Genomic DNA, 144,179 nt, shown 5'->3' on the forward strand with positions numbered 1-144,179 from the left:
GAGGCGCTCGGAGGCCCCCATATCGTGACGCTAAACGCGGAAACCCAGTGAAATCATCTTTGCGAAAAACTGGCTCACTTTGCTTTTTAAGATGCGGTCGTGAATGGGAGCTAGGGCACCTCCGTTCCCCGTGAACCGAATCCATCTCAGGTCCTTCTAGTCAGCATGGCTACGTGCCCAAACACACCCAGGGTTAAACTGGGGTTCTGCCACCTGTCCCGTAATCCCACACGGGGGACTTTACGGAGGGCCCACGCCTGACCTCCAGTGTCGGTGGAATCAGTCCCACAGCGGCCTCACAGCCCTGCGGGGCCCGCGCCCGGCCCCAGGTCACCAACGCCCGCCCTTCTGCCCGCCCCTTGTCTGGCTTTGCGTTTCTCCTCAGCATTTTGTCACCTGACACGCTGTGCACTCGATTTGATTTGTGTGTCCTCATTCTGTCCTCGCTAGGATGGAGGTTCCACGAGAACAGGGCTTTCCTCTGTTCGCTGACGACGGAGCTCCCGGCACCTGGACGAGTGCGTGGTGCGTGGGAGCAGGTGTGCGCTGAGTGCTCGGTGCACCTGCTGGCAGCGCGTGCACGTCCGCCGCTGTGAGCGCAGCTCTAGCAGTGTAGACACCTGGGAAAGTCGGGGCCCAATCAGTGAGCTGCTCCTGCCCCTCATCCCCTCCAAATTTTGAGTCTGTGTCACCCACTTTGCAGCTTTTCCATCTACTCTGATAGAATCGTCTCGATAGGACAACGCATATTCCTGTTTTGAACCTAAGTACTATCTCCTGCATGGGTCACAAAGCCGAGCCCCTGGCCACTGAGGCCTCCCCGTTCACCTCCCAGAGGCCGCCACTTTCTTCAGGGCTATCAGATGAAGGCAGCAACGAAAACACCACCACAAGACCAACTTCAGGCTGGAGCTGATGATGCCACACAGGTGCTCCAGCTCTCCCTGCCCGCTTCACCCCTTTCCCTGAGGGAAAGCCCCAGGCATTCCTGCCCAGTAGTCAGGGCTTTGCTGCAGCCCCGGGGGTGGGGGTAGGGGTGGGGACAGCGAATGCGTTTGTCCACAGACCTTGCTCAGGTCACGTTCTGAGCCTGCTTCTCACTCCTGCCCCCTCCCACCCTCCTGGTTCTGCCATGGACAAGCTGAAGTCTCTCTGGGACCAGGGGACCCGCATGGCCCAGCCACCCCACCCCACCATCTCCCAGGCATGTGAGAAAATATCACATTCTCTGTGTTTTGGAGATTTCTTCTAAATGTATTTTCCAACTATCATTTCATAGCAAATCAGCAAGAAAAAAGGTAAGTATGTGTGTTCACCTGGCCATCTTAAACCAAAGCCACTTAACCACCTCATTTGTTTTTCTAAGTATGTTTTAACACTGCTGTGAACAATTCTCTCTCCTCTTATTCTTTCATTCTCTCTCAGTACACACACACACACACACACACCCCTTCCCTACTTATTCTTTCATTCTCTCTCAGGACACACACACACACACACACACACACTCACACACACACCCCTTCCCTACTGAATAGGATCCCACTGCTATAGGAACAATGTCTTACTCTCTCTGGTATCATTTTTAGTTTGCATAGGACATACCCAGCATGCTTGTTTAAAACATAAAGGGCTCTGGGCCTTTGACAGTTTGATGCAACTGTCCCAAGCAAGCCTAGAAATCTGCATTGTAAGAGCTCCCAGTTTTTTCTGATGCTAGGAGTTGACAGCACATTTTGCAAAATATGCTAGGGTGTTCTATATAGAAGGCATGCTATAAACATATGTTGCCTTCTTAACATAAAGGAACTAACATTCTTTGTGCCTATTTACAAACAAGAAAATAGACTCTACTTAGAAATGAAACTCAACTAAAGGTAAAAGATGTCAGGAACATTTCCAAGAAGGCCAGAGTCAGCCTCTAAACTTTGCATCAAGAACGCAATGGCTTCCCTGAGGGCCCAGGGACGCTTGGCAGCTGTGAGGCAGCCCCTTCTCTGCTATCGAGGAACTGGACACTTCTCCTGTCCCTTCCCACAAGGTGGGTCTCTGCTCATGGCCCCTCCTTGGGGGCTATCCTGGGTGGGGGAGGTCATAAGCCTACCCGCTGCATGGGGAAAGCCTGAGAGCTGGGAGAGAAGTCAACAATAGTTAACAGCCTCTGTAACAACAGTCCAGCACCACAGTGTAAAGTAAACTTAGAAATTCAACTCCAGTGAAATCTTCTTTACTTTATGGAAATCATAGACCACTTAATATGATTGAAATACATTCAAGATGGTTGTGGTCACTGGTTTCCCAAAAAGGATGTAGTTATCCAATATTTCATATGTATTCATAGTCGGAAACATGTCAGGCAACAGAAAGCAACTGGCCAAGTGCTGCATGCATGTCAGCATAGCAGAAAAATCAGGCCAACAAATCACTGTGACTCTTTGCTGCCAAACCACAGCTAAAGGTGTTCGTCAGCACCACAGGCCCCCTCTCAGTGGAGCTGAAGGCAGCAGAACACTTTGGGTGGGTAGAACTTTGATACAAATGTAAATAACTTTTAAAATCTCTTTTGGGAAGCATACTTTCTTTTGTGGTTATAATACATCCAGGTCATTAACAGCCATGAGACTTCTATTACAATACATAAATGTAAGCAGAGAGGCTGAACAAACGCGTCCAGTCACAGAGTCCTGGGAACTCAGGAAAGCAAGTCACTCTGGAGGATGGGGGTCATGATTATTTAATTTAAAATATGTAGATGTTAAGTAGAGTCATCTAACTCCCCGTTCAGGTGGAGGTTTTAAATCGCAGGCTTGCGGCTCTAATGTTTGATCTGATGTGGACGGTGTTGACAGGTAACTGCAGATCAATTCTTAAGACTAACATTGACTATTTCTAATCCACTTTAAGGAAAACTTGCCATTCTCTCATCACCTTTACGGGGGTGGGTAGTATTTCTGATGAGAACAAAATGCTTAATGAAATTGGGAAGTAAGCAGTGCCTCAGCCCCAAGCCTCTGACATCATCACCTTTCCAAGGCAATCAATTCACTGTGTAAAACCCACAGAATTACACCACCTCCATTATTAGTGAGATTAATTAATGCCCTTTTCATTTTATTATTTTGATATTTTTATGAAACTGTTTAAGGAGACATGTTAGCCTCTAGAGGAGAAAAATCGTGTACATCAGAGGCGTGTTCTTGAATTAAACGGTCAATCTCATTCAACATGGATTTCCAATCAAATTCTGAGTCACAAGGAGAAATACTGATCTCTGGATAAGTTAGAATGTGCAGAAGAAATGCTTGGGCAAAATAGATGAGTTTTGTTCTGTTAAACTAGATATAAAAGATTCAGGACGTAGTGCTCGTGGTTGGGGTCGGGGACACGGCAAGACAGGAGCGGAAGAGAGAGACGGAGAAGACACAGGGGAACTGCATCTGCCTGTGCTGCTCAGGAACAGCGTCGAGACCGGCGCAGGGACCATGGGCGGGAGAGTCCTGATGTACTCAATGTAAATACAAATTGTGTTTCTTTTACAGTGAAAACGTATTCTTCATGTTACTGGTGTTATTTACCAACATACAAAAGTAAATACTATATCATGCTGTGTTCTCTTAGGCATGTCTCTGTGAAGGCCGGCCACCGATGCAGCACAATAAGTAACTGTATACACGGGAAAAAATACTCAGGAGGGGATGACATGCTACATTAAGCAGAGCAATGGCTGACTGTAAAATCCCCAGATCGAAGTCTCATGGCCAGCAGAAAGAGTAGAACTTAATGCTAATTAAAGCTTCATTTAACAGGAAGGAGAAGTTAACAAGTGGTCACCATAGCAACAGAAGGAGCTAAGGGTGTCTGCGTCCCCACACTGCACACCTGTGCATCACTTTATCTTCACAATCCATTGCACAGACCCTTACCTGACAGCACGTTGCCCTCTCTCAAACGGGTGGGATCGTAGTGGAACAAAGCATTTTATAGATTATATTAAGAAGTAAACTCAGAAAATACTATGTTCATAGAAGACAGTTCGATGGACTGCCGATTTCAAACTCATGCGCTTCACGTCCCATTGATGGTGGGCACCGTGGGGTGAATTCACTCCTGTTTGGCAGCCTTGGCTTCTCAGCTGCTCAAGCTCCGAAGCCCCATTCACAGCTTTCAGGGCTCACCTGTGGGGACTCTGGACTTCACCTTTCCTTCTGCAGCTTTTCTGGAAGGCCAGAAACACCACCTGGGCCCCTCCTCCATCTTTACCCGGCTGGTCCCCCAAAACCATTGTTATCCACTCAGCTGTCCCAGCCTCCTTCTTTTATAAAATAGGCCTTTTTACCATCTTGTTTGCGTAGTTACCTTTAAAAGCCAGCATAAAAAACAAAAGCCTTGATTCTGCTGCTTAGTAAAAGGTGCCATCTTAAGTAATTTAACTTCTCTGAGAGCATAAGAATAAATCAGTAAATATTTTTTTAAGCAGTGAAACGCTTTTTTTCCCCCTAGGTATAATATTAGGCAGAAACCCAATATAAAAAGAAAAGCAGAGTTGTTGTAGATTCATCGAGGGTTGGCGACCTGGTTCCAATGAGCCATCTCCCCGTTCCGACAGGGGCCTCCTGGAGCTCCTGCAACCCCAGGCATTAGTTCCAGTGCAGTTCTAGGATCAGATCAATTCACTCGACAACAAGAGAAACAAATGGAGATTCCTACACAAAGACTTTCAAGCACAAAGAAATCCTGCTGCCTGTAAAGCGGAGCTGCCTCAGCTCTTGATGAACGACAGAAAATGTAAGAGTAAGTTGTCATTTTCATAAGCAGTAACCCAGATTCATATTCATGGAAAAGATAAGAGTAAGTTGTCATTTTCACAGGCAGTAACCCAGATTCATACTTGCAGCAGCAGCGCTAAGTCAGATTAATTGATTGAGCAGTCGGTGGGTTCACTGATGGGTTAAATTCGTGTATATTAGGGTTAAGTTTGGTAATATGTACCAGAAAACCAACTTGCAGTGGCTTGACCAAATCAATAATTATCTTTTGCATAAAATCAGCAGCCCACAATTAGGGAAGGCAGACTGAAACAGCAGCTCCACAATTCATTCAAGTCCCAACGTTTTTCTGCTTCATACACCCTGGGTTTAGCTTTTGTCTTAATGGTTTTAAAGAGGCTCTGATTTGTGTGATAAGAGATCATGTGTGCAGCTGCCCAAAGACCACCCTCACAATTAGGCTTCGGTGAGTAAGGAGGCAAGGGCTACCTGCAGGCAGGTGTGCCGAACAGCTGTGTGACCACAGTCAGGCCCACATCCCCTGGGGCCGCTCCTGTGGGCTAAACAGGTCCCCAAACCTTGCCGCCTGTTCTCACTGCTCCCTGGAGAGCCACCCCAGCACACTGTCTCCACACTGGAGATCACCCCTCCTGGCCATTCCCTCCCTCACCCCTTCTGGTCTAGAAGTGGGTGGGGCCCCTGGGTGTTACAACAGCTCTGTTTCCCTATAGCCTGTCCCTCCACTCTGTAGACGATGACATCACTAGCCCCTCCCCTGAGTATTCTGGCAACAAAGGAGCCAGCAGACAAACCGCTTCTCTTCCACAGACCACCTACTGCCAGACCTCAACCCCTCACAAAACTCTCACCCACCTACTGCTTTTAGCTCACATTCCAGGAATTCAGATGAAGTGAAGTGCTCTCATGGGGACCAGGCGTGGTTATTCCAGTCCACTGCCCTGCAAGCCTCAAGGGAAGCCAACTGCCCTTCAGCAAGTCACACCTGCCTTGGTGGAGGCCTTGATTGGAAGTGCCACACGCTACATGTCCAGTCCTGAGCGGGAGAATCGGTGTAGGGACGTTCTGGGGATGCCGGCTGTGGCCAGATCAGGTCCAGCTACAGAAGAATAATGAAGACTCCACCTGAGGGCTGGAAAAACAAAACCTCAAGTGTGAGGCAGCCAACCTGTTACCTCGAGGGACTGTCCCGCAGCACAGCGGGGCCATGGGAACAGCAGCAGACACCCCGGCCTCCTCACTACCCGTGTGTGTATTAACACGCCAGCCTCCTCACTACCTGTGTGTGTATTAACGCCCCGGCCTCCTCACTGTGTGTGTATTAACGCCCCGGCCTCCTCGCTACCTGTGTGTGTATTAACGCCCCGGCCTCCTCGCTACCTGTGTGTGTATTAACGCCCCGGCCTCCTCGCTACCTGTGTGTGTATTAACGCCCCGGCCTCCTCGCTACCTGTGTGTGTATTAACGCCCCGGCCTCCTCGCTACCTGTGTGTGTATTAACGCCCCAGCCTCTGCACTACCTGTGTGTGTATTAACGCCCCAGCCTCTGCACTACCTGTGTGTGTATTAACACCCCGGCCTCCTCACTACCTGTGTGTGTATTAACACCCCGGCCTCCGCACTACCTGTGTGTGTATTAGACACCCCGGCCTCCTCACTACCTGTGTGTGTATTAGACACCCCGGCCTCCTCACTACCTGTGTGTGTATTAACACCCCGGCCTCCTCACTACCTGTGTATTAACACCCTGGCCTCCTCACTACCTGTGTGTGTATTAACACCCCGGCCTCTGCACTACCTGTGTGTGTATTAACACCCCGGCCTCCTCACTACCTGTGTGTGTATTAACACCCCGGCCTCCTCACTACGTGTGTGTGTATTAACACCCCGGCCTCCTCACTACCTGTGTGTGTATTAGACACCCCGGCCTCCTCACTACCTGTGTGTGTATTAACACCCCGGCCTCCTCACTACCTGTGTATTAACACCCCGGCCTCCTCACTACCTGTGTGTGTATTAACGCCCCGGCCTCCTCACTACCTGTGTGTGTATTAACGCCCCGGCCTCCTCACTACCTGTGTGTGTATTAACGCCCCGGCCTCCTCACTACCTGTGTGTGTATTAACGCCCCGGCCTCCTCACTACCTGTGTGTGTATTAACACCCTGGCCTTCTCACTACCTGTGTGTGTATATTAGACACCCCGGCCTTCTCACTACCTGTGTGTGTATTAGACACCCAAGCCTCATTACCTGTGTGTGTATTAACACCCCGGCTTTCTCACCAACTGTGTGTGTATTCACACCCTGGCCTGCTCACTATTGTGTGTATTAACACCCCAGCCTCCTCACTACCTGCATGTGTATTAGACACATGTGCTTTATACATGTCTACTTTAAGCCACCTTTGAATTTCCTGTTGCTTGTCACCAGAATCATTGCTAAATCTTTCCATTTCAACTTTCAGATCAACTATGGCCTGAGTATGATAGACTTACCCATGGTTTAAACAGAATATATTGCTTTCAACTTTGAAAATAAGAATATGGAAATCCAGATGCAGAAATATGAGAAGAAAAGAGAGTAAACAGAGTGGAAGGTCAGGTGACCTTGCCTGTCATGAATATGAAGGTCATGGTGTGTGAATTGTGAAATTTCCAAGAGAACCTCACTGAAGCAAAGAATGGAGAAAGAATCGCATTTGGCCCTGGGAGGGTGCAGGGGTGAATGGTGCAGGAGCTAAATCTTTATCATACCCAGAAATCAACAGCCACTATTTGAAATCATCTAAATTCGTGCTGCTAACCTTCAGTGTACACACGAATCACCTGGGGATCTTATTAAAAGCTAGTTTCTGATTCACTAAATCTGTGTGCGGTGGAAGTTGAGGGCAGAGAAGCTCCCAAGGGTGTCAAGCTGACCCTGAACCCGACTTTGAGGGTTAAGGTCCCAAATGGCATCGCCAGCACCAGGGACAGACACTAAAATTGTAGAAATCGTCTCAAGAAATGAACAGCCTCTAAGTCAGATGTTGAATGTGAAAGAAATCAGGGTGTGTACGTGTGTGTGTGTGTGTGCACGTGTGTGCCTGTGTTTGTCTCTGTGCATGTTTCTATGTGTGCACATGTGTGTATGTGTCTGTGCATGTGTGTTTCTGTGTGTGTGCCTGTGTGTGTATTGGCTTAGATCTGTTCGAGACTTTTTATTTGATGAGATCGATACATGTCACCACTTTTGGAAAGGACAACGTATATACAAAGACAATGATTACTTATGTAATGTGAATGGAGTCTCTCTTCGACCCTCAAATGTTTTGTAGAAAGTAATGCTGATGGTGAGGATTATAATAATGCGTGTTTCCTGAATAACAAAAAGGAGTTACAGTACACTTTTACCTATTTTTCCAAAGCGCTAGGTCAAGTTTAGCTAAAGTCTGCTTGGAATTAATGAGGCTTGGAAATGTAAAATCTCAGAGCAGTAAACATCTCTTTGTCCTAATGTTCTTATGTAGCCATTAAAACTTAAATATTAATGCTAAAATAACTACTGTAAAATAAAGTAAAGATGTACGAAAATAATCAAAATAATTCTGAAACACCCACAAATGCTTTTGAAACTCCATTTCTACACAGTGACATAAAGAAAAAATTTAGATGTACCCAAGAAATAATGAATAATGATTTTCCTTACGAAGTGCTGATTTCTTTAAAAATAAATAGACAACAGGTTCTTTAAATAACAAACATCCTTAGCACATGTGAGGTTCAATTCAACTTAAATTTCACCTACATTTCTCAGGGACACACATAAGTAATTATGAGCATGTCTTCAGGGTCAATTCGGGAGAAATGCTTTGTAAAGCGTCCAGTCAGTCGCTCAGGAGGGATTTCTCAGGGGCGCCAAACACTGGGAAGCATCAGGATGATGAATCCTGTGTTTCATTTTACGTCCAAATGCTCTTGCCTCATGTCGCATAGACACTGGTATTGTATATAACAGTTTCTCAGAACTGACTGCATTTTAAAAGAAGGAGGAAATTATAATTACTAAACCCTTGCATATGGGACTATTTTTCATAAATCTGTTAATGATAAGGGTTCAAATAAAAGCCAAAAATGTAATGAGCTCTTTCCCTTCTTGTACATACAAGTTATACTAATATAGGAAATAAGCTGGGCCCAATGAAAGCTACAACTTTAGAGTTTTATAAATTTGTTTCCACTTTTGTCTATGACTCTGTGATTGCAATCTGCTGACAATAAGAAAGGAAGTTCTTCCTATGTTTTTATGCACATGAAACTCACCATTAGAAACATTCATTAAGGTTTGAATAAGGACAAATCACAAGCATTAAGAAGAGCTGTCAACCATTTTAAACAGCCATCAACTAATTTTGGCAAAAACAGTCTCTTGAGAACTGTTTATTTTTAATACTTCAACTAGAAATGGCTTTAACACGACACCCTTCAGTGCCAGGTGTCATTTCAGTCTGGACCTTCACTGGATTGGCCACATCTGCGTTAATGTCATGGTTATTGGTGGCATTAAGGGCCCTACCTAAAGAAATCATTATCAAAGGTGCTGAATAGTGCAAGCCACATTTACTTCCTGCTATACAAATACTATTTTATAATATAAATGCAACATAAGACCAATTACTAAAATGTGCCAAGCAGTTAAAATATGTCTTAATCTTAGTAAAGTTATAGCAATTTAAAGATACAGGTTTTACAATAAAATGTCCCTTTTAAAGGTGGAATCTCTTCTCCAACTTAAATGTTCCCACTCTGGGGAAAGCAATAATCACTCACTGCCATCTGTCAACACCCCACTCATGCCAGATATTGTTCAAATCTCAATGTAATGATGCTAGAGCTGACCACTATTATTCGTAGTATGAAAATTTTCTAATGTCTATTTTTTAATGTGAAATAATGATTACATATAAAATAAAAGCAATATCCAGGCTCACCTTGGAGATAGTGCAGGCTCAGTTCCAGGTCATCCCAATAAAGAGATATAGCAATAACATAAGTCACCCAAATACTTTGGTTTCCCAATGCATACAAAAGTGATATTTACACTATAATGTGGTCTATTAAGTACACAATAGTATTACGTCTAAAAAAAGTATAAACATTAATTTTAAAATGTATTGCTAAAAATGCTAACAATGCCTTCAGTGAGTCATAATCTTTTTGCTGGTGGAGGTCTCCTCCATGTAGATGGCTGATGAATGATCCGGGTGGTTGGGGTGGTGGTGGCGATTTCTGAAAATAAGACAAGAATAAAGTCTGTTGCATAGATCGACTCTTTTTTTTTTCATAGACGATTTCTCGGTAGCATGTGATTCTGGTTGGTATAATTTTACCCGGAGTAGAACTTATTTCAAAATTGGAGTCCATCCTCTCAAAACCCTGCCACTGCTTTATCAACTAAGGTTATAAAATACTCTAATTCCTTGGTGATCATTTCAACAATGTTCGCAGCATCTTCACCAGAAGCAGATTCTACCCCAAGAAACCAGGTTCTCTGCACATCCATAAGAAGCAACTGATCACCTGTTAAAGTTCTATCATGAGATTGAAGAAATGCAGTTCCATCTTCAGGCTCCACTTCTAATTCTAGTTCTCTTGCTATTTTCATAACATCTGGTTACTTCTTCCATTGAAGTCTTGAACCCTTCAAAATCACCCATGAAAGTTAGAACCAACTTCTTCCAAAGTCCTGTTCATGTTGATATTTTGACCTCCTCACATGAATCATAAATGTTCTGAATGGCATCTAGAATGGTGAATTCTTTCCAGAAGGTTTTCAATTTACTTTGCCCAGCTCCATCAGAGGAATCACTATCTGTGGTAGACATGGCCTAGTAAAATATATTTCTTAAATAATAAGACTTGAAAGTCAAAATTGCTCCTTGATCCATGGACTGCAGAGTGGACGTTGTCTTAGTAGGCATGAAAAAAACATCTGTCTTCTTGTACATCCCCATCAGAGCTCATGAGGGACCAGGTGCATTGTCAATGAGGATTAATATTTTGAAAGGAATCTTTCTGTCTCAGCAGTAGATCTCAACAGTAGGCTGAAAATACTCATTAAATCATGCTGTAAGCAGAAGAGCTGTCATCAGGTTTGTCGTTTTATTTATAGAGCACAGGCAGAGCAGACTTAGCATCATTCTTACAGGCCCTGAGATTTTGGGAATGGTAAATCATCACAGGCTTCAACTTAAAGTCACCAACTCTATTAACCCCTAACAAGAGAGGCAATCTTTCCTTTAAGCTTTGAAGCCAGGCATTAACTTCTCCTCCCTAGCTATGAAAGTCCTAGATGGCATCTTCTTCCAATAGAAGATTGTTTTGTCCACATGAAAAATCTGTTGTTTAGTGTCACTACCTTCATCAGTGATCTCAGCTGGATCCTCTGGAGAACTTGCTGCAGCTTCCCCATCAGCACTTGCTCCTTCACCTTGCACTTCTATGTTATAGAGATGGCTTCTTGCTTCTTTCCTTAAACCTCAGGAATAAACCTCTGCTAGTTCCACACCTTCCTTATGCAGCTTCTTCACCTCTCTCAGCCTCCACAGAAATGAAAAGAATTAGAGGCCTTGCTCTGGATGAGGCTTTGGCTGAAGGGAGTGTTGTGGCTGGTTTGATCTTCTGTCCAGGCCACTCAAACTTTCCCCATAGCAGTAATCCGGCTGTTTTGCTTTCTTGCCGTTCATGTGTTCCCTAGAGTAGCACTCTCAATCTCTTTCAGAAACTTTTCCTTGCACTCACAACTTAGCTAACTGGTGCAAGAAGCCCAGCTCTGAACCTATCTTGGCTTTTGACCTGCCTTCCTCACTAAGCTTAATCATTTCTAGCTTATGATTTCAAGTGACAGACATGAGACTCTTCCTTCCACCGAAATATTTAGAGGTCATTGCAGGGTTATCAATTGGCCTAATCTTAGGCTGGGTGTGGTAGCTCATGCCTGTAACCCCAGCACTTTGGGAGGCATAGGCGGGTGGATTGCTTGACGTCAGGAGTTCGAAACCAGCCTGGCCAACATAGTGAAACCCTGTCTCTACTAAAAATACAAAAATTGGTTGGGCAGAGTGTTACATGCCTGTAATCCCAGCTACTCGGGAGGCTGATGTAGGAGAATCACTTGAACCTGGGAGCTGGAGGTTGCAGTGAGCCAAGATTGTGCCACTGCACTCTATCCTGGATGACAGAGCAAGACTCAGTCAAAAAAAAAAGAAAAAGAAAAAGAAAAAGAAAAGAAAAATGACCTAATCTTAATATTGCTGCGTCTGTGGGAATCAGGAGGCCTGAAGAGAGGGGAGAGAGACAAGGAAATGGTTATTCATTGGAGCAATCAGAACACACACAACATTTATCAGTTAAATTCGCAATCTTATATGGGCATAGTTCATTGTGCCCCAAAACAGTTACAATAGTAACATCAAAGATCACTGATCATAGATCACCATAACACACATAATAAAAATGAAAACGTTTGAAATATTGCAAGAATTCCCAAAATGTGACAGAGATGTGAAGTGAGCACATACTGTGGACAAATGGTGCTGATGGACTCACTGGATCCAGGGTGGCCACAAGCCCTTGATTTGTTAAAAGGACACTGTCTGTGAAGCACAATAAGGCAATACGTGGGAAACGGTGAGCACCTGTCGTACGTCAGCACGGCAAGGAAGGTTAACGCTTAAAGAGGGCATGTCATGTCCCACTCAAGAGCCCAGCGTCAATGTGCAGACAGTAGGAACCAGGAGATCCTCAGGCCACTGCACATCTTCTGAAACGCTTTGAAAAGGATCAAAGGGCATAATAGCTGCCACATTATTGTGGTAATTCGTTCATAGTGAGCCCCACTTTGCTCATGAGGAGATTAAAACCCCAGAGCCTCAGGGACTGGCTGTGGCCAAAATGAGTGTCGGAGTAGGAATCAAAATCAGCTGCCCTGCCTGGTCTTCTCTGACTCAAAGCCTTTCCTTAACTCTTACACATGACTGGTGGGAGTGTAAACTGGTACAGCCACTAAAAAGCTAAAACTGAGAACAGAGCCTCCATATGATCCAACAATCCTCCTACTGAATATTTATCAAAGGGGAGGGAAATCGCGATATGGAAGGGACGTCTGCACCCCGCGATTATTGCAGCACTATTCACAATAGCCACGATGCGGATTCAATCCAAGTTGACAGCAACAGCAGGAAATGTGGCTAAATACACACTGGAATACTACTCAGCCTTAAAAAGAAGAAAATCCTGTCATGTGCAACAACCACCTTATCGGACGTAGGTCCCCTTCGCCCTCACCATCTCATCTCTGTCTCAGCATTTGTCTCTCTTCCTTCTTCCCTCTTTCTTCCATGCTCTTTTTATAACTTCCTACTATTTCATATAGTTATCTGTTTGCTGGTGTTTATCTTCTGCAGCAAGCGAACCATGCAGGAGGGACTGTCATACCTGCAACACCTGGTGCAGTGCTGGACACGGGGGACACTTCGCATCTCTCTAGTTAGTGACAGCATCTGACGGAAGGAGGGAGGGTCAGAAAGCCCCCTGCTCGCCTGTCTGCCCATGGGGGAGGGTGGGCGGAAGGAGGCAGGACTGGTCTGTCTGCCCACGGCCCCAAACCCTTTTGGTCCATCATCCATAGCTACCTCCATAAAACACAGATCTGATGATGTTGGTCCCTGCTCAAGGCTTGTCAATCATTTACCACTGCCTGCAGGATGAAGTTCAGAGTACTGAGAGTGGCATTGAGAACAGCCTCTTGTCCCTTTCTCTCTCCTACACTCTGTTCCAGAAGGGACCCTCACACATTCCAAGCGCACTGTGACCCGGCACCTTGGCTTCTTTACATGTGCATTCCCCGCCCCCTTCATCCATAAACCAGCCTCAAGGGAGTGGCCCCACACCCTACACTCCGTCCACTCTCCAGGAGCACACGACACACGGGACACACTACACCAAACAATGCAGGTTTCTTGTGGACAGAATTCCTCCCCTCTGTCCCTGAGCACCCGAGGACTCAAGCAATGGCTATGAGATGTGTGAGCAAATCAAAGGTTCTCAGCACAAATTCTCCCTTCCTTTCTGGAGGTGCAGACTGTTTCTGTTTGACGTCCATTTCCAAGCATGTCCAACCCATGGCCCATGGGTCACATGCAGCCCAGGACAGCTTTGAATGTGCCCAACAGGAATTTGCAAACTTTCTTAAAACATGATATTTCTTTGGTGATTTTTTTTTTTTTTAGCTTATCAGCTATTGTTAGTGTTAGTGTATTTTACATGTGGCCCAAGACAAGTTTTCTTCTTCCAGTGTGGCCCAGGGAAGCCAAAAGGTTGGGCACCCCTGCCTCCAGTTTCTCCTGGGACCAGCAACTGGCCTGCCTTACACTGGTGCTGCCTATCTGCTGTGGTCTCAGCATCTGTGTCTCTCCAAAGTGCTTGTGCCAAAACCTGATCCCAAGAGTGATGGTGTCAGGAGGTGGGGCCTTTGGGAGGTGATGGGGTCCTGAGGATGGAGCCTCATGAATGTGATTAGTGTCCTTAGAAAAGGGACCCCAGAGAGTCCCCTTGCACCTTCCACCACGTGAGGACTCAGTAAGAAAGTGCCATCTATGAAGAAGGGGGGCCTCGTGAGGATTCAGTGAGAAAGCGCCATCTGTGAGGAAGGTGGGCCCATGAGGACTCAAGAGAGAAAGCGCCATCTGTGAGGAAGGGGAGCTTCACCAAACACCCAGCCTGCCTTGATATTGGACTGCCAGCCTCCAGAACTGTGAGGAATATGTTCCTGTTGTTTATAAGCTACCTGTGTATGATATATTGTTCTAGGAGCACACATGGACTAAGACAGTGTCTCAAGCACTCTTTGCCTAATGGATTGCATTATAATAGTGGCAAAAATATCAGAGACAACAGTCTTGAAATGTCCCCATGGTTTTAAGGAAGGGTCAGGTGAGCAAAATATAGACTGTTCTTATGAATTCATAGCCCTAGTATATCCTAGCCAACCACACTTATATACCATCCTAACAGCACAGGCACTGGGCCTGGGGCAGCAGCAGGGGCCCTCACCCACAGGTCTGAATCCTACTCCACTGGACTGAGCCCTCGCCCACTGCTCTGAGTGCTGGTCACATGGAAACTTACTAATTCAGGATATTTCAGTCCACTTCTAACTATAGATTTTCTATGCAGCTGTGAACAAGTCACCGAATTCTGATGCCCCAGACATTCTCTAGGATTGGATAATGCTCTCTTTCATGCCATATTGTAAGGGATAAAATACAGGAAAAAAGAGGCCATTATGACAGCAGATACTCTGAAAGGCAGTAATAGCAATAATTGGTCAGTTAAAAGAAATTTAAACTATACTAAAAAGTTAACATACTTTATCTTATTTAATGTTTATAAAACCTCTGAGGTTGTATGTACTCCTGTCATTTCCGACATGAAGAAACTGGGCTCAAAGAAGTTGTCTTGCCCAGGTTCACACAGATGTGAGCAGGAATCAGAACCTGAGCCCATTTCTGTGGCTTTGAAGCCCACATCCTTTGCAGTCCGCTATGCTGCATTCTTGAAAGAAAGTGGAGTTCAGGTGAGGTGACTCTCCATCTGTTCCTCCCACCCTCTTCCTACAGCCCAGTCTTCCCAGCAGATCCAAGAGGTTCTGGGGCCCCCTCCTCGGGAGTTTGCATATGCAGTTCCCTCTATCCAGGAGGCATCCCCATCACCATGCTTAGCTTATCCTAGAAACAAACAACAACCCACTTTGGTAGGTGGTGCCTTTATGACACTTTGGATGTCTCTGTGATGAACCTAGATCATTGTGTGTGTCACTTCTGATCAGGATATTTGATTTCCTGCAGAAAACAGATGGAATGCAGATATACTGGTGTTACTCAGCATCTATGACTATATTTTGTCGAAATATTGTCATGGATATTATTATTTTTCTGATATGTTGATGATTGGTGTGTTCTTTCAAATTTATTCTTACTACTTCCATCAAAAGATGTCAGATTGGTGCCTCCAAACGGCAAGTAAGCATCACAGTGGTTTCAGAATTTATAACTAAAATCCAGTTTGAAGGAACAACGTAAAGTCCATACTTCCTTTAAGCCTTTCCCCATGAAAAGTCCTCTTTATCTTGGCCTTGGAACAATAAATTTTTTAAAAAAGTAAATCAGCCATGCTATCTTATCCCAACCCTTTAAATAAAACTTTCACCTAATTTCTCTCCTGAACATGCATAGCCGTGTGCATCTGCAGATGCAAAAGCGGTGCTGAAGAATGGGAAGGGGTAGATGACCATGTTTTTGGAATCATCTTCTTCCTCCCTAGTAGGGGAGAAGTGTTACATAGAATGCTGTACTTCATTGATCTAGAATAAGCTGCAGATATCATGCATACATTATCACTTGTAAGAGCCTATATTTATTACATTTATACTAGGAAAATTAATCCTGTTAGAAAGCTTGTCTTCCTAAATGCTTTAAACACTGTCTAGTACGTGCCTAGCACACTGATAGCATTTTGATAGCTTAAAAAAACAGAATTGGTAAATATTAAACAGTAAGCAATATTTGTTTATAGTACATGATGTTATCCTTTATGAAAGGTGATTTTTTTCTACAATACAAACTTCGTTAGATTGTTAAATGATTGCCATAATGATTGAAAAATATAACAATTCATTTTAAAGCATGTGGTTAATACACAGGTATTTTAGAAGTCTTTGAGGGCAGCTAATATTCATCTAAAATTAAATATGTACCCTCTGGATGAAGAAAAAAATGATGGCAGTCAAAACATCAGAACTTTAACCTGTTTATGAATTGAAAAAAACAACTCACCCATCTCAGGACCTATATATAGTACTGTTAGGGTAGATTAAATACAGGTTTTTTTCCTCTGCTCGGTTTTCTTCCTATGATCCAACACAGTTTTCTCAAAAAGATAACCAAACTAAATCAAATCTAGAAAAAAAATTTTTCCAGTAATTCTAGAATATAGTTTGTTGCTAATTTTATCTCTTTTCTTTTTGGCTTCCTGCTTGAAAAGCACGGGTTTGAAGGGGTCCACTTACAGATTTTTTTTCAAACGTGGGTCGAAAACACAGCAGCTGGAGGATGCGAAACGCACACAGAGGGAGGGCAACTTTCCGTATTTGCGTGTTCCACAGGCCCCACTGTGAGACGTGAATGTGCCTGGATTTCGGTATCTGCTGGAACCAGTCCCACGCTATACCAAGGGATGACTGCACACCTATTTCTGATGACTGGAGAACTCCAAGGGGTTCGTCTTGACAATACCATTAACTTAAAAATTCAATAAAGATTAACAAATCTGTGGTACACTCTAAGTTTGTTAGTCTGTAAAAATTGTTTCTATAATATCAAATGAGCAGCACCTAGATAATTTTAGCACAGAACTTTGTAAAAATAAATGAACACATAAATTGTCTGACTCTTAATTGTAAGATCTCATTAATCCAAAGACCAACCAAGCATCAGCTCTGTTGCTGTTGATTATCCACCAAACCTCTACTAAGCTGGGCGGAAGTCTTGGCCCACACTTGGATGGTAGAAAGGGCTCATTCAAGGAATCCATTTGTCCCATTCAAAACTGCAAAATAAAAGAGATAATATTAATTACTAGCAAGGCTTCCTCGGTAGGTAGAATTTGTGTGTGTGTTGGGGGAAATAGATCCTACTGGCGTTTTATAGAAGAAATAAAGCTTTTGATTTTATAAAATACTATTCTAATAGAGTCTATGTAAATTTAAAATAATACGTGAAATGTTTTCTTCTTTTTACCATACAAAGATTTTTTTAAAAAACTGTCTTACACCAAGCTATTTTACAACAGTAAAATCTTCTCATGGTTCTATTTTTCTGGGAACTGCGGTGTCCACCAGCTGCGAGGTGGGCCCGGCAAGCAGGACCGGGAGCAGGGCCGGGGAGGGCCGTTTCCATCGCCAGGCGTCGCTCTTGCCAGAGGAACTCAAGAGTCTTCTTGGACATGGGAAGGGGAAAGAGAGAAGCGAAAAATGCCTCCTTTTATGTGCCTAAGGTCTGTTTGACATAAAATTTTACTTTTTCCTGAGTGATTTTAGCAGAAATGTTCACATTTCAGTCATGTAGCTTGCAAAAAGAAAAAGAAAAGCCTCGCTGTGAAATCAAACCATCTGTTTTTCAAGGGAGCGGAGAGAACGCACATCCCAAGGGCGTGGGGCGGGGTCCGGAACCGGCACATTTCATATCTTCTCTCTCCACGCTGCCTCCCCGCCCAGCTCTGCCGGACACTTTCTCCTCCTGAGGAAACAGACCCCGTGCGGGAAGAGAGAAAGGACGCGGGGACGGGCGCAGACGGGGCCTCTCCGAGAGCTGGGGGATCGGGGCGCGGAGCCTTCCGCCCGCACCGCCCGCGCTCACGTGCGCCTGGGCCAGCACCTTCCCGCCGCGGTCCTGCGACTGCCCCGATCATAGTGCAGGCCTTTCATTCTCGCCCGCTCCGCCTCTCTGATTGCACTCAGAACACCTTTCCCAAACAGATCGCGGACTTGGAAGACGTCCAGCTCTTGCCCAGAAAGCACCAATCGAATGGGAAAGTGCGCAACTGATTTATAATACATTTTACAAGAATAAAATAAAAGAGGCAAATTGCTGAACTTTCACAGATGTGCCGGGCTTCGGCCAAAGAGCCAAACTTTCTTAAAGACGAGTCCGGGAGGCAAGTGCCCTCCTGCGGGCGTTCCCTGCCGGGGCGCGAGGGACCCGCGGGCCGAGGGTCCAGCGCAGAGGAGCGCGCAGATGGCGCGGTCCTTGCCGGGGAGGGACCTTCGCTCGTCCTCTCGCAGGGGATCTGGGGAGGTGCAGGTCCTGCCCCTCCTCGGGTGGTCAGCTGTGCGCACCTCGGGGGCCGTGGAGAGTCCTCACCCGCCTAGCTCGCCCAGCTCCTGCCTCCTGGCCGCCCCGCCTCGGGGACCAGGGCTTGGGGACCCGAACCTGGGGACTGGGCTCGGGTGGGGCAGACCCCTCGAGGTCCCGAGAGCGGATCCCTCCAAAACGGATGGACTCTAATTGACTTATTAAATGTCGAAGCAATCAGGCAGCTCCCTTTTTAATAGCCCAAGATCTACATTTAGACAAAAACAGAACCGAGTTCCTGGTAAAGGCGTTTCTTCTCATCCTGTCACAAGTGACAGGAACGGAGGGAAACAGACTGGGGGAGGGGCGGGGGGAGGAGAACAGGGGGAAGAGGAGGAGACGGGGAGTGGGGGAAGGTGGGGCAGGAGAGGAGGAGACGGGAGATGGGGAAGGTGGGGAGGGAAGGGGCGCGGGAGACGGGGCGCGGGCGAGGGGGAGACGAGGTGGAGATGCCGGTGGGGGGACCGGGCGGGGGCGGCGGCGGAGGGGGGGGCGGGAGACGGGGGGGAGGCGAGAGCGAGGTGAGGCGGGGGGACTGACGAAGATCCGCATGGGGGTACTAACACTTCAGCGGCTTCTAATTAAAGCCCCGCTCGGAGCCCTCGGGGACCCGCCTGACGTCGGCGGGCGCGGGGATAAGAAGCGCCCCGAGGTCTGAGGCGGGACTCGGAGCCGACGCACCCCAGGTCGGCCGCGGGTCCAGCGCTCCGAGCGGCCGAGTCCCCGCGTCCCGTGCGCTCCGCCCGCCGGGCATGGAGTAGTGGCGCAGCTCGGGGCGCGGGGACAGACGTGCGCACAGACGGCGGCGACTCCGGCGGCTCCAGGTAACCCGCCCGGCCACGACGCGCAGGTGGCTCCCGGGTGGCGCCGGGCAGGTGCGAGAGGGCGCCACGGCCGGGAGGCGGAGGGGCTTCCAGCACGTGGCGCGGCCGGGGCCAGCGCGAGGGTCCGCACCCGGCCTCCTCCGTGGGCTTCGGGGACTCGGCGCTCGCCGGCGACCACCGCACAAAGGCGACGCTGGAAACTTGAGCGCGGCCGCCGGGCCCGGCGTGCGGCGCCGCCTTCTTGGAGACCGGTGGGCGCGGGAGCGCGGCCCCTCCGAGGTCCGCCCGCGGCCGGGGAGCTGCCTGGCACCCGCGGCTTCCAAAGGGGAAAGAAAGTTGCGCCCGCGCCAGGCGCAGCGCGCTCGGCGGACGCGGCCTTTCGGGCGAAAGTTAGGAGGGGCCGGGCTGGCGGGCGGGCGGGTTCCGGGGGCTCCTTTCCGCACCAGCGGCGGTCGCTCCCCGTGGGCGGGACCTCGGGCGTGATCGTCGAGGAGACCGCGGCCCCCTCACCTGCCGGCTTGTTCCTCGGGGTCCGCGGAGGTGAGGGGCCGGGTCCAGCGCCAGCGGCTCCTCCCGCCTCCCCTCCCCCGCCCCGCGCTCCGTCCCCCTCCCCCGCTGACTTTCTCTCCGGCCCCCCGCGCCCCTTCTCTCGCAGCGAGCCCAGCTCCCGGCGCGTGTCGGAGTCTCCCAGCCCCGCGGCCCCGAGCGCACGATGCGCGGACCCGGGCGCCCCCTCCTCCTGGGGCTGCTGCTGGTGCTGGGGGCGGCGGGGCGCGGCCGGGGGGGCGCGGAGCCCCGGGAGCCGGCGGACGGACAGGCGCTGCTGCGGCTGGTGGTGGAGCTCGTCCAGGAGCTGCGGAAGCACCATTCGGCGGAGCACAAGGGCCTGCAGCTCCTCGGGCGGGACTGCGCCCTGGGCCGCGCGGAGGCGGCGGGGCTGGGGCCTTCGCCGGAGCAGCGAGTGGGTGAGTGGGGCCGAGCGCGCCCGAGGGCCGGGGCTGCTGGGAAACAGAATTGTCTTTGAGAAACACGTTTCAAAAAGAGACATCAATTTTGACCACTGAACAGCAGGATTCCTTTTTTTTTTTTTTTTAAGAAAAAGAAAATAGCAGCAATAGGTCCGCGCATGAGGCCTGGCGGAGAAGCGCCTGGTCTCCTTCTGGCGCGCGTGAGCTGCGGCGCGGGTCGGTGGTTTCCACACGAAACTGTCAACCGTCACTTTGGAAATGGAAGCATTTCCAGCAAAGCTTTCCCAACTGAGAAGGAAGCATCCAGGCTCCTTCATGGCCCTGCCCAGAGTGGTGGCCCACGGGGAATTTCCCAGGAAAGCATGAAAGCGTCTAATGCTTTTGTGACACAATCAGGTCAAACATGATAAGGTCAGTTTTATCCGGGCTGCGTCAAGTTAGGAGTGAATGAAGACTCACTAGGGGGTCAGATGTGGATGCGAATGCTCCTCTTCAGAGGGCGTGACTTCACACACAGTCGGGGCTCAGCCAGGAGCCCTGAACGGGGGAGTGAAGATGGAGAGGGCTGTAAATACGCAAAAACAAAGCTGAACTCAAGAAGAACGCCCTTGCAGGGTTCTCCCCACCCACTGTGTGCGGAGAACCCTGGTGGTAGAAGTTTGCTTGGCAGAGTCTTTCCCTGGGATTCTTACCCTACAAACCAGGTTCATGCATATTCCCACTAATTTACACCTCACTGAAACGTGGTCTTTTAATCCTTATTTTAAATATGTATCTAGAGAAAGTAATGTTCTATAACCCATTTTTTTGTTTGAAGGGTCAGGTTTTCTCTGAAAACTTTGAAATGTTGTGGGATTTGATTCCCAAGGTCCTTAAAACTAAAGTACCTAAAAGTGACTTATTCACTGGAAGTTAAATGTTTAAAAGAAAAAAAAAAAGTTTTCTTACCTCTGTAACTTCGTGGTCTCTGTCTGCATCCCCCGGGGTAGACAGCAGACATAATCCTGGAGCTTCAGGAGCAGTTACTGTTATTTCAAGGAAAGTAAATGTCCCCGATATTGAGTCTTCTTCACTGTCGTGTGTTGTAATCCGGGGCCCCAGTCTTTTTTATTTTGTGCAAAGCAACTTGGCTAATATGGAGCTCCAATTTTCTTCAACATTTCAACATTCACTTAAGATCACATTTTTAAAAAATGCGTCCTTCAGGTAATATAATACTTTCTTTTCCCTGAAACAGAAATTGTTCCTCGAGATCTGAGGATGAAGGACAAGTTTCTAAAACACCTTACAGGTAAGTTTTCTCCTCGTTCCTCACCTCTCCCAGAGCTCCTTTTCACCTGTGAGTCTTCATGATCTGTTTCTTCTTCCGTGTTCCAGGCCCTCTTTATTTTAGTCCAAAGTGCAGCAAACACTTCCATAGACTTTATCACAACACCAGAGACTGCACCATTCCTGCATGTAAGTAACAGCATTGGATTTTTATAAAATGCAAGAGCAGTGCAGGCAGCGGTTCCCCTCTTTCCATTTCCTCATATAGGCCCCTGCCTTCTTAGCTCAAATTTGCCTGTTCCTTCCTCACTATGGAGTTAGGGGCTAAGATCGCCAGACCATTGCAGAAGATAACTAACTTCTGCATCAGCTAACGCCAAACTGGAAATTATTTAGTCATTGGAATAATAGGCTCTTGGGATGGGCTGAACTCCGATTCTCCTCCTATTAATTCTCCTGCAATGCCCATGTTTGTGTGTACTCTACTATGGCAGTCAGATGTTAAGAATGAGTTGCTAAACTGACTCCAAGAATAAGATTGACCTGGATCATCTCCACTGCTCTTACCAGAGACTTTTTCTTCCCATCGGTAATTATAATCTCATCACCCAAGAATTTCGTTGTGATTTCAAAACTGTTTCTCTGGCTGGCTCCATCACTCCTTCAGAAATGCAGAGCTGCCCTTATCAACATAGCTCTCAGCAGTAGCTTTCTCTCCTGTTTCTTTTCAGTCTTCCTAACCTGCTTTTGGCTATTTATTCATAACAAAACATTTTATTTCTCCAAAAGTAGCTCCTTGTTCTCTTCACTGAAGCCTTATTAGCTGCAGTGATAGGGCCCTAACCCATTTTTTTTAATTCGGACTCCAACTTTGATTTTATTTAAGGCTCACAGGAGAAAAGTCATGCAGAAACACTAGGCATCCTGCTAACTGCTGTCATCAGGGCTCTCCAGCTGGACCAGGCAGCGGACTGGACTTGCTGTCCTGCCTTCCCTCCCCAAAAACAAACAAACGAAAAGCCAATGTACACGAAGTATAAGTGCTTTTCTTTGTTTAGGCAGCAAAATTACTTCAAATAATAATAACCATCATTTATAGAGCTGCTTCTGTGTGCCGGGTGCATGCCAATGAACCTTAGCCCACTGAAGTAGCGTCACCAGCACGTTTTGGACAAGGCTAAGGCACATGCACTTTTAGCATTCACACCACCAGCACAAAGATGCATGGAACGCAGCCTCGGCCCCTCTGACCATAACTTTAGCAACACCATCCTCACGCCAAGACCAGCAGCACACACTTCCTGAAGAGTTTTTATATTCTCGGTGCTGGGCCCCACCCTTCCATGTGCACCTGGCACACTAGTACTCTCATGTTTTCTTCTTTTGGAATGTAATCACCTGTTTGGGAATCATTAATGTGGCTCTTGGGGCCAGAAAATCTTGTCGTTTGTATTGTTTTGATGTACATATATTTTATATTACCTATTTCCTTACAGTAATAGGATCATAGATTCCAAATTGGAAGTGACCTCTGAGTCATTCAGTCTCATCTTTTCATTTATGGATGAGGAATTGCTTTTGTGCTGTCAGATATCAGCAAAGCTAAAGCACAGATCTCATGGTTGACTCTGCAGGCCTTTTTCCAAGGCATCATGCTGTGCCTGCACTGGATACCTCCTTTTGCTCACAGCAGCTCGGCTTTGTGATACTAAGCTCCTGATCACAGCTCACCCTGGGCCATGGAGAGGGAGAAGGCTGAGAGATCTGTGCCTTGAAATGGGTGGCCACTTTGTTGCTTTCTACCTCTTCTTAGCCCATAAAGAACTGCAGAGCTGAAGTTGGAGCACTTTTTTACTGCGTCAGGCTGTATAAAAGAAAATCCTTGGGATCCTGGAATATCAGACCTGAAGGAACTTTAGTGCCTTCTCAAAGTGTGGTCCCATGGGGAGCTTGTTGGGAATGCAGAACTAAGTCCCATCTAGACTTGTTGAACAAAATCTGCATTTTAATAAGATCCCCAGATGATTGGTCTGCACATGAAGGTTTGCAAGACATTGCTGAAAACACCTGGGTTGAGCAGGATGTGGTCAGCTGGGACCCTGGACATGGCCCAAGTGGAAGTCTTTACAATTCATTGATTAGATCAGCCATTGAAATCACACATTCCACTGCATCCATGTAGTTTAGGAAAACTACATTCTAAAAAGCATGGTGCTGCTTATGAAAGAGAAAGCCAGGCGGTCAGATGACCCAGTGCCACTGTTTGGCACCTTTGAAAAACATTTTATGTTTGAAAAATCCCTAACAATATATGCCATATTTAGGAGGCATATTTTTGGAAGTAGAGCCGGCTCCTTAACTAACATATCGTACACATTTGTCATTGTCAATCTACCCATTCAATTCAGATTTTCATTTGGGTATAAATTCTCCCACTTTTAAGTAGGATTTTGTTATTGAGAAATAAACTGTAATAATTTACAAACTATTGCAGCTTTCCATAGATCTTCACCCTGAGGACATATTTTCCCTTATGGCCATGCCCATTACACCTTCTTAATTTCTTTAGGCAGCACGGTCAGAATAGTGGAATGGGAGACTCTGTACGATACCAAGGAGTATCAGCTAGCGCTTAGAAACGGGCACATTGCTTCCGCTCACCATCCACTCCAGGCCTCTGCTCTGCCGCCTGACTTTTGACCCACTTTCTTTAGAATTTACAGGCAGAAGGCCTTGTCCCATGGTCAACTCAAGTTGGGATTCAGCCTGCACATGACCTGAAAGTAGCACAAGGGTACGGAAGGATTGTCACGTAGGAAGCGAAATGAAGTTATTTCTGAGAGAAGCAATGGGCAGCCAGCTCAGCCATGCAGTCTTCGTGTCTGTCCCTCTTCCCTCCGCTGCCCCACTTACATCATCCGACTTCTGCCATTGAAGCTTAAGCCCTTGAAGCACCATAAATTATTAAGTCAACAACTTAGAATGCATGCCTGCAGATTAGACTCCATATTGCTTCCAGGGAATTCAGATATTTGAAGAAATAAATGGCTTTAGTAGCTGATATACTTGCAAAAAAAATGCGATTTATTTGTTTTTTAAGTAACTGACAAGAGTCTGTATTTTTTCACCGTAGACTATAAAAGATGCGCCAGGCTTCTTACCCGGCTGGCTGTCAGTCCAGTGTGCATGGAGGATAAGGTAAGCCTGGACACACACACACTGGAGCACATACCAAAGATGGGAATCCCGCTTGGGACATGAAAAATTCACGGGAGTTTAGGAACACTCATTCTTTGGCTGAGGTAGCCATATTCTAAGTAGAGATGGCACAACACTCATCTCACAGTGCTGAAAGCCACCCTACTGGCTTGTCTACAGTGCCCAGGCAGCTGTTGTTAACTGCTCACTGCATGGCACACGGGCACTAAGTAGGTCCCGCTCTGAAACACAGCAAGTCAGCCAGTTTCAGCATGTGACTGAGTGCATAAGTCAGGAACAGACTAAAGTTGTCCCTGTTTACTTCGATGCATTCATTCATTCACTAACACAAGTGAGTAGATGACCAACATTGTCCATGCAAATTCAGATTATCACATCTGGTAAATGTTTGAGTTGTAGTCATAAGCTCATAAAGAACAGCTATCCTCTTTAAATGTTTCTATCAGTGGTTTGTCTTTTTTTTCACAGCCTCTAATAGTAAAAATGTAAATGCATACCACGTTTATGAACTAAACTTTGCACCTTGGCCCCTTGAGGGCTGATATGCAACATATAACACCAACCATCAGTGGATGTTTTGAAGGGTAAGGTTTTATTTTCCTGACACAAATGCCACAGAATCCAGTCACTTTAGACAGCAGGATGCAACTGTAATTTCACCAATTTTATACTTACTATGTGTGTTGTATATGTGGGCACTGCCAGATGCTGGCTACACCAGCACAAGAAAGACAGGCTTCCTGCCCATTGATAGCTGTCCGTAGCACATTCATGAAAAGGGAGTATTTTTATAGTGGTTACTCTAGTTTCTCTCATGTAAAATGGATGAGGGTAGGGTAGTGCTCTTTCCTATATAGATGTGCTCTCTATGGAGAGGCAGTGCTTATGAATATTTAGGTAGCAGCAGAAGGGTTGGGTGCATGACCCCAACACCGGCAGGAGGCATGGCGGGTCCTGCCCGTGCATCCTCCACTCCATCTTTCCCAGTAGAAGAAACTGCTGCTAATGAGAGGAATGGCACTGGGGGAGGGAGGCCAGTGGGTAACGGCGGGTTGAGACTGCATTTTGCACAGTTTCACTGCACTTTTTCTTTGGAGATAGTGAAGGCGTCAATGCCAGTTAAAGCTGGGAAGTGCTGTGTAGTAATGTCTCCCCACATCCCTGCTCTTTCCAATTCTTTCGAGCAGCTCATCCACTGCCTATGTGTCGCACGGACTTTCTTCTGTTTAAATCAGTGAACAGATGTACATTCCTGTCACCCAAGGTGATATGCCAGGGGAGATGAGAATTTTTTTTTTTTTTAGGTATTTCTTTATAATTAAACACAGTGTTCCCAGAGATGGGCCAGGGACATCCTTGGAAATTTTCCACTTACTTACAAGTGAGGAGAGCAAATTCCCCACTGTCTCAGCCACTGGAAGAGCTACTCCGTCCACATGCCCATTAGCCGACCCCTGCCTCCCCTCCGCTGGCTGCTGCTGGAGGCAGGTGCAGTTACACTGAAGGACGTGGTCATGTCAGTGGGACTCAGGCTCCTGTATGGGTCTCTGTGTGCGCACGTCCTGCTTTGCAAACGCCACAGTGATGCCCTGCAGAAAAGCTGTGGCAGAATCCCCTTGATAGTCCCCAGCACCCTTCACATCACTCTCCCCATCACCGGACAACCACATCAGAGCCTGACTGACGATGAGATGCAGGTAAAGGTAACAAGACAAGGCCCAGGCTCGCAAGCTTCTGTCCCCAAAAGGCCACCTGCTTGACAGCCACAGGTGTCACAGCTGTAACTGGGTTCATTTTGGCCAAGAGATAGGTAAAGTTTAAAATATTGATACCCTGTTAACTATAATTTCATAACTTCTATTTTTTAAAGATAATTTCTTCAAATTCCCAAAGTTTTAAACAGCAACAGCAAATTGTTACTGATGTTAACAAATTGTTAAACAGCAACAGCAAACTCTCACTGTGGCTGGTCACCACAGTGTAGATCCAGTCCGGGCTTTCTCTGTGCTTTGCAGACCTCAGTGAGACACCAGAGGGCAGGGCAGGCGTCCCAGGGTGCCCACACTCGTGTGACGGTGTGGCATCAGGCAGGCCCTGCAGTCCCGGTTCTGCTGGTTAACCTGCCACACGCACTTCTGTCCTGACACACAAGGACGGCAGGGCAAGTTGTAAAGAAAGGCCTAGAGCCTGAGGAAAGCAGGCCTTTAGCAGGAAGGGCTCTGCCCTCCTCACCTCAGAGCAAATCCATTTGCCGCGTTCTGAAGCTCATTAATAGACCTTCTCAGGCCAAAGAGAACAATGTCCCCACCGACCCTCCCTAACAGTCACAGATACACTTCATTGTCCGGACTTACAGGTCAGTTAATCAGAAGCCTGAGCTCTGGAATATTGTCAAAGAAATGGAGTTTTGAGAAGTGAGTACCTAGTGTACTCTCCCAAATGCAGCCTAATCTTAGTAACCTTGAAGTTTATCATTCTTTTAAAAATAAATAGAATACCAATGGTTTAGATATTCCACCAAAGAATGCTAGAAACAAATGTCTAATCTTGATTATTAGCTTTACCAACCCTGTGAACACTGAGCTTGCAGAACTGCCAGGTTAATCCCTGTGGCCTAGACTACTGAGGATTCTGATAGCACATGTAAGACTAAGCACTCTTCAAGCTGTAACAAAGCATCCACATGTATCTGTGATGATTTTCATTGCTTTAGCATTGCAGCCATGTAACAACTGCAGAAAGAAGGTATTTTTAAAAATACAATAGACTACACTTTTTGGATCACAGAGAAATACAGATGCACTCTGAGACTGCCTATGTTTATAAGCATGTTGTGTCCCCTAACTGAAGTGACAGGTCTTCTGGAATTGACAGTAAGAAGTGTGGATAGTCATATCACACGCAATGTATTTGTTTTCAGCAGTGAGCAGACCGTACAGGAGCAGCACACCAGGAGCCATGAGAAGTGCCTTGGAAACCAACAGGGAAACAGAACTATCTTTATACACATCCCCTCATGGACAAGAGATTTATTTTTGCAGACAGACTCTTCCATAAGTCCTTTGAGTTTTGTATGTTGTTGACAGTTTGCAGATATATATTCGACAAATCAGTGTACTTGACAGTGTTATCTGTCACTTATTTAAAAAAAAAAACACAAAAGGAATGCTCCACATTTGACGTGTAGTGCTATAAAACACAGAATATTTCATTGTCTTCATTAGGTGAAATCGCAAAAAATATTTCTTTAGAAACGTAAGCAGAATCTTAAAGTATATTTTCATATAACATAATTTGATATTCTGTATTACTTTCACTGTTAAATTCTCAGAGTATTATTTGGAACGGCATGAAAAATTAAAATTTCGGTCATGTTTTAGAGACAGTGGAGTGTAAATCTGTGGCTAATTCTGTTGGTCGTTTGTATAATAAATGTAAAATAGTATTCCAGCTATTGTGCAATATGTAAATAGTGTAAATAAACACAAGTAATAAATGAAGTGTTTGTTATAATGAATAGTCTTCAAAGTGACTCTCTACCTCTTTAACAGGTTTACTGTTGGGAATTCGTGACTTCTGATTTACTGAGAGATCATGACACTGGCAAAAGGTCATAGAATATGAAAGCCATAAACAAATGAAAACTTGAAGCCTAAGAATTTCTCTAAGGGATAATTAGCATTTTTTTTTTAAAGTAAAGGCTACTATATATTGGTGACATAATTTCCTAAGATAGTCCCTGATTTGCTGGGAAATATTCCAAATAAGGTTGTATCCATTATTTCCCAAGCGATTTTGTAATCATGAAAATGCTAAACTAGGAGAAACTTTAAGACTTCTAAGCAGTCTCAGAATTTTACATGTAGATGTATTTTAAACAAATCTAATTGGATCCAATTTAAAAAGCTGAATTCGGCAAAGCAATGAGTTTCTCCATTCATATGAGCCCTTGTCGGCAGATGGTATCGTCTGGGTGTAGCCATAAGGACAGAATAGTCAAGAGTCCTAGGATTTGTTTGAGGATCTGTATTTATAGAGATAAACATTAAAGAAAAACTATAGGATTTTATTTCCAAACATAAAAGAATAGAAGAGTAAGAAATTTTGACTTTGAGATTAAAAGCAATTACTGAATGAAGAGAACAGGGTGTAACTTTTGAAGTGCTCTTATTTAATCCTGTTTTCTAATTACAGCTCATTACTTGACCTTTTCTTCCCCATTTTTTATGTTTTAAGGATTTCATGTCCAAATATGCAATCTATTAATATTTATCCCCTCAGTTTTCTGTATGTCTAAGTAATTCCAACAAGAGCAAGACTCACTGGGTTTGCAAACTTTCTTCCTATGAAGACAGCCTGGCACTTCCACATGGTACAGTGGGGAAACTACTCACTTTCATCTGGCAACAGCTCATCCTCCAGACACTAGGGAGTCAAGGATCAAACGTGTCTCCTCCCCCTGGCACTGCCTGGGACCCTCATGATACTGAGGTCAGGAGTGCAGATGTCCTGGCCAGGCAGCTGTGCATCACTGCACAGGAGGGTGCAGCGTAGAGGCAACATGTCCAGAGGATGGTACTGGGCAAGGACAGTTCCAGCTGTAGAACCTCAAACTTCCTTCAGAAACTAGACATGATGATATGGGGCAGCAATGTGCTTATTTTCATCATTTTACTTCCTTATCCTAAAGATAAAATATGCACACCTAACATCACAGATCATGTAAAAAGGACAATACAATGTTTTCAAATGCTTCCTTACTTGTCAATAAAAAAACAGGCAGACACCAGATTTGTATCTCTAGTTGTATTTTTATAACTCCCCAGTTTATTTTGAAATATTCATGATTTTGACATTATCTCAAAATACACAGAAATTACCTTATATCTGCCTATACATTTATTAAATGCTGATGAAGAATACTTACTCAATATTTAAGCATGCCAAATAACACTTTTCCCAACTTTTAAAATTATTTTAAAAAATAAGCCAATTTATATTGGACATTTGGGTTACATGTGCATATAAAAACAGTCACATTCCTCAACTGACCATAGACTAGCATACAAGCGTCCTTCTTTCTGGATGTAATTAAGTTTCAGAGGCAAAGTGGTTCAGATGGGAGCCAATGGGCTGACCTCCTCGTGAAGTAAACTCGACAAAAATCATTAAGTATTGAAGGTGCCAACGACTGATTCCATAAATGTTTCTCTCTTCCCTATCTTTTCAATATACAAGTGTGCACTATGGGTGTGTAGAAATTAAAACACTTCTAATCTAGACTGTGAGCTCCTACGGACGGGACTACTGTCAATCCATAAAAGGCCCTAGGGAAGAGAGAGGTAGCACTGGGGAGCAGAGGGCACCTGCCCTCCATCAGGCCATCCACACAAACCTACTGAAGAGGTAGACTCGATTATCTAAGTCTCAACAGGCTTAGATGTTGACCTGGGCCTTCAAGTGAGGTTTTCCTTCATTGTTTTATGTTGCTTGTTCTACTATTCTTGTAATTGGGGCAAAGTGAGATGTTCAACTAGTCTAAGAATGCTTAAAATACCCCATAAGCTGTCTGAATCAAAGATTTTTATTGATTCTTCTGCCAAACACAACTGATTTCCATCTACAATTACTTTTTAAGGTAAGAAACAGTAAGTCAACTGAACAAAGAGCTGGGGCTTTGGGCCCTGGAATGTGATTACACACTGACTGAGAAATGCAGGACCTCTAGGTGGGGTCTAGTCAGGCTGGCTGCAGCAGGGCACGAACCTGCCTCAGTGGGCCTTCTCCAAGAACGCTCTGCAGCACCTGACACACTGCTGGTACACCGTCTCAAAGTCAGAGTCATTCCCCTAAATGGACAGGAAAAAGAAGAAAATGGCAAAACCTGCATAACAAAAACATCCTTAACACAATCTCATCTGTTATTTAATATGGCAGGATACAGATGTGTTGGGTCTTCATATTAGCCCTAAAACGTGAACTGTACTTACATAATAGGGATCTTCAATAATAAGTTGTTTTTGTGGATCATAGCTCCCAAGTAGTTCAATTTTAGCTTTGCAGGTTTTAACTTGATTACTTTTTCTATTCAAATCTCTGTAAAATTGAAATATGAACTTAGTTTTCTGATCTATGGTTTCAAGTTAAACAGGGACATCTGCTAGGGTCTTATGAAACATCCATATCAAAATCAAGACAGAATGACCTAATCTGAAATGAAACGGAACACTCAGCAGGCCCGTGTGGCCCCTTCTGCAGCTGTATGCCACTGCCCTCTCTCTAGGCAAGAGAGTTTGCGACAGCAGCTTATTCTCACTGATTCTGTTACACAAAATATACGATAATTATATTTTCTCCCACAAAATATATTTTAAGACAATCAAGTTTCAGAGATAAAGGTGATAGAAAGGAACCCAAAACACCATCTGAACCAGTCCCAAAACAGAGGGCTACCAATTCCATCCTCAGGTGTCTTGACACAGCACTTCCCGCAGCACGACCCACTCCTTAATTACTCTTCCATCTTTTATTCCTTAAGCCTCTGCCCAAGCTGAAAACTCAGCTTCACTCTAGACTTCCACCCTTAGCTTTCACATTGCTACAAAAGAAAAAGGCAAACTTAACTAAGCGTCTCCATTTATTTAACAAATTTCGACTGAGCACCTGCGACAGATGAGTTGATGAGTCAAGTACGTGCTTTATGTGGGAACGGAACAGCCAAGAGCTCCCATGCACGAAGTTTTACAGCTCAGGATTAGGTGCAGGAATGAGAACTGCAGGCAGGCCTAAGTCTAATGCACAATCTGGCCTAGTGACATGGCAGCAGAATACCTCTATCAAGAAATGAATTTAAGCTGACCCACGAGGGGCAAATAGGAGCCAAATGACCCAAGAAGCAAGGAGGAGCTTCCAGGCAGAGGAACAGCACGTGCAAATGTGAGGCTGCAGGAACTCCACTTGCCCCACACACAAAGAAACACGGTGCTCAGTGCCAGTCAAAGCAAATGGGGTCTCCTAAAAAGGTGTTTTTACGATGCCTATGGGCTATGGTGTCAGCAAAAACAATGAGAACAGAATAAGGACTGAAAAATAAAAATTAAAAAATGCATGCATTTTAATGAAGGTCCTAATTAATAAAAAATAACTGAAACTGGTGCATCCCTATCTGTTCATTTGTACAAAAGCAATTAAAAGCACAAATAGTTCATCTTCATCGAAAACATGAGATATTTATGAATAAGTAGTGATGCAAGTCAGAATCCTGGAGTGACATTAAATTATGATTCGTTCCCGATGACGCCCTGAACAGGGGACTGGGGCAGGTCAGGAGGGTGGTGACTGAGGCAGGGGTACATACAGCAGGGCCCTTCCTCACTGAGCCTAGGCTTAAATCCCATGACATCCACCACACGCTAGCTGTGTGAACTCGGGGACATAACCTAACATTACTGTTTCTCACTTCCTTCTTTTACAAGATGGGATAATAATAGGAACCTATGGTTGCAGAGCTTTGGCCTGAGAATCAATAAAACACTGCCCTGCCCAGGAATCATTACAGCAAAAATATCAAAATCGTTCTCATGCAGAACAATATGCTTGATACAAAACTATCACAGCCAAGCTAGTTTTCCAATTAAATCATGCTATTAACAACTAGACTTTCCCTTTTCTAAGGTGTATTTCCTTGTAAATACCTAAGAGACAATTCTAGATTACTAAGTTTTTTGCTGTTCTAAATAAAATAATTCTACATATGGTGACCATCACTGACTATTAAAACCTTTAAAATAGAAAAAGTAAATCTGGACAACAAATTACTTGGCCCATTGCTGAACTGAGAGTTGAACAGAAATATTCTTCAAAAACAGGATTACCTCAGATTGCTTTCATCCATACATAGTATATAATCAAATGTGGCAAAATCTTCTTTGGTAATCTAAAATTGAATAAGAAGTCAAAATACAGTGTTTATACCATTCAAGCCTAGAGGATGCAAAGCAATACTAAAAGAAAAAAAACTGCTGTATTTGAGCCTGTTACTCACTAATAAACAATTAAATAATTTTTAGGGTACTTTTAAGTTAAAATAGAGTTAACCTATTTCTCAAAATTGTACTGCAAAGAAATTTTGTATTATAAAGTTCCATACAATAATCATAAAATAGTATAATGTGTAGACAATGTTTATACATCGGCTTCAATTCCTTATTAACAGTGTATAATACAGTCAACATACTAAAATGCCACATATTTAATCCCCTTCATTATTCTACTCTATTTTTCATTCCACAAGCACTGAACATCCTGGGCCCCAGTAACAAACACCAAGCTAAGCGGACAGAGCCGCGTCCCATGGAGCTGCCCTTCCACAAGGGGGCAGGCAACACACAGGAGGCACAGATGCCCTGGAGGAAATAAAGCAGAGAGGAGATACATACAGCTTTGGGGCAGGGAGGAGTAAAAGTATTAAGTTGGGTGGTCAGAGGCGGTCACTAAGAAAGAAACACAGGAGTGATAACCGACAGTCCTCCTTTATTTTGATTGACTATCCATAATTTAAACCTCACACAGAAGAGAATGCCACTCAGTATTTCTACTGATTGTAACCTGAAAGCTTATGATTGTTTTCTGATATAATCTATAAATACACCTACTTAAAATATAAATGAAAAGATTATTTTGTGAATTTCGACTACTATAAATAATGGCAGAATAAGAAACATAAACATACGTACTGCGGAACAAAGGTGGAAAATGTATACTTGTTCTTCTAAAAAATGAGAAACTTTGGCTTTTAGTATGCACTTCCAGTAGCTAGAAAAGACTGTATTTCGTCGACACTCCCATGACATTGACTTATTTCAAAATCGACAATAAGTACAATACTGAAATTTTTTTTTTTTTTTTTAGAGAAAAGGTCTCACTCTGTCACCAACACTGGGGTACAGTGGTGTGATCATAGCTCACTGCAGCCTCAACTTCTTGAGTTCAAGCCATCCTCCTACCTCAGCCTCCCAAACAGCTGGGACTACAGGCATATGTCATAGCACCCAGCTAATTTTTAAAATTTTTTTGGTAGAGATGGGTCTCACTATGTTGCCCAGGCTGGTCTTGACCTCCTAGGCTCAAGCAATGTTGAGCCTCCCAAAGTGTTATTAGGATTATAAGTGTGAGCCACCATGCCTGAACAGTATTATATTATTTCTCCAAATTAGTTATGTGAGAAATTCCCTAGGATTTAATACTAAACTTGTTTTAAATTCTGGACTAATTGTAAATTTTTCATAAAAAAAGACTTAGTAACTGTTACATAATTTTTAGATGTTACAATAATTGAGAAAGAAACAGCTATAACTTATGTAACAAATGCACAGTAAAGGATTTCCACTTGCAGCTATAAATGAAACAGCTTGTGGCAAATCACCCCTACTACTAAAAACAACTAGAAACCCCATATAAAACACCAGTGCTGCAGTGACAGTCGGGCTTTGTGGCCACGAGGCCGCTCTGGCTGTGCTGCTCTAGCACAAAAGCAGCCGCGCATTACAGGTGAATGAGTAAGTCTGGCTGTGTTCCAACAAACACTGTTCCTAAAAAAGGTGCCTCAAAAAAAGGTGCAGGCCCCAATCTGCAGACTCCTGCCACTTGCCACTTCTCTTCCTGCTAAAACTGGAAAGTGATGAGACCTCAGAACAGGGATCTCAAACGGTTCAGTAGCAGAACTCTTGAACTCTGTAAAATTATTTAAATCCTATGTTATGGTTTGGATGTGTCCCCCAAAGTTCCTTTGTTGGAAACTTCATCCCCAATGCAACAATAGTGAGACGTAGGATCTTTATTAATGTCACTATCTTGGGAGTGGGCTCCTGACACTGATGGGTCCTCTCTCTCTCTCCTCTGTTTCCCTCTTCCCGTTTTTCTAGTTCTCGCTCTCACTCACTCTGGGGCACTCTCTTGACTCCTCCACCTTCTACCACAGGACAATGCAGCAAGAAGGACCTCACAGCCCCATGAGCCCCTTGGCTTTGGACTTCTCCAAATAAATATATTTTCAACAATGGCCAGTAGAAACTGGCAAGGTATGCAAATCCTGAAGAGATTAGGATGGATAAATTGTATAAAAATGTTGAATCACCTGACCAACAAAGATTCCATTTCCGAAAAGGTCAGTCCCAGAGTACTTCATTTAAATAAAGAACTCTTAGAAAAATCAACTTTAGCTTCTAATTTATAATATAAAGACAAGGTTATCTTCAATTGAAATTGCAGAATTTGATTGTGACTTTATTAGACTCCAAACTTAAGTGTGGCACAACAGACTATAATTATATATCCATAATGTTGTTGGTATTACCCTATATTACTAAGGCACTTTATAGTTGAAAAAATGTTTTTGTATATATTATATAACTTCATTCTAGCAACAAACTTGCAATATCAGCAGAATGATTACTATGGCCTAAATGTTTAATAAAAATTATGCAGGAAGGAACAGAAGACAGAGCACTGCTCAGCCCCAGCTCACAGTCAGGCTCTCTCATTATAAATTACCTAGCTTTTATGTGCGTTTTAATAAGTAAATTCCAAAGTCAGGCAAGTCTTTCAACACCGTGCAACCAGAAGTGAAACAAAATGGACACACTGTAGCTGGTTAAGCTTACCCTAAATAAACACATTCATTAATATACAAGTCTGGTTAATCCTTTCACTACTTCTCAAGTTACTGGACTCTACATATTAGAAATTGAACAAGAGCTTGTCTACCTGTCTTGCTTTATGGGCTGTGTGAATGCCATGATTTCTTAGGCAGCTCACAGCTCTTGGGTCTGGGGACCGGCCCACGTTCCAGTCAGAAACAGCACCGCTGTCAATGACCCACTGAAACACAAAACACACAACTTCAAGTCCAAGGACGGTACCTGCCGGGCAACGTGGCTCATGGGAATGCCGTGCCTCTTCATGCAGCTCTGCCCTCGGTAGTCAGGGGGGTTCCCTATCTCATACCCGGAAGTTGCCGCGCTGTCTACCCTCCACTGCAGGGGAAGAAACATGGAATTTTTTTTTTTTTGCAATTTCCTGCCCAGAGGAGTTCAGGTTGGCCTCTTTAAGATAATGAATGGTACTTACATTCTCTGAGATGTTTTGATCGGTTACAAGTTTCCTGAAAACTGCTTCTGCAATGGGTGATCGACAAATGTTACCTTTAAAAAAAAGGAGGGGCGGGGAAACAGAGGGTTAGGTTGGATGGAAGGGCACATGCCAGCTCCCCCTCTTTACACACCTGACACACGGGGGCTGTGCTATCCCTCAGGAAAAACAAAGGCCAACACTATCCTTTGACGCCTTTGTCCAACCAGTGAGGGTAGACCCTGCTGGAGAACAGCCCATCAGGCTCAAGTTCAGTGATTTGACACCAACCAGCCAAGTACTCCAAGTACAGATGACAAAGATATCAGAAAAACAATTTCAACAAAAATTATTGTTTAAAGAGTTGCTAGTAATGATCCAGGAGTGAATCACGAAAATGAAGTGGGTTGCAACCAGCTTATTTTAAAATGAAATACAACAGAATAAAAATAAAATACAGTGGTCTGTCCCTCAGTAGACTCAGGAGCTGGTTCAGGACACCCTCCCACCCCTACCCAGTATACCAAAACGTGCACACTCAGGTCCTATAGTTGGCCCCTGCAAATGTGGAGCCCAAGTATAGGAAAAGTCAGCCCTCCATACAGATGGGTTTCTCATTCAGATAACACGGTATTTTCCATCTGTGCTTGATTAAAAAAATTCCTCGAATAAATCCTTCGAAGTTCAAACCCCTGTGGCTGAAGGGTCAACTGTATGTATTTTCAAGTATATCACACATAAGGATGACTACTGTTTCACAAAACAATACACAAACACACAAACATGCATTTAAGCGTAAACAGCGATTCAACACCGACATTTACCGAGCGATCACATGCAAAGCCCTGAGCCCAGGGATACAGATCCAGGCATTAGCAGCCCAAGGTCAGGGACACCACTCTCCAGACCATGATGTCGACATCAGGGCCATCCTTACTTTAGACCAGCAAGTGAGAAATCCAGGTTCCCCAGGGCTCCCTCAGGTTTGATAATTCCCTAGAATTACTCCCCAAACTCAGGAAAGCAGAACACTTACCATTACAATTTCATTATAGTAACAGCAACAAAAACAAAAACAAACAAACAAACCAAAAAAACAGCCACAGCAAGTGACCTATAGGGCACATTCTGGGAGGTTCCCTAACAGCTAGCTCCACTGTCCTCTGGGACACCTTACTCTCCTGTCATCTGGGACACCTTACTCTCCTGTCATCAACATGAGACAATATTCAAAGAGCACTGCCAACCCAGGAAGCTCCTCAGAGCCATAGTGCTCTGAGGTTTTATTGGGGTTTTCGGAGGGAGACACAATGGGTTGAATCACTGGCCATTCAGCTGAACTCTATCTCCACTTTATTTATTATATTTATTATAATAAAAGTGGGAAAATGAATGCTGATAAGCAATACACTACAGCAGCACAGAAAAAGAACGATGCTACAAAGCAAAAACAAGATATAAGAAAATTTCTTACCAGAAAAAAGAAAGATTAGAGATGATATTAAAAGGATGATCAGGATCTTAATGGACAGAGGAAGGGAAAGGCATTTAACTCAGAGGGTTTGTGGCACTAAGCAGGTGAGGCTGCGATGCTTCAGGTACAGAGAGCCAGTGTCTGGAAACTGACGGGCTGGTATACAGGAGCCCTAAAACACTGGGCCAACATTTGAACTTTGCGTAGCCACTATGAGGAGAAATAGAAAGTCCTATGGAAAAGGGTAATATGACTTATTCAACAAACATAGTTTGTATGCCAACTCTATGTGCCAAGCACTGTGCCCTAACCTGAAGACAGAAAGTTGTTTAAAACACAGACCCTTCCTACAAGTTACCAAAATTACCGGCACAGCTAAGGAAACACTAGAAGAGCACATGACTGAATTGGCGAGATCTTGTAAGAGGCTCGTATGAAGGAGCAAATACAAGACAGTGTCAGAGTGGAAAGGTGTGGCAGCTTTCCTCACCCATCATAAAGGTCACGGAAGATACTCCTGTAACAAAAGACAGGTTAACAAGAGCCTTCAGAAACGAAGACCCAAAGACCCAGGGAAACGGTTTTGATGCTTAGATGACCAATGCACAGCTGTGTAGAAATGGCACTGGACAAAAGGAAATGATCCAATGGTAGCAGACTGAGGGAAACCCAGCAGGGCCACAGCATTTCCTCCCCCAGGAATGAGGCAGGGCCCCTCTGAAACGCTGTCTTCAAGAGAAGGCAAAAGGGAGAGAGTGATCTTTCTAGGTTTTATGGCTTGCTTTGCGGGAGAGGAGTTCTAGTTTCTATGATCTGCGCTGGGGAAGATAAATGATGGTTTCTACGACCTTGCTTCTGGGGCTGCTCTGAGGCCTTCCAGTCTCCTTAATGCCAAAGCACCATACTGAGTCCAGACATTAGGAGCTGAATTTAGGAAACAGATATGAAAAAGAGGAACTGTGAGAATAGGCAGCACTAAACAAGAGTTTACTCTTTATCACTGTTAGGGTCTTCTGTTTATGATAAACAAGTACAATGAGGATCTTCCAGTGTTGTAAAACACAGCTACTTCCCTAGTTCAGAAAACCAACTCACTGCCTTACTACAGCCTTCAGTTTCTACACTGTAAGACCTAAGCATATTATGTACTTTTTTCCCACAGAGACTGTAGTTTCCACAGCAGTAAAAAATCTTACCTACAAACCATAAAGGGAAAGACAACAAATTAGCCTTGAATGCCCTCTATATGCTAATTTGTGTTGTGAAGTTTTTCCTTTCGACATTCTAAATTTTGTTTAGTTTTTTAAACAGGTATTGTCATCAGCACTATTTTAATTATTGAAAGGCTTCCCATGGGTGTGTAACTCTTTTACCTGTCACCATATACCCTGGGAATATTTTTAACAGCAAACATTGTATTCCAAATTAAGACAATTATTATTTTGGAACTGTAGAACAACAGATGCCTAGTATCTCAGCATCTAAAAATATAATAAAGACTAGCCCCACACGTTTACAAATAATTATCTTTAACTGTAAAATAACAGCTTACTTTCCCCACAATATGAAAACTTGCATTATTAACTGTCCTAAAGGCTAGCAGTAGCTTGCCCTGTTGATTTCGAAAGTTGATGCCACCAAATTTTGTTATGAAAAAATGGAGCACCCCGGTCATCAGTGAAACACTGCATGTACTTCAGGTTTCACCTATCAAACAAGTTCTAAAAACAGAACATTCCATCTTCAAATGCCTTTAAAAAATGTTTTAATCTGTAAAGTCTCAAGTTTGTCTTTTCCAAATTAGGCAGACTATTTTATACCCTTCTTCAGCATCTTCAATTCAAGGATGGAGACTCATAAAAGGCAGATAGGCTCTGGGAGGGTGGGGCTGTGTCTGCTATACCTGGTAAGAGACCCAGCACCCAGTATGGGTGTAGCCCAGAAGTAAAGTGACTCCACCAGCATGTGCTATCTCCACCAACCATGCTGGCTGGGTCGTGGCTCCTGCATCATCTTCACTAGTAAGTCTCTATTGCAAAAACATAAAGCACCCTTCATAATTGTGCTGTAGTAAGGAGCTCAATTATTTTCCATCATTAGCTTCACCAATGAAAAACCTCTGATGCTTTTCTACACTTCAATCTCAATAGGGTCCAAACAAATGCTTTGAATGAACAAAATTTTTTACATTTCAAAAGCATACAACTCTTATTGTCCTTTATATGGCTACCAAGTAAAATGCCATTTACCGCTCAAATTCCTTCAGAATGCAACCAGTAAAGGCATGCTCCACCTCCAGTTTAATCTCAAAACAACAGCTGAAACTCTTCTTTTTTAAACTTAAATTTGATCATTTCCCACCTCTGCTCAAAACCCTCCAATGTTTATTCAGAGTAAGCCCAAGTATTCACATGGCCTCCCAAGATCTGGACCTAAAACAGGGGTCTGAAAATCGGCTCATGGTCTACTGCCTTTATGTACAGCCCACAGCAGTAAAAATAATTTTTACATTGTTGAGTAGTCGGAAAAAATCCAAAAGTAGAGTACCTTGTCACATGTGAAAATTATACAGAGTTCCATCCAATTCTGATGTCCACAAATGAAGATCCACTAGAACACAGCCAGGTTCATCATATGGATGGCTACTTTGTGCTACACCCTTTCTGTATGTCATGTGAAGCCAATCTAAAATAATTATAATCTGGTTCTTTAAACAAAGAGTTTGCAGACTCCTGCCCTAAAGGACCAGTGTATATAAGGAATTAACTTCTCCCTATACATCTACAATGGAAGCACTGAGAAAACAGGCGCTCAAATTATCTGCTAAATTTTCAGGTATAGATGAGGAATCCTGACTGAGAAAAACTATCTGGCCACTAGGCCCAGCCACTGGAGCTTCCCTGCGGTTCATGACCATGGCCAGTATTCTCCCTTCAAAACTTTTACCTGCTTTCCTCTGGGTTCAGGATGCTTCTCCAAAATATCCTAGGCTTGCTTCCTCACCTCCTTCAAGTCTTTACTCAAAGGTCATCTATCAGGTGGGGCCTTCCCTGACCATCCCACTCAAAACTGCACTCCACTCCCATTCCCCTTTTCTGCTCTATTTTTCTTAATCTTCACATCAACCGATTGAGCACATCAATTAATACTTGCTGGTGACTGAGAGAACGTGAGCTCCAGAGAGGCTGGGATTTTTGTCTGTTGTGTTCACCACTCCATACATCCCTACCACTTAGAGGAGTGCATGCCATATAGTAGACGCTCAACAACAACAAAAAATCACTGAATTGTATTGAAATATAATAGTCCCCTCTTTTCCAAGGTTTTGCTTTCCATGGTTACCCCGTGGTCAGCTTCAGTTGGAAAATATTAAATGAAGAATTCCACAAATAATTCCTAAGTTTTAAATTGTGCACTGTTCTGAGTAGCAGGATAAATTCTCATGCCATCCCATTCCGTCCTGCCCCAGAAGTGAAACATGCCTTTGTCCAGCATATCCATGCTGTCTATCCACCTATTGCCTCTAGCTTATCAGATCCATTGTGATGCTATCACAGTGGCTGAGTTCGAGTCACCCTTAGTTTACTAATAATGGCCCCAAATCATAAGAGAAGTGAAGCTAGCAATTCAGATACGGCAAAGGGAAGCCATAAGCACTACCCTTAAGTAAAAAGGTGAAAGTTTTTGACTTCTTATGGAAAGAAAAGAAAAACTTACACCGAGGTTACTAAGATCTACAGTACGAACAAATCTTCTATCCATGAAAATGGAAACAAGGAAAAAGAAATTCCTGATCGTCTGCTGTCTTGCCTCAAACTGCAAAAGTTGCGACCACAGTTTTAAATGCTTAGTTAAGGTGGCAACGGTATTACATTTGTGGGTGTAAGAAACGAGCAGACACATGTTCCAACTGACAGCAATTGGGTTTGGTACTACCCACAGTTTCGGGATCCACTGGAGAGTCTTGGAATGTATCCCCTACAGCTAAAGTGGGACTACTGTATATGCAAGGATACACTTCCCCATTAACAGCAACCATGATGCATTATACCAGCATAATCGACAATACCAACCAAAACTATACAAGGGAATGGAATATTATTTAGTAACCATCCTTAACCAAACTACTGTTTAATAAACTTATTGATTTCATCATTCAGCCTTCAATGAGTCTTAAAAATCAAATGACGCCCACTACCAATGTGAAACAAGGTAAGCCTTCTAATTCTTCTTTCACAGAAGTTAACTTCTACAAAACCTAGTCAGCGTTTATCATATACTGTCCTAAAGCTGGAAACAAAATGAAAAATAAGCCACAGTTATTGCCCTCAACAAAATTAAACTCAGCTGGGATTTCAACAGACTATCAAATAATTATAGTAAAATTTGTGTAATAAAAGATGTCGATAAGGAATCACACCTTTTCTATATTACATCTTTTACTATATTACACAAATTATAGTAAAATTTGTGTAATAAAAGATGTCGATAAGGAAGCAACTCATGATCTGGGAAAGCAAAGGAGGAAATATTTAGGTTTGACTTTATAAAATAAAAAGGCTTTCCAGGCAAAATGTATAATGGGCACCCAGCGATGAAGGCTCAGTAAGCATGTGAAGTGCTACCGAACAACGAAAGGTTCTGGAAGGCAGTGTCCCGAGGGTGTGAGCAGGAAAAGGTACAGGAGATAAAGTGAGGAGTCTGTAAAAATAAACAGAAACTTTACTCTGCAGGAAATGCAAACTCACAGAAGGTTTTAAGTAACCGGACTACTGACAATTTAGGCCTTCCTCTCAGGGTGGAGGCACCGAGGAATATAACCTTGTAGTGCTACACCAAAGGAAGATCCCTGAAGACCAAACGGAAAATAAATTATGTTTGAAGTAAGGCAAGCTAAGTGTTGAAATTCTAGGAGTGAAAATAATTTAAGTTGGCAAGTTCCTGAAAAGCCATTAATAAAATACACTTTCATTTTTCATGGGCCAAAGTTATATAGGGACCTCCAGGTCTCCTTTGCTTGGCTTTTACAATCAAGAAACCCGAAACCGTAAAACTCCATCTCCCTTTAACTCAGATCCATATCTAAGCATGGGCTAAGGAAACTAGCAAACAAAACAATGTTGTCATAGGACTCAGGAGGCCCCTAAGAGACCACATCAGTCCGACAACCTCCAGGCCTACCTGGGCCCATTGGAGGGGAACGAGAGGGATTATAGTAGTCGCAAAGAAAGTACCTTGGCTTGTAGGGGCTGTGGCTGCAGATGCCAAGAGCCCCGGATATATGGCAGGCGCGAGGGGACCCAGGTTTAGCGGGCAGGCTGGGCGGGTGCACGGGGCGGATGGGGAACAGGGGCGCTGCGGGACACTCCTAAAACACCCTAGGCCTCCCAGTCCCTGGCCTCCTCCCCCTCATTGTTCCTAGCCCGGCGGCACAACCTACAGCGCACAAGCCCGATCCAACTCTCCAGAGGACGTCAGAACATGAGTAAGTCGGCGCCCTCTTACCCAGACACACAAACAGCACGGACTTGGTAGCCTGTTCCGCCATCTTCCCGCGCGCAGAGGCGCCGAGACACCGCGGCGTTCCGCACGCCGACGCGGCGCAGGCGCACTGCCAGCCTCTTGCCCCGCGCGCCTGCGCAGTCCCGCACCAACGCCAACAGGGCAGCGCGTGTGAGAGCCACGCCTGCGCAATCGGCTCCAGTGCGCCTGCGGAGGCGGTCCTGTGACGGTCGTAGGGCGGGCGGGGAGGGTCCGTGGGTCACCTGCAGGGACTGGGCCGCCGTTCACCTGCAGGGGCGGGGCTGCAGGTTGTCCGGAGGAGGAGGAGCTGCGGGGGTGGGGTCACCTGGAGGGAGTAGGGCCGCGGAAGGCGAGGGTGTGTGTGTGTGTGGTGGCGGGGGTGGGGGGGGGGGGTCACCTGGAGGGGGCGGGGCTGCGGGAGGTAAAGGTTATCTATAGGGGACGGGGCCGCAGGAGAGGGGTACCTGGAAGAGGAAGGGCCGCCGGTCACCTGCAGGGCGGGCTCAGGCCTCGCGGCTCCGCGGGCGGCCCACCTGGGTTGGGGCACAGCGCGAGTCTCGCGCAAGGGGCGGGCTGTGGTGCGTGTCGTTCGAGTTCGCATAGAGGGGCTGGGCGGGTCATGCGGGGGAACCTGCCTTGAGCCCCGCAGGGTCCACGCCGGACCAGGGCGGCCTTGGGCCTGGGCGCCCCCTGAGACCCCCACCCCCAACACCGTGCTTGGAGCCGCCGCGGGGCCCTGGGCTTTTCGATCTTAAGGACGGGGCGGTTCCGAAGTCCCTGGGGGCGAAGGCCAGAGCGCGGCCCGGCGGGCGCGTGGTTTTTGTCCCGCGAAACGTACACGGCGGGTGTTCTGCGCCGCCTCCTTCGTCACCTGCCGCAGGTACGCCCTCGCTGGGGCCTCCTTGTCCGCGGGGCGGGGCAGCGCGCCTTCCTCTTCCTGGGCAGCCTCGGGACGGGGCGCCGCGGCCGGGCGGGCAGCAGTGAGTACCCGGGGGCCCACCTGTCCGGCAGCACCCTCCCCTCTCAAGAGCTGGGCGGTGGTGGGAGGAGGAGGACGGGAAAACCGGCGATGCCTCTGGGGTTTCTAGGTCGCGCGTCTGTTAACCACAAACCGCCCAAAGTTAAGATAGAGCAGCTTCCAGGACTTTCTTGACCACAGCGATTTTGATTGAAGTTTAGCCAACGTCTTTTCCATTTTTAGAAAAGCTGTTCCGAAGTTTGGAATGTTGACGATGGTCGTGTTATTTTTAACTTCCTGATATTTGAACGGCCAGGTGTCAGCGACCATCCTTCTGTTCCACAGAAGCGTCTCTGAAGTTTGGGTCGGATGCGCGCGCTTGGAATGCGCGTGGAACCCGCGGCAGGCGCGGGGAGGAGGCCTTGGCTAGGGCGCCGGCGAGGTTCGAGTTTGCCAGTCCCCCAACCTGGAAGAGAAGGGCCAGCCCCTCACACCCGGAAGGGAAGGGCCGGTCCCCCCAACACCTGGCGCCGGGGTCGCGGGGCCACAGGGTGAGCGCGGGGTCGCGGCGAGCACGGGTCCTCTCTGATCGCTGGGCCTTGGCGCTGGCTGCTGAGTTTTTCCTTCTTTATGGAAGTGTGGAACTGGTCTCAATCGGTTGACCACCGTAAGGAAATAGGGTTTACACTGTGGACAGAGATGTGTCCTTTACACTTCATTTGAACCAATATGCCCGTGCTCCCGTGGAGGCTGAGTTGGAAAGTGACACGAAGCTGCTCCCCCGCAAGAGAGCAGGTGCTCGGTTTCTCTTCTGCTTACAGGAGATGCATGTCCTGATTTCTTGTTCTCCTAGGTGTTTTTATTGAGATGTAGGGAATATCTGAATTCATAACGACTTAGAAAATCTGTACACACAGTTGAGAGAACAGGTCTCGAGGCTAAGGTGCTGTTTACTCCCGTGGGCTGGCCTGTTATTAAAATACTTGTGCAGCGACTGATGTTTACAAATTACTGTGTTGGAGGTTAAAATGATCAAAGTGATAACCTCCATCCTATCATGTTTGAGGAGAATTGGTTATTTGGTTCACTAACGTTCTGTTTAAAGAAAATTTCTGTAAAACTAGTAAATGTTACCCCCCATCTTTTGTAAGTTAAAAAAAAGTTTAAAATAATGTTTGCTCATCAAAAGTGATTTGATACTTTTGTTCTGTTTAGGAAAACTTTATTCTCAAGAGATTTCTCATTCCGCAGAAATAAGGATCTGGCATGTCAACACAAACATAGGAAGTTGATGCAGTCAAAGGGAAATAACTGCTACCCTGACTCTGCTGAGAGCCTCACAAGTCCCTGTGCACACCAGCTTATTTGCCAGTGAGTGGCGTCATGATAAGACAAAATTCTCTGCTCTGAGACCTAAGCACATGAAGTTTTTAAAAAAATTTTCTCTGGGAAGATCCCATTTTTTACTCTAAAAGATCAGACCAGTGTGGCATGTGTGGACCTGCTCAGTACCAAGATCACACTCTTCAGTTGGAGAAGAGGAAGGGCAGGAATAAATAAAGGGCTTTCCTGTCTCCCGAGGGAGCAGAGAAAGCTTTCTCTGTCCTCTTTCTTCCCCAGCCACAGCCTGGGGTTGGGGGACTGGAAACAAGCTCAGGCTAGCACTTGATGTTCAGACGGTAGTCTGAAAGTTTGACTAGGGAGTTAATGATCTGACCAGAGAGACAGGTTTTTATGTTGAGAACTGACAAGCTTTGTGTCCTTAAAACAAAGGAAGTAGTTAAACCAAGGCCACAGAAAGGTAAGAATTAACTTAAGAAACAAAGGCCATAGTTGTCAAGCAGTGGGGTTCAAAATGCAGTTTCGTTAATAAAAGTAGCTTAAAGCAACATTTGAGAGCCTCTCTAAAGATTAGATACATACGCTTTCTTTTGGCTAAGATTTCTTTAGTTTATTCTAAATATATCTTTAGCAGCATTCTAGTTCCTTTGATCTTAGATGGAATTTTATCAGTTTAATGAGTTAACCTCCATTTCACATAAAGTATAAGGTTTAATAATTTGATTAATATGTAATCAGTAAGAACTTGGAAAACCAAATTTACTAAGCTTGCTTTCCTGTAAGTATTCCTTTCATAATTAGAATCCATTGAAGAAAATAATATAAGGGAAGCAAAAGTTTAGGAATCTGAACTCTGGTAAGGAAAGTGGTGGAGAGGGGCCCTTGGGTCTTCTTGCTTTCATTCCTGACCCTCCGTGTACGACTAGATTGGAAACCGTAGTCAGCTTTCTCACCTCAGGTGGCAATTTACTCCGAGTAGGATTCTCATGTCCCTGTTTGCCCCCAGTGACTCTAGCATTGAGTTTATAGAACTGTGATCAATACCTAAAATTATTTCCAGATCTTAAGCTGATTTATGCTTTTGAGGTTTCCAAAGTAAAAATTGTCTTTCCGGTATTTTATAAGCCCTTCTAATTTAAAAAAAAAATGTGTTACTATGAAAATTTCAAACATTTTAACTTTTGTTTTAAAGAAAACTTTATTTGAAAGTTTCTTAGCTTGAGGTTTGGCAGCCACTCTTTTTTTAGAAAAAACTTAAATATTTATAGAGATTTTGCCTGATTCAAGGGACTTAAGACGTTTATGAGAGTGCAGATGCTAACCATGATGTGAGGTTTAAGAGGCTTCATTAGTAATGACCTGTGTCTTCATCAGTATGATAGAGTGGGACATCAGCACTCTGATCAGGTCATGCTCTATATGCCTTATGGTACAGCAGAGGAAAAATGGGTGAGCCATCATTTGATGCTGAGGATGGGATTTGAGGCTTATGTCTAAATTTTTATTTGCATATTCTTTTTGTTCTGACGGAGAAATTCACTGCATGTAACTATGACCAGGCATGATTTTATCAGAAGTTGATTAGAATCTGTAACATTTTCTGTAGTTCAGCTGACACACTGAAGATGTCCTCACTGTGACCAGCCTTGTCAACAGCTGGATCACAGTGACATAGGCTGTGTCTAGGATGAGTCTTGCGGTCTGCAGCCATGCGAGGCTGCATCTGATTCCCAAGTCCAATGGCTCTCTTCCCGTGTTTACAGATCAGGCCATGACCTTTCCCTACAGCAGGATGTTTGCAAGATTAACTCTCAACTGAGGAATTTGCTTATTTGACTGCTCTAATACTGCTTGGTTGAGAGAGTTCAAAGTACAAAGTCTTCTGAGGGGATAAGATTCATGCATTATTTACAGTGCTTCAGTTGCATGTATCAGAAAATCTAGTCTAAATTGCTTTAACAGAAAAAGATGTTGCTGGTCCATTTGACGAAGAAGTCCAGAGTGGCTTGTGACTTCAGTCTGGCTCTGCAGAGCCCGGGTGCTCTCTCCACCTCCTGCCAGGTTCCCCTATGAAGGCTTTGCTCTCAGACTCTCCCCTTGTGGAGACAAAAATCCCACAGCAAGTGGAAACAGAAGTGCCTTGGAAAAAGTTATTCTGGCAGCTCCTATACAAGTCCCCCATCAGATGCTGGTATTGGACCAGCTTTGGTTATAAAGCCCTGCTGTGGCACAAAAAGGAATGTCGTCCTGATACAGCAGCCTCGGGTCACCCAATCAACTCCAGATACTATGGCTGCAGCATCAATGTAAGCAGACAAGTTGTGCTGCCTCTGAAATAAAGTAGATGAAATATTCAGCAGCGGAAAGAACAAGTTTCCACTCCAGCGAACTAATTCAAATGTATCCAGCATCTAGATATATGTACAAATGTAATTAAAGCGTATTGAGCATCTAGAGCATCTCTCCCAAGGTAATTACCACCTGATAGTAATGGCTATAAAAGCTAAAAGTGGAATCAGTCTACATGTTTAGCAATAGGAATCAATTGAAGCATACATCAAAATGCAGACAGTAGTATTGGTGAGTATTAACGTTATAGATGCTTTTTATCCTTCATATTTTCGTATCTGTACTTTTTCCTGTATTTTACAATGTACTTGTACGTTGTACAAATAATTGCTGATCATGTAAAAATATAGAAATATAGAAATTTTGTTGCCATACTTGGGTCTTTTCCACTATGAAATTGAAAAAAAATTCTATAATTCCTGGTTCTTTTATAATTTGATATTTGACATTCTAAATCTTCAATGAATTTGGAGTTTATCTTTCTGTAACACAAAGCTGTGAATGAATTTTTGTTTTTCTCCCCAAATGAACATTATCTAGTATGCAATACATCATTTCAACATAGAATTGAGGTGTCATTTTTATTATATACTAAATTTGTAAATATATTTGGGTTAATTTCTGAATTTTCTTCTTTGTAAATTGATTTTTCTCCTATATTTGCATCTGCTGTTATGTATTAGTTATTGAGGCTTTGTAATGTGTCACAGATTCTGTCAAGGCTGGGCTGTCACTGTTCTCCTATTACGTATTTTTTCCTAGCTCTTCTTGCTTATTTTCCCATTTGAACTTCAAAATTACTGTGTTTTGTTAAAAGACCCTTGTAAGATAGAAGACAGATTTGATTTCATTAAGAAAAAACAGAAAAAAAAGCAAATTCAAAAGACAAGTAGCAGAGAGTCAATGTTTTTAACTCATATTCCAAAAAAATATTAATTTTTAATGTATAAATTAATAAGAAACAGAGAGAAACCCCCTGTAAATAACAAGGTGCATGAGAAACCTTTGATAGAGAGAGAGAAATGTAGTCAGCATTGCTCATCATAAAAGAACAAATGGAAAATGCACTGAGAGCTACTGGCCATAGCAGCGAAGTGGCTCCTGCTACTCACACTCATGGTAAACAGCTAGGAAACTGGACAGCTGTGTGTAGAGCACTTTTTGCACATGGTGGACATGTCTGAGATCCACAAGATAAGGGGAACAGGAGGTGAACTCCATTAGTGACCGTTTTCTGCCTGGAGCACTTCCTAAACTGCAGGACAAGGAAGGGGCACCCAGAGCTCAGGCTCCTGCTGAAAAGAAGAGGCAGAAATTGAGTCTGAAGAGGCTGAGGTAACTGGAATTTGCAGAGCATGTTACTAGCAATGAGGGACGGCTGAGAGAAAGAGCTCCAGAAATCTGCAGAGGGATCCCCCTGAGCCTTCTGCTGAATATTAAGTGCTAGCTGTGTAGGGTGAAATTTGCAAAGCAGGCAAGAACAACTGCCATGAAGCTTTGAGGTGAACTATTCACAGTGCTTGCATCAGGCTGGGGACGGCCATTCCAAACAGCCACAATGGAGACAGCTTATTAAACAACCAGGGCACCCAGGAGAGAGCCCAGAAGGGACACACCTTGATGGGTAAAATAGTTCTAAAGGCTACTCTAGACACACAAACAGAACACAACAACAAGCCAACAAATGATCAAGCTGATCTACAAGTAACTCACTGCCTGCTAACACAAGTGTTAGCACTTTTAAGGGAAGCAATGAAATCTAGGCACTCAACATGGTAATATCTACAATCCTGTTTTACTAGAAAGGAGTAAAAACGGGAAAACATAACCCATAGCTGGAAGAAGAATCAGTCAAAAACAGATCGAGAAATGGCAGATTATACAATTTAAAACACCTATTTTACACAAAAAGAATAAAATACCTAAGAATACAGCTAACCAAGGAGGTGAAAGATCTCTACAACAAGAATTACAAAGCACTGCTGAAAGAAATCAGAGATGGCACAAACATGGAAAAACATTCCTTGTTCAAGATAGGAAGAATCAACATTATTAAAATTGCCATACTGCCTAGAGCAATTTATAGATTCAATACTATTCCTATTATACTACCAATACCATTCTTCACAGAATTAGAAAACAAAACTATTTTAAAATTCGTATGGAACCAAGAAAGAGCCCAAATAGCCAAGGCAATCCTAAGCAAAAAGAACAGCTGGAGGAATCATGCTACCTGACTTCAAACTATACTACAAAGCTACAGTAATGAAAACAGCATGGTAATGGTACAAAAACAGACACATTGAACAGAATTGAGAGCCCAGAATTCATGCTACACAGCAACAATCATCTGATATTTGACAAAGTCAACAAAAATAAGCAATGGGGAAAGGACTCCATATTCAATAAATGGTGCTGGAATACCTGGCCAGCCATACACAGAAGACTGAAACAGGACCCCTTCCTTATACCATATGCAAAAAATCAATTCAAGATGGATTAAAGACTTGAATGTTGTTAAAAACTTAAGCCAAATTAAATTTTAAGGAGTTTAATTGAGCAATGAATGATATGCAAGTCGGGCAGCCCCCAGAATCACAGCAGATTCAGAGAGACTCCAGGGATGCCTCGTGGTCAGAACAAATTTATAGACCAAAAAAAGGGGAAGTGACGTACAGAAATCAGAAATGAAGTGCAGAAACAACTAGATTGGTTACAGCTCATCATTTTCCTTATGTGAACACTCAGCAGTGTATGAGTGGTTGAAGTATGGCTGCTGGGATTGGCCAAGACTGAGCTATTGTTACAGATGCATACTCCTAAGTTAAGTTCTCAATCTTGTCTACATATTAAGTTAGGCGGCAGTTCATCTACAAGGACTCAAATATTGAAGTATGGAGTTCTTCTCAGGTCACATTTAGCCTGTTTTAACAATGTAAAACCTAAAGCTGTAAAAACTCTGGAAGATAAGCTAGGAAATTCCATTGTGGACATAATCGCTGGCAAAGATTTTATGATAAAGATGCCAAAAGCAATTACAACAAAAACAAAAATTGACAAATGGGACCTACTTAAACTAAAGAGCTTCTGAACAGCAAAAGAAACTATCAACAGAGAAAACAACCTACAGAATAGAAGAAAATATTTGTAAGCTATACATCCAACAAAGGCCTAATATTCAGAATCTATAAGAAATTTAAACAAATTAACAAGCAAAAAAAACAACTCCGTTAACTTAGAGTATAATAATAATAATAAAAAGTGGTTAAAGGACGTGGACAAAAGATTTAAACAGACACTTTACAAGATACAGAAATAGGAAAAAGTGTTGAACATCATTAGTCATCTGAGAAACGAAAATTAAATCCACAATGAAAGGCCACTATGTACCACTAAAATAACTAAATTTTAAAAACTGGACATTGCAAGTGTTGGTGAGGATATGGAATAACCAGAACTCTTATAAAAGTTTCTGGTGGAAGCCTAAAATGTGTAATCACTTTAGAGAACTCTTAGGTGGCTCCTTACATTGTTAAATACACATTTACCACATGAACTGGCAATTCCTATCCTAGGTAATTACCCAAGAGAAATAAAGCATTTTTTCTTTTTCTATTTTTTGAGATGGAGTTTCGTTCTTGCTGCCCAAGCTGGAGTGCAATGGCGCCATCTCAGCTCACTGCAACCTCCACCTTCCAGGTTCAAGTGATTCTCCTGCCTCAGGCTCCTGAGTAGCTGGGATTACAGGCGCACATCACCACATCCGGCTAATTTTTTGTATTTTTAGTAGAAACGGGGTTTCACCATGTTAGCCAGGCTGGTCTTGAACTCCTGACCTCAGGTGATCCCCCCGCCTCGGCCTCCCAAAGTGCTGGGATTACAGGTGTGAGCCACCGTGTCCGGCCATAAAACATTTTTTTACAAAAGGCTTACAAAGGAATATTTATAGCAGTTTTATTTGTAATAGCCAAAAGCTGGAAACAACCCAATTGTCTATCAACAGTGACTGGAAGGACAAATTGTGCTATGTCCACACATTAGAATACCAGTTGGCAGTCAAAAAGGAAGAGCTGATCTGTGCAGCAATTTGAGTCTCAGTAATTTCATGGTGAGTAAAATAAGCTAGACAGAAAAGAACACACACTGATGACTATATGAAGTTCTGGCACAGACAAAATTCATACTTAGTGACAGAAATCAGATTGGCACTAACCTGAGGCAGGGGCTGGGTATAGGAGTGACCACTATAGAGGGCACGGATGCTGTGATCAGGAGTGGTCTCTACCTCTGTCCATGCACACTGAGCTATACCGGTAACAGGTAGATTTCATTTTTTAAATTGTATCTCATGAAGTTGATTTGAAAAGCCTACACTGAGAGGCAGTATTTTAACTATTCTGAGATAACATTGATTAAAAAATGCAACATGCCAAAATACACTAATGCTGTGATGCCACTTGTTTTTAAAAGGAGTGAAGAGCTACACACATGCATCATGCACACTTAATTTTGCATAAAGTATCTGTGGAAATACCTTCCTCTATCTGGCTTAATACCATTGATGATTCTTGGGATGGATTTTTTTCCTGGTTTGGATCTTGTTAATACTCCTGTGTTGAGCCACAAAGAACTGATACTGACATCTTTTAAAGAAATTAAAATAGAACTCCAAAATGACCCTAAGTCAGTTTTCACTTTTTAAAATTTTATTTTATTTTGAGGCAGGGCTTTGCCCTGTTGCCCAGGCTGGAGTGCAGTAGCCCAGTCATAGCTCACTGCAGCCTTGATCTCCTGAGTTCAAGTGATCTTCCTGCCTCAGCCTCCTGGGTAGCAAGGACTTCAGCAAGGACCATGACTGGCTAATTTTTTAAATCATTTTATTGGTAGAGATGGGGGGGTCTCACTATGTTGCCCAGGCTGGTCTCGAACTCCTGGCCTCAAGTGATCCTCCTCCCTTGGCCTCCCAAAGTGCTGGGAGTACCCAGCCAGTTTTCACTTTTAAGATAAATTACATGTTTCAAACATTCCAGGCACCAAAATATATCACATTTTAATGGAGATATTTATATTTTGCTGAATAAAAGAAAGGGATTTTTTTCTCCTATGCTGTTTCAGCGTTTGATCTGTCGAAAGAATAAACCATGAGTTTATACATGAGCTCTGACACAGGTCTTAATTTTAAAAGTTTATTTTGTCAAGGTTAAGGACAACCCATGACACAGCCTCAGGAGGTCCTGATGACATGTGCTCAAGGCGATTTGAGTATAGTTTGGTTTTATAAATTTTAGGGAGACATGAGACATCAACCAATATATGTAAGATTGATTAGATCCAGAAAGGCGGGACAACTTGAAGTGGGTAGGGGGCTTCCTGATCATAAATAGATAGAAGACAAACAGTTGCATTCTTTTGAGTTTCTGATTAGCCTTTGTGATTTACAGGAATAGTCACTTAGGCTGTAGTCTGGCTTAGTGAAACAACAGGGCAAAGGAAACAATCAGATATGCATTTGTCTCACGTGAGCAGAGGGATGAGTCTGAGTTCCATCTGTTGTCCACAGGGAATTTCCTTGTGATCAAATTGTGAGGGAGGTGTGTAGCTTCTTACCTTTGTAGCTATCTTTTTAGGAATAAAATGGGAGGCAGGTTTGCCTCACAGAGTTCCCAGCTTGACTTTTCCCTTGGCTCAGTGATTTTGGGGTCCTGAGATTTATTTTCCTTTTACAAAAGCAAGCTTCCATTAGCGTACTTCATCTACGTTCTGTAAATTACTGAGGCGAAACAGTGGAAATGAATGCCTTCAACCTTCCAGATCCTGGCGTCCTGCAGTCAGTCACGCATGTGCCTCTTAATTGTATACAGTGAGACAAGAACTTCTCAGCCTCAGGGCGCTCGTGGTCCTACACTGAAGCTATTCAGCTTCTTCGCTCTGCTGATCCCTTGTCCAGTGACAAGAGAATAGTCTATCTTCTCTGATATACTTCAGAGCTGGAAGAATTATGTGAGCTTTGTTATGACAAGCCCTCTGATGAGTGTATGAATGTCCAGGCAACAAGGCTGGCGTTACTTGTAGGCTCAATTCCCAAGTCTCCTAGAGTTTTACTCATCGGAAAGTCTACAGGCAGCCATTTCCAACATTTTTGACAAGAACAACAAAATATATTAAATTTTATACTATATATTATAGATAGTTACAAAATATATTTTTAAATTTTAAATTCTTATTTTAAATTAGTATTGAAGTCTGTTAATTGCAGGAAGAAGATACATAACAGGGAGGTTTGGCCAGGTTTTGTTTAACATCCTTTGGGGCCCAAGGATTTTATAATTTCTGAGATTCTGAGAGTTTAGAGTTTCTGACTCTCAGCATAGATTTGATTTATTAGGAGAAATAGAGATGATACTGTCAATGAGGATTTCCAGTCATTTCCTTTGATAGGCTATGCTGTGGTAATGCTTCATTGTGTTACCAAGAAGGGGTCCCGATCCAGACCCCAAGAAAGGGTTCTTGGACCTGGTGCTAGAAAGAACTCAGGGCAAGTCCATAAAGTGAAAGCAAGTTTATTAAGAAAGTAAAGGAATAAAGAAGGGCTACTCAATAGGTGGAGTAGTGGCATGGGCTGCTCGACTAAGGATACTTACAATTATTTTTCAATTATATGCTAAACACGGAGTGGATTATTCGTGAGTTTTCTGGAAAAGGGGTGGGCAATTCCCGGAACTGAGAGTTCCTCTCCTTTTTAGACCATATAGGGTAACTTCCTGATGTTGCCATGGCATTTGTAAACTGTCATGGCGCTGGTGGGAGTGTCTTTTGGCAGCTAACGCATTAGAATTAGTGTATAATGAGCAGTGAAGATGACCAGAGGTCACGTTCATTGCCGTCTTGGTTTTGGTGGATTTGGCCAGCTCCTTTACTGCATGCTGTTTTATCAGCAAGGTCTTCATGACCTGTATCTTGTGCGGACCTCCTGTCTCATCCTGTGACTTGGAATGCCTAACCTTCTGGGAATGCAGCCCAGTAGGACTCAGCCTTATTTCACCCAGCTCCTATTCCAGATGGAGTCCCTCTGGTTTGAACACCTCTGACAATTGTATATGAGAAGAATGAAATAATAATAAATTTCTCACTTCTATTTAGCAGAATTTTTCATTAAAATATCTTTTTTTATGTTTCAGTGAATAACCCTATACCTTCCAATTTGAAATCAGAAGCAAAAAAGGCTGCCAAAATATTAAGAGAATTCACAGAAATAACTTCCAGAAATGGACCTGATAAGATCATTCCTGGTAGGTAAATAGGATGAGTGCTGTTTGTCTCTAAATGTCTTTTTCCTAAGTTGTTTTTTGCATTGTTCGACACTCCATTTCAGGCAGAAGCCTCCATCAATGCCAACAAGTAGTTCCGCCACCTTTTGTTCCACCACCTTTTTTCTCATGACTGATCCAGGGATGCTTTGGAAACCACTACCTGTTCATTTCAACTTCTGGTTATTTCCAAAGGGTGTTCACAGCATAACTTGGTTCATGCAAAGGAGATCCAAATGCCAATTAACTTTGACAATGTTACAGACCAACCTCCCTCTTAATTAATCACAGCACATGACTCTGAGCTCTGTTTTAAAAATTTGTTATTGAAAGAATAATCTTAATAATGATAAAATAATGATATTAATTATTGTTGCATTCCTGCCACTTCTCCCGTCATGAGAAAACAGTGCTCATAAGGCCTTGCTACTCCAGGTGGAAGGGGTCTGGACAGGGCCAGCTGCAGACCAGGCAAACCAGCAGGGCCTCTTCCCTCCCTGTCTCTCCCTTTTGCATAGGCTTTTTCTCCTGCCTCCCATCCCAGGGTGCCAGTGCCCTAAACACCACATGTTCCTGCTCCACTTGAGCTCTCTGCAGCCTCGCCTGTCCTTTGCATCCCGTGCTAAGAACTCTGCAAGCTAACCTCGCAAACTCACCAGCTAATCTCATACATAAATTTTAATTTTGTGTTTCCTCCTTCCACATAAGACATTTACATTCTCTAGCGGTTTAAGACATTAATCAGTAATTCCTAACACAGATGTGCATCAGTATCCCCTAGACCATAAAAGCACAGTTCTTAAACCTCACTCCAAACCTGCTGAATCAGACTTTTAGTGCAGTGTGTCCAGGAATGCATGTTTTAAACATGTTTCTCATGTAATTCTTAAGTAGTCAGTGACACATAAGATCAGTCCAGAGGGGAGCCTTTGAAAACCACTATCTGTTCATCACCACTTCTAGTTATTTCCAAAGGGTGTTCATAGCATACTTGTCTCATGCCAGTTAGCCTGGACAATGTTACAGACCAGCCTCCCTCTTAGTTAATCAGAGTGCATGACTCTGGGTCCTGCATTAAAGAGATAAATTTAATTTTTCTAAGCCAGATATGTAAAGTTATTTAATAGAACTTTAATGCTTTAAAAATTTGTTGTTGTTTTAATAATCTTAATCATGATATTAATTGTTGTTGCATTGGCCTGGTGACTTCTCCTGTCTTGAGGAAACAGTGCTTGGTAGAGCCTTACTGCTCCAGGTATAGTCTGAATCTGCAGCTTGGCATCCCCTGGGAGCTTGTGAGAAATCTGCTCAGATGTCACAAATCAGTCTGCATTCCTCCCAAGGTCCCAGTGAGGTGCACACACACACTAGTTTCAGAAGCGCTGCTTTAGAGCTTAAAGAAAACTCAACAAGAAAAACTAGATTTTCAGTATCAGTATTCTGAAGGAGCCCCTCTCAGTGGGTGAAGCTCAGAAAAAGAAATTCTGTTTGCATGTTAGTCTAAGTAAGAGATTGCCCCAAAGCATGGGTGTGGCAACGATGGAAGTTCCACAGCCAACAGAGATCCAGGCCCACTTCTCCTGGGAGTCTGGTGGGGGGCATTATGTTTACATTAAAACAAAGATGCTATTTCATAGGATAAACAGTTGCGTCTACAAAATATTTAAACAAGACATCTAGATCTTAAAACCTTCCCAGTGGTGTGTTTGGCCTCCTCTAATGTTAGGATTCTAAGAAGTAAGTGAAACTTAATTTAGCAATTAAATCTATAATCGGCACATTCTATGTTATAAATCAAAAGCTAATTGGCAGATTATTCAGGGATTATTAATATGTTAGTGTCCCTGAATTTGAGTGGAAATCTGTAAAAATATAATTGACATGTGGGATATGTCCATTTTAAAATGTGCTTTTGTTAATATCTAATATTCCCAATAGGGGCAATAGCAGCTCTAGAAGCATCGAGAACAGAATGTGAGGAAGACATTCTGCCAACAGGTGGCTGTAAAAATAAACCTGCACAACATATAATACAGCTTTCAATCTTGTTACAATATAATTATAACCTTTTAAAATACAAAAATAAAGTACACTTAGTAGACAGCCATCCAGGATGCAACCTTATTTTCTGTAGCTTTCTTATTAAGAACAGCTCCACAAATGTTCTGCATGCAAACTTCATGGTGTTGGATGAATTATTTCCAAGAGTCGGTTCTTAATTTAAACTTTGAAATGGTGGCATAATTACATGAGAATTTTAGTGTTCTCTTGGGTCATCTGCAAAGCTTTTGCTCTGTGTACTAGAGCCCCATGTCTGACTTCACTTCCTTGGCAGAATATTTGATAAAAATAATAATAAGTTAAACTACCTTAAAGTTATATGTTAGGCTTCCCTCGTTAGTTTGAATGAGGTGTTATTGTGTCGTAAATTCACAGAATCGTGTGGCGCTATATTCAGTGGATACATATACTAATAACCCTCATTTTATGTAATGAACATCTCTGACATGTGAATAAACCAATATTTTTAAATGGAATTATATTATCAGTGTACTAATAGTTAAGTGGTACTCAAATGCTATAGCAGATCATTTTATAAAGTTGAAAATGTTTTAACATTGAAAAATTACTTAATTTTTCTGTTTTTGAATCCACATTTTTATATTAATACAAGGTTAATTTAGCTACGTGGCTTTAAGATCAAAGTTCTAATTCATGCTGCCTTTTTGTAATTTTTAAAGTTTCTCCTTAATACTATATGGATCTTAATTTCTTTGAAAATGTAACTTTTATCTTTTATGTTGTATACTATATCCTAAATTAATTGAAATTGCCAAAATATTTGCCCTGCTAATAGATAGCAATAAAATCTCTTTCAAATATCTAATTTATTTTGTCAGTTACAGGATGTGAGGATATTTATGATGTTGTGTTTACCACTGCAAAAATAGCAAACACAAAAAGCATTCATGGGAATAGAGAGGCCTCGTGCCCATCTGTTGAGTGACTGACTTTTGCTCATTGCTCCTGTGTGCCCCGAATTCCTAGAGATAACCTCTGTGTACACTGACTCTGTTTAACACTTGCTCGTCTATCCAGGCACATAGATCAAAATGCTTACCTTCCCATTGTTTTCCATGTTAACAGCTCACGTAATTGCAAAGGCTAAAGGCCTTGCAATTCTGTCTGTGATCAAAGCCGGGTTCCTGGTGACTGCCAGAGGAGGCAGCGGGATTGTAGTGGCGCGCCTTCCAGATGGAAGTAAGTTGGCGTCTGTTCACTGGAGTAGAGAATCTTCATTCTTTGTTCTGTCTGTTTTCATGTGAACACATTGCATAGCGAGTAGGACAGGTTTCCTGCATATCAACTAAAACTTATGTAATAAGGGCTACTCGACTGAACGTGCAGTTTGGTGTCAGTGAACAAGCCACAGGAACCAGCCTTTCCGTCTCTCTCTGTCCTCAAAATATTAGAGAAGACACGACAGGTAGATATAACTTTGTTTTGCATGCATTTTGTAATTCTTCCGTGGAGCAAATATTGAAACATGGCAGTATGTGCATTTCTTTTGTTTAATATGAATTCTTATTCCTCAACTTCATGGTGTAGCTGCTTTCTTTTGTTTTATGGAAATTGATATGAAAATAAGGGGCCATATGTGAATTTCTCTGTTTCTGTGGTAGATCATAAAAACTGTGACATTTGAAGAGTTTTCCCCAAGGCGGAATCATATCAAGAGCAGTATCATCGAGTTTTACTTTCTGGGATGAAATCTACTACTTGATTCTTTAGAGATGAAATCAAAATATTTGCCATGAATCCCAAGTACTAACATTTATAGTAGTATTTAAAATGGACACAGGTGTGTCAAAACTAACTAAAATGTTTTTTATACCAATTTAACATTTGCTGTTCAGTGAACACGTTTTTCTATTAGTAGCAGTTTTTTAGCATAATTTTATTTTATTTTGAGAGAGCATGGGACACTTACAGACAATAAATATACAATATATACATTTGTGGAATATATGGCCTTGAAATAGCAGTCAGCAGATTCACCATTTCTTACCAAGGTATCCCCACAGTCAACAAAAACCTCTTCCTTATTATGTGGATCAGTTTTCATAGCTCAATGTGTGGCTTTGAAAATGAGAAGAAAACAATTCTCTTTTTCTCAAGCATTATCCAAATTTCCATGAGCAGACTTCTCAGCAGTAAAACCAAACAAAGTAGAGGCACATTCCAAGGGAGCGCATTGTCAGATGGAACTCAGAGTCTGTGAGAAAGTCCCTGCATGTCTCAGGTCCCCAACTGCTCCATTGATGGGGTGACTTGCTGACCAAGGGTAGGGACAGTCAATACCAAGCCCTGGGCTCCTCTCAGAGTCCCAGCAAACCTTCCTACTGGTTTCAAAACCTACATTTCTCTCCCTTCTTCCTGAGCTGCAGCTGCTGACTCTGCTGAGAGTAATTTAAAAACTGTCCAAATAAGACACAACATGTTCCCCAGGATCCTGGCCAAGACCAGCCATCTTAACACAGGGACAGTTCCTAACATAGGGAACGAAAAATTATCAGACACTAATTTCTGTAAGCCAAACTTCTCGAAGCCTGGGTAGGATAGTTCTGGATATATTCCAGCAATATTCTAGTATCTAGCATGCATGGTAGCAACCATTTTCAAAAAGTGCTTTGGCCAGACCATCACCCCACCAAATTGAAAATACATTTTTCTAGACTTGTTTAACATGAGTTTCTATATCAAGAAAAATAAGCATATAGTAATCCTAAAATGTGCCGTATCATGGCAAATGGAATTACTGTACTTAGTTTCTAAATGTGATTTATCTTGTTAGAATTTTAATAACCTTGAATTTATAGCCTATTTATTCTGCTTAAGCACGAGAGGTGTTAAAACAGTTTTTGCCCTCAGAAATTTACAATGGAAACAATTATTATATTACCGTTAGATAATCAACTCTCTTGAATCCTTCTGATCTCTTAAATCTATGACAAAATTCTAGCTGAAGACTAGACCTACAGCTAAGTTGTTCTATAAAAATATTGACAGTTGAAGTTACCAAGTGCTCTGTATGGCTAATGGTTAGGGAACCAGTAGTTGGTGGTCTTATGCATGTTGGTAGAGAAAGATTAGAGGACATGGGCTTGTGAGGCTATGAGACTCATAATGAATATCTAATACTTTTCAAATATTTTTAACTTTTTAAAAATTACATATTCTTTTTGAAGATCACTTTAAAATAGGGGGAAATACCAAGTCTCATTATTTTCAATAGAAGCACTCTTTAGATTTTAGCATTTTTCCTTCCTGTATTTACATGTCGAGGGTGTTTTAATGTTAGGATAACGTTCGTTTGTTTTTTTTATTAGAATGGTCTGCACCCTCAGCCATTGGGATAGCTGGCCTTGGTGGAGGATTTGAAATAGGAATTGAGGTAAGTAGCTTGTGCACGTCCATACAACTGCCATATCCTCTGAAGACACCTAAGATGCAACCCGTGAAAACTGAGAGGTTTCCTAGCGTTCTTATTGTTACCATTGGCACCTAGGAAAAATTGTTTCCTTTATTTTCTCGATGAATGCCTAACTAAAGCTATCTGATGGTTCCCATTTACTTTCCTTTTCTTTCCTTAGTAGTAGGATTTCTTTCATTCACCATTTTATCTGCTTCTGTCTCATGCACATTTGTATAACAGGCACATCCCAACACCTGGCCAGCTGTCATTGGCAGTTTATGGACTGCTCATGGCAAAGCCACTGTTCTCCTTCAGTGGGCATTGAAATTACGTGGGCAGTGCATCATCATTTGTGGCAAAACCCAGTTTTGTAACATATGATATTCAAATCCCTCCACATTCTTTAAGTAAAGAAGAACTTCACGTTATTTCAGTTAATAATGTTGCTCCTGGGATTCTGGCGTCTGTCGGGCAGATGTGCACACTCACAGAGGCCTCCTACACGGGGATCCTCTTAGGGCTGATGCTCATCTTCAGTCTGTCGTTTTGCAAGGGACTGGAAATTGAATCTCCTGGTATGCTCAACTCATTTTCTTCTCAAATTTCAGTCCATTTCTTCCTAAGCTATCCTTTGTAGATTTGCCCTGTTGACATAGTTGTAAATTCCCTCAGCCTTATTAGGAGGAAGTATTTCTAACTCTTTTTTCATCTTTATTCAATCTTTCTTACTCACTGCTGTATAAATTTGTAGTATAAAAGGAACATATTTTAGTTTTGCTTATCATGACTGCATTTTTGTACCATGTGCAACCAAATCAAAGCTTTCAAAAATATCGCCCTCTGGTGGAAAGTGCATTTTCATCAGGGACTGTGGCTTCCCTCCCCTTCCTCCTCCCTTCCCTCCCTCCCCTCTCTTCCCCTTTCCCCACCTCCACCCAGTCCCTTGGCCCTCCTTGTAGAAGGGCCTTTTTCTCTCAATAGATCATGCTGCTAAACTGTGCTAAGTCACAACCTGTTCTTCCCACAACCCTCTGGCTCCTTGTGAGGCTGGGGGCATGCTTTGAGCATTTATTTCAAAAATGATGAGAGACTCAGAAATGATGTCTGTATTAAATTTCAATATATTAGAGACCAAAAATTGAGAGTTTCCATGGTAATTCTTTGAAAATTTTGGACTTTTAGCCATAGGGCACATTAGTAGCCCTGAAAAACAAGTGCAAGTAAAATGTAGTCCCTTCATCCAGTAAATGAAATAGAAAGACTTTAAGCATTTTATAGACTGATACATAGTATTTTTTTTTCTTTTTTCTTTTTCTTTTCTTTTTTTTTGAGATAGAGTTTCGCTCTTGTTGCCCAGGCAGGAGTGCAATGGCGTGGACTCAGCTCACGGCAACCTCCACCTCCCAGTTTCAAGCGATTCTCCTGCCTCAGCCTCCCGAGTAGCTGGGACTACAGGCCTGCACCACCACACCCAGCTAATTTTGTATTTTTAGTAGAGATGGGGTTTTACCATGTTGGTCAGGCTGGTCTGAAACTCCTGACCTCAGGTGATCCGCCCACCTCGGCCTCCTAAAGTGCTGGGATTATAGGCATGAGCCATCATGCTGGGCCTTAGACTGATACACAGTCTTATTTTTTTTTTAGTTGTGATGATTCAATAGTTTATTGTTTTCTTAACAATTTTCAAGATTGGTGTGCTGCACAGTGGAATTGCTGTTCATATTTTTGACAAAATAAGACCATCCTGGGCCATGGGGTGACTACTTTACACATAAATAATCAATCTTCTCCTCTCAAACCAGTATTATTTTTAAAAGACAATACGAGACAGTGGTGAGCTGTAAGAGAGAAGACTGGGTCAGACCATTCTGGCTCCAATTCTGACCTGGGTGCTTCCAGTCTGTGATGTTAGGAAGTAGCTTTTCTTCTCCACACCTCAGCTTCTACATCTGCAAAACACAGTTAAAGATAGCCTTATATGAGTCTCTGGGCTTATATTGATGATTAAATATGGATTTATACAGTAAAAGCACTTGAAATGACACAAAATATAATTTTATTTTTAATATCTTCTTCATCTTTGCAGCTTATTTAGGCTTGCCATTTACAGAAACTTTTTATTGCAAAGCCTGTCTTCATGACAGTATGGAAATTAACTATGGAATTTCATTTAAATAACATAACTATTAACTTTTAAATGTCAATTTCAAACAGAGATAAGAAGCATCTCCTAGGGATTGGAGACATGAGTTTTAAACTTCTTAACTATGATCTGACTTTGCTTCTCAGAGCCCCACAGATAAGTCTCTGCGTGTAATTGTGAGTGTGCAGTGATGTCACAGCAGTCGGCTATTTTTCGATGTTAACAGAAAGCACTGTTTGCTCTCCATGAAGCACTCTCAGATTCTGTCTGAGCCTCCATCCTAACAGAGCACTCCCGCCTGCTGTCTGAATGAGGGAGAGAGTCAGAATGGGAGCATGGGGTATCCAGAGTGGTTCCCTCAGGCTGTTCTCATCACAGCAGATCTGGTGCCCACTGAGACCACGGTGGGGCTGGAGGGTGGACACGTCCTTCCTGAAGGGACCAGCCTCTGAGGGCACTTCTGACTCAGGTCACCGGCTGAGCTGAGCATCCCCTTTGGACCCGGCTTCTCTTGGAACTTGCTCCTACCATGTCCTAGCAGCCACAAATAGTAAGGACCAGCCCTCAAGTGGACTGTGAGTACCGGGAAGGCTGAGACTTTCTCAAACTTCACACCTACGTCCACAGAGACTGACGAGACACCCATGAATGCTTCCTTTTCTGTAAAATGGGACAATGACAGGGCCTGTAACCACACAGGGTTTTCCTTTCAAGCATACAGATGGCACACACGTCATCGGTTAGTACTATCCAATATTTGTTGAATAATTTAACTATCTGCCTTTCTTTCTTTCTTTCTTTCTTTTTCTTTTCTTTTCTTTCTTTCTTTCTTTTTCTTTTCTTTCTTTCTTTCTTTCTTTTGAGGCAGAGTCTTGCTCTGTCGCCCAGGCTGGAGTGCAGTGGAGCAATCTCGGCTCACTGCAACCTCCGCCTCCTGGGTTCAAGTGATTCTCCTGCCTCAGCCTCCTAAGTAGCTGGGACTACAGGCGCCCGCCACCATGCTCGGCTAATTTTTTGTATTTTTAGTAGAGATGGGGTTTCACTGTGTTAGCCAGGATAGTCTCGATCTCCTGACCTCGTGATCCGCCTGCCTCGGCCTCCCAAAGTGCTGGGATTACAGGCGTGAGCCACCGCTCCAGGCCATTTTTTTTTTTTTACAAAACTTGTACACATGCTATTATGGAATCATTTTCATAGCCATGGAAGGTGGTTGTCATCGCTCTCATTTTATCTGTAAAATAGCCAAGCCAGGAGAATTCTCCAGTAGGAAGCAGCCAGAGAGGGGCAGATTGGGAAGCGTCTGCTCCCACATCCAGGCAGCATGTTATTCGAAAGACAGAGTTCCCTGTAGTCTGTCTTGTCTGCACATCCCTCAATAGGGAAAAAAGGAAGGTTCAGGAAAGTTACTTGTTCTTGGTTTCACAGGTGCTTGGGTGGTAAAGTAAAGCCCACCTCACTGTAACATTCTTCTGCATAACAAGCCATTGTTTTTAGGGCACTATACAAGGTAGGCAAAACACACAACATTATTTTCAATATACAGAGACATTAGTGTCTTACCTAAGATCACACAGCTAGTGTGTGGTTGTCAGATACAGTTCACTAGAAGTGGAGCCTGATACCAGTTCAAGTGCATGTGATATACTGAGCAAATGTTCTTCGGGGGAAGAAACTTAAGGTACTAAGGGAAAGAAGGGGAAAGGTCCAAGCAAGGCTGTTGCTTAAAGTTTAGTTAAACTCTTCTTCGTCCATGTTGATAGGTAGTTCAGGTTACCGACTCGAGGTCTGTTTTTTTTTAATAGACACATTTACAGCTACATATTCCTTCTGAGCATTGCCCTGGCTGCCTTCCATAAGTGTGGGTATGTTGTGTCTTCATTTTCCTTAATCTGAAAATATTATCTAATTTCTCATGTGATTTCTTCTTTGACCCATTTGTTATTTAGGAGTGTGTTGCTTAATGTCCACATGTTTATAAATTTCCCAAATTTATCTTGTCCTTGATTTCAAATTTCATTCCATTGGGGTCAAAGAAAATATTTTGTATAATTTCAGTCCTTTTAAATGGGTTAAGGCTTCTTTTATGGCCTCAAATATAGACTTTTGTCCTGTGCAATGTTCCATGTGTGCTGGAGAAGAATGTGTGTTCTGTGTTATTGGGTAAAGTGTTCTCCAGGAGTCCATTGGGTCTAGTTGGTTTACATGGTTGTTTAGTTGTTCCATATCCTTGATAATCTTATGACTAATTGTTCTCTTCATTATTAAAAGTGGGTTATTGACACATCGAGCTATTTTTGTTAAATTGTCTATGTCTTCCTTCTAGATTGTCAGTTTTTGATTCATGTGTTTGGGTCTCCGATATTATGTGCTTGTATAAATATATGTGTATTACTATGTTTATAATTGTTATATCTCTTTGGTTGATTGACCATTTTATCATTATAATATGTCCCTGTTTAATCCTAATTACATTTTTTGTTGTTTGATATAAAGAGTGCCACTCCAGCTTTCTTAGGTTGCCATCTGCATGACACATCTTTCTCCATCCTTTTACTGTCAATCTAATGGTAACTTTGAATCTAAAGCGTGTCTCCTATGGAGCATATAATTGGATGCTGTTGTTGTTGTTGTTATTGTTATTGTTGTTTTATCCATGCTAATAATCTCTGCCATTTTATTTGGTTGTTTAATTCATTCACATTTAATAGATTATTGATATCATTGGATTTATATCAGCCATTTTACTTTTTTCTATATCTCATGCCTTTTTTGTCCCTCTGTTTCCACTTTACTGTTTTCAATTAAGTGAACATTTTGTACTATGGCATTTTGATTCCTTTTATGATTTTTTAACTGTATTTTTGAGTCATTTTCTTAATGGTTGTTGCAGAGCTTACAATATGTCTTAACTATTTCTAATTTATGGGAACTTGATTTAATAAGATACAAAAACATTACTCTCATATGGTTCTAGTCTTTTTTCTCCTTTTTTGTGCTATTACTGTTATACATATTAAATCTATATATGATACACACAGCAATTCATGATTATAGTTAATAATTTATATAATTTTATGTCTTTTAGAGAAACTCAGAGAATAATTGAGAGCAAGTATTTACTCATTGAACTTGCTATATTAACCTTTTTTATTTACCATTTTTTGTTCTATTCCATTGTTTCTGCTCATTCAAGTTACCATCTGGTGTCATTTCCTTACTCCAAGACAACTTTGCTCCCACCTGACTCTTTTGTACGGTTATTGTCTAGTATATAATATTTCTATAGTTACAGACTTAAAATATAGAAAAAATTTATTTTTAAACCAATTAAGAGAAAAGAGAAGAACTATGCATTTATACTATTATTTATAGTTAGATAATTATCTTTACTGGTGATTTTTTAAAGTGTGGATTTAAATTACTCTCTAGAGTCACTTGCTTTCAGCCTGGAGGACTTTGTTTGGAATTTATAATATTTCTTGTAAAATGGTTCTACTAGCAACAAATTCTCTCAACTTAAAAAAAAAATTTTAATCTGGGAATGTCTTCATATCCCCTTCATTTTTGAAATATACTTTTGCTGATTATAAGATTCTAAGTTGACCAGTTCTTTCTTTCAGCATTTTGTCATCCTACTGTTTTCTGAAGTCTACTGTTTTTGAAGAGAAATCTATCTGTTATTCTAATTGAGGTTCCTTTTATGTGATGAGTCATTTTTCTCTTGCTCCTTTCCAGATTTTCTCTTGCATTTTAAGATTTTTTACAATTATCTATCTGGAGTGTTATGATTTTACATTTATTCTACTCAGAATTTGTTGAGCTTCTTGAGTGTAGATCCATGTTTTTCATCAGATTGAGAATTTTCAGCCATTATTTCTTTGAGAAAATTTTCTGCTTCTTTCTCTTTTTCCTTGCCTTCTAGTACTTACATCACACGTATGTTGGTGCACCTAATGGTGTCCCAGGTTTCTTGTGTTTCTGTCAATTTTTCTTCATTCTCTTTCTCTTAGTTTTTAAGACTTTCTATTATTCAGATTTACCAGTTCTTTATTTTGCGTGCTCAGATCTACCGTTAAACTTCTCTAGTAAATTGTTCATGTTGCTTAATGTACTTTTTACCTCCAGAATTTCCATTTGGTTCTTTTATATAATTTTATGTTTTTATCAATATTCTCTATTCAATAAGATATTCTCATTGTATGTTTTTCTACTTCTTAACCATAGTTTTCTTTAATTCTTTGAAAATATTTATGACAGCTGTTTTAAAGTCTTTGTCTGCTAAATCTGATAGCTGGACCATCTGAACAGCAGTCATTCTCGTCTGCTTCCTTTTTTAATTTTTTTTCTATGTATGGGTCACACTCTCCCACTTCTTTGTCTTATTATTTTTGGTTGAGAATCAGAAATTTTAGATATTATATTGTATCAACTCTGGGTGCTCAACCTCTCCCCCTAGGAGCCTCTTATTGTTTGCTTGCTGTTTGTTTAGAGATACGGCTGGACTGTTTGAATGAATTCTGTGCCCCACTACTGTGAAGCCTCCAATGTTGTCTATGGGCATGCATATAGTTTTCCTGAGGTGACAGGTGTTCTGACTGTCCCTGTCCCTGACCTGTCTGTTAAGCTGTTTGTCTCCATTGGTATTACACACTGTTGTTAGCCTCTGCTAATTGCCTGCTGATTGCTCCATTGTTTCCAACAATGCCCTGGGGACATAAATTGCTCCACAGTTTGATCCAGTTAAAATTGTGCTCCTGTGCACAGGTAGTCTTTGAGGCTCATTTCTATTTCAGGAGGGCTCTTCTTAGCTATCTCTGTTCCTGGTTCTCCCTGATAATTTTCTAGACCACTGATGGTTTAGCTTGTTGCTGTCATGGAGCTAAATACCTCATCTTACCTGTTTATCACCAAAAGCATCATTTTTGACAGCGCCTTTGAACTTCCCCACTCTGTGTTCCAAAAGCTTTCACTTCCCTTGGGGAGCGCTTCGGAGCTCTCTGCTCTTGCAGCCTGTCTCTCTCTCTGCCCAAGATCTCTGTGCTGTTGCTCCAGAGCTGGAGGCTGGGGCAGTGGCTCCCTTCTCTTGGAGTGACATCCCTGCAGCCTTGGGCGGGGTAGTAGCTTGGCTTGCGTCTGTCAGGGTGGAGCTTTTGCCCCACAGGTGAACTGGGGCAAGAGTGAGTGGGGTCCTGGTGCTCCTGGACTGTTGTGCTAGGCTGGAGCCTCTACTTACACATGGGTTCTGGGTGGAGGAAGGAAGCTCCAGACCTCTCAGCTGCTCTTGCCTGGAATGGAGCTTCTGTACAAGGAGCTGTGGGAAGAGAAATGCTGGCAGAAGCCTCTCCTGTGGAGATACTGCAGCCCTGACCAGGGGCTGGGGGAAGGAAGTCTGTGTTCTTGCAAACCCCCTTCCCCAAGAGGAGCTTCCATCAGGCTGACCTGCAGCGGGGCACAGGTTATAGCTCAAATGTCACCAACTCTCTCTTCCTTACCAATATTTAATAGTGTTCATTGAATCAATGTGTCTTCATTTTCTTCACTTGCCATATGCCCTTAGGACAATTTCCAGAAGTGTTAATTTTTAAAATAATTTTTACCAGTTACGGTTATTTTGCTGTGGAGAGGGTCTGTGGCCTCTTTATGCCACCACTGCAGTGGCATTCTGATTTGTAGATACATTCTACAGTGGGATGGAGATTCAACTGTAATTGTTAAGTTTTAGCTCTTCTTTTGTTAGTTATAGAACATTGAACAAAGTACTTAATCTTCCTGAATCAAATCTGTAAAATAAAAAATTTTTAAGTTGAATAAAATGGTCCTTAAGTACCCCCTTTCCCTTCTGATATTTGTGACTGGCAGCAAAGCTTGCCTGTTCTGGGCTAAAGTTGTGGCGCATTGTTTTTTGCCTGGGTCAGTCTCAGTTTTTCTCCGGACATCTCCCGTACCTTCCACGTGGTGTATCCAGTGCTGCAAAAATGTTACATTTGCTCCAGGTTCTTCATCTGACCTTCCAAACACAGAAAGGGACTGGAGTACCACCTTCTTAATTATTTGTACTATTATTCTAGAATATCTGGGGAGATGCTAACCTATTAGTTGCAATGGATGCCTTAGGACATTCGTGCTTAATTCTCCTAGAGAATCCTGGTGGAAAAAGATTGCAGTCTTAATTGTGTGTTCATTAATGGCCTGTTCTTAAGGTCAGTTCTCTTAACTAACAAGGTCTAGTTGTACAAAGGATGCTGCTTAACAGCCACTGCTGTCTGAGGCTGCTCCTGGATAGCTTACTGCATCGTGCCATGGTTTCACTGGAGAGTGAATGTCAGACTCATTCTTCCAGGGGCATAAGTGTAAGTGACCCTAAGCTTAGCCAGAAGGCCGGCGTGGGGTTAATTTATGTTTGACAATCTCAACCTTTAGACTTCTAGATTCTACAGGGTGGAGAGTTCCCTGGTTCTTGGAACATCAGAGGTACTGAATAATTGTCTAAATTAGTGACTGAATACCTGTATCTGGATTAGGGATTAATTTGGGGGAGGGGGAAGTTTTTGTGGTAAAGAGAGAGAGATTAGTAAAGAGAATTGAGATTGTGAGAAGTGAAGTTGTGAAAGTCAGTGGTCTGAGGAAAGATAATGCTACATTTGCTTTAAATACCACTAACGGTTTCTTTTTGGATGACAGTTGTAGCAAAGCCCAAAGCTCAGAAGGTCCTGCTGCTGGCTTGGCTTTGGACATGTACAGTCCTTTGCTGTGTTTCCAGAGCTAGAGCTCACACTGGGTCATCAAGCCAGAGCAGTCTGGCTTTTACTTAAGATTGGAATTTGAAAAAACAAAAATGACTGCTTTTTCCAGGGAGAATTTACATGGGCCCTTTCACTTTACTGAAGAGGAAGGTATTTGGGTTTAAGTTGAGGATAAATTATTGTTAGAGATCAGAGTCCAGTTTCTAAGCCCCCTAAGAATGGGATGTAAGGAAAAGATCTGTTGGTCTGAGGAATGGAGGGGGTGTTGTTGCTGGAAGGACCCTCCACTTAAGCTTGGTTTACATATTGAGACTGGCCATGCCACACACACACACACACACACACACACACACACAAGGAGGGAGGAAAAGGTTTATTCCCCATGTAGTGAGGCTTTTAGGGAGATTGGGGCAGGCTCCAAGGCCAGCCCAAGAGTGGCGTGAGAGAACGGCAGGGTGGAGGAGGAAGCCCAGCTTTCTTAGCGGGTTGTCCAGATGTGGGGCTTGAAGGCTGACAGCAGTCAGTCATCCAGAAGGGGGTGATGCTCTGACAGGACAACAGCCCGGGACTCAGCTGTGTGGGTGTGAAGCAGGCTGACTACACAAGAGGGAGATGGGGTGGTACCCTCTCAGCAGCTGCTTTCAGGAAATTCAGTCGCAGAGAAGAGGGACATTTCTCTCCCGCAGCTTCCCCTGCATGGCAGCTGTGGTTTTTCACATTCTAATGTTTAAGAATTTATTTAATTGAAACACTTGCATCTGAGTTATTAAGTTTTATTTTTTAATTTTATTTTTTGATTTATAGTGGACTACATATTTTCCTGGTACTTGTAATAATTTAATACATGCATACAATTTGTAAAGATCAAATCAGTCTGATTGGGATATCTGTCACCTTAAATATTTGTCATTTCTTTAGGCTGGAAGCATTCAAGTTCTCTTCTAGCTATTTTGAAATAGTCAATAGATTACTGTGAACCATACTCACCCTACTGATCTTATAAATAAAACACAAGTCTTATTTCTTCGATCAGACTGTTATATAGTTGAGTTTTAATGCAGACTTCTAAAGAAGTCTTATCAAATGCTTACAGGGTTTTCTGAGAGTGCTGTCCCAATGTGTTGTTCGGCTCCTCCAGATTCCTGCAGGAAATCTCTCTTGCTCCTTCTTCTAAGCTGTGGAAATAAACTGAGGGCCATTGCTGCTCACATGCTCGCCAAGCTGTCTGCAGAGCTTTTGACCTGGTTCTCGGGCTAATTGGTAGTGTCACCAAAAAACACAATATTCTCTTATTCTTATTTCAAAAGAACTAAAGAGAGATCAGACCAAAAAAAATCAAAAGATTTTTTTTTTCCTTCAGCTGCCTCTCATAGCTTGGCCTTACTTAACTGTACCACGATGTACCAAGCAGAAGCGGAACATAAGAACCAGTGTAGCTACAAGGTCATGGGTAGAACTTTGTATTTTCCGAGTGTGTATGTGGCAAGCATTATGCAAGGCAAATTTGTTATCTAAAAATACATACAAGATACAGGTTATACAATTACTGGTGAAAATGCTTAACTTTGCATAAGAAAAGCTAAATAATTATCTGCCATTCAGCACCATAATCCTCAGAAACTGTCTATATGTAAAATAAAATGAACAGTTGGCAAGCGTCAAGCTGAAGCATCTTGTGTGGGTCAGCTATCTGGTAGATTTAGTTTGCCCTACAGATCTGAAGTGTATTTTATTTCATAAAATGATTCAAATTGAACATTATTAAGAACATACTTGTATCAGGAACTCTCTTAGGGCCTTTCAAGTATAATCTCATTTGGTTATAACAGGATTTTTCTGTCACTCATATGAAAATGTTGACTTGAGAGCATTGATTTGATTAAAAAATGTGAATAACTGTATAATGAAGGCATATTTTAAACACGAGTCTGCTTGACCTTTGCATGTTTTATTGAACTGATTTCAATTCATCCGTAAACAGCCTTGAATGTGTGCCACTATTATTACACCCATTTTCCAGAGAAGGAAATTGCAGCTTTCAGCAGCTCAGTGATTTGCCCAAGGTCGCACAGCATGCAAAAGGGAGTAGTGGAGTTCCCACCTAACTATTTTTAATTTTGAGCCCAAATTCTTAGCCCCATGCCAGCACTGTTTCAACTTCCCAGGTACACTTGACGCCTATATCTGATTCTCACAGTAGTTCCATGAGGTGAAGGTCCTAGTAAGCAAATTTTAAACACAGAACAGTCAGAGACACAAAGACTGCTTAAAAGACCCCAAAGTCCACAGCTCTCGAGAAGCGGAGCTGGGATGGACATTGGTTCTTCACACCCAGGGGTGCCCTGGCCCATGCTGCCTCCCCTGGCCCCTGCTGCTGCCTCCCCTGGCCCATGCTGCTGCCTCCCCTGGCCCATGCTGCTGCCTCCCCTGACCCATGCTGCCTCCCCTGACCCATGCTGCTGCCTCCCCTGACCCATGCTGCCTCCCCTGACCCATGCTGCTGCCTCCCCTGGCCCATGCTGCTGCCTCCCCTGGCCCATGCTGCTGCCTCCCCTGGCCCATGCTGCTGCCTCCCCTGGGCCATGCTGCTGCCTCCCCTGGCCCATGCTGCTGCCTCCCCTGGCCCATGCTGCTGCCTCCCCTGGCCCATGCTGCCTCCCCTGGCCCATGCTGCCTCCCCTGGCCCATGCTGCTGCCTCCCCTGGCCCATGCTGCTGCCTCCCCTGGCCCATGCTGCTGCCTCCCCTGGCCCATGCTGCTGCCTCCCCTGGCCCATGCTGCCTCCCCTGGCCCATGCTGCTGCCTCCCCTGGCCCATGCTGCTGCCTCCCCTGACCCATGCTGCCTCTCATTTGATGGGTCATGTTATTTTTCAGTTCTAACTTTGGACTTCCACATTGCAGTGATGAATTTGAGCACCAAATGCTTTCACTGTGTTGACTTGCCTTGAGCGTTCAGTTGAATCTCATAGTAGTTTCTTCTTTTATTTAGAGAAGAATTAAGTCAGCTGGGCTTAGTGGCTCACGCTTGTAATCCAGCACTTTGGGAGGCCGAGGTGGGTGGATCACCTGAGGTCAGGAGTTCAAAACTAGCCTGGCCAACATGGCGAAACGCCATCTCTACTAAAAATACAAAAAATTAGCCGGACATGGTGATGCGCGCCTCTAATCCCAGCTACTCAGGAGGCTGAGACAGGAGAATCACTTGAACCCGGGAGGCGGAGGTTGCAGTGAGCTCAGATCACGCCACTGCACTCTAGCCTAGGCAACAAGAGTGAAACTCTTTCTCAAGGAAAAAAAAGAAAAATTAAGTCATGGAAATAGGCATTCCTAATGGAAACTGCTTTGCTTTCTGGTGTGTTGAGCTTCTGTGACCTACAGTGAAGTGGCCCAGGTTCACAGCTTCCTGGTAAGGAGCACACCCCTGGCCAGGAGGAGAGTGTAGAAAGGCTCTCAGGACCTTCAGCCCATCGTCCCTGGTGCTGTGCTCTTTGGGCTTGGCTTTTACGAAGTGTTTAGTCTGATGAGATCAGAGAGCATGTTGGATCCCTTCCAACAACCTTTGTTTGACTTGTTAGCACTGACGGTTTACCTAACCCCACTAAACCTTAGGATCACCACCTACATGACCAGGTTGTGTGGAAGATTGAAGGACATGATGCAGGTAAACCTCATAGTATACACATGGTTCACAGTAAATGCTCGCTGAGGTTTGTTGTAATTACCTGTGACAATATTGGCTTCATAATTCATCAGCTCAAAATAAAAATATGGCTCTTGTCTCACATTCTTTCCTGTCTCTATTGATGTTTTGCTACAGTGCCTATGGTGTAGTTGAGTGTTAGTCAAGATGAATTTTAAATGATATTTAGTCTTAACGATTTTTAAATCCATGGGTTTCTACACTTTAGGTATCAGACTTGGTGATAATTCTGAATTATGACCGTGCTGTAGAAGCTTTTGCAAAAGGCGGAAATCTAACCCTCGGAGGGAACTTGACTGTGGCGGTTGGGCCCTTGGGAAGGTGAGTTCTTTAAATAGATGTTAGACAGTAAAGGTTTAACAACTGCATATTTTATTTTGCATTAATAGGAAACTTGAATTAAAATGAACAGATTGTACATCCCCAGATTTATACATGCCCGAAAGATTCGAGGTCATCACAAATAGGAAATTCACAAAACAGCCAGTGAGATAAGCTAGAAAATCTGAAACCAGAACACACAAGAAATAATGAAATGTTTTGGAAGCATAGGCCATTGTATCTGTCAGACTTGAACATAAAATCCACCTTAAGCTTTGAGAGAGCCAAACACAAGTCAGATTTTATGATAAAGTTCAGCTTCGATTAGGAAAGAAAGAGCTTTTTTCAAAGTAAATCATAAAAATTGGATATGGATGTGTTTTTTTTGAGCCGTGTTTACAGTACTTAAAGTGTATTTTTCTTCTCTATTAATGAAATGCTAGTCTTGGATTAATTGTGCAATGTAGAGATATTTTATACCCACACTATTTATAGAAGTTACACAGTAAAATCATCTAAAAATGTTTCTTGGTTCCATGAAAATACTCAATGCAAAAATAATCCAAATTCTTTAGCACTCTTGAGATGTATTTCCCAGTTTTAAGAGAGGAAGATCCAGTTGGAAAATGTCAGATTTACAAATTTTTAAAATATATTTACACATGCTGCACTGTATTCTTTTTCAACACAGTTCTATATTACCAGAGCCTTCTGTAATAATTTCATGTATGTTCTTCCCCCGGCCTGTTTTTCCTCTAGGCCACATTAAAACATCTAATTTAGGCCTACAGTAAGTAAAACATAGAAACAGCTGAAGAAGGTACAGAACAAAATAATTCATTTGAGCTAGAAGGAGTGCTATTTAAATAGTGATCCTCTGGCTTAAAGCTGCCCACAGCTTTGTGATGCAAAATCTTGTGCTTTGCAGGAACTTGGAAGGAAACGTGGCCCTGAGAAGCTCCGCTGCCGTCTTCACGTACTGCAAGTCGAGGGGACTCTTTGCAGGCGTGTCTTTAGAAGGGAGCTGTTTGATTGAAAGGAAAGAAACTAATAGAAAGTCAGTTCAAGTTAAAGTGATTTTAATTGAAAGTGTGATGAGAAAATAGTACTTCAAAAGTTGATATAATTTGCAGAGTACATTTATATATTCTTTTTACAACATGTGGTTTTAAGTGTGTATCTTACATTTAAAAATTAAATATACAAATAATATATGCTCGTAGAAAATGCAGAAGACACACGAAAAAGAAATAAAAAAATTCGATCCCTTTAAAAGACTAACACAATTCACATTTTGCTTTACTGCCTTCCAACATTTTCCTAAGCATAATTTTTTTTGTTTTGCCATATATGATGATAATCACCGTATATATTCAATTGTAAATGCTGTTTTTTTCCACTTCGCATTTTAAGATAGCTGGAAACCATCATTCTCAGCAAACTATCACAACGACAGAAAACCAAACACCACATGTTCTCATTCACAGGTGGGAATTGAACAATGAGAACACTTGGACACAGGGAGGGGAACATCACACACTGGGGCCTGTCAGGGGGTTGGGGGCTGGGGGAAGGATAATATTAGGAGAAATACCTAATGTAGATGACGAGTTGATGGGTGCAGCACACCAACATGGCATATGTATACCTATGCAACAAACCTGCACATTGTGCACATGTACCCCAGAACTTAAAGTATATTAAAAAAAAAAAAGAAAGGTAAGCATAAGTTAGTAACACTCTTAGTTGGATGCACCGATTTCAGTGATTTTCAGATGTTTGTGGAAGGCACACCAGTTACAACTCATGGGTCAGTCAGTATTCCTTGTTGTGAGGTTTCCTGTTCTACACTCCACCTTTGTCTTTTCTCCTGTCAAATAGAGAGCAATTTAAAATACAGTTTGATTTAAAAAAAAAAAAAAGAATCTGGAAGTATCCTAAAAGGTAAAAGGAAACTCCTACTTTAAATTGGCATCTGGCTAATTTTTCCCAAAGATGCAAATTAAGTGGCTCTTACAAATTGCCACTAAAATATGTGTAAAGGCCCAGAAAGAGATAAAGAGCTAAGACTGACAGCAGGACTTCTTCCAGAACCTGCAAAAGTTCCATCATTGCCAGCCTGATTGGCTGGCACCGCTGGCATTGGCCGTTCAAATTCGCCACGTGTGGCAGACAGACCCGCCACTATCCGAGACAAAGCATCCAGTGTTTACCCCACCGAGTCATTCAGGAACTGAACAGCACTATTTAATAAAGCTAAATATAAACCACAAGAGGTAGAAAATAGGAGGGATGGGGAAAAATAAGGTTTCCAGAACTATTCATCTTATAAAATCAAAAGTGATGTGTTAACTCCTGGCTTTATTAATTTGAGAACAGTTAACAAAAGAATGCTTTTAGAAACTTCTGGTTCGAGCCCGTTGGCAGGCCTTCCCACTAAAGTCCAACTAAACCCTGGATAAACTAAAACAAATATGTTGCTTAATGAATGGCAGGACCTCCAAGCATGTAAGGCAAATGTTTATTTAATCTTGATAAAAATAAATATTTTAAGGAAATTACAAAGCCACAGTTATAGGCACCATTTTTTTAAGAAATTTAAAAAGTAAAAACCTATAAAAATGTATGTGCTTGTGTGTATATTTATATGTGTTTATATATGAATATGTGTATGTATATATGGGCAAGTATAAGTATTTCTATGATAATGTGGATGTGCTTTTTATATTAATAAAGAAAGAATACATATAAGGATATTTATGGTAGTTGCCTGTAGAGGTGAACTTTGGGGTACATTTAAGACTTGAACATGGGATATTGCTTAAAGTTAGTGTTTAAAAAGTAGTGTATATGAAGTGCTATGTATGAATGATTATATATACACACCGTGTGTGCGCACATGCTATGTTTAACTCTAGAAAAGATTTGTGTATATTAAAATGTTTTTAATTTTATATTTCCCATTAGATTTTATTGTCAAGATATCCGAGCTTATGACATTTTATTTGGAGATACACCGCGGCCTGCTCAAGCCGAAGATCTTTATGAAATTCTTGATTCCTTTACTGAAAAGTATGAAAATGAAGGACAACGAATCAATGCAAGAAAAGCAGCAAGGGAGCAGAGGAAGTCTTCTGTACTGTTTGGTTTTATGTTTCACTCAGTATTCTCAGAAAATCTCTTTCTGTAGAACATTCTGTCCCTGATATCAGGTTCCTAAGAACCTACTAAGCCTCCTTCGTAGTTTCACTGACTTCACGTTCTTGTGAAAAGGTCATGCTACCTTGACATTTCCTCTGTACAAATTTCAGGGAAAAACATAATTTGTCTTCTGTGATTGCATTTCTCCAAGGATGGAACTTTGTTGTATCAATAATACAAATAATATGTGGGAGGCCGAGGCAGGTGGAGCACTTGAGATCAGGAGTTTCAGACCAGCCTGGCCAACATGGCAAAACCCCCTCTCTACCATAAAAATAGAAACATTAGCTGGGCATGGTGGCGTGTGCCCATAATCTCAGCTACTCAGGAGGCTGAAACAGGAGGATCGCTTGAGCCCATGAGGTTGCACTGAGCCAAGATCATGCCATTGCACTCAGCCTAGGCAACAGAGCAAGACCTTATCTCAATAATAATATACGAATAATAGTTGCAGATACTGACGCCTTTGTATGTCAGGCCTTGGGGCACCGAGGGATTTGTGTGCATTGTTCTTGAGGTTCCACAGCACCTTTCAGAGTTGGTATGATGCCTGTTTCATGGAATAAAAACTGAAGCCTAGAGTTTGTCTGTCACTGCCTCTGCCAGTCGCTTGCTAAACCAATTACTACACCACCATCCCTGCAGCTCCCTAAGACCTTGCACAGGTGGTCAGAGGTGCCTGGGGGAGGTTAGCTTCCAGGCATGAGAAGAGCACACCCTGTCCACATCTGAGTCTTGTCATCCAGTTCAATTGCATAGAGTCCAGAGGGGTGCATGTGAGCTTTGAGAGTGCCTCATTAATAAGCACACATGATAAAAGTTTGCTACATAACCTCATTAGAAAAGAGTTATATGTGCCTAAGTAAAAACAAGATTTTAAAATTATGTGTATTTATCTTTTTGTTTCTCCCAGGCTAAAGAATTACCTCCAAAGCCATCGTCAAGACCACAGCAGTCATCTGCACCAGTCCAGCTGAACTCTGGCTCTCAAAGTAAATATTTTTGTTGCAATTCAAATACAGTTGTAATTAAGTAATTATTAAATGTTATCATTAAGAAATCAAGATACATTGTTAAACTTTAGAGTTAAATAGAAGAACTAACATATTTAAGAGAGTAAAATAAGTGCTCAGCCTCTTCTAAATACGAGACAAATTGTCATTGCTATAATTTATGAAAACTTCTGTTTCTATTCATAAGACACTTTCTTAAATCTACAAAGATATTTATCTTTAAAGGTTTTCTCATTTATTTTCTGTGCCATTTCTTCCAAAAACCGTTATCCTTCTGATTTGAAATGAGAACAAAATAAGCCTGTTTTTTTCTTATCATACTCATATTTATAATTCTGAATATCAGTTTTGACATATGTTCTTTGGAGCTCAGGATCTCATAAGGTGGTTTTAAAACTAGAAGACATTTATAAAGCACCAGGTTTTGGTCTTTATCTTTCTTTCTATCATTCATTTTTGTGAATCACTTGTGTTTCTGTTTTTCGTATATGGAGGTTACCAGTAAATAGGAATACGTTGAAGTAGGGACTTTCATGTGATGATTGACTGTTATACAAGAGTCATTGTGCTGTGGCTTTGGGTGCACAAAGGTGACTTTAACGTAGATCTTGCCTTTAGAGGACTTTCAAAACAAGAGGAGAGAGATTACATGTAGAAACATAACTGCTATTAGTGGGAGAAGGCATATGATAAGTTTTGCGGGGGGTAAATAGTAAAGCTCTGCAGAAGGCGGGAAGCGCATCCTCGGCCTCCTCCTTAATTTTCTGTAATCGTTTTCCCCAGTTTTGAGCCCAAGTCCCTCGTATGATTCTTGGCTGTGCCTTTGTCTGGTCTAAATGTAACCCTCCCAGGAAGATGCTCAGGAACCAGGCCTATTCCTCATTACCCACCTGCCTCCTGCCCCTGCGTCTGTCTCCAGTTCTTTTGGGATAAGCCGTGGTCCACTGCTGATTCATGTTCAGATGATTGATTTACTGAAACTCATATTTGCAGTGACTAATGAGATATGAGCACTGAATTTATTTTTATTTTAGATCTGAGGGATTATATAAAATTTGACCCATATGTATGTTTTAAAATATATAAAATGTCCTCACTGAGAATGGATACCTGCATATGCATGTATAAAATCCTCTCATTTATAAAAATTCTAGTCCTCTTAGTATCAGGTCCCTATCAGTGCGGATTTAAAAATGACTGTGGACCTTACCTCAAAAAATTCCTTTCCGTTAATAATTGAAAAGCTCTGAAGGTTGTTTCTGCCATATAACTCCCTTGTGTGAGCTTTCTAAAAACAGGCCCTTTGACTGTGCCAGCTTCCGGATCTGTTTCCCACAGTGACCACGTGTGTTCCCCGAACCCTTTCTTGGGGAGATGGGCAGTGCCCTCCCCATTTTGCACAGCCACAGCTGTGTCCCTGCCGGTGGACAGGTTAGCCTGGCCACATTTCTGCAGCCTCAGCCTCACTCGACACACTCGTGAACACTCCTCCTCCCTCCACCTTTTCAGCTTCATCCTTTGTGGCTAGGCCACTACAGTTTTTCCATGCGATACCATCATTTCTCATGTGCTGTATCTCTCAAGTTTTGAATATCAGTTTTTAATTCAGTAAACTAAAAATTTAAAACTAGTGACTACTTTTAACATTTTATGTTAAATCTGACCTTTTCTTAAGTTCTTTATTTAAAAACTAAGTATTTTCAGTTTATTTACATATCCTTACATACACACACACACACACACACACATAATTTTATATAAATGCACATATGCTCATATGGATGGTCTGTGAAGGCAGTATTTTTTTTCTTTTCCTTTGTTGTGTTGCTTCCTTTTTCCCATTTCACCTATGTTTTAACTTTCAAGATACCTTCCTCTATCCTGATTTCAGGAAACCCACGTTCACAACATAAATTATGAACTTTCACGTTGTTTTCTCCATTCTTGTGTAGTCCTACACATGGCATGTACAAACATATACATAAACATGGCCAGAATATTTTTGTCTCATAAAAATGCTATCATCTTATACGTGCTTTACTATCTCTTCTTTATATTTATTTATTTATTTGTTATTTGTTGGTTTGTTTTGCTCAACAACTCCGCGTAGAAATCCCTAAGTCAACTGGTATAGTTCTGTTTGCTTTTTTTTAAAATAATTATTCAGTATTCCATGGCACAAATGTATATAGTTTACTCATTCACTCTCCTATTGATGTATATTAACTTTATTTCAGATTTTTTTCCATGCCAAACAATGTCACAATTGATATACTTCTAAATTAATATTTATATATACTGGCACTTTTATTTTTTTTGAGATAGTTACCAGGAGTGGACATAATAGGTCAAATAATATATTTTTAAAGTTTTAACAGATTTAGCAGATTACTTTTCAAAAGTTTTTACTACTTAGAGTCTCATCAACCATTTCCCCACCACAACATTCACCAGCACATGCATTCCCCACCATGTATACCATCCACCATGTACAATCCTAACCATATATACTCCCCACCATATATACACTCCCCATAACCTTCCCACCATAATAGTCCCCACTATAGTTGCTTCCCACCATAGGCATTTCCTACCATGCACATTTCCCACTAGACACCATATGCATTCTCCATCATGTATGCTACCCACCATATGCATTCCCCAACATGTGTACCACCCACCATGTGCATTTTTCACCATGGTTACTATCCACCATATGCATTCTCCACCATATGAATTATCCACCATTTATGCTGCCCACCATATTCTGTACCGTGTATACTACCGACCATGTGCAATCCTAACCATATATACTCCCCAGTATATGTATTCTCCCCACCATATGTACACTCCCCACCATATGTACACTCCCCACCATATATACACTCCCCACCATATATACACTCCCCACCATATATACACTCCCCGATAACATTCCCAAGTCTTCATTATATAGGCTTCCCACCAGACATTCCCACTATACACATTCCCCACTGTCCATTTTCATTCTCAACCATGTATCTTCCCCACTGTATGCATTCCTCACTATATACATTCTCCACCATCTACATTCCCCACCGAGTGCATTTTCAACTATTACATCCATTATGACATTCTTCAGCATATACCTTCCTCACCAGTATTAGTGTGGAAGCATCTAGAAGATTTTGCCAGTCAAGGCTTGTCACATCTCCTTGTTAATTGGATTGTATTTATTCCTATTAGTGAATGTAAACATCTCTTCATATAAATTGCTGGTGCTTTGGATTTAATCTTATCTGAAAAGTCTCTTCATTTCATCGGTCTATTTTTCCTATTGGGATATTTGTTGCTTTCTCAATTTATGGAAATGTTATCTATATTATAGGTTTTGTTGGTCATTTGGATTGCAGCATATTTCTACACTTATCATTTTTCTTTTCTTGTTTTTCATAATTTTACTCCATGAAAGTTTTAAATTTTATCTAAAAATATGTCTATCATTTAGTTTTTATAGATTTGGACACTTTGGTCATGATTAAGGTCTTCCCACCTCCTACACAAGAGTGTGTTCATAGTCTCCTAGATTTTCTTGTGATTTTTTATCTTTGCATTTACTGGATACTTAGTCTTCACATAATTTGAGATCATTTTCCTAATTTTCCCCTCCTCCCCAATATACAATTCTAGTTGAAACAGTATTATGTACTTGTATCCATTCTATAATTTTTCAATGCTAATTACAGTAACATTACATGTATACATTTATTACTTTGAGATATAATAATTTTACCATTTCATGCTTTCCATTTGTTGAGATTTTATGTCTTTCAATAAGATTTCGTAATTTCTGTGCCTTTTGTGTTAAATTTGTTCCCAAGTACTTTGAGATTTTGATCTGCTAAGGCGAATGGAATGCACTTTTCTATTTCTACTTAAGTACCAATTTTCACAGTTAAGGAAATCTTAATTTGCATATATTTTGTTTGTCTTATATCTGGTCACTTGCTCAAAAATATTTCTAGTCAGTTTTTAAAAATAGATTCTCATGGGATATTTGTATCCTTTTCCCCATCCCACCAATGTTTATTTCTAAATTCTTACTTTCATAAATTTCTTAGGCCAGTGGCCTTCAAACTGGTGTATGCCTATCTTTAGGAGTACGCAGAGACTGCAAAAGGGGGTGTGGGCACAGGTCACTTAAGAGACACCATCTCCAGATCTCCAGCTCCTGGATAAGTTCTTTTTAAAGCTGAACATGATGTGCAAGGTGTGCTCTTCATCTTCTATACTGTTAGAATCAGTTTTTCTGCAGTTGAAGAAGAAAAGCAAACCCCCAGACCGTTCTGCCTCTTTCTATACTACATCACCCCAGAGCGTCAGAACAGGAATCCAGTGTGAAATGTAGATGCAGTTAGTGAATGGCTCTTATGCAGTGTAAATCCTTCCATGAATCAGTGATTTCTGTTTCTTTGCCTTCAACGCAATTGAAGAAGAACCTAATAGAATTGTCATCTGAATTTATAATGAGAATAGTGTGTGTACTTCTGTGTCATACAGATATCAGGTATTTATCATCTACCTTATACTTCATGTATCTTCTGGCTTTATTCAGGTATACCTTCTGATTTAAAGTGCAATCAAATGATGATGATCCTATCAACTTAGTGATTTAAAATATTTGCTCAGCAAGGGCAGGATCTGGCAATTTTATGTATTTTGTATAATATATACTAATCAGTTTTCAAAATCACCACTCTCCTCTTTTTTGGCAGGTAACAGAAATGAATATAAGCTCTATCCTGGACTTTCCAGCTATCATGAGAGAGTTGGTAAATCAATAAATATATATGTTATAAATGATTCATATTCATTTTGTGATCACAAACTTCCTAACTAACCTGACAGGTTATGAAAATCTCTGGGAAGTGTTCAGCCCTTTTCTTTAATTTATAGAATATTCACATTCTTTTGAGAAGTACTTCATTTAGAAAATGCTATGCTTTTGTTATCTTACTTACCTTTAAGGTAATGAGGGTGATAGGAAGCTGACAGTCAGTGTTGTCTGTGTAGGGAGTGTGTGCTGGGGACAGCACTGCTAAGCCCCGGATAGGAGCTAACTGTCAGTGTTGTCTGTGTAGGGAGTGTGTGCTGGGGACAGGGCTGCTGAGCCCCGGATAGGAGCTAACTGTCAGTGTTATCTGTGTAGGGAGTGTGTGCTGGGGACAGGGCTGCTGAGCCCCGGATAGGAGCTAACTGTCAGTGTTATCTGTGTAGGGAGTGTGTGCTGGGGACAGGGCTGCTGAGCCCCGGGAGCCATGGCATCATCTGAGGAGCATGTGATCTCCTCCGCATTTGCTGTCTGGAAGCTTTTGAATTTACAATGGAGATAAAATGAGAAAGTTTGCTAATTCTGAATTACAATTTCATCCTTATTCCATTTTCTCTGTGTTTTAGCACCATAAATTTTATATTTCTAAGAATTTTATTTTTCACATTCAAATGTTTTGTTATTATTGGAAACTACTTTATAAAACTTGTTAAGATTTACCATAGTAAAAATGGTCCTTCAACCTGTCTTACTTAAATATTCTTCAGAGGTTTCCCTGGAAAGAATTGAGCAATTATTTGCAAATGTGAGTGGGACACAAATTGAGGGCAAAGTTAAACAATCATAAAATAGCCTGTTTATTTTTTCACATTGAATACTTTCGTCATTGGAGTCACAAAGCTATATGCTGCTGGATATATAACTGTCGGAGAATTAAGCATTTCATGTAAATAAAATACCAAAAATTAGGTACTCAAGCATATTTTAAAAATTTATATCATGCAGATAAAAATATGTCGAAAAGGTCTCTTAAGCAGCATCCCCTGAAGAGAGGTCAGCATGTTCCTGATGGATTTAGGGTTGGTGACCTTTCTTTTCACCCTGGCCTCCCCTCCTGGGAGCCCACTCCGGTGTTTTTCCCAGATGTTTCTCCTCTGAGGGGGTTGAGCGTCTGCTCCTAGAGTCCTGTATGGAGAGCAGGTGCGATGGTCGGGGGCTCACCTACAGAAGATGCTGTGCCATGGTCTTAGGTATGCAGAGAAAGCTCTGAGAGGTTTTAAAAATGTGTTTCACCCTTTGTGGTTCACACCCATGTTACAGGCCATGTTAAAGAGACATCAAGTTCACACCCACATTACAGGCTGATTTAAAGAGACATGAAAAGTTTGGCCTTTGGATACACGTCCTTTAGAAGTAAAAGTGGTTAAGGTATAAATGTTGACACCAAGACAGCGTAAACACCTAGATTTTTATCTTACACAGCCTCTTACTTTTAAAGACTCAAGATTAGACTTAGACTTAGGTATCTGGTTGTTAAAGTGCTCCTAAACTTGACAAGGTCAGCTGACTGGCTGCACTTGCTTGGGAAGGGAGGGGATCCCTACAGAGAGACAGAGCTGAGGGAAGCTGGCTGAAAAAGAGCTGAGGCCACAGATCCCCCAAAGAATGCCTTGGTAATGTGACATTGGGAACTAGAGTTTCTTTCTCTATTAGAAACTTCCTATAAACAGCACCAAGGAAAAACGTTTCCTGATAAGAAATTAAACTCTAAGTGGACTGTGGAGACAGAGATTCCAATTCGAACCCCCGTACTTTCACTTACCAGCTGTGGGACCCAAAGGGAACATCACTTGCCATGGTTGGTTTCTCCGTTGCTTCTGTGTTTGTATTTGAGGACAGGACAAGGTAAATGGTAACTCAGTTACAACTGAGTTAATATTCCTTTAGCCCATTCTCCAAAGAGGTTCTTGAAGAAAAAATTAAAAGGGAAGATTTACAGTCCACTTTTTAAATAAAACTCACTTTACGTTACTGTATTTTTTTAAACGCAGCTGTGAAGGCATTAACCTCTTACCAAGGATTTCCTCATGTTTGCTTACCATCACTGCAGAGAAAAGTCACAGTTACATGGCCCCAGGGCCCGAGCCTTAAATTGAAAACCTGATGAAGCAGGACACTGAGTCCTCCACGTGCGAGCTCCTGAATCTGTCTCAGCCCCACGGTGGGGCTGTCGGGTGTGATGATCAGCTACATCACCTGTACTTTCCTCCCACCATCTTTTGGCTTTGCCCTTTGGAAGGTCCAGCTGCATAGTTCTTGGGCCTCTCAGAGAGACAAGGCTTGCAAATGCACAGTCCAATTTTCTGATCTTCCCTCTAGGGACTCTGGAAGGAATGGTTTCATAATCAAAAGCTTGGACCCTCCAGTGTCAGCATTCTTCCCCGTCCTCTTACCCATCCCATAGTTGTCTGGGATGGGGTTTCTCAACCTGGGCACTACGCACAATTTAGGCTGGATAACACTTTGTTGTAGGGGCTATCTTGTGCCTTATAGGGTGCTTAGCAAAGGCTGTGTTCTCCTAGTTGTGACCTTCCCAAGGCTGTGATTTTTTTCCTGAAACAGGTCAGGCCAGGGCTGCTGGCTGCACGGGGGCTGCCTCTTGCAGGCTCCATGAGAAAGTGGACTGGAAGTGAAACAGGGACATCCACAGACCAGCCTTTCTAATCATGGGCCTCAGGGCAGCTGCCAGTCACCAATGCTGACTGTGATCTAATTCTGCTTCCTGTTTGGGAAAAATAACCCCTACTTGAACTAAACTTGAATATTATAAAGGAAATGGCCAATTCCCTCAAAGATCCTTCCGATTTTTTAAGTACATGAGTATAAAGCTGAAAGGCGTATGTTGTGCAGAAGGAAAGCCATCTGTGAATGCCTAGCTTTTTAGTAACTCAGTGGGGTTTGCTTCCCGGTAACCAGGAAGGTTTTTCTTCATGGAAGGAATCATTACTTGGCTCACCTTTTATTGGTGAATTCTTTGTGGGCATTAAACTTCTCCTTGTGAAAGTTATCTCTAATATTTACATTAAAGAGGAACTTTAAGTCATTTGGAGTTTTTCAAAGAAAAAAACTAACACGGCACAGCACTAACTGGCTTGTGGATTGTTATCTGAGAAAGCAGATAGGCTCCTGGATCTGCTGGCCTCACTCATGTGATTTTCATGTGGATGGAGTTTCTCTAACAACAGCTCAACTCCTGACTCTCCTCCCCGGGAGGCAGAGGCATTTTTGATCAATTGGGTGAGGAATTGGGTGAGGAATTCGGCACCAGGAACAGTCAACACACATCTTAGCCTCAGTAAAGGAGAAATGTGAGATCCCGGCCCCCTCAGACCTTCAGTGGTGGCCTTCCCTTCAGCTGCACCTGAAAACCACCCACGTTGCTCCTCTACCCTCCTCTCTCACTCTGCTTTATCCTCATTTCATTTGGAATCTGCAATTCAGAGAAAATTAGACCAACACCTGATTGTGAGGGCAGGGACCAAACCAGGTGTGTGATCTCTCCTTTCTCTTTCTTAGTTCATAATATATTTATTTCTCTAATTATTCCTCATAAAATATATTCCTGAAACTGCTTAGAACCAATTCAGTTATCAGGGATTACCCAGAACCATAGCATCAGATGCTGTTATTTGTACAGTCTGGAAACTCAGTGAGGCAGGTCCCCACATTAATCCCCCTTGAACATTTGCCTCATAAAATGCTCCGATAAATGTCAGTTTGGTCTGTCGAGCACAATTTCATGTTTATGAGGTTGTTGAGGGTCTTGGATGACCTGGAGACAAGCTTCATTGGATCCTGACCTTGGACAAATTACTTGTTATCTCTGAAGCTCAGTTTCAAATTCTGTGACGTGGGATAGGAGTAGCTGGCTCATTGCAGTGGGCGGTGTAAGAGGAGCACATGTGTGTGCCTGCCACGTGCCTGAGCAGTTCGCGGTGGCTGCTCTTCCCAGATGCACATCGATTGCTGTTGTTATCATTGTTGTCATCCTTATTATGTATTTTTGATTTTATAAATGAGACTGCAAGTGTATAAATGCATGGTAGCTAAGATGGCTGTGGCTCCCAGAACATTCCCTGATGTTCACAAGCACTCTTTTAATTCACTTCTTCCTATTATCTAACGTGTCTGGGAGACAAGAGGGAGGAGAACAGAGTTCCTGGAGGGTCTTCACTGATTTGTTCTGGTTAATTAAGATTCAACTTTATATGTGGATATCCTAAATATAATCATGAATAAGAGATTTCCAGGGTGGATTTTTCTTTGGCATTAGCCTGCATCCTGATCTGATGACAGGGAGGCATGGCGTGAGCGCCTGCCAGGTACCCCACCCAGGGCAGAGCACAGCTCCTTTCACAGTGCATGGCAGCGACTGCTCATTAACGTGTAGAATTTAATCGCGTACTTAGAACGTTTAACTTCACATCTGTTGTTTCTAGACTATGTCAAAATTTTATTTTGGTGACATTCTTTTCACCTTATTCCTTAAAATTGTTAACTAAAAGTAAATATAGGACAAAATAAAATATACAGAAATTCTTTTTATTATAGAAAAAAGTAGTTATACCAGTATTATCTCTAGTGTAATTATTATTAGGATTATTTCTTTAGAACTCAACTAAATGGCACATACTTTAAAGAAAGGACTGTAGCACCATCTTGTGTGAGCTACAAATTCAGTGTTTTAGTCAGAGGAGTTTAAAGTGTTGACTATTTTTATTTCTTATGGGTGGACCAAATTCACTTTATTATTATTATTATTATTATTATTATTATTATTATTATTATTGTATTATGGGTTCAAATAGGACCTGGCTCTAGAGTCTGGTTATTGATGTTTTCTGTATGTCTGTACATCTAGTTGCCTAATTTATGCACAGAATTATATGAAGCATAGAAGCAGCAGACTCCATGTAGCTGAGTGCTCAAAAACTGTTTAATTATATTTTTATGATGTTATGTGGTTTATAATATTTAATGTCCTTTATTCATGTTAACTGCTCAGTTCTCAAAGTATTTTCTTCCTTCTGCAATACATGGATATACACATTGCATTGAAGTACTTGTGAAACATGTAGAAATGCTCCTACCTGTGCTAATTCCAACTTATCTCTGATATTGAGAGGATGGATCAATTAAGCACAGAAATGTAAACAGCCACAAAGCCCAGGGAGAAGAAATGTTTGCTAAGGAAACAGCAAAATATAACTGGGCTGCAATCTTCAAGCCCAGTGAGTAAAGAGCCAGGTTTTAAAGTTGAATCTCCTAGGGTTTGATATAAGCTCACATATCTGCCTTTCTCCAGCATCTGCCATCCATGAAACTGTCACAACTATCTTGGCCCCTTCCAGCTGCTGTAACAAAACACCATAGTCTGGGCAGCTCAAAGACAATGGAATTTTATTTCTCACGCTTCTGGAGGCTGGATTCCAAGATCAAGGTTCCAGGAGACTCAGTGTCTGGCAAGGTCTCGGTTTCTGCTTCAGAGATGGTGCCATCTGGCTTTGTCCTCACAAGGAGGGAGGTGCAAGAAGCTCCCCTCAGGCTCTGTCTGTAAGACACTGATCCCATTCATGAGGGGGAAACGTAATGACCTAATCAGCCCCCAGAGACCCCACTTCTAACACCATCACCTTGGGGTTGAGGATTTCAACACTTGAATCTCAGGGGGACACAGACATTCAGACCACAGCAATGACTATATTAAAATAGAAAAAATGTAAGTTGTATTATCTCATAGATTATTCAAAATTTAGACAATTATAACCAGAAGCATGTGCTAAATCCTTAGGTATATAATGTGCAGAGAAAAATAAGTTTAATAATGTGATGAAAATTACACAGACTGTTGTGGTTTCTGCCAGCCTCCAAGACATCAGCATGCCAAGCCCTAGGTGGTTAATTTTTATCTTACCAGCAGATACCCCCAATTTCTGCCTTAAAGAACATAAACATGTGAATACTTTTTTCTTGTTTCAGGCAATTTGAATCAACCCATAGAAGTGACAGCGCTGTATTCATTTGAAGGACAGCAGCCTGGGGATTTGAATTTTCAAGCTGGAGACAGAATCACAGTTATATCAAAAACAGATTCACATTTTGATTGGTGGGAAGGAAAACTTCGAGGTCAAACTGGCATTTTTCCAGCCAACTACGTAACCATGAATTAAAGCGTATACTATTTTCTTCTTTGAGAATTACAAAAAAATTATTTCTACACTGACAGGATTTACTAGTTAAGCAATGTTTAATATAAATTTTAAAAAACTTCTGTTCTACAAAATTTCCATTCAGTATGTAAAAGATTTTGTTTTTCTATATAAAAAGAGCTGACTGACATATCTTTAAATACTTTGTACTAACTTTATCACACTTGCTGTGTCATAGAATATCATACAATTTATATGCTCATAGTTCTTTTGTGAACACTTCAAACATCGCTAAGCATTTGATCTGGCCATGTATATGGTAGCTGTGTTTTAATTTGAGAATCTTGAGGGTAGAGCCATGAATTTCAATTCTTACATTTCCATTTGCAAAGTGACTAGAGAAAAAGAAATCAGCTTAAATGAGGTATTAAGTAATGTTTAGAGTTGTAGGTATTAACTAGAATATAAATCCTTAGAAATTGTCTTTATACCTTCAAAAGTTATACTATGCATTTATCATAGAAATATGATTACGAAGAAGTCTGACTACCATGTCTTGAAACATGTGGGATCTCTCAACTTTTCTTCCTTATGGGGCTACATTTGTTCATTTCTAGCAGTAGCATAAACTTACGGTGACATGGTAGACTTGTCTCTAAATAAAATTTTTAAATGTTTACTAAGTTAATATTTCAATTTTGTTTTTCTTATTTTTTTTTTGTAAGGTAGGCAAAAGTCCTATGTCTCATATGCAGGGTGAAATCCACCTCTGTTCTGGGCTGCCTGAGCTCCTTCCTGAACTCTAGACTCCCCTCTCCAGCTATGCACTTGACAGCTCCGTTTGGACAAGGAACAACACCTCAGCCTTCATGGGCTCAAATCCAAGCTCTTCTTTCTCCTCACTTAGCCTGCCCCTCCCACAGTGTTCCTCTTCAGTAAATGGAAATTCCATCCTTGGATTTCCTTGGTCCTCAGGGTGACTTCAGAGCCAACTTTCGTTCTTCTAGCTCATGCCCGCTATCAATTCCACCAGAGATTCTGTTGCCTTTCAGACACTCGCTGACCCAATATTTGCGCTCCCTCATGCCCACCCTGAAGCGAGCTGCCCGCTCAGCCCCAGCTCCCGCGTAGACTCCTTGCTTCAGCCCTGGCTTCACCCAGCAAACCCTCCTGAGAGGAGCAGGTGCACATTGCACTGTTTGTCCTGCTATTTGCTCCTCACTGCCTTACGTCATACACACACCTGTGCATTTGCCTTTTTATTGATTATACCTTCTTAAGACATGGAAAAGGAGAATGAAGACACATGTTATCTTCACCCAGCGAGAAGTAAAACAGAGTTATTTCCTACTTTCTAAGCCCTTTCCAATCACTGCTGTCTCAAAGGGAATCATCACCCTGAGTCTGCTGGTTTTAATTCCATAATTTTCTTTACATTTTTACCATGTATGTTTGTGTCCTTAAGCACTATATGGTATTTCCTTCCATGCATTTAAACTTACAAAATTTAAAGTTTTAAACTTATAGAAGATACAATAAATTCACTCATTTACAGTGGACTTATTGTAAAGAAACTATGCTCTATACGTTCAAGGAATTAAAAGGTGGAGAACTTCAGCAGAAATTTGACACTATAAGAGGGAACTAAATGAAAAACATGAGACTGAAAAGTAAAATAAACTTAAGAAGATAATAAATGGATTTAACAGTCATTTAGACACAGCAGAAAAAAGAATCATTGACCTGAAAGCAGATCAGAAACATACAACCAGACTGAGAGTTGACTGAAAATACTAGAAAAACCAAAAGAAACTATGGGATAAGGCAAGAAGGTACAGAAAATGAGTAGCGAAGGTTCTAGTCAAAAAGTGGAGAGAAAAATCAGGCAACTGCTGTACATGAAGATAGAATGCCAGAGCATATTCCAAAACTTTAAAAAGACGTTGAGCTACAGATTTCAGAATTACTATGAACAAACAGGATAAACACATGAACAAGCAGAATACTATGAACAAGCAGAATAAACATAAGGAGAGTCACATATGCGCACATCATTATAAAACTGCCAAAAACTGCAAAGATAAATCTAAGAAGTAGATGAGAGGTTGATTAATGGGTAAAAATGCACACTTAGAAAAAATAAGACCAGGTGTCTTATAGATCATTAGGGTGACTACAGTTAACATTAATGGATTATACATTTCAAAACAGAAGAGAATAATTTGAATGTTCTTAGTATAAAGAAAAGATAAATATTCAAGGTGTTGAATATCCCAGTGACCCTGATTTGATTATACAAATGCATCGGATTATCACATGTATATCAAAAACATGTACATCTATTAAATATCAATTTTTAAATGTAGATGAGAACTGTTATAAATCACTAAAATGATAACACAATCAAAAAATGGACCAAAGATTTCATTGATTTCACCAATGAAAATATATGGATACCAAGTAAGGAAAGGAAAAGATGCCCAATTATCTTTAACAATTAAGGAAAGCAAACAGGAACTGAGAGTGAGATGTTGCCACCAACCTCTAAATGGCTAAAATGAAAACAACTGACGCTATCAAGTGTGAATGAGGATATGGAGCTCTGGAAACTCCCATGCACTGTGGCTGGAAATGCAAAATTGCATGGTTACTTTGGAAAACAATGTGGCAGTTTAACTTCTAGCCCAGAGATTTCATTCCTGGGTATTTATCCAGGAGAAATAACAATACATGTCCACGTAAAGTATTATATGATGTTCATAAGAGCTTGATTCATAATGACCCCAGACTGGAAACACTCCACATGTCCATCATCTGTTTAGTGGATGAAAAGCATCATGTTCCATCTATACCGTGGAACACTACTCAGCAATGAGGAATGGATCTTGCTACATCAACAACATGGTGCATCTTCAAAGCATTTTGCTTCGTGTCGGAAGTCAGACACTGAAGACAGAAATCCACTTACATAAAATTGCTCAAAAGGCAAAATTATAATAATGAAAAGCAGATAAATATTTTCCAGGCACCAGAGGTTGAAGGAAGAGCTTGACTGCCAAGGTTGACAAGGGCACATCTTATGATGTTAAATTTAATAAATCTAAAACAAATACATAATGCATGTGGCTGTCAGTGGGCCTGTTAATATTTAGCAAGCTAAAGTATATTAGACAAACATAGAAATATTAAAAAAACAGATTAACCCACCCCTCAGCATACTGTAGATCAAGCGTATAAAAATGTATAAATATATATACTATATAAAAATAAAAGGTATCCAATGATTTGAGACTGTACCCTGAAATTAGACTGCCTATTTATATCAAGTATCCACAGAACATTCCCAAAAGTTGACCATAATGCCACAAAGAAAACTTCTTTTATGCCACTATAAGAAATAGTATAGATAACATTTCCTGGCTCTGTACTACAAATAAGAAAATCTGTGCTAGCTTGAAAACTTCAAACTCTTAATAACTCAGGGTATATATATATATGTGTGTGTGTGTGTGTGTGTGTGTAGAGTGTGTGTGTGTGTAGAGTGAGTTTGTGTGTATACATACACAACACACAAAAAAATCCTAATCAAATAAAATAGAAATGACTATGTTGCTTAATCCTTTTCAATTAAATTCAAAAATATAAAAAGTCACCTTTGTAATATTAAAATTGTTTCAGAGGATAGCAAAATAATTTCCAAATACTTCAATGATCTGAGCCTACTACTAATAACAAAACATATCTCAGATTAAATCTTTTAAAAAACAAAAGTCCAATCTCATTCATAAACATTGTTACAAAAATCCTAGCAACACAATGACGTGATAAAGACCAGGTGTAAACTCTAGGCTTGTTCAATATTAGGACATCTATTATCATTCATCCTCTTAAATGGTCTGGCAATAAAAATAAGATCATCCCCATATATCCTGAAGAGGCATCTGACAAAATTCAAACTCCATTTTTTTTTTTTTTTTTTTTTGAGATGGAGTCTTGCTCTGTGGCCCAGGCTGGAGTGCAGTGGGGCAGAGCCACGGACGTTCACAAAGATGCCGATTAAATTTTAACAACGACTCCCCAAATGTTTCTAATATCACCAAACCACTTCCTTCCACAGATGTCTTAATTTTGTTTAAATGTGGTATTTCCTAACTGCTTCCAAGAAAGTTAAAATGAGGCCACAGGGATTTTCTGACATCTCCAACAAAGGAAAGCTGTTGTTAGCAGGAACAGCCCGGTGCCTGTTCGCAGGGGCAGCTCAGTGCAGGCCCAGCAGCCCGGTGTCTGTTGGCAGAAGCAGCCCAGTGTCTGTTAGCAGGGGCAGCCCGGTGCCTGTTGGCAGAAGCAGCCCAGGGCAGGCCGAGCAGCTGCACTATGCGCTCTCCGAAGAGCCACTGACTTTGCACAGCAAACGTCAGATACGCTGCCTGGAAATGGGGCAGTTTTAAATCCACTGCTACAGAGAGTGTGTTGGGCGGTCCGCACTTCCGAAAAGTCTGAAATGTGAATCCCGGCCTTGAGTCAGTTTCCCGCTTACTTTTGGCGTGGCGTTGTGGGCGGACCACGGGATCTGGAGTGGTCAGTCCGAGGTCCCTTCGGCTCCCGCTGCACAAACGGGGAGATTCACGCTGCCTCAACCCCCGCCTCGTCTGTAAAGCACCCACATGCTGGGATTCCCAGGGGCCTCAGGAGGAAGGAAGCCAAGCGTCCCCGCTTTGTACGTGCTCCTGATTCTTCCCTGGGTAACACGAACGTTTCCACGCGAGCTTGATGCTCACAGGGTGCATACCAATTTCCATGAAAAGGTAACCTGGACATTTTTTTTTAGCTAAATTAGAAACTGACTAAATAATTCTCACATTACCTAAGGAAAAGCCTCACATTTAACGACAGAAGGTTGTCCCTTAATAAAAGCAGCCCTCACACTGCAGAACCTCCCTGCTGTCAGAGGGATCCCAAATGAAATAACTGTCGTGCCTTTTACTGTGGATATAACAACTCATTTCCTGGTTAGAAAATAAAAATAAACGAATTTTACAGCACTACGGAGAAAATCCAGTCTATTCACAGCCACAAAATAAAATTGTTAACAAATATGTCACCACTAATGTGAAATGTTAAAAATAAGGGAAATTTGAGATGATGACGGAGGATATCGGGACTCCTTGTACTTGCAGCTCAGTTCTTTCTGTAAACCTGCAACTATTCAAAAAATGAAGTCTATTAATTAAAAAATATTAGCTGAAACCACCATTTGATCTTATAATTTAATCCACTTATAAATAAAATGTTTATCATTAAAGAAAAAATATAGTTTCCACTTTCATATGACAGCAGTGGCCTCTGTTTTCAAGATTCAAACCTTCATATTTATGTCATGTAATTTAAACTTCTCAAGAAAATTACAAGTAACAGGCTGAGAATGCTCTAAGGATGACTTGCAGAGCTACCTATAGTTAGCTACTCTCTGGGGTAGAAAGTTTTAGTGGCTGGATAGAAGCTCAAATCAGCCATAATATTCCCTTAAGCCAAAACCTAATCCAGAGCAAGATCCTAATTTTCTTCCATTCTATGAAGTGGGCAGCTGAAGAAGAAGTTTGAAGCTGGCAGAAGTTGATTCATGAGGTTTAAGGAAAGAAACCAGCTCCATAGGATAAAAATGCAATGAGAAGCAGCAAGTGCTGATGGAGAAGCTGCAGCAAGTTCTGCAGAAGATCCAGCTAAGATCATTGATGAAGGTGGCTACAGTAAACAAAGAATTTCCATGTAGATGAAACAGGCTTCTATTGGAAAGAAGATGCCATCTAGGACTTTCATAGCTGGAGAAGAGAAGTCAATGCCTGGCTTCAAAGCTTCAAAGGACAGGCTGACTCTCTTATTAGGGGCTAGTGCAGCTGGTGACATTTTGTTAAAGTCAATACCCACTTGCTATTCCCCAAATCCCAGAGTCCTTAAGAATTGTGCTAAATGCACTCTGCCTGTGCTCTGTAAATGGAACAACAAAGCCTGGATAACAGCACATCTGTTTATGGCATGGTTTATTGAATATTTTAAGCCTAATGTTGAGACCTACTGCTTGGGGAAAAAAATCCTTCCAAAATATTGCTCATTGACAACACTGATGGTGATGTACAAGAAGATAAATGTTGTTCTCATGTCTGCTAACACAACATCCACTCTGCAGCCCATGGATCAAGGAGTAATTATGACTTTTTAGTCTTATTATTTACGAAATGTATTTCATTAGGCTACATCTGCCATAGATAGTGATTCCTCTGATGGATCTGGGCAAGTCAATTGAAAACCTTCTGGAAAGGATTCACTGTTCTAGATGCCATTCAGAACATTCATGACTCATGGGAAGAGGTCACAATATCAACATGAACAGAAGTTTGGGAGCAGTTTTGGGAATAGTTGCTGTGCAGGTTGTTTGTGGTGAAACATGAAGAGAGGGGAGGGGAAGCTCTGATGTGAGGGTGGAGCAGCAGCTCCCGACCTTGAGAAGAGTCTGCCTGAAAGTCAGGGGAAGAGCTGGAAGGAACCTCTTGGTGCCAAGGGGAGTGACCCAAGAGAGAGGAAGCAGTTTCCCATGTCAAAAAAGACATCAGAAATAGCACCAAGTGTAGGCACCAAAGTCTCAAGAGGATGGAAAACGGCGGCACTGATGGAGGCGGATCTGGAGGAAGATGTGGGAATTCCATGAATTTAGAAGTGGGGTCCTTGGCTGAGCCTGAGATGGAGGCGGCTGGGAGAAAACCCTCTGTAGAAGTGTGTGGAGCAGGTCAGAATCTGTGTACCACCTGTGTGTTTACATTCAGATTAGTTCCTTAAAAGAACTCTTAGTGGGAAGTGAGCAGGTGAAACCACACAATTTTTAAAGCTTTCACTATAATCTCAAGAAAGCGTGTTTCATTTTATGTTCAGCAATTGAAAAACATGTAGGACTTTGAAAGGTATAAGACTGGTTAGAAATCATATTGATTGCCTATTTTTGTGCCCCTTGTATATAACAATAAATTATAAAAATAACCCAAGTTACTATGGAAAACTGTTTGCTGTAGACCAGGTAGTCTGGACGTAAACCCTTCTTGTGCCAAGGATCAGTTGGGTGACTTCAGCCAACATAACATATCTGAGCTCACCTTCCTCAATTTAAAAACAGGGGCCCTAAGAGGTGCCTCCGGGTACTGTGGTGATGATTAAATATGATCAAATATGTGCAATGCTTGACACAGGAAAGTTTACATATTAAGATGAAGAAAAATAATAATTTGGAAAGATGGTATTATATGTTACAGAATTTTAAAAATCAGAATTCCAAATATGTCAAAATGATTTATTTTTAAAATGTACATATAACAGAAAGAATGGAAAGCATGAACTCAAACTGCTAAAAGGGTTAGAGCTAGTTAATGTGTATGGTATTAATCAACTATAACTGAATATTTATTAATAAAAATAGTTATTACAAATAGAAATCTGTTTGACAAGTCACCCACGAACAAACAGGGGACCAGGTCTCCTATCCAGGATCCTATGAAGGAGAGAAAAAAACAGATTTGCTGGTCACAGAAGTGCCCGAGGGGCTGATGGCAGCGAGGCTGGCATATCCTTGCTGTCTTACTTCTGCACAGGTGGCCCTGGGAGATGGACCACACGGCTGGGGAGGGCACAGCAGCAGCCCTGACCCAAATCTGTCAAATGCTCTGCCCCACTGGCAGCTCAGATGGATTCCTTTAGCATCTCCTCAGGATTCCAGGTCTAATGCTCAAAACAGTCTTGAAGTTCCACAGAAAGGGCGACACCTTGTCCTCTGAGTCAGGGGCTGCCTCACTCACAAGGCATCTGATGAGTTAGTCAGCAGATGAAGGGGAAGGTGGAGCAGGAGGGAGCGGAGGCCTGGCTGACGTGGAGTGCAGAGCTGCCTCCAGAGCACTCTCACCTGTCACCTGGGACATCATCAATTACAAGTCCCGCTGCCTGCATTCCTCTTGCCCAGTGTGCATGTGTGCAGGGATCCAGCTCCACCACGGAGGCCTGTCTAAACAGAGCTGTCTCCAGCTCAGAACGTAAACACCTGCTGGTGGTCCCTGTTCTGTGGGCTGTCACTACTGTCCCATGTAGACTGGGAGGGCTGGATGGGGGGAGAGGAAGCCTCATCTTTAGGGGCAGAGCTCTGGCAGTGGGGTGCTCATTGGCTTTTGAGGAAACGACCCTGCTCTCAGGACAGAAGATCTAGAAACTTGGAATGCTTCCAGATTTGCCCATTAGAAGAGCCAGTACAAAATGTTAGCTGTGTATCTCAGAGGGAAACTGAGGAAACAGAAATGCATGTTAGTGAATTGAGAACAAGTTAGGAACAAATAGAAGACACCATGAGATTATGCTCTGTCCTCACACCCTAAAGGCTAATGCCAGATTTGCACCCTGGGAGGTGAGTGTATGTGAGAAATGAGGGCACAGTCCTGCACTGAGTGTGGGGAGGGCCCTGGCCTGGTCACTCCCTGCTCCTGGGCTGTTCTGACCTGCTGCACCCCTCCCAGGCACATGGGCACAGATAATCCTTGTGAAATGAGAGAGAAGTGTACTTTAATAAGTCTGCCATTGCAAATAGTAGTAAGTAATAGAAGACATGAAGATATTGGACTAAACATATCAGAAATTTCTTTTTCTTGTATAACAAGAAGTAGGGAGATACAAAACCCAAAGCTGGGAGGCTGGCACAGATGGAGCAGAAACCCAGGCATATTCCAACTTTCTGCCCTACCTTTTGGAATTTGTCCTCATCCATCCACCCATCTCTCAGCAGATATCCCATTAGTATCAACTATGCGTCAAGCCCTGTTTTGGGTGCTGGGAATACAGAAGTGAACAAAGGAGACAACGACATGTTATTGCAGAGCTTAATACACAACAAACAGTCTGATTACAGCATATCAAGATCTGAGAAGTGCTCTGGAGAAACATAAATTGGAGGGGGAGGAAGATGTGTGGAGGGAGGCTTGCTGTTTAAAATGGGGTCATCAGGAGACATCTCAAGCAGCAGGAGCCCACCCTCAGGCCATTCTGCAGTGCAGGGATCAGCTGAGCCTTCCCTGCCCTGTGCCTGGGGCAGGGAGGGGCAGAGAGGTAAGAGGGGAGAGGAAGGGAGAGCAGGTGAGGCGGCTGGAGGGCTCTGAGTGTTACTCCAAATGAGCTACAACTGTTGAGGTTTTGAGCTGAGAAGTGTTGCCGTCTGATTTATCTTTCAGGAGGCTCTTCCTGGCTGCAGTGATGAAAATCAGCTGTAGAAAGAAAGGATGGAGATGGTGAGAATTGACTGGATTCTATGCATCTTCCCACTTTCTCTCTTTTATTCCTTTTAAACTCTGATTAAACATTTATGATGCCCTCTCACTTTGACCATCATATTCTTTACACTCTTTTATATCTTCTGTCTTTTTGTCTCATGGGACTATATTCTGGATACTTTATTTAGACATATCTTCCAGTTTTCTGATTCACCTTCAAGTGTCTCTAATTTGCTTTTTAATATTCATTGGGTTTTAAATGTCAGTTATTACAGCTTTTATTTGTGAAAGTTCTAGTGTCTTTTTCAAATATTATCCCTTTATTGTCTCTTGTTCTTGCTATACTTTCAGTTATTTTCTGTTATTTCTGTAGCCATATCAAACACAATCATTTTGTATTTCATGTCTGGTAACCCCATCCTGCGCCCTTGAGAGCCTGAATGTTTCTTTGCTGTTTCTCTCTCCTGGTGCCTTGCTTCTTTATTTGTTGTCAATTTTATAGGAAACTGATCAATTTCCTCAGTACTATAATTATATCTGGGCTTAACGTTGCAGATTTCCAGATGAAACTTGTTTCTGCCAGTTGCTTTGGGGCTCAAGTAACCCAGAACTGCTTCATGTTGGGGCATCTAATTGGGTTTTGGACCACGAGTCTGTGTGTGTGACCTATGCCAGCACTGATGTAGGACCATTTCCAATTTTTTCTTTTGTGTGTAGAGTTTATTTCTTTTTCTTCTTACACAGAGTGCATGGCCTTTGGAGTCTCAGATTATTTGGGGATCTCTGATTCATCTTCCCACCTTACACAGCCCTTGACTTTTTCTCCTGAGTTTTGTATCCAGTGCAGCCTTCAGAGTCCAGTCTGCAATCTGCACCCAATCTGGGTTAGGCATTACCTTACAGGATTCCTGCCTTCACTTTGCTTTTGCTTTCTGCATTCCTATTTTTTGTGCCAGCTCAGCATTGCTTTTAAAAATATCTATTTCCTCCTGTACTTTAATGGACATGGTTACTAAAAGTATAAAATCTGGCTTACTGTTGGAAACAGTCTTTTTAACCCTTAGTTCAAGCTGCTACAGCAAAGTGCCATAGACTAGGTGGCTTGTAAACAATAGATACACATTTCTCACAGTTGGGGAGCCTGGAGGTCCAAGATTAAGGTGCCAGCATGGTTGTGTTCTGATGAGCACCTGTTCTGGGTTGCAGGTGGTGCCTTCCTGCTGTTCCCTCACGTGGTGTAAGGCGTGAGGTATCTCTGGGGCCTCTTTTATAAGGGCTCTAATCTCATCCATGGGGCTCCCCTCCAGACCTCGTCACCTCCTCAACACCCCTCCTAACACCGTCAAACTGGGGAGTAGATTTCAACTTAGGAGTTTGGGGGAAGACAAACATTCAGCTCACAACAGACCCTTTATTTAAGTTTTGTTTTGTTAGTTTGCTTTGTTTTCATTTTCTGTTTTCTAAGGGGTTTCCTGCAATGGTTCTTCATGGGGCTGCATCTGTGTTTGCTACTCTTTTGGAGATAAGTCTGCTTTTCTAATTATTTTCTGACTTCTATCAGTTCATGCTTCATTGTCTTCTGGTGTCTCATCATCTCTCCCCTGAAATGTTGCGTTCTGGATTTGTGATCTTCCTTTATAGTAGTAATGGCTGCATTAATTTTTGTGGTTGATGAAATATTTAACTGCATTATTGATTTTGTGGAAACAATTTTGGATGTTACTTAGTTCTACAACTTTCCTTCATTTCTTCCTTCCTTCCTTCCTCCCTCCCTTCCTTCCTCCCTCCCTTCCTTCCTCCCTTCCTTCCTCCCTTCCTTCCTTTCTTCCTTCCTCCCTCCCTTTCTTCCTCCCTTCCTTCCTTTCTTCCTTCCTTCCTTCCTTCCTCCCTTCTGCCCTTCCTTCCTTCCTCCCTTTCTTCCTCTCTTCCTTCCTTTCTTCCTTCCTTTCTTCCTTCCTCCCTTCCTTCCTTCTTTCCTTCCTTACTCCCTCCCTTCCTTCCTTCCTTCCTTCTTTCCTCCTTCCTTCCTTCTTTCCTCCCTCCCTCCCTCCCTTCCTTCCTTTCTTCTTTTTTTGTCTTTCTTATGAATTTTCTATTTCCTTTTATGGTCTTAATCATTGGATGAGTTTGGGTTTCTCATGTCAATATTTTCCAGTTTCCTATGAACTTGGAGAAGTCCAGATTGTTCCTTATATAGTTTTCACAACACAAAGATTCTCTCTCCTTCTGTCACAGACACTGCTTTATGCAAATATGGCTTATCTTTGATCCTTTGTATCAACTAGTATTTCCCCCCCACCCCAGTTTCCCTCTCTTTCCCATGCAAGGGATGTGGTTTGGCCCTCAGCATGCGGCACCCTCACAGCCCTGGGTCTCTGGTCACTGGGGTTTCTCTGGTTTCTGATTCTTCCCACACAGCTCATGCCTGACCTCAGCTGGGTCTGACAGTCCTTAGAATTCATGTGTAGTCTGAGGATTATATTAACACCTGTTCCTTGTTTTGCTGATAATGGGGTTTTTAAGTTTTACACTTAAAAAAGTGTATTATCATGGTGGCTTTTCAGTGATTTCTGGGAATAGCGAAGAGAATGCCAACTTCTTCAGCAACATTCATTCTGCAAATCTGCATTGACCTGTTCAAATTTTAATGTGGCGACATTTTTGTGTGACTTAGAAAACATATACAACTGTCACATCAAACCCATTGTTTCCTGAATAGAGTTAGTTAGAGTAAGATAAAACATAGTAATTTTAATTGTATTTTATGTACATTATACAAACTATAAGCAAGTACATTTAAGAATACATGTGAATATTTCAAAACTTCAGCAATTGAATTGGCTGCTATGTATGTTTTGAATTTGGGGTAATATGAATAAAATAAATTAAAAATGTATATTTTCCAAGATTCAGTTCCATGCCCACAATTGAGATCTATACCATAATATGTGGAACATCAAATCTGGATGTGGATGGTTTTTATTATAAATATTCAAGTTGTTTCACAATAAAAATCTCCTTACTCTTGCTACATAGAGATACCTTTGCCATTGAAATTATGCTGAATTTTTCGTATGACAGTGAAAATTGCCAATTATGTTTAAGGACAGAGTACTGCATTCTCAGTTTTATAGAAAGTCACATGAAACATTTGAAATTGGGACTCTGTAAATTTTTTTTCAGAACAGGTGGTGGAGTGACAAAAAACAAACCTAGTTGTGCTCTTTCTGTACATGGTGAAATAACACCCAGCAAGAGAACAGCATATTGCTCATGAAGGCTTTTGGAAACAAAAGTATCTTGAAAAAAATAGTTACTTTCTTAATTTTGTCAAGAAATTAGCATGAGAAAATAGTGAAATAATTGTGATTTTTCAAATATAGGAGGTGGTATTTGGAGAAGGGCTTAGCATAAAAAACCAAAACACTAACTTGTCTTCTGAAATGGAAACAAATTTATCCTCATCCTAGCCTAAATGACATCTACTCAAATACCCATTTGTTGCTAACTCATTATAAATCTCCATTTTTTAATCATTCAGAAACTATCTTTAAAGTTTCATTTTGTAAAATCCAACATGTATATTTTAAGGTATGTTCAATTCTTCTGTCAGTGAAAAGAGTCAAACTCTAAAATATTTTAAGAGATTTATCCTGAGCCAAGTAAGTGACCAATGGCCTGTAACACAGCCCACAGGAGATCCTGAGAACTTGCACCCATGGTGGTCAGGCTACAACTTGGTTTTATACGTTTTAGGGAGACGTGAGATGTCAGTCGATACATGTGAGATGTACATTGGTTCGGTCCAGAAGGGTGGGACAACTAGAAGCAGGGGCTTCCAGGTTACAGGTAGATTAAAAGATTTTCTGACTGGCAATTCATTGAAATAATTAAGCTATTATCTAAAGACTTAGAATCAATAGAAAGGAATGTCTGGGTTAAGATAACGGGTTGTGGAGACGAAGGTTTTATCATGCAGATGATAAAACCAGTAGCAGGCTTCAGAGAGAACAGATTGTAAAGGTTTTTAATCAGACTTAAGATCTGTGTTGATGTTAATGCTGGTCAGCTTTTCCTGAATTCCAAAAGGGAGGAGAGCATAATGAAGCATGTCTGACCCCCACCTTCCCATGATGGCCTGAACTAGTTTTCCAGGTTAACTTTGGAATGCCTTTTACCGAGAGAAAGGGTTCCTTCAGATGGTTGGGGGCCTTATAATTTTATTTTTGGTTTACACTTCTATTTATTTTTTTAAAATGACACATGTAAGCCCCCAGTTACATTTAAATATTTTAGTTAGTTTTTATTTATTTCAAATTATACCAATATTTCATTTAAGTTACCAATATAAGATTTCCTTTTGAAAAAGATGAAGAGAATGTGATTCTCTCATATGGAAAAAATGTGAAATTATATATGAATGACTGATGTTTGAAAAGCAGCACTATAAGAGACCTTGGCACCTGTTTTTAAGAAAATATGCCAAATATCTGTGATTCATGAGATTCTTAAAGCCAGCATTATGGAAGAGAAATGCTAATACAGGCAGTAGAAGAATTGTTTTAGACAATTCTGTAAAAATTGACATAGAACAATTTGAAAGTCAAGTTCTGTGGTTTGAGCTTTTATAAGCTATAAAATAAATGATGCTATGTCTAAAATCAATGAAACATGTTACTGATTGAATTTCACTTATATTAAATTTGGGGGGCTTATAAAATAAGCATGATCTGAGAAATGCATTGCTACTGATTCTATTCTAAAGTGTATTAGTTTGTTCTTGCACTGCTATAAAGAAACATCTGAGACTGGTAATTTATAAAGAAAAGAGAGTTAATTGGCTCACAGTTCCATAGGCTGTACAGGAAGCATAGCTGGGGAGGCCTCAGGAAACTTACAATCATGGTGGAAGGCAAAAGGGAAGCAGGCACATCCTCACATGGCCGGAGCAGGAGGAAGAGATAGAAGGGGAAGGTGCTACATGCTTTTAAGCAACCAGATCTTGTGATAACTCACTCACTATCACGAGACAGCAAGGGAGAAATCCGTGCCCATGAGCCAGTCACCTCCCACCAGGTCCCTCCTCCAACACTGGGGATAACAACTGGACATGAGAGTTGGGTGGGGACACAGATTCCAACATATCAAATGCTATAAAAGGTTAGAATAATATTTGGTCCTTCAGGGATTACTCTTGCTCTAGATTTTCATTAGCATGTTGAGTTTCAACATTAAAGTCCTGATTATCATATTTTTAGATTAGGCAAATTTGTCAGGGATTATAGTTATGTAAAATGGCAATTCTAAATGTCTCTATAAATTAAAACAAAGGCACGGATCTAATATAATTCAATCAGAATAGACAAGTCAGCATTTCCCCTCCCCACAACCCACTGCCCAAATTGAATACATACAAGTGAGAAAGGAATCGTTTAAAATAGCAAAATGTAGGGCTTTGAGGATTTCCGTGCCCTAACTCATGGCGAATCTTCAGTGAAATATCCATCTTAGGTCGGGGAAGGGTCATTGTGCTGTCTGGGGATTCCCAAAATGGCAGAGTAAGTTCGGCCAATCCCTGCTTCAGAAAGCAATGCAAAAGCTTGACAGAACTGCCAAAAACAACCATTTCAGGACTCTGACAATTAACCGAAGGCATGCGGCAAGCTGACAGGAGGCTGCACAGAAAAGCCCATGCCTGGTGCATGGCAGGGTCACAGCTGCTGAGGCTGAGATTCCGGGTAGCCTGACAATAGACAAGATGAAAATTTGGAAGTGAACTCTGGGGAGTGAAACAGAACTTTGATAACCTCCCACATTGTCCCTGGCACTCTGGGAGGCTCTCGTGTGCACGGAGCTGAGCAGGAGGAAACTCAAATTCACAAAACATGAGAAGCTGGCTCACCTGGCACGCCTGACCCTGGACCCAGAATTTTATCCTTCATGTCTCCCTAGGAATGTGAAGCTACTGCACACTGTTCACAGAGATCCTCAATCGTGAAATTACTAATGAAACATCCAGGGAATAGTAAGAAAAAAAAGACCAATACAAGTGAATTTCTTTATATAGCAGTAATGACCAAATGTAGTGGGTGCGTTAGGCATTTCTGGAAAGAGCTGGGGGGCTATGATGGTATCTGGCTGTGTGTCTCGAGTGACACAGGGCTGTCTGCTACAGTCTGGTCTTGGCTGCAGTGTTTGGGAAGTGCCTCCACATCACACCAGGACCCCATGCACATCTAAGGTGCTGTGACTGTAACATTCAGCTGCAAAGAATGATTTGCCTCTACACTCACCTGCAGTCCTTGGAGAGCCGCTGCATCGGTCCATTCTCACCCTGCTAGGAAGAGCTACCTGATACTGGGTAGTCTATGAAGAAACAGGTTGTACAGGAGGCATGGTAGGGGAGGCCTCAGGGAACTTATAATCATTGCAGAATGAAGGGGAAGCTGCACCTTCTTCACATGGCGAAGAGGGAGAGAGGGAGAGAGCAACGGGGAAGGTGCTGCGTACTTTCAAACAACCGCATTTCATGAGAGCTCTATCATGAGAACAGCGAGGGGGGAATTCACCCCATGGTTCAGTCACTTCCCACCAGGACCCTCCTCCAACTCTAGGGATTACAATTTGACGTGAGATTTGAGCAGGAACACAGAACCAAGCCATGTCAGCCACCTTGTAAATAAAACATAGGTTTAACCATATCAAAGAACATAAAAGCAACAAAATGAGAGCAAAAACCATGCCAGACACCTGTTTTACAGAATGCATATCACAGACACACAGCAGGCAGGAAGAAAAGGACTGGCCTGGTGACCCTGACAGCGATTTGATGGGATAACAAAAGGCTAAAGTAAAACAAATTTGTAAAATGCACACGAGCCCTATATTCTAGTTAGTAAAAATAACAAAAAGTACACCATCGCACTTGAATTTTGTGTATAAGTCGCTTTTTGAAATGCGTATATTTAGAGTGTTGCTTGAAAATTCCTTTAAGGCCTGAGTCCATGGCACTTGGCATCCGGAGGGGCCCAGGGCATTCACAGCACACAGGACTAAGCTCACAGAGCTTGGCTGGGCCACTGTTGTGTTTGGCTTCTCTGTGTGTTTTTGCATGCGCGTTTACATTATTTCACAATTGTGTTTTTGTTATCACAGCAGTGAAAACAAAGCTGTCTTCAGACTCAAGTTCTTGTGGGACTAAATCAGCAAAGGACAGAAGGTGGAAACTGAGGAAGATGTTGCCGGAGGCGGGGCCCTTCCAGTGGGGTTAGCCAGGGTCACCTGCGGAGCCCTGCAGGTCCCAGGCTGCTGTGCTCATGTACTGAATAGTATTTCTGGGAAGGCTACCCAGACATTGATGCAGCTTTCAAACAAAAAGTTAACAGTCTTGAGTGGCTTCTCTGTTTTCTCAGTGCACCTGTTCCTCGATCAGGTAGTGCTGCTGGCTCAGGCCCCGACTGCCTCTGGTTCCACACAAGAAAGCTGGCATTCCTCTTGAGTGAAGCCCCAAGTGCAGACAAATTTAGTAGCCAACAGACTGATCTCAAAAACTCCTACTGGTCACAGAATAATGACTTGTTTGAATTAAGAAGAAATGATTCAAGAACTCAGTTAAAAGCAATAATAATTTTATATAATGATTTTACATGAGTTTAAAATGGTGAACTTTTTTCTTTGACCTTTAAAAATATCCATGCTTTCATTTAAGTCAAATAAACATATTACACGTGTGCTTCAGGCCTCCTGGTTTACCTGGTACTTTCCACACCATTCTCTCACTTAATCGTCCATGAGCATCCATACATAACCTGGATGTTCATTTGCTCTCACTTTATCCTTGCAAAACCATCTGGAATTTCTCCCCTGGTGCTTCCAAGGAGATCATAATTATAATGTAGATCCTGGAAAAGACACCTACCAACAAGGTGACATTTGTGACCCCTTGGATCAAGGTCAGCGCTTACAGTATGCTATTTAAGTACTGAAACACAGTCTCCTGCAAAACCTTCCAAGTCAATATACACATCTGTTGCTTCAAATCATTTAAACCGCCCTGTAAATGTAGCCAAATGTCCTGTTTTAGTGGGCTCTGGCTTGCCCCCAGCAGGGGTGGCTGCAGTAGTTAGTTGGGGTCCCCTTGGTCCAGGTTTTTAATTTGCAGCAGTATTGGAAGGGTTATTTAATATAGGAGTTTTAAATACTATAGACAGCAGAATGAGGACGGTGTTATCGTGCAAATATTACTGGTGAAGAAACTTGGTTAATTCCCACCATCACACCCCTAGGAAGTGACAGAATCACAGCTCTAAACAGGTGGGTGTTCTGCTTCCAAACCCGGGGCTCTGGGATCAGCCATGAGAACATGAGGAGTTCAGCTCTTCCCAGCCATGACTCCCAATCACCTACCCGCAGGGGTCTTTCATAATAATCCTCCAAGTCCTGAGCGTGAAGTAATTTCTATATTTGCACATGAATTTTAGGTCAAGTGGTATAATAGGATTCGCAGGGTGGTCAAACGCCGGAGCTGGAGCTCGGCTGTCGGGGCTGGACCCTGGATCTGCTGCTACCAGCTCCCTGACCTTGTCTGAGTGGCTGCCGTCTTTGAATTTCAGGTTTCTCAAATGTCTAATGGCATAAAACAAGATAATGCATAGAGGTGGTCTTGTGGGGTGCTGGGCCCTTGGTGAATGCTCCCTAAGCATCATTGAAGGCGATTCTTACTACTCTTGTCACGTAACACTTCAAACTTGCACTGGTGGTTTGCATGCAATTAACATGTAAAAGCACATCTGATTGCTTGGATTGTAGCTGAAGTCAAGTCCTGGTGCTCTTTTCGGCCTTTGCCGCTGTCTAGCATGGTCCTCAGTAGATGTTTGCATTATGGAATATGAAACCAGGAGCCCACTGAGTGTCCTACAGGCTGTTAGTTCCGGAGTTGCTGTACCAGGTGATTTCTTGGATACTTTTTGGTTCTAGCTTCAGTTTCATGTTTATTGAAGACCGGCCACACACTTAGTCCTTTAAAGCTGCTCCACTCAATCTGAACCTACCTTTAACGCACTGTGTTTCCCATGCCTGCCTCCACTCTGTATCTCCCACCAGATAGCAATCAACTCCCTGAAAAGACAGAAACTGTGTCACAGTGTCTTCAGAGCTGAGCCTGCTAACTGGTGTGTCGTAAGCACTAAAATACACTTTTATTGAATAAATGCCATTGACAAATGGAAGTTAGGTAAGCCTTCTAATTCCCATTTCAATTGTTACACCTATGTATATATTAAGACTGCTGTATATTAAAAGTCTAATACAAAAATCTACTATGTTAAATGATAATACAATAATCTATTCAATCAATATAAGTACCATATTTATTGAATACCTACTGTGTGCCAGTCAAGGCTATGCCAATGAAGCAGAGAATTAAAAAGATAAACCGCTGCCTTGTGCAGTGGTGTGCGGACTGTCGAGGAGACGGACAGAAGCAGTGGTTACCGTGCTGGTGTGAGCCAGAAGTTTCCTGCCCTCTTGTCACTTCTGGGGTCTAGAAAAGTAGCACAAAAATGCATTATGCAAATGCAATATTTGGTGAAACTCACTAGGTGACATCATACTAAGAAATAAAACCAAAGCTCATCTGGGTTTCAGTTAGGCCTCAGCCCTGCTGAAGTCTCGCCGGTATTTTTCTGCCCTGGACACAGTGGAGACAGGCTTCAGCCACCTCACAAGCTTGCTGGACAACGGGCTTTTCTTCCTCTGTCTTCTTCAGGACTGTGAGTGCCTGACGGGCAGGAGCTGCACCCGTCACCTTGCTGTCCTCGCTGTTACCACAGGGCCACATCAGTGAACACAGGCTCTACTGAGGAGCCAGCCTCCCCGTAGCTTGTATTCTTGCAAAGAAGTTGAAAACCAAATCAATGCAGTCACAAGACACAGATACATATGGGTGCATATTTGCTGAACTCAGGAACGACCACCAGATTGGCAGGGCTAATTCGCCCTCAGTGTTTTGTATTTTTCATCTAATTATTCTAAAATGGTCCTGTTGCTTTATTCCCACAGAACAAGCACTGGCAGACGAGGAACACTATCCCCAGCATGCTTCGGCTGCCGGCAACGCACCCCTGCCCTCAGAAAGACAGCCTTGCTCTGAATTTATTTTCATAATCTAAAAGATTATCTAAAAGAATAAAAGAAACAAAGACGTGGGAAAGAATAAAGCTTAAAATAAACTTTAAGCTGTGGGAATGCAGGGGGCCAGGCTGGAGAACAGAGAAAGCCAGAATGAGCTCAGTGTCTCTGTGCTGATCTACTTGGCCAGCAAGAAGGCTGCATACAACAGAGATCTGTGTCCACCAGTCAGAAGTTCAGGACTCAGACACACAATATGCTGACTTTATTCTAGAGCTAATTCATTCCAAAGTATGAGAAACATAGAGAAAAGCCAGCAACTGTTGGCCACACAGGTAGTAACGTTTCTTCCCTAAAGACTAGAGTTATATTTCTTCCATTGTGGTACAATCTCATTGTTTTTATGGCCATATTATCATTTTATTCAGGAATGTTGAAATGCTCTGAAATATCACTTAGTCATTAAAATGCTGATTACTACAACTAAATGACAACATAGAAAAGTGCTTATGATATATCATTTAGAGAAAATTCAGGATACACGACCTTACAAGCAGTATGACAGGAGCTGAGTAAAAGTGGACTACGTCAAGAGGCTGGAAAGGAAGATAGAAGGGAAAACGCTCCGTATGTTTCCATGTCAAGAAGCGGGAAAGGAAGACACAGGGGAAAACGCTCCGCGTGTTACTATGTCAAGAGGCCGGAAAGGCAGACAGAAGAGAAAACGCTCCGCGTGTTACGGGGCTGGGGTGTGCAGTCAGGGTTTTCCTTTCCAACACTTTATATCATGGCTTATTTTCTTAATATTAGTAAAAACACATTAAAAATGAGTTCAAGTAGAAATTAATAGAGTAGGAATACATAACCTGGATGTTCATTTGCTCTCACTTTATCCTTGCAAAACCATCTGGAATTTCTCCCCTGGTGCTTCCAAGGAAATCATAATTATAATGTAGATCCTGGAAAAGACACCTCCCAACGAGGTGACATTTGTGACCCCTTGGATCAAGGTCAGCCCTTACAGTATGCTATTTAAGTACTGAAACACAGTCTCCTGCAAAACCTTCTAAGTCAATATACACATCTGTTGCTTCAAATCATTTAAACCGCCCTGTAAATGTAGCCAAATGTCCTGTTTTAGTGGGCTCTGGCTTGCCCCCAGCAGGGGTGGCTGCAGTAGTTAGTTGGGGTCCACTTGGTCCAGGTTTTTAATTTGCAGCAGTATTGGAAGGGTTATTTAACATAGGAGTTTTAAATGCTATAAAATATATAGCCAAGAAAGACTGAGTTTTGATGTATGCATACAATCCCGAACTCCTTAATACTAAAAATCAAGAGACTAAAACCCTTAAGCTTCTGTTCCCAGGAGATTATAATGGTTTCACAAAAGCTCCCATGTTTCTGTTTAGACCCTGAGAAGGGCTCTTTCCACCAGAGAAGACAGAGGTCCTTGGCCCCACCTCCGAGGTAGGCATAGCCTAACCCAGCCCAGATGGCTCTCACGGCCAGGGCCAAGACACATCCTGGCTGAAGGCCGCCGTACACAGCAGCAGGGCCCCTGAAATATGAACTCAACAAAATTGTAGCATAGAGAACTCCACAACAATTAAACTCTGGACACCAAATGAAATCCACCAGGGACAAAAATCTGTTTCAGTAACTACTGCCAACATCGGACTTTCCCCTGCCCTGTGATGGGGAAAAGAGGGCAAGTTAAGAGCCACCCTCCCACAACTTTGAGCTCCAGCAGCCACTGAAAAGAACCACCTTCCCCACATGACACAGACAAGACTCACCAGTGACAGGGCCAGAATCAGACCTTCTGCATTCCCATTTTTGTCCCACAGATGTGTAGCTGAACTGCTTTGACTCCACTGATCTATCTTAAAAAAATACTTGTTAGCCGAACTTCGACTCAGCTTCTCCTCTCGGCCAAGCCCACCCGTGAACGCTGCGATGGGGACCCCACCCTCCCCTCCATCTCTTCCCAGTGGGCTGACCCATTTCCTGCCCACTGTCCACTGCGCCACGGGCCCCTCCATGCCTCACCCAGGTGTTCTAGGCTTGGTTACTCCCTCCTCCTAAAACAAAAGTGCTTTTCTGCCTGAGATGCTTGAAGTTCTTGGGGTCAGAGCATTCACCCTGTGTCACGAAGTCCCCTCCCTCTCTCAAAATGAGAACTTCAGGTAAACTCTCTGCTTACGTGAGTCTGGATTTGTGTTTCACCGAAACACAGAGAAGACAGAGAGGACACTACACTGGCTGAGAACTACCATAAGTCCTTAATAACAATGAAAAATGAACAAGAGAGAGGGCCCCACGTTCTGGCAACATGGCGAACCTGTGAACTAGGGAAGCCCTCCCAGCACAGAAAGTGCCAGGAAAATAAAAACAAACAGAACATTTTAAAATTTATGACTATGTAAGTAGAAAAATAAGGTGAGTCTTGGAGGTATGAATCTGTAAGAACAGGCAGCCTTGATTGGCTGAGGCTGTGGTTTTCCTAGAAGGAAAATGTGGCCGAGGCATGGGGGTTCATAGGTTTCACCTGAGGGCGGTGGAAATGGCCTTTGTAAGTTTGAATCCTGCAAAGGGGACAATTACAGCATGAGAAAAGGGGACAGACCCTCAGGATAATCACTCTGTTTGAATTCTGGTGGAGGGGGAAATGAGACCAAAAATATCACCCCAGAGTCTTCCTCAACTCAATGCTTTGATTTGGGGTTCAATTCATGCTGTCTCTGTGGCCCAGCAAGCCCTAATTCTAGAATGGAAAGATCAGTACCAGGCAGAAGCAAACACACTCCTCTCTGGGGCAAAACACTTTAAAGACAGGCCTGGGCCACGTTCCAGGCCTTTAGGAGACTCTCCTAGGAAAGTGGGATCTGATTTGCTCCAGTCATGGAGCCTGGGAAGGTGGTTCTGGGGGAAGGTCGTGCCTTTCTGAGCAGCCTCTGAGAGCTGAGTCAAGAAGTTAGAGGAGAGCTGGTGCCTGGTTGGGCCTGGCCAGTAACTCCTGCAGGAACTGCAGTGAGGGCTGACCCCGAGCCCAGAAAGGTTCCCGATGATTAACAGGAGGCTCTGAAAAGTGCATCATTTATTCTTAGCATTGTCAAATTGCTTGACCCAAGTCAGAGGTGATTTTTTGGTTTATTATTTGCAAAGCATCGTGCTTTTACCCTGCAGGGGCCATTTCCCCTCACAAGGAATGCAGCAAGGAGCTTGGAAGCAGACGGCTGTGGGGAAGGACCAGCATGGGTGGGGGTGCTTTCAGAGGAGAGACAGAGGGCCTTTGCCCTTTCACCGGAGAGACGTGGTGCCACTAAGAGTTGCGAAGGGTAAAGAATGTGTGAAGACACAGATGCCTTGGGGGACAGTTATTCCTCTAACTCAGGAATGAGGATGGTTCAACTCACACTATTTCAAGCCTTCCAAGTAAACAGTAGTTAGTAAAAACACAATACCTGTCTCTAATATTACTTGCCTAAATATATGGACATATGAAAATGTATCTCAAAAAAATAATCTAAAGAGAAGGAGAAAACTATAATAAAAGGTGTTTATTGCAGTGATAAAAATATCAAACAACAGTAGTAAATGTAAGTCTTGCAGTCAAGCTTTAGGGTATTGTTCAATAATCAAAATAAAATGTTGATTATGTAGCAACACATTAACATGCTTATAATAGAAAGTGAAATAAATTACATACCCGAATATTTTCCTAAACTATGATCAGAATGAAGGAAAACGTGTCACACATATGATCACAAACTGAACGTGTGTGTGGGAAAATACAGGTAAATGGTCTTAGTGTAGAAAGAATGTTAACATCGATTTTTTTAAAAAAGAATTCTGACCTTTTTAGACTATCCTTTTAGAATCCAACAGAGCATAATTTCATGTTGAATTTTAAAATATTTTAGCCTGTTATAAAATGTAAAATATTCTTATAGTCTATAGTAACTCATAGCTATCTGTACCCTTGGAATTGAGGCCAGAAATTTCCAGAACTCTCTTTGCTCTTTTATTTTTATAATCTTCTTCATGATAAAGAAGGTAACATCAAAAATTGAGTTGTATTGCTAAGCAAGAGAAATGATGAGCAATTGAACGGTGATGGCCACTGATTTCACCTCATGTGAAAGGAGTCATCATTCCCAGTGCTTCAAACTGCAATTTTATGTTGCCAGTCACCAGTGCTGAGGTTAAAGACTTCTTCTGTTTTTTGGTTTCTGGTTGCCTTCAGTGTCTATGTTCAGGGAGAAGATGGGGTCATAAAAGCAATCCAACTGCCTATTGAAAGAATTATGCTTTCCAGAATGGGACTTTGGTGTCAGGGTGCAAACAATAACTTTCTTGTTTTTTTTTTTTTTTTTTTTAATTTTTTATATTGTTTAATATAGTGATAATATTTTGGCTACATTGGATTAAAATGTGTTATTAAAGTTAATTTTACTTTTTACATTATTAAAGAAAAATAAACAAACAAACCAATATTAAACCAGAAATTTAAATTGTTAAAAAAAATAAAATTAAATTAAAAAAAAATAAAAAAATAAAAAAGAATTCTGAGGTTTGGGTTCGGTTTTCATTATTGTTTCTGCACTAGATGATTTGTAAAGTTCTAAACATGTAGCCTCTAGATTGATTAAAGGAGCGTGTGACGTGCAGTGCAATATCACAGAGACAGGCAATAACAAACAATAACAATACAGGCTCCTGGGACATTTACAGTCACACATTTGCCCGTGTCGACAACAGAAGGTTCTTCCTTTTCAAGCTCCCTAACCCGGGAAGACGCTGCTCCTGCTGTAGTGTGACGGGGACACTTTTGGCAGATGTGGTCTCCAGCGTGCTTGGTTTGGTGGTCCAGGAACCGCCGGCTCCATCTTTGCCCAGCTCTCCCTTCCCTGTGTACCCAGAGCCAAAGGAAACACCCACAGGGGCAATGGTTAAGAATTAATTTCTATGTGTTTTGTTATCCGTTAAACACAGGTTGTGAGCTAGCAAGAAACAAGATACTTTTGGAGGCTTAGTGACTTTTTTTTTTTTTTTATAAAAAGCGACCTTCTCCTCAGGCTTATGGTATGTTCTTAGTTATGGGAAAATGTCTATACAGGCCACAGAAGGGCCAAGACCATGTAAAACTGGAAAGTTACAAAAATTTTCTAAAATAACCCTCTCTTTGCCTTCCTTAAAGCTAGAAAACGTTGGGAGCCAGATGTTTTCAGAAGGGAAATAGTGTCCCCGGGAGGAGCTGTAATTTTGAGCAGCAGAACTTTGCCTCTGTGGCCTATTTATAGTTGCCGTGGGCTCCGGGTGAGACGCAGCTGGACGGGGCTTCTGGAAGCCTCCAGGCATTAGTATGCACGGTTAAGGATTTAAATTCTTCACAGGCCTCTGCTGGCCCACAAAGGGCTGGCCAAAAATGCAGGGATGACTAACGGGTTTCAGGGCAGAAAACAGACTGGAGGGTGCCCCACACAGCGCTGCCGGATGAGGTGCAAGTCGGTTTCTGTGTCTGGCTGACAAGTCGGACATGGCCTGCGGCTGCCTCTACAAGCAAGAAAACCTTTACAGCTAATTTTCCTGGACCGAGAACTGGAAAACCCCAAGCTTCACCACGGAATGAACAGACGTCGGCTGCAACATATTCTGTGGTAAAAGTGTTAACATCACGGCATCCTCCCTGGTTTTGCACCATTAGGTTAAAATGGAGAACTTGCTAAGGTGTTCAAAGGGCTAAAGACCCTTGGTGTGGTAACATGTAAAAAGCGCAGTTTTCAGATTTGGGAAGACTTGACTGCCCCATTGACAGCAGCCAGGTGGCCTCCAGCAAATCTCGTTCTATAATAGATCACCGGGTTTCTTCACAGGGCAGGAAGGTGCATTAAAAAATTTAAAGGGAGGTGTTAGATATGTGTTCTTCTTTCTGTGTTAGTCTCTGGCCAAGAAAACATGCCAAATTTTCTTTATTTTTCTTCCATCATAGTTACAACAACACAAATTCTCTCCAGCTTAGTTCTCTAATATCTTCACCAATCACAGATCTGGCCACTACGCTCCATCCTCAAGCCCACCCAACTTTCCCCTGGGTAGCCTGGCAGAGTACACAGCTGTCTGCCCTCATCGAGTGACTTTGCCTCTATCAGTTACAGCAGCGTAGCAGTGGCTGATCAGGGTATGGGATGGGGATTGGGGAGGAGGCCGATAGAAATGGGTGCAGTAGGCCAGGCGTGGTGGCTCATAACTGTAATCCCAGCACTTTGGGAGGCCAAGGGGGGTGGATCACGAGGTCAGGAGTTTGAGACCAGCGTGACCAACATGGTGAAACCCTGTCTCTACTAAAAATACAAAAATTAGCCAGGTGTGGTGGTGTGTGCCTGTAGTCCCAGCTACTTGGGAGGCTGAGGCAGGAGAATTGCTTGAACCCAGGAGACTCTGTCTTAAAAAAAAAAAAAGAAAGAAAGAAAGAAAAAGAAACAAGTGCAGTGGAACAGAAAGACGAGTGGCTGTCACCGGGCAATGCAGGTAGCAACTTGAAACTGATGAGGGCAGTCCTGGGACGGAAACCAGAGGACCCTCAGTTTCGCTATTATTTTTTTAACCTGATATCATAAAGCTTGTACTATTCTGGGTAATTATGTCCCAAAGTTGGCAAGCATACATGTGCTTTTAAAATTTTTATTTTATTTTTAATGGTAGTCACAATCATATAACATGAACTTTATCATTTTAAACTTTTCAAGTGAACAGGTTGGCACTGTTAAGTATATTTACACTGTTGTGCAACAGGTATCTAGACTTTTTCATTTTGCAGAACTGAAACTTTATGCCCACTAAGAACTAATTCCTTTTCTTTTCCCAACCCCTCAGCCCTTGGCAATCACCTATTTTCTGTTTCTACAACTTTGACTACTTGAGATACCTCATATTAGTGGAATCATACAGCACCTTCTGTTATTTTGATAATGGCCATACTGAGAGGTGACAACATGCTAGCAGCCCTTGCTGGCTCTCAGCGCCTCCTCGGCCTGGGCCTCCACTCTGGCCGCGATTGAGGAGCCCTTCAGCCCGCCGCTGCACTGTGGAAGCCCCTCTCTGGGCTGGCAGAGGCCAGAGCCGGCTCCCTCTGCTTGCCTTGAGGTGTGGAGGGAGAGGCGCCGGCGGGAACCAGGGCTGTGCACAGTGCTGGTGGGAGGTGGGCACGGGCTCAGCGGGCCCCACACTCGGAGCGGCCGGCCAGCACCGCCAGCCCGGGCAGTGAGGGGCTTAGCATCTGGGCCTGCAGCTGCAGAGGGTGCACTGGGTCCCCCAGCACTGCCGGCCCTCCCGCACCATGCTCAAATTCTTGTGGGTCTCAGCCGCCTCCCTGCGGGGCAGGGCTCTGGAACTGTGGCATGCCATGCCTGACACCCCCTGCCCCACCGTGGGCTCCCGCGCTGCCAGAGCCTCCCCAACGAGCACCGCCCCCTGCTCCGTGGCGCCTGCTCCCATCAACTGCCCAAACGCTGAGGAGTGCTGGGCGCATGGCTGGGAACTGGTGGGCAGCTCTACCAGCGGCCCAGGCACGGGAACCACCAGGCGAAACCAGCTGGGTTCCTGAGTCCGGTGGGGACTTGGAGAACTTTTATGTCTAGCTAGAGGATTGTAAATGCACCAATCAGCACTCTGTGTCTAGCTCGAGTTTCTGGATGCACCAATTAGCACTCTGTATCTAGCTAATCTGGTGAGGACTTGGAGAACTTTTATGTCTAGCTAGAGGATCGTAAATGCACCAATCAGCACTCTGAGTCTAGCTCAAGGTTTGTAAACGCACCAATCAGCACCCTGTCAAGACGGACCAATTAGTTCTCTGTAAAATGGACCAATCAGCAGGATGTGGGTGGGGCCAGATAAGGGAATAAAAGCAGGCTGCCCCAGCTAGCAGAGGCAACCTGCTGCAGTCTTTTCGTGGAAGTTTTGTTGTTTGAAATAAATTTTGCTGCTGGTCACTTTTTAGGTGTGCTGTACCTTTAGGAGCTGTAACACTCACTGTGAAGATCTGCAGCTTCAAACCATGAACCCACCCCGGCTGGGAGGAATGAACAACTTCAGATGGGCAGAGCAGACAACTCCAGAGGCACCACCTTAAGAGCTATAACACTCATTGGGGAGGTCTGCAGCTTTACTTCTGAAGCTAGCAAGACCACAAACCCACCAGAAGGAAGAACCTTTGAACAGGTCCAAACATCGGAAGGAACAAACTCTGGATATGCTGTCTTGAAGAACTGTAACACTCACGGCGAGGGTCTGCAACTTCATTCCTGAAGTCAGTGAGACCAAGAACCCACCATTTCCAGACACAGTACTAATGAGTGTGAAGTAGTATCTCACTGTGGTTTTGATTTGCGTTTCTCTAATAGTGATGTTGAGCATCTTTTAATGTGGTTTGTGGGCCATTTTTAGATCGTCTTTGGAAAATTGTCTATTCAAGCTGTTTGCCCATTTTCTAATCAGGTTGCTATTTTGTGATGGTTGATGCATGTGTGCTTTGACATGACACAAGTAACATAAGTTAATGGAGAAATCTGGTGATCTTTTTCCCCTTAAGTGATTGATACATATGCCTAAAATCTGGGGGCTGAAGTTAGGGAGTATGTACAAGTAGAAAAGAATAAAAGGGATATTTTGACGTTTTATTTAATACGAGATTTCTCAACCTCAGTACAACCAACATTTGGAAGAGAACAGTTCTTTGTGGTGGGGGCTTTTCTGTGTGCTGTGAGGTGTCTGTGAGATTACAAATGGCAGTCCAGCCACCAGATGCCCCAGCTCTGGTCATTGCTGCATGTTCTAAGATAGGAGGCAGAATTGCCCGTGGTGGAAAACCACTGACTTTATGGTTTTGTGCAAGGACCAGGAGTAGTTGTGTCACCAAAGTCTTGGTCTTGTTATTCTGGACGTTATCCAGCACTGTCAGGCTTCTCCTTTCCCACCCAAACAATACTGCACAATAGAGCGAAGGTGATCTTGTGTGCTAAATCGCCTTCTGAAGATTTGCTATTGGTTAAACTTCTGGGATACAAATGGCTTTAGGGGAAGATGTTGATATTTTAGAGGACTTTAAATGTTATTTCTGCTGTAAAAATCTTATCAAGACGTTATTCAAAGCCTACCCACATGCAGATACAATTTTTTTCACAAAACAACTAGCTTGATATTATTTTGATTCTGTTTCACATGTGTGCTGTACTCTAAGAATATAAAAATAAAATATATCTCTCTAGACCATTTATAAATATCCTTTAAAAAACAAACACTAGGTAATTGCTTTAGAATTTTGGCATGAACACATATTCTTTAAAAATGACAACAAAATCTCTCTTTTCTATTTTTCTCTGGTGTTTACTTTAGCAAATCATCTATAGTTTACCAAATACTTTTTAACACAACTTCTTCTTAATTGCCTTAATTATTAAAGAAAATATCAGATAAGCCATTGTCACTTTTCCTACTAGATAGTGGAGTGTTATGTATTATTGTATATTCTTAGTATATATATGTGTCTATCTTTCTTTCACAGGCTGATTTGGAAATACATAATAGTATAAAGAAAAACATGATGTTTCCTAAAGTCTTTTTACAAATTAAGGTGATTACGATTATATTGTGCAATACATTTTATATATTACTTTCAAAATTTTATTTTTCCTGTTTAAAAAATTATCCATAAACATAATTTTAATTATTGCATGATTTTCTGTTTTCCTCTGTTTGCTAAACCATTTCTTGGTTTTGTATATATGGATTATTTGAAATTTTCACCCTTACAAACCTGTTTGTGCTTCAGTTTTCTTGTAGCACCTAAGGTGTCCAGACAGATTTCTAAAATAATAAATCAAAAGCTATATTTTAAAGCTTTTTATATATGTTACCAAATTGTTTCTCTAACAAGTTATACAAATTTGTTCACCAGTAGAAATAAATATTCCCAATGTGACATGTTTCCAAAACATCACAAAGAGGAAAGCTGTTTTTGGAATTCTATAGATACGGGTAAAAAGATGAACACATTATGGCTCATAACAATGGTCTGTTCAACAAAGAAGCCATTGAACCAGGACTATTTTAGATTTTCCAAACTAAAACTAATAACTCAGTTTATAACATAATACTGCCTAATGCTTATGTCTTCTATGATTTTTCTTTATTTATGTCAATTGGGTTTCTTTCTCTTTCTTTTTGTTTCACATGTTGCCCAGGCTAGTCTCAAACTCATGGGCTCAAGCAATCCACCTGCCTCTGCCTCTCTCAAAATGCTGGGATTACAGACGTGAGCCACCATGCCTGGCCAGGCTTCTTTTTTTAGTAGATATTGTTACCCTGGATGAGATGATGGCAGTGTTTTCAACATCCTATAACTTTGATAAGTTGACCAACATGATTCCATGCACACATCTAAAGAGGAAATAAGAGCTTGTAGGAGTTGGGTCAGGGTGGTAGAATAAATTATAAGAAGAAATTATAGGAAAAGATGCAAACCTTCTTGGAAGGCCAGGAGGTTTTGCAAAAGCTTTGAAAGATAATTTGGCTGAAGGCAGCCAAGTTATCTTATCCAGAGGCTGAGAACAAAACATAGATAAGTAAGTGTAAGGGAATTAATCTAGATAAGTTAGTTTACTTAGGCCTCAGAACCTGGCCTTCAATCATCTGCACCCAGGACTGCTCTCTCTGAGGGCATTGAGGGTGGGGTGCAGCAACCACGTTAATTACCCACAAGTTGTGTTGACTCAAAGCCTTTGTCATTAAATCTGTACTAAATAAATGACCACAGGGCCAGCTTGTCAGCTCTGCAGCTGCTGTGACTCCTTATGGCACCCCCTTGGTGTCTGTGAGTGGCCCGGTCCCCTAGCCATGTGACCAGACTAAAAAACCTGTGTTTGTGGACATTTTTTCATCTGTCACTCTGCCAGAGTCTGTGGGTCAGACCTGGCAAAAACTACTTGTTTTTGTAGTTTTGTTTGTTCATACATATTTTCTGATCTCCATTTTTGCCATTTTTAACTAATTCCTTCTTAAACTGATCTTTTTCCTCAGGCTTATGGGTAATTTTTCATTTTGAGGTAGGTTGAAGAGTTGTAAGAATAGTGTGAATGTCTCCCACTGCCCTTCACCTTTGCACATCAGTTGTTTACATTTTGACCTGTTTGCCTCCTCAGTCCATCTCTCTTCGTGTCTTCGTACATGTGCATATTATTTTTTCTGACTATTTGAGAGTCAGTTGGAGCCATCAGGTCACTTTAGCCTTAGGTACTTAACTGGATGTTTCTTAAAAGTTCAGGATGGAGAAATGTTTTTGTTTTTGTTTTTACCTTTATCAAATACTATATAACAAATTATCCCAAACTTAGTGAATTAAAACAACAAACATCTCTGTGCTTTAGGAATCTGGCCATGACATGTAGCTGGGTCCTTCTGCCTCAAGATTTTGTGCAAATTTGCAATCAAATCATCTGCTAGGACTGTGGCCTCATCTAAAGACTGAGGAAGGAACTGCTTTCGGGTTCACCCACATGGCTGTTGGCAGGATTCAGCCACACGTAGACCATCACCGTGGGGCCTGTCCTCCCGGCTGTTCACAGAGACCCTTCTCAGCTCCTGGCCACACAGGAGCCCCCACAGGGCAGCTCACAACACACAGCTATCTCCATTTCAATGGGTGAGGAAGAGAACCACAGAGCACAAGATGGAACCCAGAGACTTTTGTAACCTCACCTTGGAAGAAACATAATCACTTTTGTCATATTGTATTTATTAGAAGTAAGTCACTAGCTCAACCCACCCTTGGGGAAGAAGTTTCCATGAGGGCATGGTTACTTACCATAAGAAAGATTCAATCAACTCTGCTCCCGATCTCTGCAAAGCTTCCAATAAAAGTTAAACAACTAGTTTTGGCTAGTGCATATCCTCCCAAACTGTTTTTATTATGTGAGCTTTATGTTACAAAAAGCAACCAGAACAAAAACTAATAATAATTTTAAATATTTATGATAGAGACACATCTCTATCAATGAATTATTTAACTGTAACATTAATCTCCCTTAGAATAGCCCACATTCAGGTTCACGGAGGAAGGGGAATACAAATCATACTCATCACAGTTTCTCTTTGTAACTGAGCCCAGGTTTGGCTGCTTGCCACTGAAAAACCAAACTCAAGAGATGAGAGTTAATGGGAGGAAAAGCAGGTTTATTCAAAAGCTGGCAACCTGAGAACATTGTGAACTAGTGTTGCAGAGACCATGTTGAGTTTTTCAGGCTGGCTGGAGGGTTTTTATGGGAGGGGGATATGGAGAAGCTAAACACAGGGGTTGACTATGTATGTCAATATGTTTGGTCTCAGTGACTGTCTTGAGTGATGGCCATCTGGTGGTCTGGTGGGCGTCAGCCTGATTCCAACAGGAATACAGATTAACTGCTTAGAATTCTTCCCAGGACGGGATGTTTTGCAACCTTGATTCCATGCTTAGTTTTTCAAGGACAGTTCCTGGAGTTCTTTAGGCGAAGCACATGAGTTAAGCATTATCAAAAGCCCAGCATGGAAAGAAGGGTGAAAAAAAGAAAAACAAAAGAGAATAATTTTTCAAGATAGAGTGGCAGTTTCTGCTACAAATTCCCTACTGTTGATTTTTAATTCAATTTCTATGGAAAATTGGTTGTCAATTACAATCTGGCTACTTCCTGCTGGATGGGGCTGTTGATTGGGAACTTGGGAATGAAACCATTTGACCTGGCTCTGAGCTGACTTTTTTTTTTAGTCTTTAGGAGGACCTGAATTCTCAATTGCAAAGGATGTAGGGACACATCTTAGAATGAGTGGTCTTTTTAGAAGCAAACTCATGAACAGAAACTAGTATAGTGCCTACGGTCTTAACATATTTGGCAGTTGGTGAATTTCTTAAAGTTATCAGTTAGTTTTCCCAACAGTGCAGAAACGTGGAATGGCCTACCATATAACATTTTAAAGGGACTCAATTTCTTCCTATTTTGAGGATCTATTTTAATCTATAACAGGGCGACCAGCAACACCTTATCTCAAGTCAAATTGGCTTCTTGACAGATTTTGGTAATGCTTTTTTTTTTTTTAGTATGGTTTATCTTTTAGTTTCTTTCTGTCAATTGTAGTCTCCAAGATGCCAATTTAAAGGCTGCAGGAAGAGGCAAGTCAAAGCTTTCCTGAACATTCCTGCAACCTTCACAGTCTTTTTAAAATCAGGGGCTAGATGAATATTAACTATAAACTATATGGCCCCTATATCAATGAGAAAGGCAATAAGTTAATTACCCACTGTCAGTTGTAATGGGGCCCCTGTGATATATGATGACAGGTTGGCTAAACATATGTTTTTAACGAGTTATAGGAGGAGCTATGAATATTCATGAAGGTGGTCCTGACTCATGTATTGAACAAGTCAGGTAACATATGACTCATGTTCACTTTTGGCATGGAGACTTCACATTTCAATGTACTATAATTAGGCTGTATGTGCTAAAAGGGGTTTTCAGGACAAAGAGGCATGCAAGTACACAATCTGTAAACTGACCAGAACCAGTCTATGGTCAGTGGTCTATTATCAGGAGAAAGTTACTAAAATCAGCTCTTGTCCAATCAAAGTTTTAGCTACGGCTGGTGGAACAGGGTCTAGAAATCAGTAAATTAGCATCTGGTGGAGCTGCAAATTGTTTTAATACTGCTTATCTCAAGACAGGTTCTTGTTTAGCTGCTGAAGAAAAAGAAATATATAGTGGCAGTTTAGGGTGACTGTATTAGTCCGTTCTCATGCTGCTAACAAAGACATACCTGAGACTGAGTAATTTATAAAAGAAAAAGGTTTAATTGACTCACAGTTTAGCATAGCTGGGGATGCCTCAGGAAACTTACAATCATGGCAGAAGGAGAAGCAACACATCCTTCTTCATATGGTGGCAGGAAGGATAAGTGCTGAGCAAAGCAGGGAAAGTCCCTTATAAAACCATCAGATCTCATGAGAACTCTCTATCACAAGAACAGCATGGAAGAAACCACCCCCATCATGCAATTACCTCCACCAGGTCCCTCCCATGACATGTGGGGATTGTGGGAACTATAATAGAAGATAAGATTTGAGTGCAGACATAGCCAAACTGAATCAGTGACTTAATCCTTGCCTGGAATGGCCATAAGTCCCATTTACAATTTGGTATCTTATTGCCACAAAGAGTTGATTCTGTCAGTCTTATGATCTAATTTTAACATTAATGTTGTTCAGTTGTGTCTAAACCATAAAAGGAAGAGGATATAATGAGACATGTCTGACCTTTTGTCTCATCGTGGCTGGGAACTAAGTTTTTAAGATTCTTTCTCTGGAGTTCTCTTGGCCAAGAGGGGGCTTATTCACTCAGTGAGGGGGCGCTTAGCATTTTGTTTTTTAGTTTGCATTTCCCCTTTTCTGTTAAGATATGCCAGAGGTAGTATAGATAGCCAAACTTTTATTTTGTCCCATGTTGATATGAGGGTGATATGCTACCTGCCCCAGGTCCATCAAGTCCCTCAGTGGGACCCCTTTGGCCAAGGGACTTAGAGTCAAAAGACTTATAGCCAATGAAACATTCCAGCCCAGATGAGAATAAAAAAAAAACTCTCAAATAGCTCAAAAAGAAAACAATAAGTTTTCTTGCCTCTGGAAAAACAAAACATAAAGAATGGCAACATTTCAAATAAAAAAGGTCATAAGCTCTAGTTTTGATAAAGACAGAAGAAAGCTCATAGGTAGCTAAACATTTAAACTATCTAGTATCAAGCATTCAGATAGAGGCAAAATTATTAAATGAGTCTTAATATCTTTGAAAACAGGCCACTCTCTGCATCTCATAAAAGCAGTTTACTTTTCCCAGGTCTGGAGAAAAAGCTTTGGTTAATGAGTCTGATGTGAGACACTGGTGTCAACATTTAAGATTTAGCAATAGTTGGTACCTTTTTAGATGAGATAGTTATGCCCAGGAATCAAAACCCTGTTACTTAACAGGACAAGGATTAGTCAATAGCACCTGGTAGGGACCCTTTCAAGGGGCTGGAGGTAATGATACTGGAGTCCATGACCTGACTGGAAGGTGTAAAAAGATTCTACAATGTTGTGGTGATTAATTTTTGTAGCTTTGGTAAGTCCCAAGTAATAAGTCTAGGTCAAATAATTAGTTTAGAATTTTTATTTTGAGGACATTTATCACAGATGTTAAAAGGCTCAAAACATTTTGTCAAAACAGAATAATAGTTATTCTTTTAGCCAAGAGTGATAATCAAAATATTTTAAAAACAAGACAGAAAGTTTCATGGATGTAAAAACTTTAATCCTTTTAAATCTCAATTTTCTTAAGCAATAAAAAAACTTTCAAATATAATATAGAAATTATTTTGATAAAATGTAAAAACTTTATCATTCAGGCCAGTTACTAAAAAGGCAAAGAAAAACCTGCAGTGTGATTGCTTCTCTTTATGGGAAGCCCATTTAGATAACCTGGAAGTCAAATGTGATAAAAAGAGTACTTGAATTTAATAAGACACAGGAAGAGAGTGTTCAAAGTTATGAGTATAGCAGAGAAATACATGACTCTTAGTAACTGTAGGAGTTTTCTGGTTACATGGAACAATTCAGACATATCAAGAAAAGCCAAAAGTACAAAAGCAAGTTATACTGCAGTAAAACATCACTTTCTTAGACATTTAAGATAAAGTATTTCAGCATTAGGCCACAACAACAGTCAGAACTGGAGGAAAAGTTACTGGTGCCGATGAAAAAGTTTTAGGAAAGAGTTATCATGTTAGGGCTTCTCAAAGGGAGAAAAAACTGAAAGCAGCAAGACACAATAACAGTTGAGATATGAATCTGAGATATGAATCTCAGAAGTTTTCAAAAGGAAACAGTTATATAATTAAAATCAAAACCTCTTGTAATTTTATTAAGAGTAAATTAATAACTTAAGAAAACTATGTTTTAACAGTAGGGGACCAATCTTAGAAAGACTATTATAAATAATTTTCTTTTTGTTGTAGCCAACTTAATTACATATAAAATTTGTTTTGTAAATTTTCTTTTACAAACCTCATTATGACTTATGGAGACCATTGATAACATGCTTGGACTTCTTGATGTGTTCTATATGTCCCTCTTTTAAAAATAATAAGTTATTTTACTTCAGAACAAAAATTTGTCATATAAGATTCTTTTTCACACAAAATTATTCTCTTTTTGATAACCTTCCTTACCAAAAATATATCTTCATATCTATAATTTTTTCACAACTGTCTCTTCTACCTACTGATTTCTTTTTATCTTTTTTAAAATAATTCTTAACCTCCAAATTGCATAAAATTATTATTTGTAATAAGAACACAACTTGCATAATTATATATTAACTATAATTCTTATTTTAGTAACTTTAAATTTTAGTTCAAACCAGGAAGCAAGAAATCCTGAACTGTCTATAAGATGTTAGGATTTTATAGATGAAACCACTCTACAATTTTTAGAAATTGTTTCTCTATATTGTAACCCTTTCTTAACTGAACATGATCCAGACATCCAATGAGCATCCATTATTTAATTGAAAATAATTTTAAGATTTTAAGTTATGCAAAAAGTTTACCTACAAGCATTTATCTCATTTATGTGTACTCAATTCTTTCATTTTTAACAGCCTATCTAGATTACTTCTGAAAATTAAGATATTAGAAAAAAATCTAGTCATTATTTAAAGTTATTTCTGTTAGCCATTTTTAAAACCTGTGAACATCAAGTTTTTACCAAAGTAAGAATTCTAAAGTTAAAGGACATAGATATTTTGCTGATAACTCAGAAGATTCAGCTGTTTTTATTGAGCCAACAATTTTAAATCAATCTTATTTGTCAAAAAACAATCACAGAAACAAAGATTATTCTGTTTTTGGCTGGGTTTCCAGTCCTATAACTCACATGCCAAACACTGACACCCTAAAATGTCCAGCAGAGGCAAATACAAAATAATCATTAAACCCAGGCAAAAACATATGCTGACAATTCTAAATACAGTTCTATTTTTACTTTACCAATAATTTAAAAAGCATTTTATTTATTAAAGATTTTCTTAAGTCATATGAACTTGAAAAGCATTTGAACTTATTCATTTGATTTATGAGCATTTATTTATAATCTAATTTGGTAGCATGCTAGACACAACACACAACATAATACACATACATATACATCAGCACATTAAACATGTATACACACACTAGCAAAGATCCAATAGCTTTTACCTTGAAACTCTAGCCATTAGATAGCATCACAAACTCATGAACATATAAAAGATATATGAACCCAAATTATTTTTGACAAAATTGAGACCTGTCCAAATGGCTACATTTTGTTTGCCCCAATGGGTAAATCCAATAAAAGCTATGGACCACAATTTTGGGTAAAGCAGTTTTCATGGCAGTTCAATTTTTTAAAATCTTTTTAACTCTTCTTTCTGTTTTAAATGAGCTTTTAATGTTTACATTTTAGCTTGAACCGGATAAATGTATTTAAAAAATCCCAATAACCTTGAATTAGTAGTACTGTAGTGAGCTTTATCTCAACACCAGTAGCTTAATAACTATATAGCATATTCAAAGCAGGCAGAAAAGAAAATGAAGAAATAGACAGAGAGAGCTTCAGGGGACTCTATTTAACTCTAAAGTTGCAGGTTAATCATTTCAGTTCTAAATTTTTCTTACTGTAACTTGTCCTTTCGTTTTAAAACGTGCAAAAAGAAAAAACCTGGCATGCCTTTGAATTTGCCTGTGTTTTTAAACCATTAAATAACAAACAAATGGAAACGGACACAAATGGAGGACTCCCAAACTAATATTCAAAAAGGGAGACAGGAGAGATTTTTTTTTATTATTATACTTTAAGTTTTAGGGTACATGTGCACAATGTGCCAGTTCGTTACATATGTATACATGTGCTATATTGGTGTGCTGCACCCAGTAACTCGTCATTTAACGTTAGGTATTTGTTTTTAGAATATTATCTCACACAATCTGGTACCACAAACGACCTGTGCTAGGTCCAAATGGCACTAAAGCCCAAATGTCAGAGAGAGAGAATCCCACTGTGCACATTTGCTTGACTTACCCAGTCTTGAAGGCATCAACTCCTCAGATACCACTTTTTCTTGCACCAGCTGAGAGTTGCAGGCAGCTGATGCCTCGTAGGGGTGAGAAGGGAAAAATCTCCAAGAGAAAGAGTTGTTGGTAGCTGCTGGGACGTTCCGGGAATCCTGGCCCCAGCCACAGGGTCAGATAGCCATGATCAGCTGGCACTCTTGAGCAAGTTGTTGCTCTGCCCAGTAGCGTGAATGGGTAAGTTCTGACATGCTGCTTAGGACAACTTCTCCACCCACTGAAAACTAGGCAGGCTAGATCACCTGAGGTGCACAGCACCATGCTGGGTGCCACAAATTGTAATTGAATCCAGGTTTGGCTGCTTGCTGCTTGAAAACCAAACTCAAGAGACAAGAGTTGGTGGGAACAAAAGTGGGCTTACCGAAAATCTGACAATCTGAGAAGATGGCAGACCAGTGTTGCAAAGAACATCGCAAGTTTCTCAGGCTGGCTGGAAGGTTTTTGTGGGGGGAGGATGTAGAGAAATTATGTGCAGGGCTTGACCATATATGTGGGTCAGTGTGTGTGGTCTCAATGACTGTCTTGAGCAATGGTCACCTGATGGTCTCCCTGGCATCAGCTTGACTGCAACAGGAATACAGACTCACTGCTCAGAATTCTTCCCAGGGTGGGGTAATCTGCAACCTTGATTCTATGCTTAGTTTTTTTAAGGCTGGTTCCTGAAGTTCTCTAAGTAAATCATATGAGTAAGCATTATTAAAAGCCCAGAATAGAAAAAAGGGAAAATAAAAAGGAAATAAAAGGAGAACAATTGTTTCTCAAGATGCGGTGGTAATTTAGGTTACATCTTCTCCAATGGGAAGCAGTGAGTATTCAGAAATAGTGGAATAATTTGCACTTTTTAAAAAAAAGTCTATTATCTATTTTCCTTTAAATATGCAGCAGAAGTTTACTATTATACAACTAAATTGTGTGGGTTCTCTAATTGCCCACCTAGATTAATATGTGGTTTATTTCACCTTGATGTTTTTAAAGAAAAGCCTGTGCTGTGTGAGGTTTAGAGCACGCACCATAAACAAGGAGGCTTGAGATGGCTGTGCCTCCCGGAATTGCCATGACCCAGGACCTACGCAGGGCCCACTGCTCTGAACCTTAACGCTTCTGAAATGGCTGTGCCTCCTGGAAATGCCATGACCCAGGACCTACGCAGGGCCCACTGCTCTGAACCTTAACGCTTCTGAAATGGCTGTGCCTCCTGGAAATGCCATGACCCAGGACCTACGCAGGGCCCACTGCTCTGAACCTTAACGCTTCTGAAATGGCTGTGCCTCCTGGAAATGCCATGACCCAGGACCTACGCAGGGCCCACTGCTCTGAACCTTAACGCTTCTGAAATGGCTGTGCCTCCCGGAATTGCCATGACCCAGGACCTACGCAGGGCCCACTGCTCTGAACCTTAACGCTTCTGAAATGGCTGTGCCTCCTGGAAATGCCATGACCCAGGACCTACGCAGGGCCACTGCTCTGAATCTTAACACTTCTGAAATGGCTGTGCCTCCTGGAAATGCCATGACCCAGGACCTACGCAGGGCCACTGCTCTGAATCTTAACACTTCTGAAATGGCTGTGCCTCCCGGAATTGCCATGACCCAGGACCTACGCAGGGCCCACTGCTCTGAACCTTAACACTTCTGAAACGGCTGTGCCTCCTGGAAATGCCATGACCCAGGACCTACCCAGGGCCCACTGCTCTGAACCTTAACACTTCTGAAACGGCTGTGCCTCCTGGAAATGCCATGACCCAGGACCTACCCAGGGCCCACTGCTCTGAACCTTAACACTTCTGAAACGGCTGGATGTCTCTGCATGAGCTGTGCTTACCCAGTTGTTCCATTTATTCTTATATTTTACAAGCATTTGGTAAATTCTTGAGCTAGGCCCTGGGGACTACCAAAGGAATAAGATATCTGTTATTTTTATTTTATTTTATTTCAATAGTTCTGGGGAACAGGTGGTTTTGGTTACTTGCGTAGGTTCTTTAGTGATGGTTTCTGAGATTTTGGTGCACCCATCACCCAAACGGTGTACACTGTACCCAATGTGTAGTCTCTTATCCCTCACCCCCTCTCATCTTTCCCCCTAAGTCTTCAAAGTCCATTTTATCATTCTTATGCCTTCGAATCCTCATAGCTTAGGTCCCACCTATAAGTGAGAACATACAGTATTTGCTTTTCCATTTCTGAGTTACTTCACTAGAATAATGGTCTGCAACTCCATCCAGGTTGCTGCGAATGCCATTATTTTTTTACTTTTTATGGCTGAGTAGTATTCCATGGTGTGTGTGTGTGTACATATATATATAATATATATAATATTTTATTTATTCACTCGTTGGTTGATGGTCATTTAGTCTGGTTCCATATTTTTGTAATTGTGAATTTTGCTGCTATAAACATGTGTGTGCAAGAAGACATCTGTTCTTAAATTGCTCTCAATTTAGTTAGGAATACTTAAAATGGCTACACTGCAGGATAGAAAGTGTGCACAAATGATCATCTTTTAAATAGATGCATGAGAAGAAAGAACTCTGAAACGCAGTGATAAGTATGGTTCAGTGGAGCCCTCAGGACCTATCTCAGTGTGTTCCTCTAGCATCTCTTCTAGTTTCCTAATGCACTCTGCTTTCTAGCTGCACCTGCGTTATGCTTAGCAGTCTGTCCTATTCCCTCCTTTACTCTGAACCCCAGGTTCCCCTGTGTTTTCATTAGCACCTGTCCTATTCCCTCCTGCACTCTGCTCTCCAGCTCCACCTGCACGTTCCTTAGCACCTGGCCTATTCCCTCTTGCACTCTGTGTTCCAGCTGAACTTGCATGTTCCTTAGCACCTGTCCTATTTCCTCCTTCACTCTGCTCTCCAGCAGCACCTGTGCACCCACAGGTGGCTTTCCAGCTGTGCCTCCTGCCTATGCCCTGAGGAGCTTAGCACCCAAGAGTGAATGGATCAAAGTACTGACTCCTTTTTGGTGTTGATCATCATTCTAGGCTCTTCATACACAGCGTACAAGGCAACACATCAAGTAGATATTGTTACCTTTATTCAACTAGAAGGAAATTAAACTTCATAAAAGTTATACCCAGAGACCTAGTGCATGGAAAAGGGGTTTGTGCAATTCTTTCCACTGCTGCTTTTTATACTCAGTGCCCTATTCCTCCCTGAAAGAAATTCTGTTCCGAAATGCTGCAGTCACTGAGATTCTTCACTTTCTTTTCTCTCTCTCTTATTTATTTGGCTTATTTTTTATTTTTTTATTTTTTTTTTGAGACAGAGTCTCATTCTGTCACCCAGGCTGGAATGTGGTGGCTCAATCTTGGCTCACTGCAACCTCCACCTTCCAGGTTCAAGCAATTCTGCCTGAGCCTCCCAAGCAGCTGGTACTGCAGGCAAGCACCACTACGCCCAGCTAATTTTTGTATTTCTAGCAGAGACGGTTTCACTGTGTTTCCCAAGCTGCTCTCAAACTCCTGACATCAAGTGATCCACCTGCCTCGACCTCCCAAAGTGCTGGGATTACAGGCATGAGCTACCATCCCCAGCCTTCACTTTCTTCTCTGAGTCAGAGATCTCTAGCAAGATAGCCTTTTCACAATTTTTATTGCAATAGAAGTATTTGAGACCTTTGTCAGGTTAAACTGTTGTGAGTTAAAGGTATGTCTGTTTTTCTGTGATACACTGAATTTAGGAATGTATGACTCAGTAATGAAAACTTGATCTGGCATCACCCTAGGCATTTGAGCTCCCAGACAGAGAAGGATCTGTTTTTCCAATCACTGACAAAGCCTGGCATGATCATGGTTCGCAGGAATGCAGCACCCCAAGAGGACCCTAGCAATTGGGAGAATTTTGTTTATATGACACTAAGCCCCAAATGACCTTAAATTCTAAATAAAAGTTCCATGGGCAATTTGTATAAGGGCCTTGTTTTTAAAGAAAATAAATTATATGACAGGTTTGTTATATATATATTACAAACTATACTGGTGAACATTTTACTCAACATTTAAAAATCTTTAATTAAGACCTTTCAGTACATAAAGCTTACATAACAAAGTCTAGCAAAAGTCTATAAAATCTAAACACATTTCTAAAAGAAAGGGTGGTGCCACGAAAGTTTACATGCTGAGGCTTTCAGGGTGGCTATGCTGTGTTGGATGTGGGTGGTGTTCTCTCTCTTGTGGTTTTGCTTCTTATGTGACAGTTCCGGCTCACGAGAACTCTCGGAGCCCTTCTGTTGGCCTGCATCCTGTGGCGTTTGGCAAGTGAGATCTGTTTAATACAAGGTGTCAATAAAGCCAAGGTTATGATAGTTAAAAATAATCGACACTAATTCCCTAGAAATTTTGTCTTTTTTACCAAGCCACTGGTGCAATGTGGAGTCACTACATTTTATGCAAGAAGAATAACGCCCTCACTCCACAGAGTCTGAACCAGAACTGACACTCGGTGGTGATTCCCCGTTTATTCTAGGAGGTGTTAACGTTAGCTATGGCAATGTAAAACCGATGTTTTTGGAAGCAGTAGGGGCAGGGAATGGAAAATCCTCTGCAGCTGTCAACATGGGGTGTGAGACAATGCTCGTGTTGACTTGTGGAACTGGATGAGAATCTACTGCTCCTTCTCTAGTGACAGTCTCTGTCATTTGCATAGAAGGTTAAATGCAGGGAGGGCACGGGGGTTCCATGTAAACTTCAGTAAGTTGCATAAACAGAGGCGGTGATGTTTTATGTCTCTGATCTTTTCCAAGGACATCTGGCCCCTGGGTTGCAGCGTGATGCTCACTAACAGAAGCTGACTCATTTGTGTTATGTCTCTGATCTTTTCCAAGGACATCTGGCCCCTGGGTTGCAGCGTGATGCTCACTAACAGAAGCTGACTCAATTGTGTTTTCCGGTTTTGGGGAATATCTTTAATCACTACATGAATGTTTATAAACTGTTGGGGCTAAACATGAAACTCACTCTTCAGGTGCCGTCTCCACCTAGCCACCGTGTACATTTTCTTTCTCTCTCTTGCAGCTGTTCTCTTCCTACGGACTGAATGAAAAATAAAAGGAAGTCATTTCTGCATGTGTCACAGAGGCATCCTTTGGTTCTAAAGGAAGCTGAGTTGGATTCCACAAGCCCATGGTCCTTGTAGCATGTGAATAGGATTCAGTCACGGACGAGAAGGAAGAGGTTCAGGAGAGACTGTAATCGCCCTGTCCAGGCTAACCCTCCAGCTGTGCAGGTGACAAGCTTGCCTGTGTTTGTGTTGTGTAAGTGTGTGCGGTACAGCTGCTAATGTAGTGTCCGGAAACATCTTACAAAGTAAGCCTTCCCCTACATGTAGTTTTATGTGGGTATAAATTCATTTCAGTTCTTGACATGAACATTTGTACAGTGCTTCCAAGTGAGGGTTTGACTGCCTCACATCTGGAATCCTTCAAGTTTATCCTTCTTGGAGTCAGTGTCGTGAACGTTTTCCCCCCAGGTCAAGAGTCTGCTGTCAACATGATGTTCTCTAATTACACGGCTTCGTACAACTCCCAGCTCTGTGGACATATGTTTTTGTATTTAAAGCATTCCTTCTTTTACCTCTGTTTATAGATCATCCTTGACTCTGCTCTTTTCCCACTGCCTTTATCTCAGGTCCTTCCCAAGGTTTTGTCGTGGCTGACTTCTTTTAAGTAATGGAAGAAGAGGACGTGGGGTCAATCAGCCCAGCTTCTGATCCCTTCTCCACCCGTTACTTGGCAAATTAAAGCTGTGTTTAGGCTTCATTTGTTTCGTCCTGGATTTCTCAAGAGTTACAATTTTTAGATATATTAATTACAATTATAGAGTTGTTTAAAAATCAAACAAGGCAATGTATATTGATGTGTTTTGTAATCTTTAAAGCTCAATAGAAATGTAAGATCTTGCTATTACTATATAATTGTAAAATCTTCCGTTTCTTGCTTTTTCTTTGGTTGCTGGCCTAGAAATTGAATCAATTCTGTTCTCTTTTTAATTTTTAAAAAATAATCTTGAGCATATGAAATTGCTGATATTTTAATATATTGCTAATGTTTGATCTATTCAAATGGTAGCTTCCTGTGGTTTCTTCTAATAGTTAAAACTATGTCAGGTCAGGCATGGTGGCTGATGCCTATAATCCCAGCACTTTGGGAGATCAAGGCAGGCAGATCACCTGAGGTCAGGATTTCAAGACACGCCTGGCCAATATGGTGAAACCCCGTCTTTACTTAAAATACAAAAGTTGGCAGGAGAATCACTTGAACCCAAGAGACAGAGGTTGCAGTGAGTCAAGATCACACCACTGCACTCCAGCCTGGGTAACAGAGTGAGATTCTGCCAAAAAAAAAATACATATATATATATGTGTGTGTGTGTATATATATATATTTATGTGTGTGTGTGTGTGTATATGTGTATATATATATCAAAGTGATACATTTGTATAGTGAAACCCCAGACACTACCACTAAGTGAATGATGATATAAAACTCTTATTTCTTATTTTGCTACAATGTTAGGTTCTCAACAATCATTCTGCCTGCCAGTTTACCTTGGTCTTTTTTCCCATTGGGATTGGTATCCCTGAAATGTCTGGTGATTCTTCACTGTTGACATTTAATAGTGACACATGAAGAAGGAGAATGAGTCTGTGTTATCATTAGTGAAAGGCTCGTCTAGATGGTGATTCTTCATTGTTCACATTTAATAGTGACACATGAAGGAGAATGAGTGTGTTATCATTAGTGAAAGGCTCATCTAGAGGTGATTCTTCACTGTTCACATTTAATAGTGACACATGAAGAAGGAGAATGAGTGTGTTATCATTAGTGAGAGGCTCGTCTACAGGTGATTCTTCAGTGTTTACATTTAATAGTGACACATGAAGAAGGAGAATGAGTGTGTTATCATTAGTGAAAGGCTCGTCTAGATGGTGATTCTTCATTGTTCACATTTAATAGTGACACATGAAGGAGAATGAGTCTGTGTTATCATTAGTGAAAGGCTCGTCTACATGGTGATTCTTCAGTGTTCACATTGAATAGTGACACATGAAGAAGGAGAATGAGTCTGTGTTATCATTAGTGAAAGGCTTGTCTAGATGGTGATTCTTCACTGTTCACATTTAATAGTGACACATGAAGAAGGAGAATGAGTCTGTGTTATCATAAGTGAAAGGCTCGTCTAGAGGTGATTCTTCATTGTTCACATTTAATAGTGACACATGAAGGAGAATGAGTGTGTTATCATTAGTGAAAGGCTCATCTAGAGGTGATTCTTCACTGTTCACATTTAAGAGTGACACGTGAGGAAGGAGAATGAGTCTGTGTTATCATTAGTGAAAGGCTCGTCTAGAGGTGATTCTTCACTGTTCACATTTAATAGTGACACATGAAGAAGGAGAATGAGTGTGTGTTATCATTAGTGAAAGTCTCGTCTAGATGGTGATTCTTCGTTGTTCACATTTAATAGTGACACATGAAGGAGAATGAATCTGTGTTATCATTAGTGAAAGGCTCATCTAGAGGTGATTCTTCACTGTTCACATTGAATAGTGACACATGAAGAAGGAGAATGAGTCTGTGTTATCATTAGTGAAAGGCTCATCTGGAGGTGATTCTTCATTGTTCACATTTAATAGTGACACATGAAGGAGAATGAGTCTGTGTTATCATTAGTGAAAGTCTCGTCTAGAGGTGATTCTTCATTGTTCACATTTAATAGTGACACATGAAGGAGAATGAGTCTGTGTTATCATTAGTGAAAGGCTCATCTGGAGGTGATTCTTCATTGTTCACATTTAATAGTGACACATGAAGGAGAATGAGCGTGTTATCATTAGTGAAAGGCTGATCTGGAGGTGATTCTTCATTGTTCACATTTAATAGTGACACATGAAGGAGAATGAGTCTGTGTTATCATTAGTGAAAGGCTCGTCTAGATGGTGATTCTTCATTGTTCACATTTAATAGTGACACATGAAGGAGAATGAGTGTGTTATCATTAGTGAAAGGCTCATCTAGAGGTGATTCTTCACTGTTCACATTTAATAGTGACACATGAAGAAGGAGAATGAGTGTGTTATCATTAGTGAGAGGCTCGTCTACAGGTGATTCTTCAGTGTTTACATTTAATAGTGACACATGAAGAAGGAGAATGAGTCTGTGTTATCATTAGTGAAAGGCTTGTCTAGATGGTGATTCTTCACTGTTCACATTTAATAGTGACACATGAAGAAGGAGAATGAGTCTGTGTTATCATAAGTGAAAGGCTCGTCTAGAGGTGATTCTTCATTGTTCACATTTAATAGTGACACATGAAGGAGAATGAGTGTGTTATCATTAGTGAAAGGCTCATCTAGAGGTGATTCTTCACTGTTCACATTTAAGAGTGACACGTGAGGAAGGAGAATGAGTCTGTGTTATCATTAGTGAAAGGCTCGTCTAGAGGTGATTCTTCACTGTTCACATTTAATAGTGACACATGAAGAAGGAGAATGAGTGTGTGTTATCATTAGTGAAAGTCTCGTCTAGATGGTGATTCTTCGTTGTTCACATTTAATAGTGACACATGAAGGAGAATGAATCTGTGTTATCATTAGTGAAAGGCTCATCTAGAGGTGATTCTTCACTGTTCACATTGAATAGTGACACATGAAGAAGGAGAATGAGTCTGTGTTATCATTAGTGAAAGGCTCATCTGGAGGTGATTCTTCATTGTTCACATTTAATAGTGACACATGAAGGAGAATGAGTCTGTGTTATCATTAGTGAAAGTCTCGTCTAGAGGTGATTCTTCATTGTTCACATTTAATAGTGACACATGAAGGAGAATGAGTCTGTGTTATCATTAGTGAAAGGCTCATCTGGAGGTGATTCTTCATTGTTCACATTTAATAGTGACACATGAAGGAGAATGAGCGTGTTATCATTAGTGAAAGGCTGATCTGGAGGTGATTCTTCATTGTTCACATTTAATAGTGACACATGAAGGAGAATGAGTCTGTGTTATCATTAGTGAAAGGCTCGTCTAGATGGTGATTCTTCATTGTTCACATTTAATAGTGACACATGAAGGAGAATGAGTGTGTTATCATTAGTGAAAGGCTCATCTAGAGGTGATTCTTCACTGTTCACATTTAATAGTGACACATGAAGAAGGAGAATGAGTGTGTTATCATTAGTGAGAGGCTCGTCTACAGGTGATTCTTCAGTGTTTACATTTAATAGTGACACATGAAGAAGGAGAATGAGTCTGTGTTATCATTAGTGAAAGGCTCGTCTAGATGGTGATTCTTCATTGTTCACATTTAATAGTGACACATGAAGGAGAATGAGTCTGTGTTATCATTAGTGAAAGGCTCATCTGGAGGTGATCCTTCATTGTTCACATTTAATAGTGACACATGAAGGAGAATGAGTCTGTGTTATCATTAGTGAAAGGCTCATCTAGAGGTGATTCTTCATTGTTCATATTTAATAGTGACATATGAAGAAGGAGAATGAGTGTGTTATCATTAGTGAAAGGCTCGTCTAGAGGTGATTCTTCATTGTTCACATTTAATAGTGACACATGAAGAAGGAGAATGAGTCTGTGTTATCATTAGTGAAAGGCTCGTCTAGAGGTGATTCTTCATTGTTCACATTTAATAGTGACACATGAAGAAGGAGAATGAGTGTGTTATCATTAGTGAAAGGCTCGTCTAGAGGTGATACTTCATTGTTCACATTTAATAGTGACACATGAAGGAGAATGAGTCTGTGTTATCATTAGTGAAAGGCTCGTCTACATGGTGATTCTTCAGTGTTCACATTGAATAGTGACACATGAAGAAGGAGAATGAGTCTGTGTTATCATTAGTGAAAGGCTTGTCTAGATGGTGATTCTTCACTGTTCACATTTAATAGTGACACATGAAGAAGGAGAATGAGTCTGTGTTATCATAAGTGAAAGGCTCGTCTAGAGGTGATTCTTCATTGTTCACATTTAATAGTGACACATGAAGGAGAATGAGTGTGTTATCATTAGTGAAAGGCTCATCTAGAGGTGATTCTTCATTGTTCATATTTAATAGTGACATATGAAGAAGGAGAATGAGTGTGTGTTATCATTAGTGAAAGGCTCATCTAGAGGTGATTCTTCACTGTTCACATTTAAGAGTGACACGTGAGGAAGGAGAATGAGTCTGTGTTATCATTAGTGAAAGGCTCGTCTAGAGGTGATTCTTCACTGTTCACATTTAATAGTGACACATGAAGAAGGAGAATGAGTGTGTGTTATCATTAGTGAAAGTCTCGTCTAGATGGTGATTCTTCGTTGTTCACATTTAATAGTGACACATGAAGGAGAATGAATCTGTGTTATCATTAGTGAAAGGCTCATCTAGAGGTGATTCTTCACTGTTCACATTGAATAGTGACACATGAAGAAGGAGAATGAGTCTGTGTTATCATTAGTGAAAGGCTCATCTGGAGGTGATTCTTCATTGTTCACATTTAATAGTGACACATGAAGGAGAATGAGTCTGTGTTATCATTAGTGAAAGTCTCGTCTAGAGGTGATTCTTCATTGTTCACATTTAATAGTGACACATGAAGGAGAATGAGTCTGTGTTATCATTAGTGAAAGGCTCATCTGGAGGTGATTCTTCATTGTTCACATTTAATAGTGACACATGAAGGAGAATGAGCGTGTTATCATTAGTGAAAGGCTGATCTGGAGGTGATTCTTCATTGTTCACATTTAATAGTGACACATGAAGGAGAATGAGTCTGTGTTATCATTAGTGAAAGGCTCATCTGGAGGTGATTCTTCATTGTTCACATTTAATAGTGACACATGAAGAAGGAGAATGAGTGTGTTATCATTAGTGAAAGGCTCATCTAGAGGTGATTCTTCATTGTTCACATTTAATAGTGACACATGAAAAGGAGAATGAGTGTGTTATCATTAGTGAAAAGCTCATCTAGATGGTGATCCTTCATTGTTCACATTTAATAGTGACACATGAAGGAGAATGAGTCTGTGTTATCATTAGTGAAAGGCTCCTCTAGATGGTGATTCTTCACTGTTCACATTTAATAGTGACACATGAAGAAGGAGAATGAGTGTGTTATCATTAGTGAAAGGCTCATCTGGAGGTGATTCTTCATTGTTCACATTTAATAGTGAACATGAAGAAGGAGAATGAGTGTGTTATCATTAGTGAAAGGCTCATCTAGATGGTGATTCTTCACTGTTCACATTTAATAGTGACACATGAAGGAGAATGAGTCTGTGTTATCATTAGTGAAAGGCTCGTCTAGAGGTTTTGCTTCAGGGAGTCGATGGGGTTTCCACATGTTAGTAAGTGATGCGTTTGGTCTCGATGGTTTCCTTTCTCTGGAGAAAACCTTCTCCTCTCCTCTCTGGAATGCAGCTGCTTGCTTGTTGGTTGTTGGTGTTCTACTCAGTGGTTACCCGAGGGGTGGGGTGTGGGCATCAGTGAGGGAGGATAATGAGGGTTGACTGTCAATGTACAGATTTTAATCGACCCTCCTGTTTTCTGACGCCTGCCTCACTTCTCCGCCCCTCACCCCCAGGAAGGTCCACAGATGATGCTCCTTCTCGCAGATGCGAGGCCACCAAATCAATTTTTGTCTTTGCTGTTCTCTCTCCATGATGGATAACCATCATGGTTTCTTGGGAGGGAAAGGAAACAACTGGGTCAGTATTTCATCTACCATCTTTAACTTGGGAGCTTCTTCTTCCAGCTAAAGCTAGAATAGCAAAGCTTGAGAAAGGGTTTTGAAAATATTTCATAACTCAACTTTTTGGGATGACTTGAACATCTTAAGGCACTAAGTTACTGGGTTTTCTGAAAATGGTGATGGGGGAATCATTAATTACTAATTAATCTCTGCTTTGTTTTAAATATATTGCACCAGGTTTGTGTGTTATAATTCCCACTCAAAAAGTACAGATTTTTTAATATAATTTTTTGAAGAAATATCTTAACTACTCTACAATGCCACACTTAGGATGTGGGCAAATCTTTATTTAAGACAAAATGTATTATTTCTCTTTATGTAAATTAAGATATTGTGCTTTGAAAAATCATTCATGTGGGAATTTTTAAATCTTTAGCAGTTTTCTTGAACCTTTTGTGTAAAAGAAATGACCTTATATTTGTCAATTATTTCTACTAAACACTTAGCTGTGAGCACGAAAGAAACGGGCAGTTCTGTTACAAGAAAAAGTGGAGAAGGTGGTATCACTATTACTCTTTCATGGACGGGCAAACAGTTCAGAAATTTCCCAGAACCAAGGTTTTCTGTCTTATAATTGGGTGTTCTTTGTCTCACAACGTGCGCTTCATCCTTCTGTATGAATTTCTTTGCTCAGGCTGACTATGAATGTTGGCTCTCACAAGCAATGCACACATTAATTTCTCTTATCCTTTATTCCCACCTAGTGTGCGGGTGGTTTTGAGAGGATCCTGTATGGCATGGTCCTCAGGTGCTTGGCAAAATGGGTCCACCCCCTCCCGGGTAACCCTGGCTCTAGGCCCTCTTCCATGTCCTGGCCTTCCCCAGCAGTCCCCTGGAGCCCTCTGGTGACCAAAACTCCACAGTGAAGCACCTCCCGGAATGGTGGCCGGTGAAGGGTTCCCAGTTCAGGACACGTTATTCCTTTTCTGTAAAAACTGCACCACTTTCAGATAGACTCTCAGGCAAAGGCACAGAAAATTATCTGATTAGATTCATGATCTTTTAGAGGTTTCCTATCGCCGAGGTCATCTGAGCCAGTAGTTTTCGAAATGAGTTGAGGGCTTCATATCCTAAAATGTTGCATTTAAATTCTAGTTAAAAATAGTTTAACTACTGTATTTTTCCATTCTAAGACACTTTTTTTTCATGTTTTGCTTTTTCTGGAGTTAGCATGCATCTTATAATTGATATACTTCATTTAATATGATGAGATCTCTTCTGTTCTTCTAAAAAATTATCAATACATTCATGATGAATATTGATTTAATAGCATCTCAGAATGTAAAACATCCAGGTTGCAATCATTAATTCTTCTACGATATTTAGATGCAAGAAGGTCATATTTCTTTCTTTCTTTCTTTCTTTTTTTTTTTTGAGACGGCGTCTCACTGTGTCGCCCAGGCTGGAGTGCAGTGGCGCGTTCTCAGCTCACTGCAAGCTCCGCTTCCTGGGTTCACGCCATTCTCCTGCCTCAGCCTCCCGAGTAGCTGGGACTACAGACGCCCGCCACCACGCCTGGCTAATTTTTTGTATTTTTAGTAGAGACGGGGTTTCACCGTGTTATCCAGGATGGTCTCGATCTCCTGACCTCGTGATCCGCCCCCCTCGGCCTCCCAAATTGCTGGGATTACAGGCGTGAGCCACCGCACCTGGCCATATTTCTTTCTTTTTATAAGTCAAATTATATCTAACAGAAACTCCCATGTATCGAGATGTGGAAGATTCCAATTCACTGAGGTTCCTCGTCAAATTCTGTGCCAGACACTGGAGGCTGGTATGGTGGGACTTCATGCTCCTCACCTTCCTGTCTCACTACTTTTCTTGTGACTGCCAATTGCTGGCCCTTTACTCTGAAGTGGGTGAGAGGACCACTGCCCCCGGTACTGGGGAGGGGATGCTCCTCACAGCACAAGAAGTGCCAAAAAGGCAGCAGTCAAACGCTGGAACCCTGGCCACACCAACCACATCTGGGGAATTGCATGTGACTAGGGCCTAGCCCAATAGGAAGGCTCCTCTTCTGGGAACATCTCCCCAGTATTTTCATTTTGTTTTCCCATTGGCTAGTCCAGCTTAACCCCTTAGATGATTCTAGATCTCCCTAGAAAATACCTAGTTGAGAGTTATCCAGGCAAATTCTCTCCCTCCTTTAAACCCCTGAAGGCTATAGTGTGTGTGTGTGTGTGTTACAGAGGTCTAATCTGCAGAAGCACAGCTTGGCCTTCAGGAAATAGATGGGAAAAGGGAAAAGGGCTGCTTTATTATTTCCTCGTGCCTTCAAAGCACACACAAAGAAGGTATCAGTTAGTACTTTCTCTAATAATTCCATCTGTAACATTGAGCATTTAAAAGTTATTATAATACATTTAAATACCTTGCCCATACAAGTGCATTATAAAATGTAGCAGTAATGAAACAATTAAATGTCCCAACTTAACCTGTCTTCTGGTAAGCCATGAAATAAATTTCTCCCATGACCTCTATGTATATGTTTACCATTTGTGCAAATATACCACCGAATAGTGATTGCAGACACTTTTTATTTTGTCAACAGTCCACTCGTGTAAAATTACACACAAAAATACTACTATAACCCATGTTCATTGCCAGATCCAATTCAATGTAAACCAAGGCCCATTTGTTCATGCATGTGTTTTTATTATGTTGTCTGTTCCTTTTATGACTTACATATTTATAATACAGAATGTGAGAACAGTTAGTTCTTTGTGGTTATTTAGCTTTAAGACATAGAAAACTGTTCTAGAACCTTTAAAGAGCAATTGCAGGAATTTTTTTAAAGTCCCTTGAAATTACAAGTCAAGATTTTTTAAATTATTATTCTTTGAAACTACTTTTCTGTGTACATCAAGATTTATCAATAGCATGTGAACAAAATAAAATAGGAAAGTATGGCCACCTCTTGTTGCTTAGTTCTTTTATAATAACTAAGTCATATAAATTGAGCTCACAAAATATTTATATTAATAAAATTATAAGTTATCATTTGTAATGTTTGGGTTTTTCTTGTACATTTTTATGTAACAAGAAAAAAGTTTTTACTGTTAAAAATGGTTTTAAAGAAATCGGAGCAAGCCTAAGCCCCTTCATTTTATGAATACAGTAACCTGAGGCTCATCAGGGCTGGTGACTCACACAGGTGCACATTCAGCATTGCTGGATGTCAGCTCAGGATCCAGAATGCATTTGAACATTTCATGCTAAATTAATAAATGCACTTTAAAATAGGCCCATATTAATCCCAAAGTAACGAAACCTGTGGAATTTGTAAAAGAAGATGTTTATGAATGAGGACATGGCATTTTGACATTAGATCTGATTCTCCCCTTTCTAAAAGCAGAATTGACAGTCTCTATTTTCCCGTTGCGAGATTTCAGAGGAGAGCCTGGTGGCACTTACAGCAGACATCACAGATGTCTCAGCGTTTTGGATGAGAATGGTAAAGACCTTCTTTGTTTCATAAAACCTTCATTTTCCAGGGGAGAAAACACAGGTTGAGTCTAAAATCAATCCTCCTATTGAAATATTTTAATGACGTTGAAAGAGGTTGTTGCGTTTGGCAGGTGCACTTGGAGCCATGTGGTCCTGCACTGAAGCCTGACTTCTGAGTGGAGCTAGAGGGGAATTATGTTAATGTGTTTACACTACTCGCTCAGTTGTAAAAAATTACAAATATATTTAAGCAATGTTTTTTAATGAGGATAAAAGAGTTTAACAATGTTTACACGCCTATTTTAGTTATTACATTCTCTAAGCTATTTTTATCCTCACAACCATGTAAGCATCCCACCGTCTCCATTTCAGAAAGTAGACAGTAACTGAACAAAGCTGTCTACTTTTTTAAAACATGATTTATTTCATTATGAAAGTTCATAGTTTATGTAATTAATATCTTTTTGTGGTCTGCATTCAATGGGTTTGGCATCTGTACACTGTCGTGGGTCCGCCGTTGTGGTGAAATCGCACACAATGGTCTCACTGCCCTAAACATCCAGAACTCTCTGACCATCTATCCTTCCCTTTCCTCAACCCCTACCAACCACTGATCATTTTACTATCTATGTAATTTTCCCTTTTCCAAAATGTCACATAATTGGAATCATACAGTATGTAGGCTTTTTGGCTTTTTTCCTTAGTAATGTGCATTTTGGGTCCCTGTATGCCTTTTCATGACTTGATAGGTCTTTTCTCACTGAATGATATTCCATTGTCTGTAGGTATCAGAATTTATTTCTCCATTCACCTACTGAAGGACATGTTGATCACCTCCAGTTCCTGGTAATCCTGAATAAAGCTTTTATAAACATTTGTGTGCAAGTTTGTGTGTGGACATAACTCTTCAACTCCATTGGGTAAATAATGAAGAGCACAATTGCTAAATCTTATAATAAGACTATGTGAGCTTTGTAAAAAACTGCCAAACTGTCTTCCAAAGTGGCTGTGCCATTTTGCATTCCCACAGCAATGAATGAGAGTTCCTGTTGCTTCACATCCTCACCAGCATTTGGTGTTTTCAGTCTTGTGGATTTTGGCCATTCTAATAGGTGTGTAGTGGTGTCTTATTGTTGTCTTAATTGGCAGTTCCTAATAACATACAGAGCATCTTTTCATATACTTAGTTTCCATCTGCATATCTGTTCAGCTTTTGCCCGTTTTTAATTGGGTTGTTTGTTTTCCTATTGTTGAGTTTTAAGAGTTCTTTGCATATTTCAGATATGAATCCTTAGATATATTTTGCAAATATTTTCTCACAGTTTGGGATTTGTCTTTTTATTCTCTTAATGGTATCTTTTGCAAAACAAAAGTTTTTCATGTTAATGAAATTCAGCTTACCAGTTTTTGTCTTCGTGGATCGTGCTTTTGGTGTTGTATCTTTAAAAAGTCACCAAATCCAAAGTTAACTAGATTTTTTCCTTATGTTATCTTCTAGAAGTTTGAAAATTTTACATTTTATATATTGGTCTAATATCTACTTTGCATTAACTTTTGTAAGAAGTGTAAGGTCTGTTTGTAGATTTTTTTTTTTTTTTTTGCATATGGATGCCCACTTGTTCCGGCACCATTTGTTAAAAAGACTCTCCTTTCTCCATTGAATTGCTTTTGCTCCTTTGTCAGAGATTTGTCGGCTGTATTTCAGTCTGTTTCCGGGCTCTCTGTTGTGTTCCACTGATGTGTGTGTATGTGTCTTCTGTTTTGTCTTCAATTTTAAAAAATATCTAATTGCTACCTCAATTTGCTTATGAATTCTCATTTGTAAACAGAAAAGCATAAATTAATGCCTGAGTATCTTTTAGTGCAGATGTTGCATTGAATATAATGAGCAGAATGAGTTAAAATCTTAGAGTGAATATAAAAATTTGACCATAGTGGTAACAAATTTGCAAAGTAGTGATGTCAAAGACAGAGTCCATTGCAATATTGCTTCCTCCTTTGGCTCAGCTGTGCTTCACACCAGGCAATGACCAATCCCTTTTGTGCTTCATTCAAGGATTTCTGTGGGGTGGAAAGCAGTAATATCATGAGATCAGTGGAGGGAAAGAAGACAGTTTTCCAGGCTGGGAGCAGTCAGATCTCCGGTGGACCCAACACTGCTCTGTAGCAATGCCTAGAGGGTGATGGAAACAGAGACAGAGTGAAAATGAGGTGGGTGCTGGCCTCAGGGTTCCCAGTGTTACCAGATTCACATGGTCTATAAGACCCCCAAAATGAGACCTTCTGGGCTTTGGGGGCCCCTGCGGAACTGGAAAATGGGGAAGTGAGCAGTGACAATCTAGACTGATTATTAGAGGTGTGTCTCCCACTTTTCAGAAACCAAGGAGCCTTTGATCAGTAGTGAAATTGTGGCACCCCAACAATGGTGGAGTGGAATGTCCTGCCATTCTTGAGGGGTGATGGCTCAGGGTCAAGACTGAACTGATTAGAAAAAAAAAAAGAAAAGGTTTTTCTTTTTTTGCGTATCTGATTTTGTGAATGAAGAGCTACACAGCTGTGAAATGTGCAAATCATTGCCTGTTGTTTCTTATGTGCACACCAGGAGTATCAAGTCCAAAAAGAAGCTCTTCAAACCATCT

At 41.6% G+C, this 144,179-nt stretch overlaps 3 protein-coding genes across 50 annotated transcripts; 2 read left to right on the plus strand and 1 right to left on the minus strand.

Moving 5' to 3' along the window:
- Window positions 1–19,254: 19,254 nt before the first annotated feature.
- Window positions 19,255–28,530, plus strand: ALKAL2 (ALK and LTK ligand 2). 5 transcript variants are annotated; one of them, XM_063696123.1, is made up of 6 exons: window positions 19,259–19,608; window positions 20,213–20,522; window positions 21,763–21,816; window positions 21,903–21,983; window positions 24,928–24,992; window positions 27,934–28,530. In XM_063696123.1, the coding sequence occupies exons 2-6, from the start codon at window positions 20,270–20,272 to the stop codon at window positions 27,937–27,939; spliced, it is 459 nt and encodes a 152-aa protein (XP_063552193.1). In that variant the 5' UTR covers window positions 19,259–19,608; window positions 20,213–20,269; the 3' UTR covers window positions 27,940–28,530. The 5 variants fall into 5 exon arrangements, with proteins under 5 accessions (XP_055234651.1, XP_055234652.1, XP_063552193.1 ...); XM_019021509.4 differs by having other exon boundaries at window positions 19,259–19,557; XM_004028761.5 differs by having other exon boundaries at window positions 19,259–19,557; window positions 27,937–28,530.
- A 1,274-nt stretch (window positions 28,531–29,804) lies between these two features.
- Window positions 29,805–43,366, minus strand: ACP1 (acid phosphatase 1). 3 transcript variants are annotated; one of them, XM_004028759.5, is made up of 6 exons: window positions 43,120–43,366; window positions 36,141–36,214; window positions 35,933–36,046; window positions 32,888–32,949; window positions 31,004–31,109; window positions 29,805–30,862 (listed from the first exon to the last, which is right to left on the minus strand). In XM_004028759.5, exons 1-6 carry the CDS (start codon window positions 43,160–43,162, stop codon window positions 30,785–30,787), a joined length of 477 nt encoding a protein of 158 aa, XP_004028808.1. In that variant the 5' UTR covers window positions 43,163–43,366; the 3' UTR covers window positions 29,805–30,784. The 3 variants fall into 3 exon arrangements, with proteins under 3 accessions (XP_004028808.1, XP_004028809.1, XP_055234649.1); XM_004028760.5 differs by lacking the exon at window positions 35,933–36,046 and adding an exon at window positions 35,778–35,891 and having other exon boundaries at window positions 43,120–43,305; XM_055378674.2 differs by lacking the exons at window positions 29,805–30,862; window positions 31,004–31,109 and having other exon boundaries at window positions 35,778–36,046; window positions 43,120–43,301.
- Window positions 43,254–89,397, plus strand: SH3YL1 (SH3 and SYLF domain containing 1). Of its 42 annotated transcripts, XM_055378661.2 has the most exons (13): window positions 44,527–44,646; window positions 44,733–44,890; window positions 45,311–45,466; window positions 54,964–55,074; window positions 58,240–58,353; window positions 60,483–60,547; window positions 73,364–73,476; window positions 74,405–74,533; window positions 76,444–76,612; window positions 77,591–77,669; window positions 82,445–82,501; window positions 87,912–88,113; window positions 88,540–89,397. In XM_055378661.2, coding segments are annotated over exons 3-13 (1,086 nt in total). In that variant the 5' UTR covers window positions 44,527–44,646; window positions 44,733–44,890; window positions 45,311–45,465; the 3' UTR covers window positions 88,586–89,397. The 42 variants fall into 42 exon arrangements, with proteins under 42 accessions (XP_063552187.1, XP_063552178.1, XP_055234647.1 ...); XM_055378671.2 differs by lacking the exons at window positions 82,445–82,501; window positions 87,912–88,113 and adding an exon at window positions 43,303–43,345 and having other exon boundaries at window positions 44,441–44,646; window positions 45,347–45,466; XM_063696106.1 differs by lacking the exons at window positions 44,733–44,890; window positions 87,912–88,113 and adding an exon at window positions 43,303–43,345 and having other exon boundaries at window positions 44,441–44,646.
- The last annotated feature ends 54,782 nt before the right edge of the window (window positions 89,398–144,179 follow it).

The sequence above is a fragment of the Gorilla gorilla genome, chromosome 12, assembly GCF_029281585.2.
Source record: "Gorilla gorilla gorilla isolate KB3781 chromosome 12, NHGRI_mGorGor1-v2.1_pri, whole genome shotgun sequence".
NCBI classification, from domain to species: domain Eukaryota; kingdom Metazoa; phylum Chordata; class Mammalia; order Primates; family Hominidae; genus Gorilla; species Gorilla gorilla.

Bases quoted from the DNA above. Each gene is read 5' to 3' on its own strand.
- ALKAL2 (XM_063696123.1), top strand. From the start codon at position 20,270: ATGCGCGGACCCGGGCGCCCCCTCCTCCTGGGGCTGCTGCTGGTGCTG. The intron at 20,523-21,762 runs GTGAGTGGGGCC...TCCCTGAAACAG, and splicing joins TTCGCCGGAGCAGCGAGTGG to AAATTGTTCCTCGAGATCTG. The intron at 21,817-21,902 runs GTAAGTTTTCTC...TCCGTGTTCCAG, and splicing joins GTTTCTAAAACACCTTACAG to GCCCTCTTTATTTTAGTCCA.
- ACP1 (XM_004028759.5), bottom strand. From the start codon at position 43,162: ATGGCGGAACAGGCTACCAAGTCCGTGCTGTTTGTGTGTCTGG. The intron at 36,215-43,119 runs GTAAGAGGGCGC...TTTTTTTTAAAG, and splicing joins CGTGCTGTTTGTGTGTCTGG to GTAACATTTGTCGATCACCC. The intron at 32,950-35,932 runs GTACCGTCCTTG...ATTCAATTTTAG, and splicing joins TGAGCCACGTTGCCCGGCAG to ATTACCAAAGAAGATTTTGC.
- SH3YL1 (XM_055378658.2), top strand. The intron at 76,613-77,590 runs GTACTGTTTGGT...TGTTTCTCCCAG, and splicing joins GGGAGCAGAGGAAGTCTTCT to GCTAAAGAATTACCTCCAAA. The intron at 82,502-87,911 runs GTAAATCAATAA...GGCCCCTTCCAG, and splicing joins CAGCTATCATGAGAGAGTTG to CTGCTGTAACAAAACACCAT.